Below are 125,790 nucleotides of genomic sequence, written 5' to 3'. Positions count from 1 at the left end.
TCCACCCAAACTCTGCATTTCCTCACAAAAGAAGGAACAACGCTCCCAGGCACATGTTGGGATTGTTGAGATGCCCTGTGCAGGGCCAGGAGTTGTACTCAATGGTCCTTGTGGGTCCTTTCCCACTCAGAAGATTCTACGATTCTGTAATTCTAAGCTGAGCATTTGAACTTTGCAGCAGACAAGCCTGTGGCCAGATTCTGTCGTCTTTACCAATTTTCATAGCACTTCCAGTCCAGTAAAATGTGCCTCCTTGGCAAGGCTCTGCTGGGGCACATCTCCTGTTCCAGGTCCCACTGAGCTACATGTGATCTCCAGTAGACGGCATGTCGCTGGTCTAACCAGGTTGTCACAATCTCATGGGAGCTTTCTGAGTGGGGAGAGGGCTGCAGTGTCAGTGTGGGGGCCCAGCCTCTGCATCCCAGGAGCTGGTGGCAGAGTGAGGAAGTGAAGGATGATGAATGGCAACAAAAGGATGAGCTGACATGCCTCCTATCATCCTTTTGCCACCTCCCTCCAGATGTCTCAGCTCCCCTGATGCCTGTCCTGCTTCCTGGGCCCTGGATGTCACAGCTGCCCAGAGTGGGTCTGAAGAGAAGCCTACAGAAGTTCTGACTCATCAGACATCCCACCACAGAGGTGATTGCTTCCTCTCCTGACACTCACTGGGAAGCATCTGGGGCTGCACAGCTCAGGTGCACACCCAGCCTTGAGTGGCCCCAAAACTCAAGAGGCAAGACCTGAGATGTGCAGCCCAGGCTGGACCAGTGAGCAGCTTTCTGGCATCACTGGCCTGGCACAGCCTTCCCAAAGGCCTAATGGAGCAGCACCCTTCCCTGCTTCCTGGGGGAGATCTTCCCTATCCCCCTCTGTCAGCAGATGTCAGCCATTCAAAGAACACGGCAAAGCTGAGCCCTCCAGGGAGAAGTGAGGGATGGGACCTGTATTTTGCAACCCACAGGAGCCCAGCTGAGGAGTGATGCAGTGGGAATGGGTTTGCTACTACCTCATTTCCCTCCCATTCATTTACTGGGGAGCAGGAAACACATCCCACTCCATTTGGGCAACTTCCCCTGCCATGCCTAGGTGCCAGAAAGTTTGGCCATGGGAGACCAGTCCTCAGTGCTGTGTTGCTGGGCTGGTGCCATGAGCAGAGCAGCCTTTGCTCGCAGCCCCTTTTCCCCCAGTTGCTGGCCCTCATGTGCACTGAGATGCATTGGGGCGCCTTGATAGAACATGCAACAGGTATCCTGAGAGGAAGTTTAGCATCACTGGGGAAATCTCTGCGCTAGGTTATTCCAGCACAGCCAGGCCCATGGCCCAGGACCCTGGCCCAGCTCAGCCTGTGGACATGGCAGTGCCAGCCACCACCAGGACCAGGGCTGTGCAGCACTGCCAGGGGCTGCAAGGAGAGAGAAGGACCAGGACCTGAAAGTGTTGGAGCAACAATATTGTTGTTCCTCTGGGTATCAAGGACACAAGGACTTGTCAAAACCTCGCCTGTGCCCTTGTGCTGGGAGCAGGGAGCCCATGTGGCCCAGCAAGGGCTGGCAGGCAGAGTGCAGCACTTCCAGGGATTCCTCCCAAGCATCATGCTCAGATCCATGCAGCCTAAACCCATCTGCAGTGAGGGGGTGGAGAGCCTTCAGCACAAGTAGGAAGCACTGTCAAAAAAAGCCTCATCAGCGTTGTTACGCCAGTGCAATTATGTCAGAAACACAAAAAGGCATCACCACCTGCAAAAGAGCAGGAGCCAGCTCTGACAGCCTCGGAGGTCCCACCCACACCACCAGCCCTCTGAGAGACAGGCATGGAGCTCCTGCCGCATCTCTTTGTGCTCGCCCCGTGACCCAGCCTCAACCCCTGGGGCCGGTTGGACCCCCCACAGCTGACATAGAAGGTTTCTCCATTCACCCCCTGCCAACACTGCTCCAGTTCTTCAGGACCACCCCAGCCCAGAGCTCCTGTCAGCCCCCTTGGCCCCAGCATGAGCCCATAGCCAGGGAGAAGATGTGTTTCCTGCTCCATCAGCTGAGCCATGATGGGATCGGGCACTGACCCAGACTCGAGTCCTGTCCCGTGAGCCATCCTTGTAGCTTCAAACCAGTGGGAGACAAGTCCTGCAGCCCAGAGACAGTGACAACTGTCTCTGAAGAACATCAATCACTGCTTGGTGCTACCTGCTCCTTGCCTTCCCTGCCTGTTGATCCGTGTAAGCTCCTGCTGGTGCCTCTGGAAAATAAAGGACAACACTGAACAGTTCCATATCCATGCCAAGGGGAGGTCTTGCCTGAGCTCCGGGTGGTCCAGAGGAATGCAAACTTGCTTCTTGACACTTCTACTTTCCCTAGTCCATCCTGGTGACCCAAGCAGGCTGCAGGCAACGTGTTGACATAGGCAGGCTCCAGGATCCCATCCCAGTGCTCCTTTCTCGTCCGGCTGGCAAAGCACTACCCACCAGTCTGAGGCACTGCCCAGCCACCTATACCCTCTCCATGGAGGGTCTGCCAACAACCCCAGCAGCTGGGGTGTCCTGGGATACCCGGTGAGTACACTGGGACACTTCACTTCCCCCACGCCATGGAGATTTCAAACCTGTACTTCACTTGACTCCTGGCCTGACAGCCACAGGAGCAATATGTGCTCATGCACAAATCCAAAGGGATAACAATCCCTGAGTATGAGCAAAGCCCTGATGACAGCTGCCATGGCCTGCAGAAGCGATTCCTGCCAAACTGCTTATCTCCCCAGAGAGGATTTTCACTGGTGCTTTCCGGCATACCTGACCTTGCTGTTACTGCCAAGGGCTGGTGAGCTCCTGCTCATCATCATCATCACCTGGGTGCTCATCTCTGCTCTGCCACAGCAGAGCTGCCACATTCCTGATGGCCATAGCTTAGCTCTTCCTGCCATCCCTGACACTTCCACTCTGCATCATCCATGGACTTAGAAGGTGACTTCAGGAGTGAACTGAGCATTTTTGGCTTCAGAACCCCAGCAGTAGTGAGGCAGTACAGCACCAGAGACATAGAAGTGTCATGTTGAACTGACCCATATTAAATGTTTATCAAACTACAGCAGCTCTTCTCACCTTGGCAACACTCACTGACTGCACATCAGAAACCTCCATCTGCTTTCCTTTTCCAGAAGTGACACCTCTGTTTTGTTCCTTGCAGTGTTCCACTTAATGAAAAGATCTGGTGTTTCCCTCTTTGGAATCTGGATGAATCGCATACAGGAAGTTTTGCACAGGATGGAGAAGGTGCCCACTGCTCAATTCAAGCCTTTGCTGGCTCCTGGACACCTTGAGCTCCCCGGCCTTCCCTGCCGGATGCAATGGTGTGGATTCTGTGCTCCAAAAGGTTTTTTGGAACACCCATGTCTGGCCATTCTCTGAGCTCCAGGCACATTCCTGCTGGGGTAAATGAAAGGCTGAGAGAGGTGGGGTTGTTGAACACGGAGAAGAGAAGGTTCTGGGGAGAGCTTAGGGCCCCTTCCAGTGCCTAAATGGGCTCCAGGAGAACTGGGGGACTTTGGACAAGGGTCTGGAGTGACAGGACAAGGGGGAATGGCTTCCCACTGGCAGATGGGATATTGGAAAGAAATTCTTCCCTGTGAGGGTGGAGAGGCCCTGGAACAGGTTGCCCAGAGAAGCTGTGGCTGCCCCATCCCTGGAAGTGTTCAAGGCCAGGCTGGACAGGGCTTGGAGCAACCTGGTCTAGTGGAAGGTGTCTCTGCCCACGGCAGGAGTTGGAACTGGATGCTGTTTAAGGTCCCTTCCAACCCAAACCATTCTGAGATTCTGTAAATACATATGTGTGTGCAAGAGGTGCAGGAAGGGAAGGCTCAAGCTCGATTCGCTTCACAGCATGGTTGTCCAGAGTGGGACCTCATTTGATGAAGGAAGAATCTTCAAGGACCCTGATGCACCTGTCCAATAGAGAGAGATTTATTTCCTGTTTTAAAGGACTGGCAACAAAAAACCAAGGGGAAGAAACAAGAAGGCTGGATAAAAACCTCGAGGAAGAGTGAGAAGGTGCAGAGTGGTGAGACAGCACAGGCCAGTAATGTCAGATCAGAAGGAAGAGCCTGGGAAAAGGGAATAATGCAGCACTGCTATACATCAAAGATAGATGTGTAAAGATGAACGCAGAGCAAAACACAAATATGTAGAGAAAAATCAAGCAGATTAAAGCACAAAATGAATTCTGCCTAGATGCGTAAGCCTAGAAAAAGAAATAAGTCTGTCTGTCCAGGAAAGTCTGGATTAAGAAAATATTCAAATTGTTGAGGTGTGATAAAATTTACCTTGGCATACATAAGGAACTAGTCACAGTCATCTCTGACCTCAGAAAACATATGGGCACAGGTGAAGTCCTTGTGGACTGGAGCAGGATGAGACACAGCGTGTGGCATTTAGAAGGGAGAAGAGAAATACATTGGTCAGACTGACTTTTATGCCTGAAAAGATACAGAATGAAATTGTTAAACAGCATATGTTAAGCCTCTCAAGGATTACACGTGATAAGGAGCAGGCAACGAGGATCTGTCAACTGTACGTGTTGAACCAATCTAATGTCCATCTAATGTCCATCACTGAGGGGGATGCAGCCCAGGTGGAAACAGGGAGCAGTAGATGTGTTTTGACTTCCAAGCAGTTTTGGCACTGCCCATGGACATGTTCCTCAGGAACCATAGGTGATGGAGGGTGACGGCTGCTCAGATGATATCAGCCTGGGAAGTTGTGTTCAGTGAGGTCCTGCATGGTCTGTCCTGGGTCAGGTCCTGGTCAGTATTTTCATTAGCCACCAGGTTGATGGAATAGTGATTATGCTTATAAAATGCTGAATTAAAAACAGATCATAAAGGGCTGCAACTCTTTTGAAGGACATAATCAGAATTTAAAATAAAACTCAATCTCTTAGAAATTATTCAAAATTGATAACATGTAGTTCAGTAAAGAGAAATGCAAAGCAGGCAGCCTGCAATGCACCACCATGCAGAAACTCTGACTGAAGACCAGCATCACTGCTGGGCAGTCTGAGTGGGTAATGGCTTCTCTGACTGGGCAGCTTCTGCTGCCAGGGGCAAGGTCAGCACAGGCTGGGCCATGGGCAGGGACACCTTCTACTAGATCACGCTGCTCCAAGCCCCATCCAACCTGGCATTGGACACTTCCAGGGATAGGGAGTCTACAACATAGGACAGCCACTGTGCTGCTCTGCTTGGCCTGTGGGGAATTTCAGCCAGAGATTTATGATGGTCATCATGAGGAGGAGGGAGCAAACAGGAGAAACTCCAGAGGAGATGCTGACAAGATTGGTTAGAAATTTGATAAACGTGAGCTGCAAGAAAAGGAAGAACAAATTGGATCTGACTGTGTCTGGCAGGGTGAAGCCTGGGCAGGGATATGAGAACAGCCTTCTAAAATGCTAAAAATCACTAGAAAGAGATTAGTGATCACTTATTCTTAAGTCTACCAAGGATATTTTGTGCAGTAATTGGCTTAATTTTCATCTAGAGAGATTTAGGGTAGATTTTAGGATTGCAAGGAGATTTTCCTTGTGCCAAATGATGATGTATCAAAGGTTGGCTGGGATCTAGGTGCTTCAAAGCAGCCTGCAGAGGAGAAGCTCTGTGCAGTCCCATCTGTCCTTTGGGACTGCCGGGAACCCTGGAGGGACACCACTGTGCCAGACTCCCTGGGGAGACATCTCTGGTATATCAGTGCCAGGCAAGTCCATGGGCTGAGAGAGCAGGGGAGAGGAAAGGCAGCAGGAGCTCCTGTCCTGCTCCTGAGAAGCTGCCTGCCTCCCTGCCGAGGAATAAGGAGGTCTTGGCTCTGTGGCAGAGAGTGGAAGCTTTTTTGGTGAGCTGTGCCATCAAATAGGAAAATCAGCTTCATGACTGTAGCTCCGGATCTCCCCTTTGTGATCCATCCCTCTGCCACTTCAGCCTTCCCTCTCCTATCTCTCCATGCTTCTGTTTCGCATCTCCTCTGTCGTCTCTTTCATGCTGCACTACTGCTCTCCATCTTCCCCATCCCTCCAGCTGTGCTCCTCCTCCTTTCTATTCTCTCCCTCTTCATTCCTATTCTGTCTCACACCAGCTTTTTAATTCAGCAGCACAACATTTCCATTTGAATTGCTTTCCTGACTCCATCCAGGATAGGAGCAGAGAGGGGTGTTGCATTCTGCTCAAGCCCCGTGTTTGGTGGCACCACAAGGATGGTGCTGGCTGTCACCAGCCCATTCCCATTCTGTGTGGATGTCTCTGTGCCCTCTACACTGCTGGGACAGCGACACTGGGCACCCCTCTCGGAGAGACAGTGACAAGGAGCATTGCCTGAAGGGTGGCTGAATGCTCCCCATGGACATACACAGAGGACTAATCACCCATTCCAGGGATCTGCTGAGTCTGCAGGGTACAAGGCACACAATTCTGTGCCATCTCTGCCCATCCGTCCTCGTGGGCCAGCCCGGGCATCCTCCTGCCAAACCAGGGACTGCAGTGGCAAAGGCACAGGATAAGTCTGGTGAGGAGGAAGGTCGGGTGAAGGTGGGTGTATGTAAAGGCTACTGGCTGGGGGACCATCTGAAGGGTTTTCTGTCAGGCACTATGTTTGCTGAGGGTGAAGGTCAGCTCTCACTAGAGCAATGCAACCTCAGGGATTTGCTGGGGGCTGGCTGCGGGGGCTGGGCTCAGCCAGCCCCTCTGAGGTACTCAGTGCAGGGGCCTCCCCAGCTCTACACAGACCCTTGGATTAGCCAGTGGGGTCTAGCAAAATCTGTTCCTTCCCAAAGAGCATCTCCACATGTTTCTGCTCACCTGAGTGCTGAGGGCCGTGTTTCAGGGCAAACTTCTTTATTTTCTCAAGGCCCTGTGAGCTCAATGCTGTGATCTCTGCAAATTGTTGGAATTTCTCCTGTTTTTCACAGCTGCTGCCTTGTCCAGGCTGAAGTAGACGTGGTGTGTATTCCCCAAGGGGCTCCCAGAGTCATGCTCTGCCCTTCAGACACCCATTGCAGCTGCTGATTTTCTACCAGAGGCAGCAATTGGGCACCAAGGCTTTGGTGAAGCCATCTCTGCTGGAAACTGAGCCCTTGGCCATGACCTTTTCAAAGGCTTGACCCAAGATGTTTCAACCTGAACATTTGAACTTTGCAGCGGACAATCTTTTGGCCAGATTCTGCCATCTTTAACCAATTTCATAACATAGGACAGCCACGTGAGTTGGTGTTGCTCTTCTTCAGCAGGGTTCTTAGTCTCACCAGAACTCTGCCAAAGCAGAAGCCAGTCTTGCCTTACCTCTATCCCCCAGCCTTCCCATAGTCAGGCTCTTGGGCTCTCTATCTGTGTGTGTCTGTGTACCCCACATGCCCTCTCACACATCTATGAATTCACTTCTTCCACACCAGCACATATCAACATGCCTGAGACCCACTGTGACAGCTTTTCTCCTTCCCTGGCTCTGTTGTGGCTGCAGCTGAGATTCCCCAGATCTATCACCCGGAGGATGGAGAGCCAGGAAATCTCATTCTGAGGGTGACCTCTCTGTGGATATGGGAGGCCCTGTCCTCAAGACAAGAACATGGTTCGTGTTCCCTGAGGTCCCTTGGACTGGAAGTCAGAGTTGGGGTTGGGATGTGTGGGCACACATCTGCCCAACCTCCCCACCTCCTTCTTTCTTCTCTGTAGGCTCATTTGGGTGCTAAGCCTTGCAGTGATTTACCACTACAGTGTTACAGTCTGACCAGGCTAAATAAGACTTATTATTTCTCCAGCACCCAGCAGACACAGAGGCCAAGAGCTTCCAGCCTCCCAGAGTGTTTCTTTCCCCTTCTATGAGGTGCCAGTTAATGGTTAACCTCTGTAAGTTTTCCTTCTGGCAAACAAGGAGCCCTTCAACATTTTCTTTAACCTCTTGGTTAAAGAAAGTCCAAGAGAGTTGATTGATATCTGGGGAACTTCTCCCCATTCCAGGTGGAACTGGTGTCCACTTTGCAGATGTCCAGCAGAAGGGCAGCACTGCCTGGCTCCAGCCATTGCCAGTGTCATGGGGCAGGAGAGGCCAGATTCACTTAGAGGATAGAATCATGGAATTACAGAATGGTTTGGGTTGGAAAAGACCTTAAAGATCATCTAATTCCACCCCCTTGCTATGGGCAGGGACACCTTCCACTAGCTGACGTTGGCCATCCCTGGCACTGCATCTAAAACCCAAGGATAATTTTTCAGTAATGTCCAATCAAACAGTATATCCATGCGCTGATTCCCTTGAAAGTCTTTCTTTTAGGATCTGTGTGAGTATATTTCCAAACCCCTAGACTTTAAAATTAAACCTCTCAGGCTTTAGCAGCCAACATGTAGAAGCTTGGCCTGATGGATGTCAAATGCAGCTGAGGATGGGGGCTTCTCTGCAGTGATCTCAATGTTTGCCATCAGGAAAGGAACTATGGACTCCATTGGGCTGGAAATCAGGATTCTGCCTGTCTCCTCCATGAATTCACAAGACACTCTCAGCATGCAGGCAGCTGGTGCTGTGACACTGGGCTCTGGGGGGGCCATTGTCTCCCTCATTGTGGAGAAAAAATGGGGGCACGGGTTTCTACTTGCTGAAGAGCTGTTGCCCAGCAGTTGAGATATTTGAAAGAGGGTCAGATTCTGCTGGTAACAGTGCAAAATGGGAGAACATTTTGAGGTCTTTTGTGTGTTTCACTGGTGGCCATTGGTGGCAGGTGTCCCAACCCATGGGAGAGGGCTGGAACTAGGTGGTTTATAAGGACCCTTCCAATCCAAACCATTCCCCATGATTCTTTGATTCTATTGACAAGCCATCAACATGTGGTGACTCTCAGACCATATGAGCAGAGGGACTGGCATTGCCCTTTGGTTGCAGCACCGTGGCGCAGCACCATGTCCCTTTGGGCTTGACTGGGGTGTTAAAATAGCACTTGATTCCCCTTATCTCTGCAATGATGGAAAAAGCAAAGAGGTTTTGCACTCGGGTTGTTAAATTTTCATGGCAATTTAGCAAGGCTGGTTGAGAGTAATTTTCCAGCTGATTAGCTGCTCCTTTGCTGCTCAGAGCCTTGTCATGGGAAAGAGCTGACCTGGGAAAGGGTGTTGTCACCGTCTGATAAGAGATCCTAAAGTTTTGGTCCTAAAGTTTTTTCTTAATAGAAATGATCAGTTCATTTTTATCCAACAATTACAGCTACAAAGAGCTCACATAGGGAACATTCACCTTCTGCAGGTGAGAGAGGAGAGGTTTACGTGGATCATGGGAACTAACACCCATGGGTTTTGTGAAGGAAGTTCTCCCTTTGGAAGATAAATCAGGACCTCACTGTTAGAAATTGGTCCATTTTCTCCCACCGAATCTCAGAATCATAGACAAGTTTGGGCTGGAAAGGACCTTAAAGACCACCTCATTCCACACCCCTGGCCATGGGCAGGGACACCTTCCACTAGACCGGGTTGCTCCAAGCCCCGTCCAACCTGCTCTTAAACATTCCAGGGATGGGGCAGCCACAGCTTCTCTGGGCAACTTCTGCCAGGGCCTCACCACCCTCACAGGGAAAAATTTCTTCCTAATATCCCATCTAATCCTGTCCTCTGTCCAGTGATAAGCCATTCCCCTTTGTCCTTGCACTCCCTTGAAAGGTCCTTGTCCAAAGTCCCTCTCCAGCTTTCTTCTGGCACTGGAAGGTGCTCTGAAGTGTCACAGGATAGGCTGTCCCACATCTGTCTGATGAGCAAGTGTCTTGCCAGTTCCTTTGATCCAACTGTCTTTTGTCCTTGCAGGGGCAGGTAACAGGACATGGCTCTGCTCCAATGTCAGTGCGAGCTTGTGGTCAAGATCTGACATTCCAGGTGGTGTTTTTAAGGACGCCTGCAAGGGGCTTTTGCCAGAAAATGTCCCTTCTGTGATATCAGGTCTCAGTGTGCATGTGCATCCCAGCCTAGGCTTGATCAACAGATCCTTGTGCAGTGTGGCTGTGTGCAGTGTGACCTGCTGAGGTGTCACCATACCTGTCCCAGGGTGTGCTCACTGCTTGTAGATACATTTTCCAGCAATAAGGAGAGTTTTCCAGCCTGCTCCATCCCTTGCAGCATGGCAAGGCACAGTCCTTGCCTCTGCAAAGCTCACCGGCTGCTTTCCACAGCGCCAGTCACTAACATTTCTCCGCTGTCTAAATCCATCAGGGCAGGACCTTTGGAGCTGGTGCATGGGACCAGCCATGGACCGGGGAAGTGAGGAGCCAGGTGGTACTGGAGGAGGGTGTCAGCCTGCCTGGTCTGATCTCCTCTGGGTGATCTGCCAGCCCAGAAGGTCACTGCACACCACCGGGCTGGCACGGCTGCCCACAGGACGCTCGGCCCTGGCACGTGGGCAGGGCTGGCACTGGTGCTTCTGCAGACAAAAAAGCAGGGGCTGAAAAAGTGTCTTATGGGTAAAACACCAAAGAGAAGGGGACAGGATGAATTCCTCAGTTCTCCCACAAGCCAGTCCAGGTTGTCTGTGCAAAGAGGAAATCACTGGCAGTTCTGTGCTGGTGCTTATGTCTGGTCCAGCACTCATCTGGACATGTCCATGTGAGCACCTCCAGCACCAAGCCTGCAGTGCTGCCCACTCATGATGGCCATTAACCATCATCTGCCTTCTGAAAAAATGAAGAACCAGTCCCCTCCTGGACAGGGCACGTGTGTTGAGGATGATGAGGCTGTAAGCCAGGATCCTTCTAGACTGAGTTACTTGCAGTACATCCCGAGGGGGGGGGTGGGGACTGACACCCCTCAAATGCTGGCTCTGCAGGGAAAGTAGGTCCCCTCAGACCCAGCTGGCCATTGGGACTGGAGATGTCCAGCTGTCTCATTGTGAAAGACAAGAGTATGTCCCCAAAAGCACTCAACTCCCACCATCATTGGCTGGTGGTCCCTGTGCCCCCACCAGTTGCAGCAGCAGCTCTGGGCTCTGTGCCCAGTTCCAGCACCTCAGAACAGCAAGCAGCAAAGGCCTGACCCAGACATCCCTCTCCCAGGCTAACTGGAATGTCACTGAGCCCAGGATCTCTGTGGCCACTACCAGCCCTTCGCCCCAGGCATCTGGGGCAGGACCAGGAATCAGGAGAGGTTCCTCCTGCACCTCGTTGCCTTGCCCAGTGCACCCTGTGCTGTGGGCACGTGGCTTCTTGGCTGTTGCCAGTAGTGTCTGTAGGGGACCAGCCAGCAGTGTGAAGCCTCTCTGGCTCCAGTCCTTCCCAGCAGATTTCTGCTTTCCTGCATGAGTCTGTGCTCAGCTTTGGGCGAGCCCTGCACTGACTGCAAGGAGTCAAACAAGACCACCCTGACAAGAGAGCTCTGGCCAGGGAGCAGACCTGGCACTGTGACGAGCTGCCCCACAGGCCTCTTCCCTCCTCCTCACTTCTGGTCCCATCAACCAGCATCAGCTGAAGCTGGCAGAGGGCCAGAGGTCTCAGCAACACAAATAAATACTCTGAAAAGAGGCCCCCACCATCAAGCCTGGTCCTGCGTTGCTGAGAGACGTTCCAGCTGGGTGTTGGACATCCCTGGCCGGGGCTGGCTCTGCACAGATCTTTATTTTCTAAATATTATGCATGACTCTGTATGTGATAAGCAATACTAAGGCTTGGATCTTGCTGTATGCTGCTTGCCAGGGCACCTGGGCCAGGGAAATTGGCTGTGGAGGCCACTGTTGGAAGTGCTCTCTCAGCATGTGGGGGGCTGAGCCCTGGCAGCCTCATGGATGCTGCTCTCAGTGCCCTTGACTATGGGGTCGGGGGCAGCTCATGCCAGAGGCTGAAGTGGATGTTGCTCAGAGTCCAGGGAAGCAGGAATCTTGGACAAAACAGGGTTTGTTTCCCCAGCTCCGACTTCTCTCATCAGCTCAGCTGTGGGCTTGTGTTCCCACAGCTCAGTGGGGTGGCATACCCAGGAGGCTGCTCCTCTTGTCCCATGACATTTGTGGGCTGGAGGCCAAAGATCCTGTGTCCTCACTGGAGCCCCACTGAGGACCTGACCACCCCCTTCTTGTGCAGCTTGTGGGACTGGGCCCCACAGATAGAGATATCACCAGCCAGGGCTGCAGGGGAGAAAAGCTCAGCACAACCACGTCCTTCAAGGGGCTATGTGGTCAGACAGGAACAGGGTGAGCTGGAGCCTTTCCAGGGTCAACACACTGCGGGGCTACCCCCTGGACTAGGCTCAGGGATGCCCAGGATGAGGATAATAGCTGGGAGGTGATGGCACAAGGGTGTACCAACCCCACGTATCAGGGACCTCATGGCTCAGAGACCCTAGGAGGGTGTAGAGCTCCCTGGTGCATCCTACCCAGCAACTTGATGGTCCTGGTGGGATGCTGGCGGACTGAGGCTGTGTGGAGGGGGCGAGGTGCAGGCAGTCTCCCTTGCCCCATGGGAAGGAGCAGAGAGTTGCTTCCAGGGTTTTGGCAGCAGGATGGTCCCAAGCTGGCGCTGGGCTCCAGTCTGGTCTGCGCACTATCCTCCTGCCCATGGGCACAGCCAGCAGTGGGGTACAGACAGCAGTAGAGTACAACCCAGCCTATCACTGGGGATTTGGCTGCTAATCCTCTCTGGAAGAGATGGCTGTAATTTAGCAATATTGGCTCTGGCTTTTCCTATTAACTTCTCCCAGGCTGCCAGATGCTCCTGGCCAGCGCATCCAGCAGTGAGGGACTGTACTCCCACACCTTCCTGAACATCTGAAGGGGGAAAGTGGGGTGAACTGCACAGAACTGGGGAGGTGTCAGGTTAAGTGGGGTGATGCTGGGGCTCACTTCTTGACAGGGGTGAGACCATTTGGGAGCAAGCCCTGTGCCCCAGGGTAGGATGAGTATGAGACACGAATCACTTAGAGAAAACAGCATGGGGGCATTTCTCCCAGGATTGAGAGGCAGCTGGGACTGGCAGGAGAGCAGGCATGGGGAGCGCTATCAGGAGCAGACAGGTCTGCGAGGTACAGGAGCTCTTCCTCGCCTTTGAGGAGCCACCTGTGTGGGGCCAGCCAGCTGTCAGCAACCACCTTGCCTGCTCTGGATGGAGCATGCACAGTTCCTGCTCCCAGCACAAGCAGGTTCCCACCCAGCAGTGCCAGTGAAAGCAGTGATCCAGTTGGGTTTAGATCCAGCAGTTCGCAGGCTCCCTGGTGTTCCTGATGCTCCCTCCCACTGGTTGGTTGTCAGGGAGAGCCTGTCCTGTCCCGGGAGCTGCAGACATCCAGTTTCCATCAGACATGGACCAAAGGCTGATACTCTGGAAGGCTGGAACAAAGCTGTAGGAGTTCAGCAGCTGTAGATTGCCTGGGACCCAGTGGGGAGTGAGTTAGGTGGCCCCCAGGAGAGAGACTTCCCTGGCCTGCCTGTGCCCTGCCTGTGCTTATCCTGCTTGTGCCCCTCCTGCCCCACTGATGAAGTGTGATTGTGGCTTTTGGGAAAACGTGGCAGACCAGGGTCTTTTTATTCAGGAAAGACTGGGGCACCCTCCAGCTACACTTGGGGCGTTGGGATCTGCTTCTGTCCAGTGTGGTGTCTCTGGGTCAATTTCTGGCATGTTCTCTGGGATATTTGGTGGGAGATAGGAACGATGTGAATCCCGCATCCAAATCCATGAGTACCATACCAGTGTCTGGACCTCAGTACGGAGTATTTAGAACCAAATGGGGCTATAGCAGAGGTTTTGCCCTCCCCATGTGCTGACCCCAGATTAGAGTCTTTTTTCATCGTCCCTGGCAAATCCTTGCAGCACAGCCCTCACCCCAATGTCACTCAGCCCATGTGTTGTATCCAGGGAAAAGTTTTCCTGGGTTTCATTCATTCAGAAGACATCCCAGGAAGGTACCATCAGTAACCACAGGGTGTACTTGAATATACTGGAGGAGCCTCTGCTTGGTGTGACCTGCATCCCTTCAACTTCCCTGTCTCTCTCCATCAGCAGAGAAGGGAACTGTGCCCACCTCTTCCCCAGTATGGAACACAGGTATGAAGCACAAACTGCTGAGGACCCTTGGGAAAGAAAGCATCGTACTTCCTACACCCATCCCAAACCTTCCCTGTATGAAACTGAGTCTCAAATGTGTCTTAAGCTCACAAACATTTACTGTCATCATGTATGAAGCTGAAAGAGGCCCAAGAAGTCTACCAGCCCACCTGGGGAGAGAACGCCCCTGGCAGCAGCAGAGTGAACTTCATCTTGTTGGGTTTATCCAGGAGATTGCCCACAGAAGTGTGTGGGAGCCACAGGCACCAGCATGGGAAGAAGCTCGTGTGTATATGAGCACTCTGTAACCAGACATGTGCAGCAAGACCTAGTAATTAGGCTGCTAATTAGAGATGAAAGATGACTGGGATGCTGCTCATACAGTGAACGTCATTATCTTCCTTAGGCCTGTGGCCAGCTGATCATCACTCCTCAGCTGGATGTCCCCCCACGGACATGTGCCTGCTCAGCCGCCAGCCCTGGGCCACATGGGAGGCTGGGGGACACTTCTCCAGGCTTGGCTCTGCAAGTTGCTGTAATTCTGCCTTTTTCACCTAATCAGATCCTTACATCATTCTTGGTTTGTTTTCTGCCATTCCAGTCTTTAGGTTTCACATTTTACTGTTGTTCATTGAGTCATAGAACCACTGAGGTTGGAAAAGGCCTCCAAGTTTAAGTCCAAACATTAACCCAGCACCACCGTGGTCACCACTAAACCATGTCCCTGATGTCACATCCACACACCTTTTGAACACTTCCAGGGATGGCACTTCTGGTGCTGTGCCCAGAAATGTTAGAAGCTGAGATTTTCACATGGTCACCTGGCTCCATGCAATGGGACACTGGGGACTGTAACCGGTCATCTCAAATACATATCAGATGGCTTCTTTCTTTTTTTTTTTTCAGGCATTCCCTTCATGCCTCTGATTCTTAATAGAAAAATCCATACAAGTTTCAAGATGCTTGCACTGAGGAGAAATAGCTTGGGCAGCTCAAAAGGCTATGCAGGACAAAGTCAGGTTCTTGGACAGAAATGACCTTTCCTGCTGGTGCAGTCCCCCAGGTCAGCACTCCTGCTGCAATTAGCACTTCAGCCTCCTCTGGGGTCCCCAGAGCAGAGGGATTTGGGACAGGCAGTGCGAAGGAATATCTTTCTCACCAGGGCAGCTGAGGGACGCAGAAGCCATGGGAGGGGATGAGATGTTTTGTTCGGGGTGCTGTGACATCACCCTCATTCCTCCTGCTCCAGAGAGGTAATGTTGGCAGGATGATGATGTTGGCAGAGTGGGTTAAAGGAGCAAACATCACCTCATCCACCTCCCTCTTCACACCTTGTTCTCCATCTTTCCCTGCTCTCTCTCTGGTGCTCTGTTGGGGGTTCTCAGATGCTCTCAGTGGGGCAGGCTGGCATCACTCATCTTCATTCAGACCCTGCCATCTTCAAGCTGGCAGTTAATTATGCTGTCAGAGCTGTCCCTTTAATCAGAGCATGGCAGACCAGTGCCAGGGGCTCCCCTCAGGAGAACTGTACTTTCCTGGCAGCCTCAGGATGGGAAGACACAGGATATCCCATTGCTCTGCCTGTCACACAGTCTGGGGCAGAGCTTCAGCTGTGCTGTGTTTGCAAACAGGATGGGACTGATACTCTCCAGGGGCAGGTAGCCCAGGATTGCATCCAGCTGGTGAGTGCAGGAAGGAGAAGATCCAGTGGGCTCAGGACATGCACCACGGGCTCAAGCTGCTACTGGAGCAGGACCTGCCTGACCCTTCTTCCTGCCTCTCACATACCCCAGCACAGCAGGAACCCCTCACGAGTACTGTCACTCTCTTTGCCAGTGGCAACTATCCCCATTGCTGACTGCCTGGGTGACTCCCTGCTCCCTGGATCTGCTCTGGCCACTGGAGCACCAGTGCTCTTTGCATCTCATTACAGCTCTTCTGGGTGGCATCAGGCACCCTATGTCTCACCCTGGATCTCCAGTTCCCTGGCTAGAAAGGGGGCAAATATTCCTTCCTCCCAGGGGTGCTGCAATGCTTCCCACTGCAATCCTCCTACCCCTACAAGGCAGCAGGTAGGATGTGTCCTAACTGTGACACAGGTCATTAATCTCTTTGAATAATTAAAAAAATGCATTTTTTGCCCCTTTTATCCCTGTTTTTCCACCACGTGCATAACTATCTGCAGTATCCCAACTGTCTGAAGGCCAGCAGGCACTGATGGCATTTCGGGAATAGGTCCTTGGTAACCTTTGGGAAGCAGATGATGAAGGCAGTGGGAGGCCTGCTCATCCCCCAGGACTTCAGGGGTCCAGACATGCAGGGATAATAAGGGCTTGATCATCAGACCTGGTGACAGTCTCTGACAACCTCTCAGTCCCAGGGACTTCTTTGAGCTTGGGAGTCTACTCAAACAGCCTGGAGGAAGATGGCACCAAGAGCTGGAAATGTTTTCTTTGGATGGAAACATTTGACTGAGCTCACCACCGTGTTCCCAGCACCCAAAACATGTGAAGGGCAGAAGGTGCCCAGGAGCTGGAGGCAAGGAGCTGTGCTCCCTCTCCTGCAGGGTGCCAATTTCGGCAGCTCTCCTGACCCCACAGGCACCCCCATTCCTCCCTCTGGGCCCAGTTTTGCTGGGGGGGGGGGGGGGGTTATGGAGCCAAGGAGCACACAGGGAACGTCTCACTGTGATCCCAGCTGGCAGCCAGAGTCCGGAGCTGCACAAAGGGCCTTTTCATTCCCTGCATAAACAAGCGAGAGGCATGAAAGGTTGTTATCACAGAGCATCAGCACCAGCAGCAGCTCAGGCGGGGATTCCCAAAATAACCTCTTCCCAAAAGCACAAAGATAGGCACACCCCTTTTTCCATGCTGCTAGGCTTTATGGAATAAAGGCTTTGGGTGCCCCCAGCACCTCTGCAGAGTCTGAGCTCTGGCTCACAGGCAGCTCTGGAGCCCTGTGCCGGGCAGGGCCTCCTGTCCCAGCGCACACGTGCACCTTCAACCTGGCATTGGCAGTGAGGAAGAACACAGCCCCACGTCAGCTTTTGATGCATCCCTGTGTCTGTCAGTCTGATGAAGAATCCTTAGCAGTGATGGTTAATAACTAGAGATGGGCTTCTCCAACACCAAGATTGCAAGGGCTGATTAACAGTTTACTTTGGGCTTGAAAGGTGGTGATCCAAGGTGCTCTTCCTCAGAGGAGGTTTCCTTTCCATAGCTGCACCCAGAAGCCGAATCCTGAGCTGCACCCCTCTTATCTATCTCCCTCAAGGAAGAGCAGGTTTCCCTGTAGAAATACATTCCAGAGGTACTACTTGAGGATTTGCTTTCCATCCCATAAAGCCAAGCAAAGTCACTGCAGAGGGGAAAACTTGCTGGAATAAAAGAGCTTGGAAGCTGTCAAGGAGATAAAATCATAGAATCCCAGAATGGTTTGGGTTGGAAAGTCCCCTACACCTTCCACTAGACTGGGTTGCTCCAAGCCTGGCCTTGGACTGTTTCAGGGATGGGGCAGCCACAACTTCTTTGGGCAACCTGTGGCAGGGTCTCACTACCCTCACAGGGAAGAATTTCTTCCTAACATCTAACCTAAACCTCTGCTCTTTTGATTTAAAACCATTTCCTCTCATCCTGTCACTATCTGCCTGTGTATAAATCTGCTCTTTCTCATTTTTATGAGCCTAAACCACTGGAAGGGACTCTGAGGTCTCCCCATAGCCTTCTCTTCTCTAGGCTGAACACCTCCAGCATTCCCAGTCTGTCTCCAGGGCAGAGGGGCTCTAGCCCTTGGAGCATCTCCATGGGCTCCTCTGGACTCACTGCAACAGCTCCATGACATTCCTGCGCCAGGAGTCTTAGAGCTGAAGGCAGCGCGGGTGTGGGGGTGTGTGTGTGTGTGTGTCTCACCTGAGTGGAACAGAGGGCCAAACTCCCCTCCCTCTCCCTGGTGCCTACTCCTCTTCTGATGCCGCCCAGGATGCAGTTGGCTTTCTGGACTGCCAAAAATCTGGCAAAAGCCTCCTGTCCAAACCTGTCTTAACACTGAACCATAAAACATCTGCCAGTCCTTGCAATTTATGCTGGGTTCTCATTTATTTTTGTTTTCTTATGCTGTTTCAAGTTGATTCTCACTTGGGTTCCAAAAACCACCTGACTCCCAAGAGAAAGAAGGTTTTCCATGGAGCTTCCCAGGGCTTACAGCTTCCTCCATTCACATTGCTGTTGCATAAGGCTCAAAGGTTTCCCTTGTGCACCACTGGGCACCAAAGGTCCCCAGTGTCTGATGGACAGGCAGAGGACCAGTTCCACTCAGCTGCATGACAGCTGCTTTTGGGGTTTAAAACAACTGTTTTTTCTGGAAATGTATTTGATATAGCTGAAAAAAAATAACTGAACAAATGGCAGCTCCTTTAAATTTCTTTAAAATTTCAGTTAAGCTCTTGAAAACCTTTTAAAATTTATACTTCTTCAGTGTTTTCTGAGGGGAAAAAACAATTCTTTCTGTCCCCTCCCCACCACTCCATCTGCCATGTGTGACTAGAGCAGGTATCTCCATTGCTCCCATGACAGCAGCAAGAATTTGACAGGGATGCAGGAAAAGTCATTTTTTGTTATTGAATAGCCAAGAGAGAGTCCAGCACAGCTGGGGTGACCAATAGCTCACAGGGGATTATTTTGCCACTGAAGCTCTTTCCCTCATCTCAGGGGACTGAGGGCTGTGCAGCCAGGTATGGGCATGGATTGCATTTTCCATGTCTTCATGACTGTTGGAGAGTTTCAGGCTTTTGCTTGGTGCTAACAGGAAGACAGTTCAGGCTGGGCTGTTTGCACCAGTGCAAGAAGAGAGTGAAGGATTCACTGAGGAAATTTGTTCTATGTGTTCTTCTTCCAGCTCCTTGGTTTCTCAAGGGGAATGTTCTCTGTGGTGGGCAGCAATACCAAGGATATCTGTGCTCAGAACTCTGCCAATGTTGTCACCCACCGACTTATGTGACCTAAATTCACTTAAAATGGAATTTAACATTTACATTTCCTAGATTTTCCTTTGGAGAATGACAGAACCTCCTGAGCAGCCATCACTATTTTCCCTTTGAAGGCCTGAAAGATGAACAGACACTCACAGCACCCTGCACACACCTACAGTTGTAATTGGTTTTTTCAACAATACGGTGCAGCTTTTCTCCTGTATAAGTTCCCTATAAATTCAGTGTAGCGTGATACACCAGTGATGTCCTGTGCAGCACATGTCCCTTGCGGCACAGTCACCTCGGCAGCAGGTAAAGCACCCCTTCAGCATTGCCCCTTAAAGATCCGCAGCAGTGAAGGGCCAGAGGGGAAAGCCATGCCTGCATGAGGGATCCCAGCAGACAGCTAAAATATCATTTATTTGTAAATGAATGCCCTCCCTCAAGTTGGCTCCCATGTAGTGGGGTGAGGTTTTTTCCAAGAGGTTCCTGCTATTTACCCAACTTTCCAGCTGGGCTTCTCCGCAGCACAAAGCGGCAGGACCTGCCTGAGTTTGTACAGTGAGTCAACAGCTCAGCAGGGGATTAGAGCCCACAATCCTGCTGGCATCGCTGCCTTGCCTCGAACCGGTGGACCATGCAGCCTCATTTTGTTCCTGGTACTCTCCACTGGTATGTGGTTTGTCAGGAAAAAAGCCTCAGTGTGGCTGATAAAGGAGGCACTTTCTAACGCAGCAAAACAAGGCCTGCCTCGTTCCAGTACTTCATCCCAGCTGTGGTGGTGAGGGGTCAGGCTCTCTGTGTGAGCGGGAATGGCACGTTTCCCAAAGGCCAGTGGGGAGGAGGCTGAGGAGCAGCACCCAGAGGTAGCAGGCACAGAGCCCTGGCACCCACCACTACCAGACAAGCAACTGCATACTGACACACTGACAAGCCACCCCAGGCCAACCTGGCTTGCAGAGAACAAGCAGAGGCAGCCAGGTTGGAGCTTCCCTGCTGGGAGGAGTCCCCTGGCCTCCTCTGTGCTGCTGGAGACCTGCTTTTCCTGGAGTCCTACACAATGCTGCAGCCTTCCAGCCTCAGAGGACCAGGACAGTCACTGAGGGCAGACGTGCCACCAGGTAACAGAGCAAAGCCAAGCCTCGGCAGGGCAGTCCAGGGCATAATGTGCTGCTGGGAGCCCTGCATGGTGCACAAGTGCAGAGGGCACTGGGTACTGAGCTGGAACTTGCCACAGGCTCTGGGAATGAGGAAACCAGACTCATTCCTCCTGTTACATTCATGCAGAGTGGCCACTGCATCCCTGTTGTGCATTTGGTGCATCCCTGTGTACCCAGCGCATCCCTGCAGCCAGTACATCCCTGTTGTATGTCCAGTCCGTCCCTCACCCACTGCTTCCTTGGTGTGCATCCAGTGCATCTCTACTGTGCATTCAGTGCACTCTGCACCCCGTGCATCCATTCTGTGCAACAGTGCATCCCTGCATCCAGTGCATCTAAGCTGTGCATCCAGTGTGCCCATGCACCCCGTGTATCCGTGCTGTGAGTGCGCTCGTGTCTGTCACAGCAACAGCCCCCCTGTTCCATCTGCATCTCCTGGGGGGCGCTGCTCACCCTGACAACCCCAAAATGCACAAGTCCAGTGAGACAATGATGTGAAGATCTCCAGGGCCTGGCTTATGGGTGTGCCCCCCAAACAGGCTGTGCACAGCAAGTGGGCTTCCCGGGATGCTCCGGGAAGGACCAGGAGCCCCTGGGAGCTGGAGAACTCGTCGCATGTCCTGCGCCCGGGGCCCGGGGGTGAGGGCGGGGGTGGCAGAAGGAGGCTCTGCAAGGATGGGGGGGTCTGGGAGGGCACTCAAGGTGTCTCTGTGGGACCCTATCCGTGGGCGGGGGATCACGCGAGACGTCCCTGGGAACTGCCTCGGTGGCCCCCAGCGCTTCGGGGGCGGACAGTGCCCGGCGCAGCCCCGCACTTCCCGCAGCCCCCGCCGCTCCGCTGCGGCCCGAGGGCGGCTCCGGTGCGGCGGGGGCGGGGCGTTCCCGCCCCCTCCGCGGCGGCGCGTCCCGCCCCGCCCCGCGCTGCGCCGCTCCCGCCGCACGGCGGGCAGGCAGCAGGCAGGGCGGGCAGGGTTGCGGGCAGCGGCCGCTGTGGCGTGGGGCCTCGTCCGGTAGACGGCGGCGGAACGGAGCGGACAGAGCAGAGGTGAGCCGGAGGAGTGCGGGGGGCGCGGGGCTGGGCAGCCCCAGGTGCGGTGCTGTGCCTGCGGGGGAGAGGCGGGCAGGTTGCGGGCAGGGCTGCAGCCCCACCGCCGGGAAAGCTGTTCCAAGCCGGGCCTCCCCTTCCCGGCACCGGCGCATTCCGCACCGTGTCCTGTCGGGATGCTCCCGCCGGGGCGCGGCTCCCAACGGGGGTCCGATGGCATAGGGTGTGGGTAGGACCGCGCTTCCACCCTCCGAGGAGCAGAGCGGAGTGCGGGGAAGCAGCAGAGGCAGCCGGGTCCTTAGGGCAGGATGAGCCGGCCCCGGGGATCCGTAGCCCCGAGCTGCTGTAGCACATTGAACTGCCGGCCTGTGATTTGAGGGAGATGATTTACATTAGAGGGAGAATTGGAGAGAGCCAGGAACAACTTGGAATGGATCCTCGCATATTTCTGTAGTTATTTTTGGAGTACTGTCATATGGCAGGAGGTGGGCTCTAGAGGTATCCTTGAGCTCAGCATTTTCTCCATAGGCTGGTTACCCGGGAGATCGTACTAGAAGACCTGCGTGGCCCTTTCCCCATCACTGGTTTCTGTATTTCCCATCTCTTTTTCTCTGGCTGTTTCTGGGGATATTGTTCCCCTCTAGTGTGCCCAGCCCTCAGCCTGTCACGCTGGGAACCCTCCTGTGGGCAAACAATGGTCAGGGTGTGCGTGGCTGGATAGTCACAATGTGCTGCAGGCGATAGCAAAGCTATATTTGATTCATCTGTGGATGGTGTGAGGTGACTCCTGATCAGCTGGTTCTCCATTGCTGTAGATGAGGTGTGGCTTCTCCAGCATCCTCAGAGAGATCAGCCCATGCTTAAGCCTCTTCCCGCGCTTAGCTGGCACTTTCCCTCCGGCTTTCTCATGCTAGACTTGTCCAAAGGGATTTTTGCTGCCAGACCACTGGAGATATGGGAAGCACATTGTTACACGGTCTGCTCTTGGGGAGTCTCTGCATCCTTTTGTGTCCCAATGGAGGACTCTGTTGGTGTCAGGTGCCTTGGACCACGGCTGTGAAGGCTGGAGAGCTGCTCTGCTGGCCTTCAGCTGTGTCCTTGCTGCCATCACATGAGTTTGGAACTGAGGGAAGGTCGGCTGAGTTTGGGCAATGGTCCTTGAAGAAGGGAATTGCTCTTTAATTCTGTTGGTTTAGAGTCTGGTTTGGTAGGTGTGAAGCCTGTCTATGGGGGGGCTCCCCAGGGTGCTCTCCGTGAGGACCTGTCTCTGTTGTGTGCAGGGATGCACACAGGGATGCATGTTCTGGAAGCCGTGGCTTGGTCCTGGCTGTTGTAGCACATGTCCAGAGTGTTCCTCCCTACAAAGGGATAAAGCTCCATGTTTGGAGTCAAGGACCATGGTGTGGCCGTCCCTTGATGGGGCGTGAGCCGCCTCCCCCCCCACAGCCCCGCTGAGAGGAGAGTATTCTCATCTCTTCTCCTCTTTGCCCCATCCCTGGGCCATGTCAACTGCTTTAGCCAGGATTTCAGCTGGTGACACTGCCATAAAAGCAGCAGTTGCTGTTTCCAGGAGAGCCCTGGGCAGGGCTGTGGGACACAGAGCCTGTGTTTGTGCTGGGATAAGCTGGCTTTGGCTGCAGGGGGTGGGTTCTTCTCTTGCTGCTTTGGTGTCTTGTTGATGCTGTGCCTAGAACTGTACAGGATTTTTTATTTTTATCAATTTCTGAGAAACGAGCATTTTCCAGATCTCTTAAGGTCACAGTTTTGGTTTGGAGGAAGCACCTAGAAAGGGTTTTTGAAGTCCAGTGTTGTTTTTCTGGGCTTAGAGACATGAGTGGAGCAGAGAGTCCATGTTCCTGGCATTTGGAAGGGGAAGGTTTTGGTAAATCTCCTGTCCAGTGCAGACATGGAGCATGCTGGGCCCCCTTTCCTGGGCTGCTGCCGTGGTTGCCACCACCATAACAACCTTTCAGGGTAAGTGTCTTCTGGTGTGTGTTTTCTGTGTGGCCAAGAGGGGTGGCTGGGTCAGCTGAAGGAGTCACTGCAGTGTAGAATGGGGAAAATCGTAGAAGTCAATTTTCTTCCCCCAGGCAGTTATCTCCCTGATAAGCTCTGGGTGATGACCTTGGTCCTGGTGAGGAGCTGGATCTCTCATTGATTTACAGAATAATGTTTTGGGCTTTCTGCCGACAGCCCCAAACCCTTGTCCCGTGAGTGACTCCAGCATCACTCCAGGCTGCCTGCCTTCCTCCTTGCTCCAGCACTGCTGAGGACTTCTGCTTTCCTAGAGGAGGCTTTCAGAGACTGACAGACCAGTCAGGTGCCTGACTAATTTTGTCCCTAAAAGAAGAAATCTTTCCCATAACTAATTAGGATTTCTAAATTAGGAAGCCACAGAGAATGACCTGTTCGTTAAAGGGCAGGGAGTGAGCTTGGCTGGTCCCAGGCTTGCTCCGAGCTTCCTGCTCAGACTTGCAGACATCACTTGAGTGTCCTTTGCCTTAATTCTCTTTGGCCATGGACTTGGGATATTTCCCTGCTGCCTTGGGTACAGTGCTATGGTACCAGAGTGACAGCTGGGATGCCGATGGGGAAGCAAGTGTGTGCGAAGAAATGGGCTGAGTATTGGGCTTAAGCTTTGCACAGAGCAGCGTGGGAGGCTGTAAGGCCTGTGTATAGTAGACTTTCATGGGGTGCCTGCCACTTGGAGGTCTAAGTTGAGCCTGGAGCTCTGTTTTAAGCAGAGATGGCAAAGAAGAAACGCAAAACAGCAGCAGTTCCTGAGTCCCTGGATGCTGGAAGCTCCTGTGCAGGGAGACCTGTGCAGCTACAAATACCTGACTCTCATACGGGCACCTAAAATGTGCTTGCACTGAGGCTGTGACAGTGATGGCTGCGTGGCTTATTGTTCTCACTACAGCAGTCGGTGGCTCTGAGTCAGCAGGTTTGGATTTGTCAGAGCTGGGGTGGTTGCACCGAGGAAGTCTGTGCGGGTCTGTGGTGCTTAGTGAAGGGACTGGCCCCAATTCTCTTCTTCTGTCAGGGGTCGTTGGCTTTGAGCCTGGACCCACAGTCACTGTTGGCTTATGCTGTCGCTTGAGCCTGGAAGGGGTTATATGTGTTTGTGGAAGCTGGAGAAGAGTCTCCCTTGGGAACTCCTTCCCAGCCCCTGCCCTGTGTTACTTGAGTCTATAAAGTCTAGCATCACTGCTGCTGGTGAGGCACCATGCTGACCTGTCCAGTCCTTCATTCATCACCTTGACTGAATTACAGGTGGTGGAAAGGGTAGTGGAAGGAGACTGTCTGATGGAGGCATGTTGCAGTATTTCCTTAAGCCTGAAGATCCATCCTTCCTCTCTTTCCAGCCCCTGGGTGGATGTCTGTGGGTTGTCCAGGACCTACGTGTGCCTTAAAGTGAAGAGTAGGAGATCTGAGCAATCATGTCCTTCACTATGGGAGCAGTGTCTGCTTTCTGCAGCATGTCTCCTGCCCGCACAGTGTGTCCCTGGTACAGAACAGGGTGCTGGGCCCAGCCTCCGTGGATGTCCCTTGTCTTGAATGACAGCTGCTTCCTCCGCCCTGCCTTGCTCCGAGGAGGTGAACTGTTTGAGGGTGCGTGGTGGCACGGAATCATGGGTTTGGGTTGGAAGGGACCTTAAAGCTCCTCTCATTCCAATCCCGCTGCCACGGGCAGGGACACCTTCCACTAGCCCAGGTTGCTCCATGACCCATCCAACCTGGCCTTGGACACTTCCAGGGATAGGGCAGCCACAGCTCCTCTGGGCAACCTGTGCCAGGGTCTCCCCACTCTCATAGGGAAGAACTTCTCCCTTATATCTAATCCCAAGACGAGCTGTTGGGCTGAAGTTTTGTATGACTGGGACAGGAGTCAAAGTTCGCTCTCCTTGCACTTGGCAGGGAGCTGTGGGACTGTGTGGAAAGAGTCAGGCATGTACTGGGAGAAGCAGACATGGGTAATTTGGTACAAATTCTCATGTCTGCTTGTCCCAGTACACAGCTGAGGGGACTCTGAATGCAGCTGACAGTACCCTGCCTGGTGTGCACACGCCCATGAACATGCTCATGTAGACTCCTCAGGGGTGGGAGCAGCAGACAGAGCCTTAAAATCTGGATTATAATGCTCTGGAAGAGGATTTTCTTTTCATCTTCTGCTGATGGTCTGAGTTTTGTCCTCTGTAGGGCAATCCTGGCTCCCCAAGGGGCTTAGCAGTGTCCCAGACGGGGTCTGCCCTGTGTGGGAGCTGCAGTGTCTGGGGGCAGCTGGCTCTGGGTGCGCAGCATCCTCGGTCCAGCAGGATCACAGTGCCAAGAGGAGACTGGGCTGATTCTTTTGTGCTCAAAACACGAGATAAATGAGGCTGAAGCTGCAGATCTGCAGCTGCCAGCAGGTCAGCAGTTTTGCTTGGGCACTTGGCCTCTTTGTAGTGATGAAATGAGGTAGCAGGTTGGTCCATCCCCCGTTCAGAGACCAGCCCTCTGCCCACCAGCTGTAACTGAACCCTGTGGCCATCTCAGTACACTGAGATGTCCCTGATGCCTCCTCAGTCTCAATGCTCCTTTGCAAGGTGCTAGCGATGGGGTGGAAACCAGGAGCAGGTGCTGTGCTAGTGTAAAGCTCATCCTGCGTCTGAGATGATGCTGAATGAGGATTCACAGCCCGGCCCTGCTGCCAGGTTCCTCCCACCGACTCCTTCCTCCCTCTGCTCCTACTAACCCACTGCCAGGGCCCCTTGCTGCCTGGCAGCAACAGAGATGTCTGCTGGTATCCTTCCCTGAGCATCAGATGGAGAGGAAAACACAGGGTGGAGTCAGCTCTCGCACAAAGGAAATGTTGAGGTATCATTTCTGCCTTCGTTGCATTTTTTAGGTGGCTGGGGAGAGATTAAACAGGATCTTAACACATTCGCAGCCCCCTTCCCACCTCGTTTTCCTGTGAATCTGTTGCTGTCGTGGTATCTTTCAGTTGATATTTTTAGCTTTGCCTTTTCCTTTTTCTGCCTCCTCTCCTCGTATCAGGCTTTTGCAGGGAAACACGTTTCTATGGGAGAGCAGAATGAGCCATTTCATGAGACATTTTGTTATGGGCAGAAGGACCGGGAAATCTGATTGTGTGTTTGAAATGACACATTCCCCTTTGTAATCAGCTAATCTGACTTGTCAGGGTGAGTGCCAGCAGCGAGGCCAGGCCGGAGGCGGCTGCAGGGTGGAGGGGGATGGACCAGCCTTTCGCATCCTCCTCAGGCCCATCCACAGGGGACCATCACCCAGGTGGCCACATGTGAAGGACACCTGCAGGTTTTTCTCCTTAATGATCCTGTGGGAAGCACTACTCTATGCGTAAGAGAAGCAACTGGATTTTCTAATTAGGTGTACTATGGATCTGACAGTGTTTGTGCTGGCAGAAGCCTTGCAGAGCACAGGGTGGTGTAGTACCTGATAGAACTTTGGGGATCTGCTTTAATGGTGCTGACAGGGGCGTAGCAAAAGTCTCAAGGTGGGAGAGGGGTGGTCGTACAGCTAGGTCTGCTGCTCGCTGACCGTTTTTGACAAGGTGCCGTTTTTGACAAGGATGCAAACCTAAAGTTGATGGTGAACTTTGGTGGAGGAAAATTCCAGCCTGAATTCTCAGCAGTGTTTCCTTTTAGGAGATTTACTGATAGATGAAGGTCCTGCGGACTGAACTGACCAGAACAAGAGAAACCTCCTGTGAGGGCTGATCTGGCTCTGGGTATGTGCATCCGTATGTGGGGCAGGGGCTGTTACCTCTGCCAAATCACTGGAACTGTTCTTCAGGGAACCAAAGAATGTTTTCCAGTGGTATGATATGGTAGCATGGCATCTCTGGAAGTGTCCAGGGCCAGGTTGAACTGGGCTTTGAGCAACTCTGTCTAGTGGAAGGTGTCTAGTGGAAGGCTGGGGAACAAGATGAACTTTAAGGTCCCTTTCAACTCACGCCATCCTATGATTCTATATGACGATTATAAATCCTTGTTGGTCACCTTGGTCTCGTGTGTGACCTATCTGTAAGAAATGCAGTCTCATCCTGGTGCGCTGCTGCTGGCTGTGGGTGTGGGCAGGGCAGCCTGGAAGCCCATGGTGGTGTGGTCTGTGGGCCTCTCCTGCTGGACGCTGGCTGGGCTGTTCCCTCTCGGCTCACTGAGCTGCTGTGATGCTGAGTGGGCAAAGCTGTGCGCAACTGGACTGCTTCTCCATATGTGCTGCTGCACTCCCTGCTCCGGGTGTGCTCCTGCTCTGGTGCTCATGTGAAGGGGACAGTGCGAATCCTTGTCCCTTGTTGGACCCATCAGCATGTTTGCAACATGCTGGCCCAGATTTGAGTGAGCTGGGCCAGTGCAGGGCTCCCTTCTAAGCCCAGCCAGCAGCTGAGCTGGCCCATGGTCCCAGCTGGGCTCTGCCCTGGGCACAGACTGGAACCTTCATCTAGCTGCTGCCGTGCCCCAGCGCCTATTCCCCAGCCAGCACTCACACTGATCCATCAGGACCAGGCTGGATGATTGTGATGACGATGTTGTGACAATGTAGGTCACTGTGGGATGTTTTCGAGCCTGGGGCAGTGTCTGTGGCTGCGATGGTGTACTCACTGGCCTGGTGCTGGCAAAGCTGCATGGCAGGAGGTCAGGATGCAATCCAGCATGGATTTTCTCTTGCAGGAGTGTGATGGGGAGCTACTGTTTGCAGGCAGAAGTGAGCAGGGTTGGGGAAGGTCTTGCTCCCACTGCCTGTATTCTCAGAACACTTCATTAATGATACTAATTGATGTCTATAGCTTGGAGCCTGCCATAATACAGTCAGTCCCAGTGAATGCTGCTCACTCAGGGAAGCCACAGTCAGTGGCTGATGGAGAACACAAGGGCTTTGCTTGACAGCACCAACACAGGCAGGTTGGGGAGTGTCGAGTGCGACTGCCCTGCCTTTGGTGGCTGCATCCTCCATCCTCCCTTGCAGGAGGAACAGGGTGCAGGCTTGGGAGCCCCACGTGCCATACCTCTTCTTCTGGGTCTGTGGAAAGCTGGCTGCTTTTGTACCTGGCTGTGAACCTGCCTGCCCATCTCTGCTTGGCTTCTGTTGACTCACCCTTGAGCTGGGATAGGAGAAACCTGAGAGCAGCACAGAGTACCCACAGAAATTGCTGGGCTTGACAGAGAAGGAGCAGGGCCACAGAGGCCAAAAGAGGAAGAGAGCTCCACAGATCCTTGTGTGTCTGGCCAGAGCCCACGGGGGAGCTGCCCAGCTGTGGGTCAGTCGCTTGATGTTGCCGTGCTGTGTGGGGACTTGGTCCACATGGAAAGTGGAGCAGCTTTTGTGGCTCTTTGGGAAAGCTGCTGTGGGTCAGTGTCAGGGCAGGCTGTTGGCCACACACAGCTGTTGTTTGCTTGTGGAGAGTGAAAGGATTTTTCAGAAGCCATGGGAGAGGTGGGAGCTTTGCATAGGTGTGTCATCCTGCCTGCTTTGCTTCTGCACTGGTGGGAGGCTGGGCCTTACCTGTCCAAGTATGTTTGAAAATTAAACCTTGGAAAAGTGGGAGGTATCCCTGCTGTGCTGTGAGACCATGCTTCCTCTTCCATGTCACTGTAGTGCCTGCTGGGCAGATTCTTCCCTCCTGTTAGATGCAGTTGTCATGTTAAAAGTGGCCCTGAAAATGCTGTTGCAGGACGGGGGCTGTTCCTGTTCAAACTGCTCATTTTCCTCCTGGTGTGCCAGACCCGCCAGTGACTCCATGGATGAGGGAGTGGGGCTGCCTTGTGTAGGTCCCGCATCACTGACCTGCATCATCGCCTGCAGCCAAAGCCCTGCTGACCAGATGTTACCCTTGGTGTCACTGTGAAGGCCATGCCATGAGCCGGAGGGATGGGTGACAATGGGATGGTACAGATGGCCTGAAAGGAGAACACTTGGGTCACACCCAGGGAATCAGTGTCACTTCTTGGAGGTGTGTTGGCTCTGCAGCACTGCTGTAGTAAATATTTGCTTTTATCCTGGAATGAACAGAGCTGGCCTTCACATCAGGCTCTTGGAGAGCAAAATGACATCTGACACAATCTTGAGCTTCCATTCTTCAGCAAGGAGATCTGTATGGAATTTAAACACAGCGCTCGAGCTAGGCAGGCACCCTCTTGTGACAGCTGTAGCTGTCCTTCCGAGAACTTGCTATCATCTTCTTTTTAACCAAATCTGATTTCTTCTTTGCAGGTTCTGAATTGTGCCTGAACCGAGCACTGAGAGCAGCCCCTGGAAGCAGCGTGAGTTTATCCTGAAAGCTTTTGTTCTCCTTTCCAGATCCCAGATGAGGCTGAGTGGGTTTTGCAGTGTAGAACGGATTGCTCAGCATGGAGGCTTGTCTGCCAGGAACCCCCAGCAGGACTGGAAATCTAGCCTGCTCCCACCAAAGCACCACACTGCTGGGCTTGGGCTTCTGGCTTTGTGTTAGGATCGTTTCCTTGTTTAGTTGGAACTTGGGCCCCTTTGCCAACAAAAAGGCTCCTATGGGCTGCCTGACTCCTTGTCCACTGACGGAGCGGCTTTGGGATATTACTCGTGGTGTTGAGTTTCCATGCTCTGAGTTTCCATGCCATCTTTCGTATGGAGGATCTAAGGAAGGCGGTGTGTTTAAAAACTAGCTGTGGTGTTTTGCTGGCTCGGGGCTCAGGTCCTTGGGCTCATGAGGCTGGGCACAACTGGCCTGAGTTGCCTCTGGCACTGCTGGGCAACTGGGAGCGAAGTACGGGAGAGGTCTGAGCTGCAGGATTAAATAGCTGTGATGCCTGAAAGAGTTAAGGGCTTGTGGTCCAGGCTTTCTCAGAGGCCCCACGGTTCTTCCGGCTGGAAGGGCTGCTCTACTCCAGGGCCCCACTGCACAGCACGGTGACATCCATGTGAAACCAGATGTGAGGATCTGCTTCTGTGCATCCTGCAGCCAGTGTGGGGCTAGTGATGGTTGGGAGGACAAGGTCTGGCTTTTGCTTTTGCTGTCTGACCTGTGAGGTGAGCCTGGGCAGAGTTATGATGCTTGCCCAGGACTGAGATGGGAGCATGGTTTCATCATCTAAAAACGGGGAATGAGGAACTCCATAGCTGTACCCTGCTGTCCTGGCTCTTTCCCAGGCAACAGGGCCATGTGGCAGTGGAACCCTGCTGCCAATGGGTTCCATGCCAATGGCTCCTGCCCACATGAGGCAGTGGGTGCAAGTTCTTCCCCCAGAGGGTGGTCAAGCACTGGAACAGGTTCCGCAGGGCAGTGGTCATGGCCCCAAGCCTGACAGAGTGTAAGGAGCATATGGGCAACACTTTCAGGCACATGGTGGGATTGTTGGGGTTGTCCCTGTGCAGGACCAGGAGCTGGACTCGGTGATCCTTTTGGGTCCCTTCCCACTCAGGAGATTCTGTGACTCTGTGGGCACAGATGCGGATAGGGGATCCACGTCCCTGCTGAGGGCTGTGATAGGCTGCTGTGATGGGCTCCTTGGGGCTAGAGATGTCTCTGACTCTGAACATGGCAGGTCCTCATGTTTTATGAGCAGTTTCTCACCATCTGGTGTCTCACCAGCTCTCCTCCTCCAGGCATTTTGTGCATCCAGTGAGATGCCAAATCCACCTGTACCCTGGAGTGCATGTCTGTGGGGAGAGTAAGGAGAATGACTGGATTTCCTCTCCTGTCTCTGTATGCTGAAGAGTTTGAGTGCTGGATGACCAGTTTTGGAATTGGTTGAGGCAGAGGTGCAGGCCCAACTTCAATGGTGGATTACATGTGCTCCTGCATTGCTGTGTGCCTCAGTTTCCGTGCAGGATGGGGTCAGGGTGCTGCGGGCTCCATGCTGGGGCTCAGCACAAGGAACACTGCATGGGAGGCTGGGCACCAGCCACTGCTGACGTGGGAGTGTTCGGCTCCTGGGTGATGCCCTGCAGGAAGCTCTGCCCTTACACGGGGATGCAAGTCCCTGTTGCAGTTCCCCACACTGGGGTGGCATGAGGAGCAGGAGGACATGTGCCACCTCTGCAGTGAGCCCTTGCTTTTGCTATTGGCCTTGTTGCCCCACGTGTAGCTGGGGGCAGCGGCCCAGGTCTGTGTCTTTGGTTTCATGATTTCCCCTTTCATCTTGTGAGCTGGTGCTGGGGACTTGGGGCAGCTGTAGCACAGCAGAGCTACTCTGTGTCTGTGCATTCCAGGCAGGCTCACCCAGCCTGTGCCAGTCACCTGCAGGTCCCAGCTCCCTAGTAAGTCTTGGCAAGCAGATCCTTCCCAGCACACCCCAGGCCAGCTGCTGCTGTGTGCCGAGGGAGGTGTCCCCCTGCTTCGTGAAAGATTGGTGACATTTTGGTCACAGCACAGTGATTGTGCTGGCAATGAGCTTCTCCTTTCTCTGTATTCCTGCAGCTCCATCACAGCTGATACTGTATCCTACTTCCTGGGTGTCTGGAAGGGCTTGCTGCTGGGCTGATGGTTGTTGTAGGTCTCTTCCAATAGAACTACTCTGTCCTCAAAACTGGTGACAAGGTGTGATCATTACCCTGGGGAACATGACTCTTCGTACTTTGGACCCAAACAGGTCCCTCCTGGGACTGCAGAGCAGAAGAAGATGACTGTGGGAAGAGCCCTTGGCCCTTTGGAAGGAAAGAGATGATGGGAGAAGGCCAAACCTGTGCCTGAGCTGGCTTTCTTTGGGGGCTCCCCTTCATCCAGGTGCTCTTCACCTCCTCAAGCTCCTCTCCTCTTCCAACACACTGCTTCCCAGGGTGTTCTTGCACAGAGAGCAGCTGATCTCTCCTGGCTGCCACATCCCAGCACAGGGTGGCTGAACCCCTGGTCTCTGCCTTGCTCTGAGGGCAGTGGCTGCTGAGGCAGCAGAGGACCTGCAGCAGGATGGGAGCAGCTCACTACCGTCACCAGTGGAGGAAGAGCATTCCCTGGTGGTGGGTGGTCAGTGTGGTCTGCCACACCCCTGCCTGCTCGTGTATCTGAGGTGCCCTGCTGATGCCCCATGGTGGTCAGCAGGAGCTGTGTTCACAAAGCCTTTGGTTCAGTCTCCCTCCTCTGCTGCACCAGAACATTCCAGGGCTCTGCTCCAGTGCTGTCCCTGTGTGAGGGTTGGAGTAGGAGGGGAGGGATGTTCTGCGTTGCTGGTGGTGGTCCCAGGGTCTCCCTGGAGAACCTGGTCCCTACCTGGGCTGACTGCTCCACTTGGCTATGGCACCTCTTGGACAACCTCTTCCCCATCCCAAAAAGCACAGGAGGCCAGCAGGGCAGGGCCAACTCTTGGGCACAACTACCCTGTCCCCAGGCAGAGCTCCTAGCACTGTCAAGATGTGTCACTGAGGTGGTTTAGCCCCAAAGCTCTGTTTATGGGCAGTTTCTAATGGCTGCAAAGTGCAGGTGGGCACAGAGCAGCTGCTGGGGTGCCTCCCCAGCACCTTGGGCAAGATTAGATTTTTATTAAAAAAATTGGCCCAAGGCACTGCACAGTTCACCTTAGGCCTGAAAAACACTGTCAGTCTGTTTTATGGAGTAGTTGGGAAGATGAAGCTGTTCTGTGCTCCGTGCCCCCCACCCCCACAGAGCAGCGGAACCCTAGCAGGGGTTCCTAGCAGGAGCTGGCAGTGCTGCTTGCAAGGTACTGGGGCAGTGCCCTGCCTGTCCCCCACCCTGCCTTGGGGCTGATGGTGCACTTTGCTCTTGATTTGGGGCCCATCCTGGCTGCAAGACATGCCTTGGTCAATGAGCCTTGCTCTGTACCATCCCAGCTGCTTTGGCTGGGGCTGAGCAAACAGGTTTGTGATATGTGGCAGTGTGTGCCCTGAAGGCTGGTGGGAGCTCCCTCAAACTCTTGGGAAAGGCTGGCTGCTGGACAAATACCCTACTTGCCTTGGCTGATCCTTTTAACCTCTTCTGCATCACACCACTTAGAAGCCGAGCTTCCCCTGTGCTGTGTCATGGTGGGGTGAGCTGGGGTGCCCACCCATCTCTGACATCTCTGCCTGGCTGTTGGAGGCTCCTCTTTCCAGAGCCGTGCTGGGATCTTGCCCCACCTTTGACATGCAGGGCTATCTGCTTGGGCAACAGGAGATGAGGCCTTCCAGGGAAGATGCAGCTTTGTTGCTCTGATGGCCACAAGCTCCCCCAAGTCCTCAGCAAGTCTCAGAGTGACAGAGACCTCTGTTCCCATGTCAGGTACCACCCCTCTCCCACCAGTGCTCTTGGCCAAGAGTATGAAGGGCTGGGGTGGGCTCCTTCCTTGCTAGACTGGTGATTCCACTGGGGCTGGATGGAAAGGAAGAGCTGTCTGTTCTTAGATCCCTGTGGAGGACTTGCCACCTGGGACTGGTGTTTCAACAGCTTTTTTGGCACAGCAGGACCCAAGGGATTTGAAGCTGTAGGCAGCATCTGAACACGCATGGTGTGGGCTGGGGACCTGCATGACTTGCTCCGAAGGGTGATGCACAGGCTGGGCCATGTTCAGGAGAGCACCTGGCCCTGGTGCAGGTATGCTCTGGGCCACCATCTTCCAATGGCCGGGTACTGGTGGTGGCACCTCTCTGGGCTTCTTCCAGCCAATTTTCTTGACACCTCTTGCTGCTCTCTTCTTTATTCTGCGACAAATTTTCCTATCGTGGCTTTCCTCTCTGTTGCTGAAGGGGTTGAATGGTGTTTGGGCCACTTCCCATCCTCAGCAGCCTGAAGAACAGGTGCCAAGCACTGCTTGGTAGGAACCAAGCAGGTTTTGCTCCCCTCATTGCAGCTGAAGGGTGCAGGTCTTGGGTACCAGGGCTTACCTTCCTCTCTGGTGCCTCCCTAGGGAATATTCAGTCTGGAGGGGTCAGGTGTTTGTCATGCCTCTGTGCACAGCATCTCAGGCTCCTGAAAGTGTCCTCAGCATGGTGCTTGCTCTACTCTGGCATTGCTCAGGGACCTCTCGGCTGGTTCTTTGTGGAGCCATATGCTGCCCTGGAATTCGAGTCTTGGCTTTTGTCCTTCCCCCTCTGTACAGCAGGCAGGATGCTTGGTGGGGTGATGGGGATGCTGACGAGGCGTTGGGGGGAGCTCTGTACTGCAGTGAGGAGCTTTGGGAACCTCTGAGGCCACTGTACTTGCTGGATGGAGAGTGATGTTGGGTCTCACTGCCACTGGTGTCACCTGGAGGTGCTTGTCCAGCTCCTATGTGCATGTAGTCATTCAAGGTAGCTGGCACTGAGACAGTGTTGTCACTCCACATGTGGCTGCTCCACAGGTCCCACTTTCCTCCAGCCAAAAGGCTAGCCTTTCTCAGTACACCCAGTGGTGGTGGTGGTGATAGGCAGGGTGAGCAGGAGCACTGCTACTTCCCAGGACTCTGGTGTGATGCTTCTTGTTCCTCACTGCAAGGTTATGTTTAATTATGAATTTTGGATGGAAAATTTGGGATGGATGAATTTGGGAGGACGAGGGAAGGAGAGGACTGCCATAATCCTGCTACAGGTTGAGCATGGCTTTTGTGCAGAAGCCTGCTCGGCTACAAGTGAGAAGGCCAGTAGCCAGGTTGCCAGGGAGACAGAGACGTTGATGAGGCAGATGCTGCGGCCATCGCGGGCAGTTTGTGTCCCACCCTTTTGCCACCACCAGTAACAGTCCCAGTGACAGTCCCTGACTTGTTGGAGGGGACACAGTGCTGAGCCATGTGTGTGCTGCCCTGTCCCAAGGGGCCTTGATGATGGAGCACCCTCACCAGTGGCTCCTGGTGGCTGTGGCTGCAGCAGTGGATGCCCTGAGGCTGGGGCAGGCTGGGTAGAGTTGGATGGATGTGAATGCTTCAGCAGTGGATTAGGGGTCCATGCTTCAGAACCATGTTCAAGTAGGTCCCCCTTGTGCTGGTCCCAGTGGGATGTTGCTGTCTGGGGGGTAGGTGGCCTTGCCACCACTTAGCTCATCCACCTGGTGACTGAGATGGGCAGCTCCATCTCTGTGAAAAGTCCAGGCTACTCTCCTCCTCTGGAAGGGACCCATCATAGACCACCTTCAGGTCTCTGAGGAGTGACCAGGAACTGATAAGCAGAGGCACACAGGGATGTGCCAGCCCAGGATTGTGGGCGGCATGTTGCCTCTCTGCCAGGGCTACAGTCCTGCCTGTGTCCCCACATGGCCATCACCCATCCAGCAGCTTTTCCGGGCAAGACCACCATGCCCCTTTCCTTCACACCCAGCCCTGGGCATCCCCTGGCAGCTGTCCCCTCTCTTCCTCCTAGTTGCAGGATGAGCGTCCTGCCCACCATCTGAAAGCCACATGGGAAGTGGTGAACATCCATCAGGGTGGCTATGAGGTGTAAGAGGCATCTTGTTCCCCTCATATGGTGGTGACAGCACTGAAGCCTCATGCTCCTGGGAGCTGTGATGTCACTATTCCATGCTCAGCAGCCTTGCTGCCAGGCTAGGCTGGGCAGGACAGAGGGCTCAGCCTGGGTTCGACCTGGCTGAGCCCGGAGACACCACTGGCTTTGTGTCCCCTGTCCTGGCTGAGGCTTTCCCAAATCAGCTGGGAGGCCAGGAGCCATGCCACCCTCTGTCCGGGTCTTCTTGGCCTGGTCCATGGTCCAGGACCTCCTGGACACAAATTACTCTGTTAGGTAGTGCTGTAGTGGGGCCAGCCCAACTGTGGGATCCCAACTCCCAGCCTGGCTGTGGTGATTGGATCTCAGCTCCTAGGCTGGCTGTGGTGCTGGGGGTCCCTGTTCCCAGTATGGGCCTGGGTGCAGCATCCTGTTTTTTGGGAGCAGGGCTTTGTGCTCAGGGTGTCTGGGTTAGGACCTTCCTCTCAGAGCTGGAGGCTCTGCCCACCTTGGGGCTTTGCTCACCTGGAGCTCTGCCCTTGGGTGGGGTGGGAAGGAGGGGCTTTGCTCAGGTTTCTTTTTGTTTCCCATCCATTTATTTATTTATTTTTAAGCTTCTTCTGCAGCCCTTCTTTCTGTTGTCATTTAATTGCCCAAGTTCCCTGAACACTCCTCACCTGCCTGGGGGTAGAATTTGAGACACATCAAAGGTAGCTGAGCTTCTACAGGCAATGAGTGAACATCCTTTGGGAGCTGGGGAGAGATTAAGCAGCCAAGAAAAACAACTGCTCTGCTCAGGATTGTCCAGGAGGTAAAATGGAAAGGTTGGGGGAGGGGGAGGGACAACCAGCAATATTTGCTTCCCAGAAAATGTCTACCCAGTGCCTGGGAGGAGACTGATGTGGTGGATTCCTCCAGGGGGGGAGGCCTAACGGGTTCTGGATGGGGGAATATGAGGCTGGAGCAGCTCTGCAGTGGGAACTGAGTGTCTCCGTTCATCTCTCCCGGTTGACCCTGGAATGGGTTTGTCCAGTTCGTCAGAATTGTGTCTGTGCATTGCCTAAATGACTCAGCTTCCTGCCACCCTGCTGACAGGGCTGAGGGCTGGGCCAGGGATGAAAGGGACTCCAATGAAGTGTCAAACCTGGTGTCACACTTGGGCTGGAGTCCTTTCTGGGGTCAGTATGGGCAGATGTGTGGGGAGGTGGGAACGGTCTCGCACCCACCTGACTGCCTGTGGGCACTGGGTGCTGCTGCCAGGGCTGCTGGGGGCTGCCTGCACACAAAGGATGAATCAGACTTGAACTGCCAGTTAAAAAGTGAAAAAAAGGAATTTTCAGCTTTGTCTTTGAGAGTAATACAAAGCAAATGGAATAAATGCCAAACAGTGGCATTGTTCTTAGTGTCAGGACTGGATCAAGGCAGCACTTTGAGAGGTGTCAGCACCTCCGTCTCTGGCAGAAGCCAGTACTGGCTGCGTGTCGTGCACCACTGTGAGCTGGTGGCTGCCCTGGTGGCTGCCCTGGACTTGCTTGGGCCTGTGACCAGCCCCCTGAGCCTTGTTGAACCTTCATTCAAAGAAGAATGCGTTTCTGGGTTTTTGTTTTTTTTTTTTTTTGTTTAAAATCCATATGGCAGTAGTCATTTTGTAGCATAAAATATCTTACAAAAAGAAACCAGACAAAACCCCCTCCACCTAAGATATTCTCCTCCACTTCACTGAAAAACCTTTGGTTTTGATGGTGCTGGTGAGTGAGCTGACATGGGATGCTGTGCCCCAGCATCCAGTGTGTCAATACACCAGCAGGGAATGTCTCCCCTGCTGTCAGCATGGCCCTGGGAATGCAAGGGAAGCTGGGAACTTTTGAGGAGCAGCCTCTGGAGACCCAACTGCAGGTATTTCAGGCTCCTTTCATGCACAGGGTCACTGCCAGCAGTGCCAAGGTGTAAGAGGGCTGTTACCAGAGTGGGAAACTCATGGAAGCCCCTCCACTTTTTTAACGAGGCCTTGGGGCAGTGTGCTGGTGGGTGCATTGATTTCTCGCAGCGCTGTTGATTAGTTAGATTTTGGGGTGCCAAGTCAAAGGGAGAGTTTGGTTTTATTCTTTAGCTCTGACCTGTGAGAGGTCAGACCTCTGCTAGGGACACCAGTGCTGGGAATAGTTTAAAGAAGCCCCAGAAGGTCTATTTTCCAGGTATGATTTTCCATGGTTATTATGGCAATTTCCTGCTCCTCTTTCCAGTCAGGCAATCTGTTTTCCCTTGGAAGTGAGATGAGCAGCAGCATAAATTGCAGGCAGTGTCCAAAAAGGTGTTTGCAAGAGAAATTCTCTTTGCTGAGCTCCTGCCTGTTTCACTTATTGATCTGTTGCTCTTCTTTCTGCGAACTTGTGGCATTTTCTTCCCTGGAAAGAAATTTTGAGATGTTTGGAGGGATTTTCCCAGGCATATTGGCCTCTGTCAGTTAGTTGGGAAGCAACAGTGATGCTGAGGCTTGTGATTTGCCCTTTGCAGCTCAGGGACTTGCAGGAGGAAGCCAGGTGTGAAGGATGATGCTGACCAGAGCCCAGGGAGGGCTCAGACACATGTCTCTGGGAAAGCAGGTTGTATGGTGCTGGGGGAGAGCCCTTCTGCCCTTCCAACATGGGGTTACAGCACTGATGGATGAGGAAAGAGCAACCGATGTCATCTACCTGGACTTGTGTGAGGGATTGGACACTGTTCTGCGTGGCATCCATGTCTCTAAACTGAAGACACGAATTTGACAGATGGGCAACTTGGTGGATAAGGAATTGGTTGGGTGGTCACACTGAAAAGGTTGTAGTCAAGGGCTCAATGTCCAGGTGGAGCCCAGTGGCAAGTGGTGTCCTCAGGAGTCAGTGTTGGCACCGGTGCTGTTTGATTCTCTGTCGGTGACACGGGCAGTGGGATCGATGCGCCCTTGGCCAGTTTGCCGATGACACGGAGCTGTGGGGGCGGTCACAGGCTGGAGGGAAGGCACCTGGGCAGGCCAACAGGTTCAACAAGGCCAAGGGCAAGCTCCAGCGTTGGGGCAATCCCAAGCACAAATACAGGCTGGGAGGAGAGTGGATTGAGGGCAGCCCTGAGGAGATGGTCTTGGGGGGGCTGATGGATGAAAGCTGGACAGGACCCAGCCATTCTGTCCCTCTGCTCCGCTTTGGTGAGACTCCACCTGGAGCAGTAGGACGTAGAGCTGTTAGCGTGAGTCCAGAGGAGGCAAATAAGATGCTCCAGGGGCTGGAGCACTTCTGCAATGGAAACATGCTGTCCAGCCTGGAGAAGAGAAGGCTCCAGAAGGACCTTAGAGTCCCTTCCAGTGCCTAAAGTGGCTCCAAGAGAGCTGGAGAGGGACTTTGGACAAGGGCCTGGAGTGACAGGACAAGGGGGAATGACTTCCCACTGCCAGAGATTTAGATTGGATATTGGAAATAAATTTTTCTGTGTGAGAGTGGGGAGGCCCTGGCACAGGTTGCCCAGAGAAGCTGTGGCTGCCCCATGCCTGGAAGTGTTCAAGGCCAGGTTGGACAGGGCTTGGAGCAACCTGGTCTAGTGGAAGGTGTCCCTGCCCGTGGCAGAGGGGTGGAACTGAATGATGTTTAAGGTCCTTTCCAACCCAAACCATTCTGGAATTCTATGCTCATTCCCAGTCAGCTGGGCTGGCTGCTTGAGATGTGCTCAAATGGCATGAAGGCATTTCCATGTGTCCTTTTCCTTTCTCTGTCTAGCACTTATCAGCCTCTGGAAGCAGCAGTAGGACCTGGGGTGGGAGGTCTTTCTCATCTAAAAGCGTTGCTCCCTTTCCTGAAGGCCTTTGTTCCGAGGTGGGGCTGGGGCTGAGCCGTGGGACCCAATGGGGAGCAGGGACAGACTGAGCGGAGCACATCCCCAGTGGAACCAGGTTCCAGTGCTTTAGTGGGAAGGGGGTAGCTGGTGGGTACTAGGTGGTGGTTTCTGGGCTCATGTCTGCTGCCAGAGCTGATGCAGCAGAGCTGGTGCTGCTGGCAGGGACATGAGGGCGAGGTGGCTCCTGCGGGATGCTGGTCGCTAAGCAACCGGCAGAGGTGGAGCTTTCCGAGTACCATTCCCAGCACATCCCTGCCTGCATCCCTTCCTGAACCACTCCTTGCCTGCTCCAGCGTTGCCCACATCCTCTCAGGCAGTATAATGGGAGCTCCTACTGCCTGCACCACACTGTCCTGGGGCAGAAGAGCACCCTAGGGTATCTCTGGGTATCGCAAACCTTGATTTGGGGTTTCTCTGCCCAAGATCACCAACACCTTTCCCTGAGGAAGGAAGGTGTCTTGAAGCTCTGTTGACCCTTTTGTTTGAGGCTTCTACCTCAGCGCTGCTTTTCTGCCTGGTTCTGGGAAGAAGGGCCAAAAGTGGGAGCCTCAAGGCTCCTGCACCCTGAGACTCCCTGCAGCCCTTTGGCTGGGCTGGGAGCTGTGGGTGTGGCTGTGGAATGCTGTGGGAGCCTGTTTCCCCTCTGGGGCAGTTGTGCTGTTGAAGCCTGGATGCCTTCGATCCTCCTTAGGCGGTGGCTATGTTGGGACAGGGATGTTGAGGCTAATATGGGAGGGCTGGGTGGTGCAGAAGGGTTTGGGGAAGTGTCAATGGCTGCACTGCTCATGTGTCCCTGCTTGGAGCTGTCCCTCAGGGTAACCGCAACCCTGTCTGGGTATGTTGTGGTCTTGGGTCCTGTTTCTTTATGACTTTCCCAAGGATAGGTGTTCATAAGGCACTTGGAGAGTCCTTGGTTCAGACGACATCCCACAGCAAGGGAAGGAGCTGTTGGTGGCTGCTTGGGGGCTGGCGGACGGGGAGGTTGCTCTGAGTGGTGGCTTAAAACCTTCAGTGCCTCCACAGGGCTGGTTCATCCTGTGCCATTGCATTGGAGGATGTTGAGCGCTGAGTGTTGAGCAACCTGCTCTACCAGGCCTTCTCCTGTCCAGACAGTTCTTCTTGCTGGACTTTGCTGGAAGAGCTGAAACCCCAGATGCAGCATAGGATCATAAAATCTCTCCACTCCTGGTGTGCTCCTAACTCTGCATTCCTTTTGAAAGGTCGGTGTTTGTCTGGAGGAGGCACATTCCTGGCTTTACAGGGCTACCTGGAGTGACAGAGGCAACAAACTGGGCAGCCTTTTTCTGTGCAAGAAGCCTCAGTGAACTTCCAGACCTACCTGGGTTCTCCCCCAGAGCAATGCGCTGTATGATTTCAGGCACAGGGTCTGCTGTCAGATCCTGCCATGAAGATCTGTCCTTGATGCGCCTGTTGCTCCTGAATGGCAGAGCTGCCACACTGCTGGTGAGATCCTGTGGTCTGTGATGAGTTTTGGGGTCCCTGTGAACCTGCAGGCTGGTGTGGCTGTACTGGCACAAAGGTGCTGCATGGCAGTGTCCCCAGTCAGGGAGGGGACTGGTGAGCAGCAGGGAGCCAAGGCTCTACCTGGGAGCAGGCGATGGTTTTCCACCGCTGGTGACAGGGAGACACTTCTGCTTGTACTACCGAGTAGGTGTCACAGGGAAGGAGCTGAAGTGTGAGGCAATTGGACTGAAAGTGGAGAACTCTGGAATAGCATCAGCCCCATGGCACTTCCTGGGACTCCGGAGTTGCTGCCCTGGCTGAGCTGGGCAGGTGCAGGCAAGGCCCTGGCGGTGCTGAGGGCATCAATAAGGCTTGGCTTCTTTAGGGGAATGCAGGTGAGACTGGAGGGACCCATGGGTGCCAGGGAGGGTGGAGAAGTCCCCAGAGCACTAAGCAGGCAGGTTGTGCTCTGCCCTGAAGATGATGTTGCAGCACCCAGGCTCAGTGGTGGCATGTGACGTGCTGTGGCAGTGCTGCTGGTCCCATCCCATGTGCTCCAGGGGAGCCTGTGGGTGCAGGGAGAGAAACCAGGGGACAGGGGGACTGGAAGCTGCAGCGTGCACTGGCTCTTTCATCTCACAGTCGCATGGTGTCTGGGCTGCCCTTCCATGTGGAGAGGCACAGGCTGTTAGCAGGGGCTCAATCACTGCTCTCCTGGCTCACCTGCTGCGAGATCTTGCTTTCCACATTAGTGGGGTTTTGGAAGGTGTTTCTTGGCTTCCAAGGAGTCACAGCAACTTATTCCTGAACCTATTTACTCAACTGGGGCGCGTCATTCAAAATCTTGTTCAAAATGGCCCCAAATTTCCCAGGTCTTGCAAAAGGACTGTGTCCTGCTGTGCGAAGGGGAGCAGGAAGGAGAATACTCTGCCTTTGCATTCTGGCAGGCTTGGAGGAGGAGGAGGCACCTCAGTTCTGTCCCCTTGGGATACAGCAGAGGTCATGCTCTTCTTCCCTGTTTTTTCCTGGTGCCAAAAGGGCTGGGGCCAGAGCACAGCAGGAGCAAACTGGAAGGAGGGTTGGGTCTCTCAGGACAGACTCTGCCTCAGCTGCTCTCGGTGCTGCCAGCCGAGCTAAGTGGTGGTGAGTTGCCATCTCTGCCTGACTCCAGGCTGACTTGAGGGACAACTCCCTGTCAACTTGTTGGCTTCTTTTTTCCCCCTCCAGCTTTCTCCTGATTCATTTTTGACATGTGGCACAATGCCTCTGGAGCCACAGGGATTCTGATCTCAACTCCCAGGGTGTAGTTTTGTGAAATAAACTCAGGCTGCTTTATTAACTCTGGAGCAGGGGATGGCACCGTGGGCAGCAGGTCACTGTCCATCCCCCACAGGAGATGCCAGGGGAACACAGAGCATTTGTGAAGAGAGGCACTTTGCTGCCTGTCAGCTGTGTGTGCAGAAGGCCAGCATCCTGCTCTGGGGTCAGATGTCTCTGCGATGCCTGACTTGGGCATGATGTGCAAGCAGATGTCTGGGCTGTTGGCAACTGCTGACATAATGTAAATACATAATTGCCCAAACAAGGATTGAACACTTGTCAGTTAAGGCTGAACTGGCTGCAGCAGAGCAGCTTCACCAGCCCCACGCAGGGAAGTGGGATAGCCTCACACTGCCAGCTCCTTCCACGTGGTGGATTCCAAAGCTTTTGGAGGCGTTACACAGGACCACTGCGCTCATTTGAGTGTGTTCCCACAGGATCATCCCATCTTTGGTGTCTTTGCTTTCCTTTTTTTCCCGAGCTGACCCAATTCTTCACTGGGCAGCTCCAGCCTGGCTGTCATACTCTGTGTCAATGATGAGCCACTGTCTGCTTCAGTGGTGCTCAGTGGCTGCCTCAGCCCTGGATTTGACTCCTTTTCACCAGCTTGGCATCCATTGGGAACTCCAGGTCTGGTCAGTGGAGCTGAACATACCAGCTCAACCGCCTGAGCTTGCCAGGCTGGCTTGGGGCTGGCGAGCAACCACCTGTTTGGACAAAAGTGTCTGAAGTCACCATCAAAACTCTCCCCAGGAACGGACTGATCCAGACAGCCTGGATGAGCCCTTCCTGCCCTCCATGGCCGGGCAGGCTCTGGACTAGACCCATCACCTGTGCAAGAAGGACAGGAGTGGATGTGTCTCTGCTGAGAACAGCCTCCCATGGTCAGTCCACTGGCAGGTTCAGACCTCATTGCCCTTCCATACTTTAATTACAGAATCATTAAGGTTGGAAAAGACCTCCAAGATCATCAGGTTCAATCTTTGACTGATCACCACCTTGTCACCCAGCCCAGAGCACTGAGTGCTGCGTCCAGTCATTCCTTGAACGCCTCCAAGGATGGTGACTCCACCACCTCCCTGGGCAGGCCCTTTCCAATGCCTGACCACCATTTCTATGAAAAAATTCTTCATGGAATGTTCAACCTGATGTTCAACCTGAACCTCCGATGGCACAACTTGGGGCTGTGTCCTCTTGTCCTGTCACTTGTTCCCTGGGAGCAGAGCCCAACCCCCACCTGGCTCCACCCTTCTGTCAGGGAGCTGTAGAGAGTGTAGAGGTCCCCCCTGAGCCTCCTTTTCTCCAGGCTGAGCCCCTCCAGCTCTCTCAGCTGGCTTCTCATCCAGCTTGTGCTCCAAACCCTTCCCCAGCTCTGTCTCCCTTCTCTGGACACACTCCAGCCTCTCAATGTCTTTATCGAAGTGAAGGGCCCAGAACTGAACACAGGACTTGGTGAGGAGCTGGCTCCTCCTGGTGCTGTGCTACCATGGGGTGGGACAGCCATGGGGTGGTTGGCAGGACAAGGTGGCACAGCTCACCTGGGCCAGTGAAAAGCCCACTGACAGGCTGGGAAGAAAGGTGTCAGGTGAAGACGGACTGCTCACATTATCCTTCATGTTGCTACTGGGATGTTCTTGAGCTCATATCATCCTACTGGGCAGGAGAACATTGTGTTCTGTTAGTCTGACATCTCCTTTTCAACCGCTCCTGGCAAAGAGTTGGGAGATAGCAGGCTTGGAGGTGATGGGCAAAGGGTGAGTTGGGGCAGTGGGGCTTGTGAGACTGCATGTGTGCAAGGGGGGCACATGGATGGACGTGTGGTGTGAGGCTCACGGAGGTACAGAGGGACGATGCCTGCAAGCACCTTGTGGCTGCAGGGAGGATGGGATGAGGTGATTGATGGTATCGGGGAGCAATAAAGCTTCTCCCAGCACCCCAGTGCCCTACTGCTCCTGTAGGAATTGAGTCCTGCCTGCAGGGAGCCCATGCTCTTGTGCTTCAGTTCTTCCTGTTGTGTGCAAGTGTGTTTGCTGGGCAGAGGAGCCAGGTGTGTAGGAATTGGAGGCAAAGTGCTTTACTGTAAATGAAGAACATCAGAAGAAATTGTGACTGTCTGGAAAAAGACCTGGAGGCTGAAACATCTGTCTGTGTGACTAACCTGAGGAGCAAAGAGAAAATAGTGGGATGTAGAGAGGGGGCTTGAGACAAGTGTGTAGGGATGAGGGGTCTGAGAAAGTTTTGCACCAGACGATAAATCCTGGTGCTGCGATCCCAAAGCTGTGCTGCCCCAGCTAAGAAGGACCTGCAGGAGCCAGGCTGAGAGGAGAAGTGAACCCCAAGGTCCATCCAGCTACAGGCAGCAAGGGCAGGTAGATCAGACCCTCAGGAAACAGCCAAGATGCTGAAGGCAGGAGGAGGAACCAAATGCATCCGGTTTGAGCCCAGCAGCACTCTGTGCCCAGCTGCCTCTGCCTGCTGGGTTCTGCTCTTTCGGGCTGAGCCGAGAAGAGCTGCTGGGCCTGGCACAGGGGCCGCAGGGACCTCCCTGAGCAGCTTTGCCGTGCTGCACTGGCTCTGGAGGTCTGCTGCTCTCGAGGACCTCCACATCACCACTGGGAAGGACCAAGGCTGGAACCTGATGGACCCGAGCAGGCACTTCCCCATTAGGGTGGAGGCAGGTCCTGCTGATTGGATGGTGGCTACAGAGAGCTGTTGTCCTGGGCTGAGTGACCCACCCTGGGTGTTGCCTTCTCTGGGTAAGGCTGAGCTGCCACTGATCCTGGATCTGCAGGGTTGGTACTGTGGAGGGGGGTCATGGTGGCCTGGGGACAGTGGGGAGCTGTGAAGCTTGAAATAGTGGGAAAGCAGAAGGAGCTCTGCCCTGACTGCTCAAGACAGGAACAACCACAGCCCAAAACTAGGGGGAAGGAGGTTTGGTGAGATGATGGAGAACACCTCTCTAATGGGATGAGGATAAAGCCCTGGCGCAGGTGACTGTGTGTGAGAGGAGTTGCAGAACCACAGAACGGTTTGGGTTGGAAGGGACCTTAGAGCCCATCTTGTTTGGAATCCACTGCAATGGACAGGGACACCTTCCACTAGACCGGGTTGCTCCAAGCCCCATCCAAGCTGGCCTTGAACACTTCCAGGCATGGGGCAGCCACAGCTTCTCTGGGCAACCTGTGCCAGGGCCTCACTACCCTCACAGGGAAGAATTTCTCCCTAACATCCAATCTAAATCTCTCTTCTTTTAGTTTGAAACAGTTGCTCCTTGTCCTATCATTATTTCTCCATGTAAAAAGTCTCTCCCCCTGATTTTTATAAGCCTGTTTTTGGTACTGGAAGTGATTTAAGGTCTCCCCACAGCCTTCTCTTCTCCAGGCTGAACACTGACAACCCTTTCAGTCTGTGTCCATAGCAGAGGTGCTCCAGCCTTCAAAGATCTCTGTGGCCCTGGGAGAGGAGACTTATCCCACTCTCCTCTCCATCACAGTCACAATTAAAGGCTTGTCGGGCCGGTATGGGTGGAGCTGCTCCCTGTGTTGAACTGAGTGCTTTAAATGATCTTTTGAAGCATCATATCCCTACACAGTGGGGGGCTGCTGCCGCTCCCCCCCCCCGGGCCCACAGAGGCATGGGGGGGCTGGTGGTGGCTGGATGAGGTTGGCAGAGCTCCCTTGTAGGAGGTTGCAGGGCCCAGGGCTCCTGCATCAGCTGCATCCAGAGCCTCACCTGTGAGTCAGTGTGTGGCTTATGATGATTCACAGCAGCGCCGCAAGACAGCCATGGGCTGGCGCAGGGCTGGGATTAATGGTCTGGAAGGAGGGCAGTGTGGGAGGAGGGAGAGAAGATGTTTTCCCTCATCAGCATTTCCTAAGTCTAACTGTCAGGTATGTCAGCCCCGAGCTGGAGAGATGTTCTCAGCTTGCAAAGGAAGCTCCAGCTGTTGGTCCCCTCCCTGGCAGCACCTGGGCACAGGGTTTGGTGCCCTGGAACCTTGGCAAGCTGTTGGCTGCACCCAGCCATCACTGTCCTAACGTGAGAGCACCATCCCTGCTTGGCTGGACCTCCTGGAAGCTCGTGACATGCTGCTTCGGGCACAGGCAGCCCGTGCCATGCCCTGACCTGACCTGGCAGGAGAATAAGGTGACATCCCTCCCAGAGGGAGGCATCTCAGGAGCTGGGGGCTCCTGATTGAGCAGGTGTTTCTGTAATTCTCATTGAAGGTGAGTATCTCCTCCCTCCCTTTTCCAGGGATGACCCCAGCACATCTGGCACAACTGTGAATCATAGAATCCCAGAATCCAGCCCCTGCTTTCCTTCTGGAGGACTTTTGCAGACTATGTGTCCTGCAGCAAACTGAAACCTGATGGTGGTGGTGGGGCTTTGTTGCATTTTGCAAGTCATTGAGGAGTTTTCAGTTTGTCCCCAGTTTGGGTGTCCACAGTGTCCAGGCACTTGGTTGCCAAAGGCTGGATTCTCCCCAGTTCTGTGGGGACACAAATGCTATTGCTGTAAATTTGTACAGAAGTGAGACTGGTGAAGTATTTTCTTAGCAGAGTTGAGCCAGAGCCAGGTAGGAAAGGTTGTTCAAGTCTGTGAACCTCTTGCCCTCTATCTCCATCAAGGCTGCTTTGAGGCAGCCTGAGGTGTGGATCTGGCCGCCCACGCCATGGTCCTTCCCAGCGCCTGTAGCCCAGGCTCCTGGATGCTATTCCTGGCTCCTGCTCAGCCCTGTGACTTGTTCAAGCTCCTTTGACACCTTGTTGATTCTTTTGCGTATCTGCGAGATGCTTCGGAGGATGGAAATTTCCAAGTTCCAGTTTCCCTGCAGCAGCTGGGCCACACATGTATTTTAGGACTCAGGTGTGGGAGTAGGCACTGCAGTGCTGGGCACTGTGGGCACCTCTGGAGACTGGGCTCATGGTTGCTTTGGGACTCAGACCAGCTGAAGTGAGGGTACAGGGAGCACTGGGTGCAGGATAGTGACACTGCACTGATGTGTGTAAAACATACATTATATATACATCCTGAATAGAAATCAGGCAGGGAAAGCAGCCTGGGCAGGGCTAATCGCTGCTGAAAGACAACCAGGAACACCTGACGGATATTAAGCAGGAGAGAATCGGAGTAAATCCATCCCTCAGAACTGGTTGTCTGGTGTGTAGGCACTTCTGATGTTGCACCACAGCTAAGCTAGGGCAGGGCTGGGGGGAGGGGGGTCTCAGCTCTTGGGGGATGCAACTTGGGAAGAATACAATGGGAGAGAAGAGTACGGCTGAGAGCATGTGGGGCTCACAGAGTTGAGCATGGGGCAGCTCTGTTCTTACTCCTCCAGGCTTGCTGGCATGGCCTGTCCCCTCCCTGTCTCCTCCATGGAGGGTGGCAAGGGCAGGGGGCCCCTTTCCTCCCTGCCCTTGAGGCTTATCCAATGCAATGAAGCCCTGGTCAGGTGAAGTGGATGCTCCTCAAAGTGAGTGTCTGCCAGAGTCCTGGGTCTGGCCAGCACATCTCCTGGTGAACTTTGCTTCAAGGGGGTGTCCAAAAAGTCTTTGGGGACTCCAGGTGCTGGAGTACTGTCTGAGATAAACTGGAAAACATAAGGATAGATGGCGGTGAGCTTGGCTAGTGTGGAAGCCCTCAAGGCTTCCCTGAGGAGTGGGGCACCCACTGTCCCATGGAACCCAGGGGCATGGCACAGCATGCCCTGCTTCTGGGGTGGTGGGAGGCAGGACCCTGGTGTGGGCAGCACTGGGGGGTCTGAGTTGGGTTGGGGGGGTTCCCTGCAGTGCAGTTTCAGTCCTGGGATAGGTACCTGAGGTACCTTCTCCTCTGCACCGTTTGTTTTCTCTGCTGTAGCCCCAGCTCTGCCTGCATGGCCCAAGTCCCTGCTGTGTCCCAGTGTCTTGGGGTGTCCTCTGCATGGAAGGTCAGAGCCAATGAAGGAAGCCCATGTGCTGCTCCCCACCCCGCTGCAGCTCTGAGCTGACTTGCTCTTTCTTCTCCCTTCTCTGTGATCCCTTTTCCATCCCTTCTGCCCTTTAAAACCTTTGTCTCTTATCTCTGATAATTGCCTGCAAGGCCTGAGCATCCCTGAGGCCTCCAAGCTGTCCTTGTGTTGGCAAAAGCTAAAAAAAATTTCCTTTCTCCTATGTCTGGGCAGTCACAGAGGGTCCACGTCCTTCTCTGCAGCAGCCTGGAATCCACCATGCTGTGGGTACTGGGGAGATGTTTCCATGCATAGCAGGGGTTTCCTTCTCATCTGTACTACAGATCCTTCTTGGGGTTGCAGGTCTTCTCTCACGGACAGGCTGCTCCCTGGTGTTCCTGTCCTAGTGGAACCAACCTTGTCCTGTGGGTCTGTCCCCCTGACTTGGCTCCTTAGTGGGATGTGTAATCCCAGGATGTGCTGTGTTGTGCCTGCTTTTGTTAGTTGGTACCATGTGAGGACACTCTGGGGTTTTTTAGGGTCCTGATTCTGCTTCAGTCTGTCACCAGTGGGGATAGGGCTCATGGCTGTGTAGCCACAGGGGTGCTGTTGGTCCCCTCTCACCAACAAATGTTCCTTGTGGCTGAGAGAGGGTCAAATGGGGAGGAACCAGAGGGAAGCCTGCATTGGTGTCTTCAGGTGTTCAGAAAGCATGAGCCAGGCATTCCAAAAGTGGGGAACTGGGTTAAACCCAACAAATATTCAAATAACAGCCCCTCCAATGCTTGGTTTGAGGTAGGTGCCAAGGACAGAGCTGAGCTGATGCTGACAGGGACACGTGGTCCAAATAGGGTGTTTTGGGAAAAGACTGTTTTGGGCATAGATCAGCTGTGCCATGCCATAGCCCCTGACCCTTCAAATCCTCCCTCCTCCTGCTTGGACTGGGGAGGGCATTAGGAGCACATGTGGCCATGGTGTCCCCATGTGACCAGGGTGCCAGCAGGTGCCTCTGATGGCAGGAGGTTATGAGGAATGATGAGCCCTCACTTGGATTTAAACCCTTGAGGATTAATTACATGTTTTCCCCTATGCCTGTCCTTCCGTGCCCTCTCAGGGGGCTGCCAGGCCAAAAGAGGCAGCTGGATGCAGGATGAGGCCGGTCCCAAATACCAACATCCAGTGCTGGGATGTGCCCAGTGCTATGTGCCCAGTTTGGATGATATTTTTCAATTGATTTTCCCACCTTTCCAGTGCAGGAATTGGCTTTACCAGCCCTCCCCTTCTCCCACTTCAGCTTAATTTCTACCAAATAATCAGAAACATGTTGATGCTTGAAATCAGAGGCTCTATCTGGGATGGAGGAAATGTTGAATCAGCTTGTAGCTTGAACTGCTCTGTGCAGCAGGCCTTCCTCCAGGTTCCCAAATGCCTCCAAAAGAATACCTGGCAGCCAGCTTTGCCAAGGTGGTGGTGGGAGGGATGAGACCGGTGCCCCTCCACCCCCACAGCATCCTCCACTGGGATCCAAGGACTTATTGGAATGCTGAACTAAAACCTAGGCCCAGCTTAGCCGTGACCTCTTCCAGGACTTGAGCTGTGTCCCACTGTAGTCCAAGGGAGCTGGCTCCGTTTCCCTGCCTGAGTCACCAAATCGTGCTCCAAGTGGCAGTGGAGGATGCAGATGGTCCCCTCCTCTACTGGGTAGGATCACAAGGATATGAGGAAACCGTGTCATGGGGTCAGCAGGAGCAAGGAGGGACTCTCCAACAGCACTGTCTTTGCAGGAGCTTGGCTCAGTGCTTGCTTAGGGGGCATCTCTCTGGCAGGGGGGGCGCGTGTTTGGAGTCCTCAAGCTGCTCCCTGTGCCAGGAGGCACTTTGGTGTGTTTTTTTGTTGGGTGAGGAGGTGCAGGATCAGGCTCAGGCCACAAACCACATCTCCATGGGATAACTCAGGCATTAGATGGGTCCTTGCTGAGCCCACTGGCACGACAGCAGTTTTGGGGGCTCTTCTGGGGGTGGTCCTGTGGCTGATATCTTTCTGCTGGCCCGAATCCTGCAGTGAAATGCAGATGAAGATCTCTTGGGCTCTGTCTCTCCCTCTGATGTGCTACCTGAGTTAGCCTGTGCCACCCTGAGAGGGATTAATTTGTTTCTCCTTAGATAAGTGAGGGAGCTTGTCCATGGGGTGACCTTCCCCTGCTCCCAGCAGAATGTGCCATCCTTGGCCACTGCCAGGCTTCTCCCAAGAGGGTGGAGCCAGGCTCTGCTCAGCAGTGCCCAGGGACAGACCCAGGGGCCATGGGCACAAACTGACACACAGGAGGGGCCCTCTGAGCATCAGGACACACTTTTCCACTGCGAGGGTGGCTGAGCACTGGTGCAGGTGCTCAGGGAGGTGGTGGAGTCTTCATCTGTGGAGAGACTCGAAAGCCACCTGGGCACGTCCTGGGCAGCCGGCTCTGGGTGGCCCTGAGGGAGCAGGGACTGGGCAGGGTGACCTTCAGAAGTGACTCCACCCTCACCCAGCCTGTGATCCAGTCCCCTGAGCACAACCTAGTCGCCTGGGCAGTGTGCATGGGGTTCAGCACGGTGCAGTGGGGTCCTCGATGGGCTTAGAACAAGCACTGATGCCACAGGGCCCAAGTGCCAGCAGGACCCTCTTTGAAACCTGTTGCTGTTCAGGTCTCCCCAAGCCATTTGCACCCTGTGGGTCTCACCAGTCATGGAACCACTGAGGTTAGAAAGGAGCTTTTAAAATCATTGATCCAGTACTGCAAAGACCACCACTAAACCATGTTCCCAAATGCCTAATGTGTCTTTTAAATCCCTCCAGGGATGGTGAGTCCTGGTGTGCCAGTGCCTGACCACCCTTTCCATGAAGATTTTGAAGCCAAGAAGGGCATTTCTGTAGGCACTTCCGCAGTTAGTTGGTAGTGGATGCAGTGGGTCCCTCCCACTCTGACACCCCAGGGCCTGAGCTCCTCTTTCTGGGTCCATCATTGCTTCTTGCCAGGGATGGAGGGAAAATCCTTCCTGCCCTTGTTTTCCTTGGGCTACCTGATGGAACCAGCTCAGGGGTTGCTGTTCAGTTGTGGATGCTCAGAGATGGGTGATGTCAGCCCTGAACAGTGAAGAGCAGCCAAGAACCGATAGCCCCCAGCCCCAAACCCCTATGGCTTCACCCTCATGGAGAAGGGGTAAGGGGGAGATTCAGGGCTGGAAATGCCACTGAGGACACTTAGGCTGCCGACGCTGGGAGTCCCTTACAGGGGCGTTCGTGAGTGCTGCTCACATGGGAGCTGCAGAGGCCAGGGAAGCTGCAAGCCCCACTGGTCCCTGGCCTGCCGAACTCATGGGGATTGTACTGCCAAGGTCGGGGTATCCGGTTACGGTGCAAACAGACCAGGCAATGATTTCAGAGGAGGGGAGCTTGCTGGGAATTATGATATTACTGATTCTTCCTTGCTGCAGATTTCTGTGTTTCAGAGTGAGATCCCCCTGGGCTGTCCCAGTTCAGTGGCTCAGGAGTCCCTGTGCAAGGTGACCAGCCCTGAGGAGGGCTCATGGAGAGGTCTCTCGGGGCTCTGACCTAGTCCCTGCCCATCTGGTTCCCCCGGGGCAGATGTTCTTGGGTGAGGGGACAGTCCTTGAGCATCCCAACCCATGGGTACTGCTTGGAGAGCTCATACTGATGAGCAGCTGGACAGTTGGGGCTGAATGGCGGTTTCTCCCTCTGCATCCGGCACTGTCACCCGCACGGGTGGGGTGACTGTACCCTGACAGCCAGAGCCTGCCGGGAGCCTCCCAGCAAGTCCCCAGACTTTGTCTGGTTTGTGCTTCTTCCCCTGTGGTTCTTGATGGCTTGGTGTGCCTGGGAGTTTCCATCAGTATGTGTCCAAACTACACTGTGGTGGGTCCTACCTGGACACTGCTGCTCCCAGCAGGCTGCCCACACCTGGTCAACATAATCCAGCCCCTGCCAGCCCCCATGGGCTACCTGGGTCCGGCGTGTTGGGCAGCACCTACTGTCTGGCCACTGTCCCTGTGGATGTTCCTGCCTGTGCTCTGGCTGTCCCCACTGCCTGCTGATGGCAGGATCATTCCCTCTGCACAGCAGGGTCAGTGCTGGGCTTCCTGGACCTCCTGTGCTGCTGTGTTGCAGGGTATGAGCACCCCTGCAGTGCATGGTCCCAGTGCTTGCTCTGTGGTGTTGTCCCTTCCAGGGGACAAAGGAGGAATGAGGAGCTTCATGCCCTGGAGACAGGGATGTGCTGGGTGTCACACTTGGCACTTCTCCCTGGACAGGGCTGATGAAAGAGCTTTTGTTGAGCCCCCGCTGCTGGGACATCTCAGAGCAGACTGGTGCTAACACGGTGCTTGGGGACGTGGTTTGGAGGGTCACAGTGTTTGCTGCCACAAGACCCATGGAAGGGATGAGTGGGATGCAGGACTGTGCCAGGTTAACTTGGGGTGAAGATGTACAGTGAATCCAATTCCCATGCAGGAGCTGAGCTCTCCTTCCCTACCAGGACATACACGGGGAAGGATCCTTGCAGGAGCGCAGTCTGGTGCCTGGCCTGGGATGAGTCAGGTGTTTGCAGGCAAGGGAGGTGATGGGGCTGGTGCCAGCATCCCAGTGGGACCCTCCCACCATGCCAAGGGCACTGGTGCAGGCCCAGAATGCCTGAGAGTGGGGAGCCTGGCAGAGGGCTGGGAAGGCAGCCCAGCTCCCAGCCCAGCTGCGACTGCAGTGCACATCCATCCGTCACTGCGGGGGTGGGGGGTGGCGGGGTGGGGGGGGGAAGAGGCGGCTCTGTATAAAGCACTGCCTCGGACGCAGCGACAGCCCAGCAGGATGAGCCATGCTGGAGCCATGGGGAGCTTGCACCAAGGTAGGACCCCACCACGGACACGGCCACTGCGCAATGCTAGGCACTGCTGCTGATGCTCTGGGCTTTAGCCAGCAGTGGGTGCCCTGGGGAGAGCTGGGTGGGATGCGAGTCGTGGAGCCTGGGAGGGGAGATGATTGGACTTGCTCTTAGAGGTCTTTTCCAAACTTAGTGATTCTATGACAGGGCACTTTTACAGCTGGGAAACCGCTCAGGGCACTGCAGATCTCTGCCTCTGCCAGTCACTGGTGAGGATAAGTAGGGTTCGTTCTTCAGGAGCTGGGGATACTCTCTGTTTCTGATCCCCCTGCTTCACCATAAACAGCTCTTGTGATTCTCTGGCCCTGCTGCAGAGCAGCACAGGAGAGCTGGGCTTCGCTGCAGAGCATTTTGGGGATTTGCACGTCCTGTGCCAGGGGATAAGTGCTGAGGGACAGCGGGGCTCAGGTTGGCAGCAGGGCTCAGTAGGGGCAGTGGGGCTCAGTGTGCCATATATTGCCAGGGCTTTGGGGCTGTTTTCCCTGTTTGCTCTTTCTGTGTCCCCAGAGGATCCCCAGGACTCCTCGCCAGGCTCCTCTCAGGTTTCCAGGATGGCTGCAAGGCACTGCCTGTGCTCCTGTCCTGCCTGTCGCCTGCCAGCTCAGCCCCTGCCCCATCAGGGGTGCTGGGTGCCACAGCCGTGGTGAGCACCTCTGTCCTTGGGGGCTGGCAAGTACCTGGACCTCCTGACCTTTGTCACACAGCCACTGCCACCCCTGCAGGGTGCTCCTCATCTCCGTCTGTCTCTGCAGCAACCATCTGTCCCACAGCACAGTGGGGAGCTTTGCTGCTGGGATCAGCCCTATGGGCCCTCAGTGGGGGTGAGGCAGGAGGGTGCTGGGGTGTCATTCAGCTCTGTGGACCCTAGTTATGCTAAAGCCTGCAAGGCCCCGTTCAGGCACTCAGCATGGAGCTAGGATCTGCCCAGGACTGTGATGGTCCAGAGGTTAAACCTCGGGGATGGGCAGCAGCCTCAGCAGAGAGTGGAGGGGGAAACAGAACCATGTAGCAAAGGGGGATGGTCAGCCCTGGAAACCATCCTGGCAGCTGGGAGTGACTGGGCAGGGGAAAGGAAGAGCAGGCTGCAGCAAAACCGTCTTGGAGGTGACAGGGAAGGGAAGGTTCTGAGTGGGGAGCATTTTGGACGCTGGAGGCAGGATGTGCTGGGGAAGTGCTGGGGCAGAGCATCTGGGAAAGCTGTGAATCCATACTCTGGCTTGAAGGGGGAGGACGAGGAAAACACCAAGGGAAGGAGGAGCAGGCAGGGAGATGAGGGGAGGAGATTCCAGGCTTGACAAGCAGGTCTGCCTCTGATCCTGCTAAGGCTTTCTTTGCAGTCGCCATTCCCACGTGCCTGTTCCACTAGCCTGGAGCTCCTTTCAGCTCCAACCATTTCCCCTTAGGAGAACAACCCCCAGTCCATGGGGGTCCAGCGGCAGCAGAATTCAGCCAGCCCTTGCTGGAAACTGGGTTTGTGCTGAAAATGTGGCCTTACTGAAAACTGGGTGCATGGCACCGGGGCCGGTGGGTGCAGAGGAACCCTTCGGCCATCATCCTGCACAGGGAAGGGTCTGGGGGGACGGTGTCCACTGCCTCCTGCCTTCTCCAGCTGCTGCCAGGCAGCTGCCAGCCTCAGCATGAGAGCTGCTCCAGCCTTGGCTGCACTCCCGAGGGGACATGCACAAGCAAGGCTAGGTACTGGGAAGGGCTAGGGCAGCCTGGTAAAGGCTGGCACCCAACGGAATTGGGTCCTGCTCCTTCTGTGGGAAATATTTAGGAAAAAATTTTTTGGGACAGCATCTCTGCTTGTCTCTACCCAGTTCGCTGCAGTTGTGGTGTATATCTCTTTTAAAGGTTTGTGGTGGAAATCGTCACTGAAACTATCCCTTTGGCAGCACACTGGGACCTGTGCCCTTTCTCAACCCATAGTCCCCCACACCAGAGTCTTCTGCATGGGGTGGGCAGCAGAAGCTGAGTTCTGCATCCAGAAGGTGCTGTGTGATGGACAGCACTCTGCGGCTACTGCGTGCTGTCTGAGGTTTGCTTGCCACCTCCACATCAGGGGCAGCTCCTGCCTGAGCCACAGAGCTGCTCCCATGATAACCAACATCTGCTTCTGGAGCTCTTGAATGCCACAGAAATGGCTATGGGGAAAAAAGTGGGGAGAAGGGACTGAGGCAGGTTGCAGTGGTTGCCTCACTGTGAATCTCAGGTCCCTTCAGAGCCTGCAGGTGCCCTCAGGGTGCTGAACACTCCCAACCTGGCACAAGGGACAGTTGGGGTGCTGGTGGTCATGTTGGCCTTGGTGTCCTCCCACAGCCCCGGGAGCAGATGACCAGGCTTCCATGGAGGGTGGCAGCATCCTACTGCTGGCCAGAGCTCTAGGGGCTGGTGCCACCATCCCCAGGGGCTTGGTGCTGCCAGGCTGGTGCTGACCCTCAGTGCCAGCCAGCCCTGAGCCCCCTGGCTGCCAGTAGCATTGGGGTGAGTGGCAGTGCTGGCAGAGCCCTGATTCCGTGCTCCCGACCTCTCCACTCAGCCCCACTGTGGGCAGGGAACCCTGAGCAGCAGCACTGCCCACACGGCTGTGGCACCCACACCCACCAGCCCCTGAATGCGGCCATTGTGGCTGTGCCCAGGAGCGTGGCAGTGCCAGTGTGGCCCCTCCATTGGGGCTGTGCAACTGCAGGGCTCAGCTGCAGTAGTGTCATGCCCAGGGCCACTGCCCCACTGCCAGCCCCAGCTCCCTTGGGGCAGCTCCCTGACCCTCATACCCCAGCAAGCACCCTGTATGGGGACTGGAGTCTCCCCACTATGGCTGCAAGGTGAGAGACTGAGGGGCTCCCTGCTCCTCCTGAGCCCATCCAAAGTTTGGAGGGGCTTCATCCTCCCCCCTGTGTTCCACACTGCTGGGGCAGGAGCAGTGCCACAGGGATGGGCTCAATGGACCCTTTCTGGACTGGGATCCATCGAAGCTGGGGTTTCCTCTGTGGCTGTACAGAGCCCTGTGTCTCTGCCCAGGCACAGGTGCTGCAGGAGGGAAGAGCGTGCAGTGGGAATTACTGGGACCAGGGAAGGGGGACGGTGGCCAGGGTTCCAAAGCAGGGTGGCAGGAGAAGCAAGGTCATGGTGCGAGCAGGGAGATGGTCCCTGGGGGTTTGCCAGCTCCTTTACCAGGGGTCTGCCACCCCGGCACTGCTGTGTTGTGCTCTCACGGGCTTCAGCTGGTAGTCAGGGTCCCTAGGTCAGGCTCCTTGCTTGGAACTGGAGCTTAATATGCAAAAGTAGGTCTGGCTGGGCAAGATGGGATGAATTCCTAGCCTACTACCCTTAAAAAAAGGCCTCATTTCCTCAGGGATCAATGCTTCCCACTGCAGAGAAAAAGTAGTTTGGAAGAAGGTTTAGAAACCTTAAATGAAAAACCCAGCATGTTTTTGGCCTGAAGGGATGGTTATCATTTTAGAGATTTCATATTGATTAAAAAATTCACACACTGAGGTCCAGGCAGAAGCACTTAGAAATGATCCACACAAGGATTGGAGCTGGGAGCGTGCAACTGCTTGAATTTGCAGTAGAAAAACAGCAGCCCTGTTTTCTCTGTGGAAAAAACCAGACCACTCGTGACCCTTGAAAGCTTCTGGTGCCCTTGGCCAAGCAGTGGGGTCTGTCAGGAGGAGCTGAGCTAATGCTGCTCAGGGGCCTGTGGCAGGTTGTCCTGCTTGTCATGGCCAGAAGAGTGTGGCCCTGGGGCAGGGTGGTGAAATCCTGGGCCTGTTGGTGTGAACAGAGTCCCTCTGTGGTGACCACAGAGCCAGCATGGCCAGCAGCAGTGTCACTGACCTGTGTGCATGGAAGGGGGATGCTCCCAGATGATCCTGCACTGCCTAATCTGGTGGCAGGAGGCACAGGCTGACTCCTCTGTCTTCTCTGTCACCTCCTCTCTGTTTCCTCTCACCCCTGAAGTCAGTTTTAGCCATTTTTATGGGTAAGGTTTCACATTTTCCCACTGCTGAGGACACCTGAAGGGCAGTGGGGGGACAGGAGCTGTGGCGTGGGATGGGTTTGCTTTGTAACAGAAAGTCAGCGAGTCCGTGGGTGACACCGAACTGAGCCTGAGCAGTGCATCAGATTCACCAGGGATGTGGCATCCAGAGGGACCTGGGCAGGCAGGAGGAGCGAGCTCATGTGAACCTCATGCAGTTCAACCAGGCCAAGTGCAAGGTCCTGTATCTGGGTCAGGGCAACCCCCAGCATCAGCACAGGCTGAGGGCTGGGTGGGTTGAGAGCAGCCCTGGGGAGAGGGACTTGGGGGTCCTGGTGGGTGACAAATCGGATGTGACTTGGCCATATGTGCTGGTACCCAGAAACCAGTCCTGGGCTCACCCCACACTGTGGGCACCAGGTGAGGGTGGGATTCTGCCCCTCTGCTCTGCTCAGGTGAGACCCTACCTGCAGTGCTGCCTCCAGGTCTGGGGTCCTCAGCACAAGGACATCAACCTGTTGGAGCAAATCCAGAGGAGGCCACGAAGATGCTCTGAGGGCTGGAGCCCCTCTGCTCTGGAGCCAGGCTGGGAGAGCTGGGGGTGTTCACCTGGAGAAGAGAAGGCTCCAGGGAGACCTTAGAGCCCCTTCCAGTGCTGAAGGGGGCTTATAAGAAAGATGGAGAAAGACTTTTTACCAGAGTCTGGAGTGACAGGACAAGGGACAATAGCTTCCCACTGCCAGAGGACAGGATTGGATTGGATATTGGAAAGAAATTCTTCCCTGTGATGGTGGTGAGGCCCTGGCACAGGCTGCCAGAGAAGCTGTGGCTGCCCCATCCCTGGAAGTGTTCAAGACCAGGTTGAACGGGGCTTGGAGCAACCTGGTGTAGTGGAAGGTGTCCCTGCCCATGGCAGGGGGTTGGAATTGGAATGGGGATCAGAAATATCCTGTGTGGGCTTACACACTCCACAAAAGTGCAGGTTTTATGGTGCTGCAGGCATTACTCAGGGCTACTGGTGTGGCTGCTCCGTGGGCAGGGTGGGTGATGTGACCCCAGGGAGATGCTCTGATTGAGCCACCTCGTCCAGCCACAGCCTTCAGACACTCCAATGGGGGCAATCCTGGCAGATCTTGCACGGACTGATGGGGAGCCTGTGGGGCCTGAGCAGCCTGAGTGACGGGTGGGTGATGGTCCAGAAGGTGCTCCATGACCTTGGTGCATGGATCATCCCAGGAGCTCTTGCCAGCCCACACTACATTGGCATAAAAGGTTTCAAAACCATGAATGTTCTAAAAACATGTTGCTGAGCACCCCGGCATGGAAAGTGCCTTCCCCTCGCTGTTCCTGGCCCTGGGTTTGTTTTTGCATCATGCACTGGACAGGCAGCTGGGGCTGGAGGCAGGAATCTCGCCGCTCCACAGGGTCCCACGCCGACCGTGGGAATATGTTTGTCATTTCCTGTGTCAGTGCAGGCTTCCCCCTGACTCACAGCCTTGTTTTTCCTCCCACTCCTAAAAAACACGAGTGAGGGTACCTATGGGTGCAGGGCTGGGGGGACCAGGGGGTCAGGGCAGCCTCACTGCCCGCTGTGAGTGCAGAGATGGGGCATGAGCCAAGCCCTGCCTGTGATGGGTCCCTGTCACTGGGCAGCAGATCCATGAGTGGACAGGGAGCTGAGGTCTGGCAGAGTATCCATGCAAGAACAGGGAGCTGGGATCTGGCAATGGATCTGTGCATGGACAGGGAGCCGCTGTCTGGCAGCAGATCCATGAGTGGACAGGGAGCCGGGGTCTGACAGTGGATCCATGCATGCAGGCAGTGGGGCAGAGATGGGCTTGTCCCAAGGCTCCCGTGCAGCCAGGGCATCCCAGCTGCTGACTGCCTAGCCAACATCGTCCATGCCCGTGTGACCCCAGTGACCCCTCCTGTCTCTTCCTCGGGTGGCGGTGGCAGAGCGGGGTGACCAGCAGCCATGACAACGGAGACGGGCCCCGGGTCGGAGGTGAGGAATGCGCAGGAAGAGGCTCCGCAGCAGCAGCTGGAGGCGGCTGCCCACGGCCCCACCGCAGCCCCCAACCCCGCCGGCCGGGACAGCGACGCCAACGAGAAGCCCGGGGCACAGTCCGATGCCCGAAATATGGAGCCAGTGAGTGGGTGACAGACGGGTGCCACGAGAGGCAGGAGGGGGAGGCGCAGCAGAGGAGAGGGTGTGCCACCTCTCACTGCTGTCCGTCACTGTGGTCACTGTGGCCTTGTTGCTGTGCGGGGGCTGCAGGAGCCCAGTGAAGTGGGCACATCCCTTGTGCCCGAGGGGAACGTACTGGAGGGGAGCCCCCTCAACCAGGGTGGTGGTGGCTCTGCCAGCTGCCTGCACGGCTGCCCACACAGCTCCTCGCAGGCAGGGCAGGACAGGCAGAAGGAGCCATGCGGTAGCCTGGAATGCTGACGGGGCTGGGAATGGCAGTGCAGGTCGGGGCACAGGGAGGGAGCAAGTGGTCCCGTGTCCTCTGCTGAGCTGCTCTGGGCAGGGCTAGGAGCAACGGCCACACCTGCTGTTGGCTGCAGAGTTGCCAGGGAGCTGAGCTGTTGGGCAAGGAGGTTTTGGGTGCTGAACTGACCCCAGGTGTCCATTTTCCAGGGACCTGGCTTGTGCTGGCAGCGTGGGTTGGGAAAACTAGGCTTGACTGAGGACTCCTAAGAGGTCATCAGCCTCCCTGCCGCCAGCTGCCCTCTTCTGCCTGCTGTGGAGGGCTTTCCCCCTCTGTGTGTCCATCCTGGCGGCAGTGCCAGGTAACATTCTGTGTCTCCCCATTCCAGGGCACAGACATGGAGGACAAGGACTACAGTGAGACAGATGGGCTCTCTGACAAAACAACCCCCAGCAAGACCCAGAAGTCACCCCAGAAAACCAACAAGAAAGTGAAGAGTGCCCTATGCAGGGTAACCCTGCTTGATGCCTCCGAGTATGAGTGTGAGGTGGAGGTGAGTCTTGGCTTTGAGGGGCTGTGCTAGCACCAAGGAGGGGACACTCTCAGCCCAAGGAATCTGCCCAGCCCAGCGAGTCCCCATGTCAGGGCTCTTGCAAGTAGCTTTGTAGTACCTCTCTCCTAGGGAAAAGTATCCACAGAAATAGCCATTTAAGTTGAAATTTCAACATAAGGAAAAAATCTGGAAAGACAGACCCCAGCAGGGAATTTCAGCCCAGTGAAGACAAATTTGGCAGCTACTCACAACAAAAAACAATGTCTAAATTGGAAACTTTATGGCTGGGTAGAGCTCTGCCTGACAGTGTGTGCACCACACACCCGGTGCCAGCCTGGCTGCAGCACCTCCAGAGCACAGTGTGTTGGCTGTCCCATGTGTGCCGGGGTTGTGTGTGCACATGGGTATCTGTACACGTGTTGGTGCAAAGGAGGTGACATGCAGGGGCCCTTCTGACTGCCCCAGGTGGTTTTGTGTCCATCTTCTCTGTGTTCATCTTCTCCCTTGCTGTCCCTCCCCATGGAGCTGGTGGGCCAGTGAGCACATGGCGAGGTAGTGTCACGTGTGTGCATGTGCACATGAGGGTGAACACATGTGGACATCCTTGTTGCTGCATCTTCGTGCATGCAGGCAGGGCAGGGTGCACAGGCAGGTGGTCCAGCACCCTGCTCTGGGTCTGAGGGCACCCGCTCGTTAGGCATCATCACAGGCACCTGGCATGGGCACGCACGGGTGTACGTGGGTGTGCACTGTTCCCTGGTAGTGGGTGTCATGGCAGGGAGGGACAGAAGGGACAGACACCGGGCAGTGCCTGCAGGGAGGAATGGAGGGGAGAGGTGCCTGGCAGTGGCTGCAGTGAGGGACGGAGGGAGCAGCTGTTCCATCTCCAGCACTTCCTTCTGTCTCCTGCCTGCAGGCTGGGAAGGCAGCGCTGCTCCAATGTGCACCATGAGCCCAGAGGGAGGGAGGGACATTTTTAGGGACTAGCAACTTTGCTTAAAAATGAAAAGCTGAGGTTGTTCAGAAGCAGAAATCTGAGAGCCTTTTCCAGGGAGACCTTTGCCCTAGCTCTGGCAAGTAGGCACATGGGTGTTTGCTGTCAGTAGCTTGGAGCTGGCTGCATGGAGAGGATCTGTATGCAGGTCCTGGCTGATCCAGGTCTCAGCTGCGTGGGATTCATCAATGTAGGGAGTGTGGCTGCCTGAGAGGAGGGAACACCCCGAGGAAGCCGGGGCTGGGGATGTCCCTGCCCACGGCACAGGCAGCAGAGCCTTTGATCTCTGTGCTCCAGCAGCCCTGGCTGTCACTTTAGTGGTAAAATTGTTCACAAAGCTGTAGAATAATGAGTTGGCAGCAAGATAAAAGACTTCTCGAAGGAGGAAAGGAGCAGAGCACCCCAGGGAGCTGACAGGGCACAAGGGTGGCTCATGAGCCCCAGTGGGGTCATCCTTCCCCTGGCTCTTCCCAGAGCACTAGCCAACCAAACGGAGATGCCAGGAGAATCTCAGGTCACAGGTGCTGGCAGAGCAGAGCAGAGCAATACCCCTTGCCACATTGCCCAAGAATGGGGTCAACTTTTAGACAGGTGCTGCTCCCCAAAAAAGCCATCTGGGGCACAGAGGACAGGGTTAGGGGTAGAAAGTCCAGTGCTGCATTTCTTCTTTTTTCTGGCAGACGCTGTTGGAATAGTTGTACCTTTTCCCTGTGTTTTAATTAAACTTTAATTCAGTCAAAATCAAATGGGGGAGTAAAACTGTTCAGTGTGACACCCCAGCATGTGCCATGGGTGAGCCCCTACCTTCAAACCCAAGTTGGAAGGAGGGAGAAGACCCAGGAAAGTTGATGGCAAGTACTGGAAAAGCTTCGGAGGGCAAGCAGGAGCCTGTGCTGTGCTGCTTGCTGTGCTGTGCTGCCATCCTAGGGGGCACCTGGTAAAGGTGCTCCAGTAAATGGATGTCTTGGAGAGGAGAGACTGGAGATGGGAGCTGCCAGACTGGAAATCGGGGAGATACACATGTGGGAAGGGTTGTTCTTCAATGTCCATGAGGGTGCCTGGGCCTCACTGCCACCAGTAACAAACAGAAATTCAGGGCAATTCCCATCCCTCGAAGTGTTCAAGACTGGGTTGGATGGGGCTTAGAGCAACCTGGTCTAGTGGAAGGTGTCCCTGCCCATGTCGGGGGGTGAAACTAGACAATCTTTAAGGTCACTTCCAATGCAAACCATTCTGGGATTTGTTTATGCCGAGGGTGCCCTCCGTTGCTGCACATGGCCTGGGCTCTTGGTAGCTCTCGTTTGTCCATGCTCTGCTTGGGAATCTCACCACTGCTACCACCAGCAGCCCATCCCTGCAGCCCAGGGACCACCTGGGTGTCCCCAAAGTGGTGCAAAGCCCAGATGATCCCAGGGCTGCAGGGATGGGGCATGGTGAAACCCACTGCCAGATGAGAGCACTTTTTAGGGGTCACCTGAAAGGTCTCCCTTGAACCAGCTCACCATCAGCCTCTCCATATCTCTGACAGAAACACGCCCGAGGCCAGGTCCTCTTTGACATGGTGTGCGAGCACCTCAACCTCCTGGAGAAGGATTACTTCGGCCTCACCTTCTGTGACTCAGACAGCCAGAAGGTGAGCACGGCGGGGTCCCTCTACAGCTGCCCCTTGCGTGGTGGGGACCCCCCTGACCAGCTGTCTCCTTGTTGCAGAACTGGTTGGACCCCTCCAAGGAGATCAAGAAGCAGATCCGCAGTAAGTGCCCAGGGAGAGTCCATCCTTCCCAGCCCTGGGGTATCCCATGGAGCTCCAGGATAGCTCAGCTGTGGCTGTCCTACAGTCCCCTTCTCACCTGCTCTAGAGAGGACCTTTGCCAGCTGGCCTGGGGACAGGGATGCTGATGCTCATTCAGCTAAGTGTTACCCACCTCTCCTCTTACTCATGAGAGGCGCTGGGGAGCAAAGGACCTCATCTGTGCCACCAGAGCTGAGACATGGTGCCTCTCTGAGCACCGCTTGCCCTGAGCAGGGAGGAGAGGGACGGGGGGAAAAAGTGGGGGTCCTTGCTAGGACAGGTCCTGGGGCCTTTGCCCATGATGTTGCATTGCTGGGATGGCAGAAGGGCTATAGTCCAAGGTGTCATTTTCTGGGACACAGGAGGCTTTTGCTGTGACAGTGATGCTGTGATAACGATCAGGAGCTGATGGCTTCTGAAGTTGTGATGCTTTTCTCTCCCCAGCTGTTTGCGAAGGATTAACCAGGTCATGCTGGTATCCCAAGGGCTGTGCTCCAAGCAGCTTCTGCAGCCCCCTGTCCCTGCCTTGTGCCAGGCTTAGGGGATGCATGGATGCTTCTACACCCTGGGTGCAGCCTCTACACCCTGGGTGCTGCCTCTACACCCTGGGTGCTGTCCTGACTGCCCTCTCCCCTCTGTAGGTGGGCCTTGGAACTTTGCCTTCACTGTGAAGTTCTACCCTCCAGACCCTGCCCAACTCACAGAGGACATCACAAGGTGGGGACCACACACCTCCTTCCTGGGGAGCCCCGGCCTGCATTGAGGGGCACACATCTCCCTCCCAGGTAGCCCCAGCCTGCTCGGGGGGCACATGCCCTCACCCTACTCTCACCCTCTCCCCCCTCCTGCAGATACTACCTGTGCCTGCAGCTCCGTGCAGACATCATCACAGGGCGCCTGCCCTGTTCCTTCGTCACCCATGCCCTGCTGGGCTCTTACGCTGTCCAGGCTGAGCTGGGCGACCATGACACCGAAGAGCACGTGGGCAACTATGTCAGCGAGCTCCGCTTCGCCCCCAACCAGACACGGGAGCTGGAGGAACGCATCATGGAGCTGCACAAGACTTACCGGTGAGCTCCAAGAGGGGATGGCACTGGAGAGCTGGCCCTTACCTGGTGGGGCACCTGCCTATGTGTCCCCCTCTCTGTTTCCCTGCAGCGGAATGACCCCTGGGGAAGCAGAGGTCCACTTCCTGGAGAATGCCAAGAAGCTCTCCATGTATGGGGTGGACCTGCACCACGCCAAGGTATGGGGCCATGGGGCTCCCAGAGCCATGGTCAGCACCATCCCACCCTGCTCCTGCACACCCCTCTTGCCCACCCCTTCCTCCCAGAGTGAAGGCTCAGTGAGGACACACTCCTGGCACCTGGCATGGCTCTAGGTGGCTCTGAGTGTCCCCGTGTTGGACCAGAGGAGCTCCACCAGCCTGGGGTTCAGGGCCCCCCATTGCACCTAGCAGGAGGGAGCACGGCACTATTGACCAGGCTGGTTCTTGCTTCGCTAACTGAACTGTTCCCTCCTGTCCCCTTCCCTCCTCCAGGACTCAGAGGGCATTGACATCATGCTGGGCGTCTGCGCCAATGGCCTCCTCATCTACAGGGACCGACTGCGCATCAACCGCTTCGCCTGGCCCAAGATCCTTAAAATTTCCTACAAGAGGAGCAACTTCTACATCAAGATCCGCCCGGGTGAGGTGGGTGCCAGGTGCCCATGCAGCCCTGGGGCACAGCAGAGTGCTTGTCCTGTGGGACTGGGGCTGATGGTGGGCACTGGGGCTGATGGTGGGGATGTCCTCACCTGGCTCCAGCCTCTGTCCCAAGGGTCCCACATGAATGACCACACTGTCCAAGAGAGCACATCTCCTGTGGTGTGGATTTTCTTGTCTATGCTCTCGTGACTTCAGCAGCTGAGGGACCCCAGGTTCCCATCCCTACCTGACCTACACCATGACCCTGCTGGTGTGGGGAGTTTGCCCAGGAAGGGGAGTTGAGGGCCATTTTTGGCATGTCTTCACAAAAAAAAACATCAGGAGATTTTTTCATTCATTTTCAGACTTTATTTTCCCTCTTCTATGTGCACTGGTAGGAGAATGCATTTCCACCCACATCTTCCAGCAGGCTGGAATGGCAGCACATCTGAAAGGGAGAGTGATACCCTCACACCAAAACAGCTGTAAAAGCTTTTGTTTCTTGGAGGAATTCATCTTGCACTGAAAAGCCATTTACAGCTGAGGGAAGTGCTTAGGCCAGAGGCGTGGGCAGTGATCCCATCAGCCTGCTGGGTGGCATGGACCTTCCCAGCACAGCTTTGAAGAAGACTTTTGGGGGTTTTTTGTATGGTCATGGCTCCTGCCAGGGGAACCTGAGGGCTTTGGCAAGGTCCTATCCCATCATGTCCCCTAGGGCAGGATTTGCCTGTAACAGCCTATATCCATCTCTCCCAAGTATGAACAGTTTGAGAGCACCATTGGCTTCAAGCTGCCCAACCACCGCTCAGCCAAGCGTCTCTGGAAGGTCTGCATAGAGCATCACACCTTCTTCAGGTGAGGACACCTTCTACAGGCCTCCCTTCTGGGAGGCAGACATGCTTCTGCTTCTGTTGCAGTGAGTACCTGTGGGGCACACTGCTGGGGGGCCTGACTGGGGTTTGCTGATGCCCCTCCTCCCCTCTGACCCCTAGGCTGGTGTCCCCAGAGCCACCCCCCAAGGGCTTCCTGGTGATGGGCTCCAAGTTTCGGTACAGTGGGCGGACGCAGGCGCAGACACGACAGGCCAGTGCCCTCATCGACCGCCCAGCTCCGTTCTTCGAGCGCTCCTCCAGCAAACGGTACACCATGTCTCGCAGCCTTGATGGAGGTATGCCCCAAATTGGGGAGGGGGAGGGAGATTGGTCCGCTGGCGGGAGCAGTGGGGTGCTGCTCGGCTCAGTTCTACTTTGCCTCATTGAGTTGAGCAAGGTCACAGCAGCATTGGGCTTCCTTCTGGGGGCTGTCCCCAGTTGCGCCCCCATGGCAGAGGGTCTATCCCCACCCCAAGTGGTTGCTCAGATTGTGTGTGAGCAGGGGGATATGGCAGGGCTGGGGTTGGGCAGCTTGGGGACGCCTTCCCCCGGCTCCCTGTGCCTTAGGACACCTGGGACCATCTGTCCCTGCTGCAGGGCGTTTGGGGCTCCTTCATCCCCAGGTAAGAGCTAGCAGGGTAAGGGCAGGGGGTGGGGGAATTGGGGAGGAATGGGGGTGGCAGGGCTGCAGTGACCCGGGCTCTCCCCCATGGGCAGAGTTCTCACGTCCAGCCTCCGTCAGCGAGAACCATGATGCTGGGGTGGAGGGTGAGAAGCAGGACGAGGACGGTGAGTTTGGCAGCAGGAGGCAGTCTGAAATGGAGGATGAGGAGGTGACCACCCCGACGAAAATCAAGGAGCTGAAGGTACAGCCGAGGTGGGCAGAGGAGGGTGGGGGTGGAGGGGTAGGCAGACAGGGGACCAGGCACAGGCAGCAGGGCTGGGCTGCAGGCAGGAAGGGTCACCTCGGTGCACAGTACCCTGCAGCCCTGCCTGTGTCAGCTGAGCCCCAGGCTGGTGGGACCCCTGCGATATGGCTCTTGGCCCCACTCGTGGAAGAGAGGCGGTCAGAGGGGTTTGGTTTAACTGAGTCCCCAGAGCCCTCCAAGTGATCTAAAGGCTCCTCCCCAGGCAGGGCCAGATCTGGGAACAGTCCCGGTCTGGGACAGGGATGGGGATGGGGACAGGCCAGGAACATGGGTGCCCGCTCGTTCCCCCCACTGCCCGTACACAGCCCACCCACTGCCTACCCTGGTCCTTGGGCTGTCCCAGCCCATTTCAGCCCCACTTTGAGGGGAGAGGGTGTCCCTACCAGCCCATCAACTTAACTGTGATGTTTGTGACAAATTCCTCCGTAACCTGCTGGTTACTTTTAACCCTCTCTTTGCTGCCAGCCGGAGCACGAAACAACCCCCAGGCACAAGCAGGAGGTATTCTCTGTCTGGAGTATCTTAGTCCTCATTGGTGCATCATATTGTCCATCCTTCCCAAAACAACTCCATGTGTCACCCTATTTACTGGAATACAAGATGCGTCGGGCAGGGGGTTGGGTGCTGGAGGAGCCCAATGAACAGACAGCTGGGGATCAGCCCAGCGCACGTGGCATCTTCTATCCCACTAAGTAAGGTGGTCCTGATCCTACCTGTGAGCCCTCCCAGGGGCAGGAGAGCCCTTGGCCCATTGGGGTGACCTGGCTTCTGTTTGTGTTACTGACCCTGCCATATCCTTGCCTTGTGTCTCCTGTGCAGCTGGTCTCATCGCTCCCGCTGCCACCCTGACCCACGCTCTGCTCTTACCTGACCCAAACTGACTCATCACTGCCCTGCCTAGTGGCTCCACTCTCCTGCAGCCCCCCACTCCCCATGAGAGCCAGGCTGGGGCTCCCCACAGCGCTGCAGCTGCCATCCCACCCTCATGGGGCAAAGGGGCTCTGAGCTGCCCCAAGGGGCCAGCACTGGCACCCACCCAGTGTCTGTCCACCCTGAGAATGGGCTGAGCAGAGAACAGGAAAGCTGAGCCCTCCCTGTACAAACTGCCATGTCCCCGGTGGCCCCATCAGGAATGATTTGCCTAAAATGAACTGGCCTAAAATCCACAGTTGCTCCCTGGGAGTTTCCCCTCCAGTTACAGTGGGATGTAGATCCTCGCTGCAGCTGTTGATGGGAGCAAGCATGGCTATGTGATGTGGTTGTCCACGCTGGCACCACACAGCCTCACCATCCTGCTCAGCACCACAGGGGCAGACCCCACCAGGGCAGTGGGCAGTGGGCACTGGTCCCAGCCCCCCCGCCCGCCTCATTGCTTCCCCACTGCATGTGCATGTGCTGTGCCCTGGCCCGGCACACCCTGAGCCCAGAGGTGGGCACACTTGAGCTCTCCATGGCTTACACATGTGGGTCCAGGTCGGGAGTTTTCCTGAGTTGTGCTGAGCCTTTGGGATCTGCAAAATTTGGTGGGCTTTTTCCTGAGACTCTTGTGGGTCTCTTGACTGTTGCTGACGAGGTACTAGGGAGGTATTTAGGTGCCTCCTTTCAAACCTCAGAAGAGGTTTGAATTTGGGTTGGAAGCAGAAACCAGGGTTCCTGCTCGGAGCTGGTTTGCCCACCTCTGTGGCAGGACGAGGGGGCCACCCTGGCACCTAGGCCCTAGCTATGTCCTGCTCTAACACCTGAACCGCACCTTGCACTTGAACAGTCTGAGCTGTCCTCTCTCCACAGCAGGTCATGGACCCCACCCCAGGCTGGTCCATGGGGATCCAGGCTTGGATCCATGCTGGACATCCCTGCCCAGGCCTTGACCTCCAGCCCTTTGGCAGAGCCCATTTCAGAGCAGCTCTGCTGGAAATGTTGGTCACCTGCCCTGCTGGGACAGAGCCTGGGGCTCCCTTTGAGCCTGGCGCCAGAGAGGAGCAGAGGAGGCTGCTGGTGTTTCCAACAGGGCCCCATCCCTTGCTGATCCCAAGGGAGAGCCCACTCTCCTCTCCAGGAGGCTTAGTTTGTCCTCAGCCAGGAGGACATGGAGTCCTGAAGATGCTGCCAGGACATGCCATACCCTTCCCCTGCCATGTGTATTTGGCTCTATGCTGCCTTTCTGCTGCTTCCTGCAGTGAAAGAGCTGCTCCCCCCGCAGTGAGACCTGCAGACCAGGGGTCTCCAACACACTCCTCATTTGACTGCTGAGACTAAATTCTAGCCCAGTGTGAACAAACCCTCCCAGTGCCCCTGCTCATCCCTTTGGCCTTGGCTGCTGCTTTAATCACTGCTCCTTTCCTCTCTCCTTCCCAAGTTTTTAGACAAGCCAGAGGATGTTTTGCTGAAGCATCAGGCCAGCATTAATGAGCTGAAGCGGACCCTGAAGGAGCCCAATAGCAAACTGGTTCACAGGGACCGGGACAGGAGGCTACCTTCCTCACCAGCCTCTTCCTCACCCAAGCATGAGGATGAAACGCCAAAGGGAACACCTGAAAAGGCCAGTGAGGTTTGTTCTGCTGCTTCTCTTACAGAGGGGATCAGGACCCAGTGGGGAGGTTTCCCTCAGCTCTGGGGCTCTACTCCTGTGCTGCCCTGAAGAGGGACAGTGGGAGTGCCGTGCTGGGGACACAGGGTGCAGGGAGGGGTGTCTCTAAGTTTTGCATTACACTAACCATTTTTACACTGCTGGTGGGAATCTCCCTGTGTGCCTGGGCATTGCAGGGGACTGAACAGCTCTTCCTCTGGGGGTGTTTTGGGAGTACCTGTGGCTCTATTGGCCCATGAGATGGGGTTTTCCTCACCCCTCACACCAGCAGCCTGCAGGGCAGTGCTGGTGCAGCTTCTGCCTGAGGGTGTCTTGAGCAGAGTGGGACCAGGCACCTGCACAGAGGTGCCCTGTTGTGCTCTCAGCAGCAGGACCTGAGTGGTGCGAGGAGGTGAAGGGTGAGTGGTGCCATGCTGGCATTCTACATTCACATCTTCCCCTTTGGGTGTTCTGCCTGCTGGCTTTGCACTGGGACCATGGGAGTGATAGGAGGGTGCTGGAGTTGGGGTGCCAGGATAAAGCCCCCAGTGCTGCATGAGTGATGAGGATGTGGCACAGTTGGGTGCTCTGTGGCCTGGGGTCCTGCTGGGCTTGGTGCAGGCAGTGTATGCCAAGAGTGTCCCCACTGCCACTCTGGATGCTCTCTCCCAGCCAGGGACCCTTCCTCCTTGCTCTCCCCTCCAGGGGCATCTCTGTGCCCGCAGCAGTGGCATAGCTCTGGGCAGGGTGGGTGCCACACAGAGAGGCTGCTCTGCCCTGGCTGCCCCTCACCCCGAAACAGCCTTGCCATGGGGCTGGGCTGTGGGAAGGGCTTGGGGCGCTGTGGGTGGCTGGGCTGGGGTCTCTCTGCAGGGGATTTGGGACATGCCTGTGTGCCTGCTGGTGCCCAGCACTGACCAGAGACCCAGGGCTGTAGGGTGGGCTTGTACCCCCCCTCATCAAAATGCTCGGCTGTGAATAGGAAGAGGGACTTCACCCCACATCTCTTTTACTATCAAATATATCAAGTGCAGAGATGTGAATGGAGCATCTAAAGCTGGCACAGCTGTGACCTCTGTCTGTCTATCTGTCCATGCATCTACCCATCCATCCACCCACCTACCCACCCTTTGTTCCTTCATTCCTTCTCAAATTCTCTCTTTCTCTCTCTCTCTTTCTTTGTCTCTGTCTCTCTCTGTCTCTCTCTCTCCCCATGGGTGCTGGGGTTTCCATGCTGGCACAGACGATGGAAGAGGACACCCTAGATGATTTTGCATCAGAGCATGGACCTTCCCTAAGCATGGAGTCTTTCACGCAGAAAAGCCTTGTCTCCTCTCCTGAGGTTGTCACTATCCTCTCTCCCCCCACTTCTTGCTTTCACATTCTGCCCGTCACTGTGGGAGTCCCCAGCCTGCCGAGGGGGCTCGTGCCCTCTTAGCAGAGCAGTTGTTTGCTGCCCCCAGGGTGGGTCCCCTCTCTGGTGACAGGCAGGACCCCTCACAGGACAGGGCTATTGGTGAAACCTGCTCCCCTGACTGTTCTGGCTGGGATGTGAGATGGGGCCCTGGAAAGACCTCCCAGTGCAGCCCTGCTGGGTGTGGGGCCTTGCTGGAGCCCACTGTTGAGGGTCCCAAGGCAAGGGTGACCCAATGACACAGGCACTCTGTTGGTGGCTGCTCCAGGTCCAGGCAGGCAGCCTCAAGCTGTTCTTAGCAATCCCTTGTGCTTTCCTTCCACTTTGGCTGCAGTCAGAGTTCCCTGGGCCCAGGAAGCCTGAAGAAGGGCATCTCTGGAGGCATCAGGTGTGTTGGACTCATCCCTGCGCACAGCAGGGTCATGCTGCCATCCATGTCCTCATGTGGTGCCCGGGGGTGAGGAGCGTGGGCTCTTGGCATTGCTTGTGTGCCAGTTTATCTCAGATGAAGGAGTGTTTTCCTGGACATTCAGGGACCAAGAGTGGTACCTTCACTGAGCAGAAGCAAGCTGGTGTTTGAGCCTTGGTTCTGGTGTATTGGCCGCACGCCCCAAGGCTTGGCCCAGTGGTGCTGGGGAGCACGTCCTGCCTGAGCAGCCTAGGGAGGGGCAGAGGCAGTGTGGGAGAGGGGACAGATAGGGCAGGGGCAAGGCCGAGTGCACTCTTGCTCCCTGTCATCGCCCGTTGTCTGTGCAGAAATTGCCAGCGTGGGCAAGAGCCTGAACATGGGCTGACTGGAGCAGTCCCCAGGAGACAAGATGGGTGTGAGGGAGGCTTGGGCACAGCCTTGGGCTTCAGTAAGGGCTCTGCAGCAGTGTCTCCTGTTCATTGCTGGCACTCTCTGTGTGCCAGTATTTCAGAGCTGGAGGAGAGAAACAGCAGAAGTGAGGCGCACACACATCTCTGGATTCAGAGTCTTGTCCTCTGCTCCCCGGAAACCCTTGGGGTGCCAGGTATCCATCTACAGGTGCCATGGTGGCCTCACCGGTGATTTCTCTCCAGGCATCAGTGGCTGAGACTCAGCAGTTGATATGTGGGAACTTGTCCTCCCCTGACCAGTGGTCTCCATGAGGAATTCATGGCCCCAAAAGGGTGATGGCATGAGGACAGCACATCTGCAGAGCTTGGATCTCTCATGACAGCCAGAAAGTCCCTCAGTTCCCATGGGCTTCAGGCCCACTGAGGTTAAGCGGTCTATCACCCTAGCCATACGTGTTGACTCTTCCCTCCATCCCTCTATCCCCACTGCTGCTGCAGGACTGGAATGTTGTGCTGTGAGGTGCCAGGAGCCTCTCCAGCTTCAAGTGGTAAAGCAACCCAGTGCGTTGTCTCAACATCTCAGATTCCCTCATTCTTGCCACAAGGCTTGTGCTTTCCTCTTGGGTGAGCTGAGACTTCTGAGAGCAAAGAACAGAAGAGACATTGAAGGAGCTGAAGGGAGAAGCCTCCTGCATGCGCTGGGCTCTCCCAGGTTGTGGCCCTCATTGGCAGGGGCAAAGGCTGTCTCTGCTCCCTGATATCACCTCTTTCCACTCTATCAGCTTACTCTCCTGTGATGCATAGGCCACGGTGGGAATGGCTTTCCTGTTCCTAGAGCAGATGATTTGAGGGGAGAGAGGGCAGGGAAGTGTGAAAGTAAATTATCACTTGGGAAGTCAAGGTTGGTCTATGGACAGACCCTTCCCAGTATCATCACTTCTGAGTCTCAGCTCTGCCTTGGCACATACTATGTCTTGCCAGCCCATGGACCTCCAAAGCTCCACAAGTTCTCTGCTTTGCTGGAGGACATGCCCAAGTATCCAGATATTTGTTCCAAGAGTCCTCAGGCTCTGGAGACACAAGGGCTGCCACAAGCTGTGGAACCAGAGCTGTGGCCAGAGCTGGCATTGAGCCCTCCAGAGCAGAGTTCAGTCAACTACTCCTGCACACCAGAGTACTTGAGTGTTCCCTTGGACTGGGCTCACCCAAGAGTCTGAGGAGAAGGAAGCTGGTTTAGAAATAAATCTGAAGCTTTGGGGTATTCCTTACTGGTGAAGAGGTGCTGCCATGGATGAAGACACTGTTCCAGGCTTCAGCAGAGTTTTTGATCTACAACATCTATCTCAGGCCTTAACTCAGAGAAGCAGCCCAAAGAAATTCATCTTTGCCCAGGGAAGGTCTCCTCCAAAAGACTGGTTTGCAGCTGGAGAAGAGGTGTGAGAGGGCTTTGCTGAAGAAATTTGTATGTATGCCCACAACCTGTCCATCCTTGTCCTGGCTGAGAGAAGGTTCAGCAATGGGACCACAGGGCAGGAGCAGGAGAGAAACTGCTGCACCCTCAGGAAAGTGAGCAGTCTCCTGGCTGAGTTGCCCATGAGCATCGCTGCTGAATGGAAGAATATGCTGAGGGAATACCAGAGACCAGCCTGGGCATCCCAGCAGCCCAGCAAACTGCCCAGTTAGGGATGATGCTGCCGTTACAGGTCAGACCTGGCTGTGAACATCCAAGGTGCAGCCTGGTGCTCGTGACAGGCACCGATGCACTCTATTGTGATTTCCACAGACTAAGAAGAAACAAAATCTGCATTGGAGGCAGGTCTGGAGGAAGGCACCTGGAGAGCAGATGGTGCTTGAGAGCGCACCGTGATGGGATATGGGAGAGGCTCATGCGAGCAATGCTGTGGGGAGGTGGGGGGGATGGGTCTGCTTCAGACCTGGCTGCTCAGCAGGGTGGCCTGGCCGTGGCAGGGTGCAGTTACCATGGCAGAGTCCCTGGCAAGGATCCATCTGCCACCAGTGGAGGAGGGTGCCCTTCCTGCCCTGTGAGGAGCACAGCTGGCAGTGCACAGGGCCAACCCCATGCCTGTCCTGGCACTGCAAGGAGCCAGCACCTCCCTGCCCTCAGAGGGCTGGGTGTTTACTTGGGGACTAGCAGGCTGTACCCCAGCACAGCCCCCTGTGTGCTTCTCTGTGGGCACTCAGGGGGATTTTCAGGGGCTGCCAGGCTCTTGGCAAAGCCCAGGGCATGGGGACAGACAGAGGGGCTGTTGCAGGGTGCTGCAGGGCAAGACCTGGGGCACTGTGCTGAGGGATCTGTGCTTCCTTTGGCAGCTGGTAAAGAAGACAGGAGCTGGGAATGGCATTTTTCTGCCAGGGACTTTCACCTATTTCCTTGTGGAAGCCCTACCACTAGTATCTGGTTTTCCTTTCTTTCTCTTCTGATGTTATCTTCTCTTACCTTCCCTCTGGCTCTGCTCCCCTCTGCCTGTGTGTTTCCCATTATCCAGTATAAGTCACTAGGTTTCCATTTTGGGTGCAACTGCTCCAAACATTCTTCCTGAATGGGGCATGGCTCACATTTCCATGGATTTTTGTTCCTGATTTGAGCAGGGAGTGGGCAGCCAGCCCCCTCGCTGGGACTGGAGCGCATCCTGGTGCCCTCAAGGGCCATCCTTGCCTCTGCTGCAGGCAGCTCCGCCCGGGCAGGCTGTGCCGTGGGCAGTGCCAGCCCCACGGTGAGCCCCCAGCATTGCCCCCATGTGTGCTCCCTGGGGCAGCTGCGGAGGCCGCTGGGCTGCCTCATGGTGCACACGTTCTCCTGCCACTATATTCCTGTGGTTTATGTTCTACTGGCTGTTCCAGAAGTGGCTGGATTTTAACAGTGCTTCATTCTTGGCACTCGTGAAGCCTTCTGTTGACCTACAGGACAAACATGGGATGTACTAGGTGTCCATAGCAGCAGTGACCTGGTATCCCCCCACCAACAGCACAGATACATGGTGTGGTGTGCCACATTCCTGCTGTGTCCATGCTGCAGGACGCTTCACAGCCTTTGCTTGGTCCTTGCTGCAGCCCCCATACCTGTCTCAGCTGCCAAACCCGTGGTCTTTTACACATGACAGGTAACCTTTTACAGGTTACGTTTTCTGAACTGCTTGGTTTCAGCATTGCTGGAAACCTCTGCTTAGTTATGGCTTCTGGAGATGTCCCTGATGAGTTGGAAAGGAGGGATGGACTTTGGGGGGAATATGAGCTGCAGCATCTGGTAGGAAGGGGAAAGGGCCTTTCTGATGGCTAAAGGTGGTTTCTTTCCTTGCTCGTGCTGTTGGCAGTCTGACATATTCTTAGGGCACGTGGATGAAGCTGAGAGTGAAGCTACCCAAAACACAGACCCTTGCTTCCAATGAAATCTCACCCCTGGGAATTGCTATAGCCAGCTGAAAACAGGGGGTCCCAGATGGAGACAGTGGCTTATTCCCTATCATGGCATCAGCCCCTTATTTTCAGTCCCTATCTCCATCAGCAAGTTGCCAGGATCTTTGTATAGACCCTGCCTCAACTATGGCATTGAGAACACTACTACTAATACTACTAATTAGAATTATAATAATAATGATGTAGCCATTGCTGTGTGAGGCAGACCAGCTGTGCTACTTGTGCCAGCAGCAGTTGGGTGCGGTGTGTCTGATGCATTTAACTCTTCTTGCTCCAATTGCAATGCAGGGCTCAGAGCATTGGGTATTTATAGAGAGAGAAGCCCCTAGGCTGGAAGCAGTAGCTCTGAGGAAAGCTCTGGGAGTCAAGAAGGAAGAATCACATGCAGGTACCTCGGAGGTGAACACGAGTGTGAGCCTGTTGAAGGTGGAGGTGGCAGTAGGGAAAGCCAAGGAAGTGACAGGCCAGGAAGAGCCCTCAGCTGCAGCCCTGGGCACACGGAAGAGAGCCAAAATGATCGCCAGTCCCGAGGATTTTGAGTCTGTCTGGGAGGATGAGATCTATGAGAAGAAAAGCAGAGACAGCCCAGAGGGAGCACATCTGCCCACTGACAGCACAGAGAAGGAGCCCCAGGGTGAAGGAGCAGCCAGTGGTGAGCCAGGGCTGCCCAAGCCCTGTCAACAGCCTGAAGAGAGACAAAGGGCCAAGATTTTATGGCCAGAGCATCCCAAGGGAGAAGGCAAGGTGCTCTCCAATGAGCATGCTTCTGCAGCCTCCAGGAAACAGGAGGCCAGAGTGCCAGGCACAGCCACAGATCTCCTGAAAACCAAAGTGAAGGCTGGAGATGACAGCTCAGAGACTTCTGCGACCCAGAGGATCATCTACTTAGGAGATCCAGAGGGAGAGGAGAAGGACAGTAAAACACAACTTGTCTTGGACACTAGTGAGTGGCTTGGCTTGGAGGAAATACCAGAAGCCACAGTGAACACGTCCAGGGAGGGATCTGGGCACGCAACACCTGCAGCAGAAGGGTTCCAACCCCCTTCTTCAGCAAGTCACCAACACAGGGCAGTGTCTGGAAAACCTACCGGAGCACCAGAACAGCCCAGGATGGTCTGTGACAGGACCAGCCAGGTGGGACGTACCCTCTCAGGGTGGGAGAAGGAGTTGTCCCTGCAGCCAGAGAAAGCATCTGCTGGGATGCCCAGCTATGGAGCACCTGCAGGAAGTGAAGCCCTGCTGTGTTCCCAGGAGGTGGGACCAGAGGAGACAGAGCTGCAGAGCCCAGTGGGAGGCCTAAAGCCATGTGGCCTGGCAGGGGATGGCCACGGGGCTGAGGAGCACAGAGGGAGCCCAGCACAGTGCACAGCAGGGGAGGAGCTCTTGGGAGCAAATGGTGACAAGGAGAAAAGTGCCAGAGTGGTTCTTCAGATGGAAGAGATAGAGACCAAGTCTCCTCTCTCAGCTGTGTCTTGGCCAGGCCATGCTCACACTGTGGGGTTGGAGGGAAATAAACCCAGTGCTCCTGCCCCTCCACCCATTCCCCAGCAATCCAGCCCTGTCCCTGTGGATCCAGCTCCAGGCACCAAGCCCGAGGGCACAGAGGTGTCCCAGAACACCAGCCCTGTGAGAGGGGTGGGCATGCCCAAGGGTGTGGGCCCCTCCGTGGGGGTGGCACTACCCAGGGAAACTGATCCTGAATCTGCAGAACAACACCAAGATACAGGATTTACCTCATGGAAACCACAACAAGGAACAAGTCCTGGTGCAGCAGAACCACCCCAAAACACAGATATTGCAGCAGAGTCAGTCCAGGTCAGAGACACAGCCACCAGGGAGGTGGCTCAGGACATGGACCCTGCCACAGCACAGAGCGAAGTCCCTGCCCCCAAAGTGCCATTGCAGGAGGAGAAACCCATGATAAAAGAGTTCTTCCAAGGTTTGGGGCCCACATCAGGGAAGCTGACTGGAGATGAAGGCTGTGAGATGGAAGAACTGCCCCAAGATAAAAGCCCTGGTGTGAAAGAGCTATCACGCCAAGCAGAAGAACCAGAAAAACAGACAGAGGCCATCATGAGAGACCTGCTCCAAGAGGGTTCCATGGCTGGGGAGCTGCTCCACATTGCTGATCTCAAAGCACAGGAGCCACACTGGGACTCAGAGTTTAATGTGGGACAAGATCTGGAGGGCAGGAGCCCAACAGTAGGAGAAACCACCAGGGCCAGTGACCTAGCTCCAGGGCAACCACTGCAGAATGACTGTCTTCCCAAAGAAGCTGCTGACGTCTCACACTTCCAGTCCCCTGTATTAGGATTGTGCCAAGGAAGTGAGACATTCCGGCTCTCTGCCTTGGTGGATGAAGGTGGGGAAGAGCTGCAAGTGAGTGATGGGACACATCAGACAGAGCCTGAGTCATTGGTGTGCGTGGCTGGGCAGGCAGGTGCTGTGTCCCAGGGGCACAGAGATGTCAATATGGCCCCAGGAAGCTGGGAGGACAGCAAGAGCTACGGGAAAACCTCTGTGGCCTCTAAGATAAAGATGTTCGAGCAAAATGAAGTGGAGCGAAGGGAGGCCCAGGAGGGACAAGAGTGTGTGCCTGAAGCTGGGACATCAGCGAAAGCGAAAGGGAAGACAGGTCTGGCGCAGGACATGCCTTTGAGCACCTGCCTCGCCTCACCACCAGCAGTGGAACCTGTGTCCAGTGTGAGCTCCTTGGCCCTTGGGCAAGGGGCTGGTTCAGGAGACATCTCCCAGCCTCACTCCCTGAAGGAAGATCTCTCTGTTGATCTGGAGCACGAAGAAGACAATGCTGATCTGGCCTCCCCCGACTCTGGCTGCGAGCTCACCCTGGCTGAGGCCACGGTAACTCCAATGAACTGTCCGAACGGGACATTCATGCGCATGTTTTGTGGCTCTCTGACTATGTCCAGTGGCTCCTCACACATCCATTGACTGACAGCAGGCGCTTTGCATCCCTGTCCTTTCTGTCTGTGTGTGTGGTCAGGCTTACTGGCTGCATGCAGACCTGCTGCCCAGTTGGTTCATCAGCTTTTGTTTTGCGATCCCAGAACATTTTGGCTCCCTGGAGAATGCCGCTCGCTAAACCCAAGAGCAGGCAGCCAAGCTTCATGTCCAGGAGCCGAAAAGGGCGACGGTGGGTGGCTGAAGGAGCTGCGACTGTCACGGGCACGCACCCCTCAGCAGCAACGTGTCCATGCTTTCAGCTTCACCCTTGCATTTCCTACATTGATCCCCCTTCTTGCTTGGCTCACCAGCCTCCCCACCCTTCCCTGTCTTCAGCAAGCTGGTGGCTGGGTGATGAAGTAGCTTTCCTTGTTCTCGTGGGTGCTAGATCAGCTCCTGCAGAGTTCATTTCCTTACAACTAACCCTTTTCTCTAATCCAGAGCAAATTTCAGGAACTAAATGGGAAAGAAAAGGATTTATCTGACCCATCAGTAAAATCCAGCCTGAAAGAAGAGAATTTAAAGACTGCTGTTCCAATGGTCTCCCAGGTCTCAGTGCTGTTTTACTAAGTGCTTCTCTCTGCAGTATGAGTGCAGCCGAGGGCTGTGCTGCCAGCTCCGCTCCTATTGCAGGGCTGTTCTGTGTGTATTGATACAGACACACACACACGAATGTGTCTGCGTGTTCCTCCTGGGGCTCTTGGACACCCTGTTTCTCATACCTCTCAACCTCCCATAGGGGAGATGGCTCTGGCTACAAACACTTGGGACCAAGGTCAGGAGGTGGGTTTCCACTGGGATTAGTGGGCTTAGAGGTGTTCCTAAGGGAGAACTGAGTCTAGCTGGGTCTAGATTTCCCATGGCTTCATGGCAAAGCGTGGCGAGGGGATACATACCCTCTGATGGTGGAGTTGAGAGGTATGTCTATGTCTAGAGCAGAGCTGATGGAGGGAGGACATCCCTTGGCTCTGACCATGCTGTCAATTACACTGACCAGACACTTAGTCAGGTCACCCCTGAGACTCCTCTGAGGCCTTTGGAGGGGGAGGTGGTATCAGTGGGGAAGACTCACCCCAGGGGCAGCTGGTGGGGAGCTTTGGTGGGGCTGGTCCTCACCCTGGGGTGATGCTCTGCAGGGCCAAGTGGATGTTCAGTGGAATTGGCACACTACTTTCCTTCTCCCTCACTGTGCCTGGCTGATGGGCCCTTTTCTTTCAAACTCTTCTCTCTTTCTTTCCCTTGTTTGTTTTTTTGAGTCACTGATATACAATAGCCCCAGCATCTGAGCTCTTTCTGAATGTCTCCTAACAGACCCATTGTTTTGCATCCATCTGCTTCCACTGGTGCACTGATGTGCCTCCAAGCTGGCCAAGCTTTCTTGTGTGACTGACCCTTTTTGAGATGATTCATTAGCAATAGATTTTTGGCACCATCAAATTGAGTAGCCTTCTCTCCCCACCCTGCTGCAAAACCACTGCTGTCAGAAAGGTTTCAGTCTCCATGCTTGAGTTGTGTTTGACTCTACTCTGTGATGTTTGCTGCAGCCTTCCTCCTACTCCCCTGCCCCTGCCAGCACTGCCAGTGCTGCCACATGGTGTTCATGGGCTCCGTCTCTCTCCGACATTGTGTCTCATTCAGAGAGCGGGTGTGAGGGAGGGCACCGAGGAGAGACCTAAACCACCTCGGCACAGGGCCCCCGAGAGCGACACCGGCGACGAGGAGCCTGACCAGGAGAAGGACTCAGTCTTCCTGAAGGACAACCACCTGGCCATCGAGCGCAAGTGCTCCAGCATCACGGTCAGCTCAACCTCCAGCCTGGAAGCAGAGGTGGACTTCACTGTGATCAGTGACTTCCATGGCACAGCCTTTGAGGACATCTCACGAAGCCTGCCCGAGCTGGACAAGGACAAGAGCCAAATGGAAGATGAAGGCCTGGTTTCCTTCCAGCACACTGACAAAGTAGTTCCTGGACTGGAAGAGGATGTCAAAGGCAGGGAGAAGGTCTCTCAGCCTAGCCCAGATGTCTCCCATCTAGAGGTACCCAGGAACACCATTCACCAGGATGGTCCCACTGTCATCGTGCCTCCGTGTTCCTTGTGCCGGTGCCTGGCATTGCCTCCCTGGAGTGCGCTTCCAGCTGGTTTGGAGGAGCACGCTGGCTTCTAAACCCCCCCCCCAGTTCCTGCCCGGTGTATTTCCCCAATGCATGCTGTGTCTGTGGTGCATGGCTCTGTTGCGTGCTTTCTGCATCTGCTAGCCAGGAGAAGTCACTGTCACCTCTTGGTCCCCTGTGTTTGGCTGCCCTGTCCCTTGCCCCATGACAGCATGTCATGCCATGGGAAGGGCACGTGGCACTAACCGTTGGCACTGGCCTCGTGTCTTGCATGAATTCAGTGACCAGTTTGTGCAGTGAAGAGCCATGTGCTGCCCACTAACCTCTCTGGTCATGCTGAGGCTGGGAGGGATTTACCAAGTGCCTCGTGGGAGTCACACCAGAGCTCCTGGAGAGTCACTCCTGTGCTGGGAGGGATTATAACAGGGCTAACAAAAATGCATGTGCATGCATGTGACAGATGAGTGTACACACAGGGAGAGGATGGTAGAGCCAGCTGCAGCTCAGTGAAATGTGGCCTTAGCTCTGTGCTGGGCCAGGGCCACTTCCAGCCTGGGGCAGACTCCAGCCCTGTCAGGTATGTCCCTAGTCCTGCCCAGAGCTGCCAGGGTGCTGGAACCAGGAAAAAGCTGCAGAATTAAAGGGAGCTTTCTCTGAGACAGCCCGAAAACCTTGTACAGAGCATCTGATGCCATAGTCATGAGAGATCTGCTCCACGTGCCCCACGGCCAGCGTGGGCAGGGGGCTGCTGGCTTGGGAATGCTGAGTGCTGGCTAAGCATCACCTGTGCCCTTGGTAGTGTCGGTTTCCTGTAGTGGGGAAGTGCTGGAAGCCTGTCTCTGTTCCCCGGAGGCTCTGACACCCCAGGTGTAACCAGAGCCTCCCAGAGCTGGTGCAGATCATAAACTGGCTGCAGGACATGGGTGAAACAGATTTGATGGGTCTCACCTACCTTTTGAAGACCAGTTTGAACTAACCCATAGTGTCTCTATAGATCTATCCAAAAAACCCCAGACACAGAGCATCGGATCTCATTTGGGGTGTGTGGGTCACAGGGCACTGTGGGTGGTGGCTGTCTGCCCAGGGCGGCAGCCTGGCCCCTACTCTTTGCAGGGTAGGGCTCAGTGGGACACTTGCAGGACATCAGATGTGCATGACAGGGTTGCTCTGCTAGGGGGGCTGGTGCACAAGGAGCATAGGATCAGAATGGTTTGGGTTGGAAGGGACCTTAGAGATCATGTTTTTCAAAACCCCTGCCAAGGGCAGGGCACTCAGAGCTGTTGGCATTGTGCCCCAGGGCCTGACTCGCTCTATTTCTCCTGCAGCCATCAGCCCCAAAAACGGATGCTGTGATGGTTGGCCTGGGGCTGGGTGTGAAGAAGCCTGAAGCAGATGGCTCTACTCCCCACCGGGTTAGCACCACAGACACAGTCCAGGTGATGTGGTGGATCTGTCTTCCTGTGGCCCTGCTCCCCAGTGCCAAACCTCAGGCAGCTGGGAGGGTGGGCAGGCTGAATAGGGTGGTTGGGGGCCTCTGCTCACCCTTGGCTTGCTTAAGGCCCCGAAACACTAACCAAAGCCCACCCAGAGATATTTTCTGTGTCTCTGGCCCCATCTGCCATGCTGCTGGGCAGTGCTGGCACATGGGAACATCTCCAGAGGGTGACAGCCACCAGCTGCGCTGCACGTGTCTGTGGCCTCATGGCCCTCCCTGGCATCCTCTGGCAGCAAGGGACAGCCACACTGTCACTGTGAGTGTCACTTACTCCATGGCACCTCCAAGCTCACCTGGTTTCCTTTGCCCCAGCAGGTGGACGGAGGCACCCCAGGCAGCAGGGACATCACTGCCACTGCCCAGGCTGGCACCACAGAGATGACGGTGGTGACCTCAGTAAGTGGGACTGGCCTCTGGAGGGGCAGAGGAACCACTGTCTCCTGTGGTCCCTCTGCTCCAGCAGGGGCAACTGGGGCCAGTTGTGCTATGGGGCACCCTGCCCCACCAGGGGTGTCTGTGCAGGGTGACCTGCCGTGTTTGCCCCCATCTTGTGTCTGAGCCAACGTGCCCATCTGTTCTTCTTTCAGGATCACAGCACCAAGGCTGGGAAAGGGGCCACAGACCTTCGCTCCCTCTCACCGGTGAGGGGGGGAAATGGTGCCACCAGCCAGGCCAAGACTTGGGGGGAGGGTGGGGGAAGGAAGGCAGCCTTGTGGGGCTGTGAGGAGCCCTTCCCATCTTCCCAGCACTGGCACCCTTGGCCGATATGTTGGCACTGGGAAGAGCAGAAAGATGCTCAGAAGGATGGGGAGCAAGACAGCAGGGGACCTCAGCCTGTGGCCTTTTTCCTATGCCAGATACACACCTTGAGTATCTGCCTGAGAAGGATAATTCCTCAAAAATACCTGGCCCCTGGTGCAGTGGGCTGCGATACTCCTAGCCCTGGGTGTCCTGTGTGGCCACCCAAGGCCAGACACAAAGTCTTCTGATTCCCAGTGGAGCTGATGGCCACCAACACCCTGCCCAGCAGCAGGCCTTCCTCTGAAAAGGGAGTTCTTACTCCATCACCTTGTTTCAGTGGAGTCCAGGCTGGCCAAACACTATATGCTGCCCCAATTTCATCCCTGTGTGCTGCAGGGAGAACACAGCCAGCACTGGGGCCAGAGCACCAGCACAGCATTCCCAGCCTTCCCAGCCCTCAGCACACACAGCAGGATGAACAGAGCTAGAGGCAACCTGAGACCTGTGTGCTGGGGTGGCCCTGGGGGTAGGTGGGGAAGAGCAAAAAACTGCCATGAGACCCTCTTGCCACTGCAGAGGCCCTTTTTAGGAGCTCTGGGCCTGGTGTACCTGTGGAAACATCTTCCTTTCCCCCCAAAACCTCTTGGTCCAACTGGAAGCACAATGCAGTACCTTTTCCCCTTGCCACTCTCCTCTTCCATGCTTGGCTGAATAGGTACATCCCAATGGGAAGATCCCAGCTCTTCAGGAGCCAGCACTGGGGGCTCCTCTGTGACAGCCCCCTGATCCCACTGCTCTGTGTCCTGCAGATCTCCGGTGGCTCCTCTGGGAAGGAGATGCTCACCAGCATGTTCAGTGCCACTGCAGAAACCCTCTCTACTTCCACCACCACCCATGTTACCAAGGTGAGAGCAGCTCTGGAGGGAGCAGCCAAAGGGTCCTGAAAGCCACTGGAATTAGAGGATGGGTGGATTTATATTGTGACTAGTACAGCAGAAAGTGACCCTCTCCTCCTTACAAGCCAAAAGGGGTGTGCTGTCCCATGGGAATGGGGAGCCTGCACAGTGCCCCGCTCTGAGTGCCCTGTCCGTGGCTCAGCCCTGGGCACAGCCTGTCCCAGCCAGCCCCGTGTGACCACAGAGGACAGCAGGCAAGGACAGCCAGGTGTCAGGCGGGCATGCAGCCCAGTGTGGGCCACGGGCAGTGAAGGAGACAAGGCTGCAGCAGAGGATCTCACCTATGGCCATTTCATCCCCAAATTAAGTACACACTCTTCTTCCAGGTAACAATCACAGAATCATAGAATGTGCTGCGTGGGAAGGGACCCACAAGAATCAGTGAAGTCCAACTCCTGACCCTGCACAGAACACCCCCACAATCCCACCACGTGCCTGAGAGTTGTCCAAATGCTTCTTGAACTCATACAGGCTTGGGGCTGTGGCCACTGCCCTGGGGAGCCTGGTGCCCTCCAGGACACAGTTGGCCCTCATGGCTGCCAGGGCACTGCTGAGTCATATTCAGCAAGTGACAGGACAAGAGGAAATGGCCTCAAGTTACTTCAGGGGTGGTTTAGATTGGATATTACGGCAGTTTTTTTCACTGAAAGGTGGTCAGGTACTGGAACAGGCTGCCAAGGGCAGTAGTGGAGTCATCATCCCTGGAGGAATTCAAAAGATGTGTAGCTATGGCACTTGGGGACATGGGTTAGTGGTGGCTTTGGCAGTGCTGGGGTGATGGTTGGACTTGATGATCTTAGAGGGCTTTGCCATCCTACATGGTTCTGTGATTCTATAAATGATAGCAGAAGCTCAGTGAGGGACCTGAGCAGAAGGAGGGGTGCTTGGTACCTGCCACCCAACCCTTTTCCTTCCTCTCACCTGTGGCCAGCTCTGTCTCATTAGTTCTCACCATGCACTGAGTCATGGATAGTGGGAGATCTGCTGAATTACGGGGTCAGTTCCCAGGATGATGCTGGTGTTGTCCTTCCTCGCGTGGGCATAGCTACGCCTGCCCAGAGCTGGCTAGTGGCACAGCTGGGGTGAGTGCTTTCTTTCTCCTTGTGCAGACTGTGAAAGGGGGATTTTCTGAGACCCGGATAGAGAAGCGCATCATTATCACAGGAGATGAAGATGTGGACCAGGACCAGGTAGGAGCAGGACACCCTGGCTTTGCCCAGCTCTGGCTGTCCCCAGATGCTGCACCGCATAGTTCTACTTATGGCTCGTACTTCCTTACTCCTTCTCTCCAAAAACTGACCCTTGAGGCCCCTACCTTTTCCAACAGGGCAGGTCCCCATGGGTGCAGCGACACCCAGCCCAGCTCCCACAGTGACACAGCAGTAAAGGTCACATCCCAGCGCAGAGCCCAGTGAGGGCATCACCTTTTTATTGTCTTAAAACACATTTCCAGGTGCCCTTTCTTTGTTGAAATACTCCAAAGTAACCCAGGTGTTTTCTTTCTTCCACCACAGTCTCACTCCAGGTGATGCCTCTGTGAGAGGAACAAAAAGTGACACACTTTCACGATGAAATAACAGAGACTGACAGAAGTCTCTAGGGCCATGGGGTCATTTTCCTGTGGCCTAATCCTTTGGGATTTGTTGCTTAAGAAGAAAAATTATAAAGTAATTAAAAGGATCTAAAATAATTTTTAGAATTATAATAATAAATTTGATAATTCTTGTAGATTTTTCTAGTGTTTCGCTGCTGTTCCTTTGCCCAGGCTTCCTTCAGTAGGAAGCCTGGGATGAAGCACATCTCTACAGAAAAATCAGCAAGAGAAAGACAGCGCATGAGAGGTCCCCATCAGTGCTGGGCTCCAGCCTCTTCTGCCAGGCTGCTGTGGGTTCAGCTCTGAACCCCTGCATCCTTATCCTCCTGGAATCCCACTCAGCTCCCTGGGATCCCACTCAGCTCCAGCTGCTTTCTAGTTGTGGTCAGGGTACCCGATTGCAGGGGAGTGAGTATAAATGCTTTAATCCTTCTGTTTTCTAGGCACTGGCTTTAGCAATCAAAGAGGCAAAACTCCAGCACCCTGACATGCTGGTAACCAAAGCTGTGGTATACAGAGAAACAGATCCCTCTCCAGAGGAAAGGGACAAGAAACCTCAGGTAAGTGAAGCTGCTAGGTGTGATTTATATCTGTTGGGTAAGGAGGGTAACTGCTTACATGTCTCTGGTCCCCACCAGCCGCAGGTGTTGGTGCCCCTCGGCACTGAGTGGCAGCTCTTGGCATGGTGGCTCTGGGCATGGCCACCTGGTTGTGGTTAGAAAGCGGATGCTATTCCACCAAAAGGCACCTTGCTCTCCTGCTCAGCACAGGGCTCACAGTCATTTCTGTGTAAAGAGAAAAGGACCTGCTTGTCCCCCTGGGGCAGGGAGGGAAAGAGGGGACAGCAGCTTTTTTGGATGAGCTGAGAAACTTGGCTACAGGTTCTGCAAAGCAATCCGAAGCATCAGACAAGCATTTCCAAAAAAGAGGTTTTAGTCCCATTCAGATCCCCAGGCTGTGTTTTTACACACACAGGTGTAGGCAGTAGCACCTGAGGTTTGCCCCAAAGCTGTCACAGCCCCAGATGATTTTCTTCAGAGCTTGAGGAGTCCTGCCCCACTCCAAACCCTCTGCTCTGACCCCATTACCCTCCATCAGCTCCTCGGGGGTGGCACAGCCACCAGACCCTCATGTGGGAGCAGTGGGAGGCAGGGGTGCGTGGTGGAGAGGAGAGGGAGCCTCACTGCCAAAATCTCTGTGAGGGGCTCTGGCAGCAGCCAGGGTGCAGATGCATTTGGAGAGGCTCCTTGGAAATGGGTATCTCTGTTTCTTTATCATGTGAATATTTTGATTGTCAGCTTTTAAGCCTGGAAAAGCAAAGAGCTCCGATGCAGCTGAGAAGGTCAGGAGAGCTGCCTAATTGTGTGTCCTGTCCCACAGTGCAGACAAGCAAGCCCAGACACTCCCTCGTCCCATAGGAGCCACCCAGTTTTAGTTGAATGGCTTAAAGTGAGGGAGCAGTGACTCCCCCTTATCACCCTCATACACCAACACCAGCCCAGTGACTGAATGTCTGCTAATTACTAGAGCTCCTGCTAATTAAGTGCAAACTGTGGCCCCAAGTGTTTGCAGTTACTGTCCAGTGCCCTCATACAAAGAGGAACCTTCATGGATTTGCACTCCATGGATTGGCACTCCATGACTGGTCCTTTCCATCTGCCTTGTACAGGAATCTTGACCAACATGTTCCTTCAAGTCAACATCTGTATTCCAACCTGGAGAACAGGGGAGAAGGAGCCTTCATGCTGGATTTGTCAGCAAGACATAGACATCCTGGCTGCAATGTTCATGGCGAAGAGACAAAAATTTTTAAAAAAGGAATAGCAAATATATTATATATATATATACATACATACATATATATATATATATATATGAACAGGAAACAAAATGCATCCTTGCACTGCTGCTATATGCTGGAAATGAATAGCAAAAAACACCACCAACAAACAAAGTCAACCCACTGCAGATAAATTGAAGAATTTCATGGATTGGTGATCAAATAAGATTTAAAAAGTAATAACAATAATATCGGTAACAATACAATAAGCCACCATCTTGCATGTTACATTAAAGGACACACAATCTTGAGTTCATTTGTTGCACACTGAATGGAAAGGAAAACTGCTTTGCAACAAAGCAAGAAGTAAGCAAACTGAAGTAAAAAAACACAAGCAGAAGCAAAACTATTCCCCACCTCTGGAAAGAAGAGAGAAAAACTCTGAATTTATGACCATAGAGTTATTTTCCAATTCACAAGTGTCGTTTTGCCCTTCTCCTCATTCCATGCTGGTTCTTCTGCATTTTTTTGGGTTCTGTTAACTCTTCCCCTTCCCTTCCTTATCTTCTCTGTGCACTTGTCCAACCTCTTGTTCTCTGAAGGTATTTAGGAATGGATTTCATTTCAAACAAAGAAAATTATATGTATATGGTTTCTCATCTCTAAAGAGTAACCTGTGGGGTTTCATATGGATGTGCATTTCAGTTATGTATATTATTATATATAACAAAGGGGGAGGGAGGGAACAATGCTGAAATAATTCAACAGTGCTGGTAAATATGATGCCGACATTTTTAAATTATTAACTCTTTGATTGACTGTGGTTGGTGTATTTTGAGACTCTTAGATCACACATGGGACTCTGAGTCCTGCAAGAAGAGAACTGAGAAGGTTTCAGCTGCTGCTAGTTGGGGGGGGGAAGATGAAAGGGCAAGGGACAGGAATGTCCCTCCAGCTGATCTGCAGTGTATGGTGGTTAGATTTGGAGGGGCAGCAGTGACTCGGAGGGGTAAGGAAGGGGGTTGAGGCTCCAGCTGTAACAGCTGTTGGCAGAACGGTCTCCTGGCCCCCAGCTGGAGCCATGGGATCAGCAGGACTGTGTTCGTTGCTCCCTTCCAGCCCACTGAGCCCTGCCAGTGGTGGGGGTGGTTTTGCTTTGTTTCTGGATCCCAGTAATGAAGTTACTTGAGCTTTGTAGTAGGGTCAAAGGCAGAGGGGCTGTTTCTGCCCTGTCTGCCCTTTTTCTGCTACCTGAGGTGTGATGGCAAGGGCTGCCTGAGGCACTTGGGCTGGGGACAGCAATGGCAGGGCTGTGGCAGTCCTCCCCTGACCTGCCTAGGAGTGGACAGTGGAGGGACCGTACTGTGTCCATCACTGCAGAGCGTCCGCAGCATCCCAGGCTGGATGGGGGAGTCCAGGCCCTCTGCATAAGCAGGTGTGTGTTGAGGAGGTGTCAGTGGAGCTGCTCCCAGCTCAGCCGAGCTTGGCCTTCAGCCACAGGCTCCCCCCATGACTGCCTTTGGAAGGGACCATGGACCAAGCCCAGGCCTCTGTACACTGTGAACCAGGCAGTTAGGGTAGACTCAAAACCAAAACCAGAAAGGAAAGGAAATAAATGGGTTTCCTTCTCGAAATTGTCTCTAGCTCCTACAGAAACAGAAGGGCCCATGATTCTGCACCATTTTGCCTTTAGTCTCCTACCCCTCACACAGACCATGCCCAGAAATAGGCATGTTTTGTCAGGTCCTGCCACAGCTTGGACAGACCCTGCTCACCACCTTCACTGTCCCAGGTGGGAGCTGCTCCCTGGCAGTTGCACTGACCGGTTGCTCACCAGGACGTCCCCGTGAAGTCTGTTCTCCTGGCAGAGTGGTTTCTCCTGCAAGCGTGGAAGGCATGACCACAAGCAGGTAGGGCTGCCAGCTCTTGAGGATCTCCCCAGCTTCCAGCCAAGCACCTTCAGCTACTTTTAGAGAGCAGACCCCCCAACCTAAAAAGAGTTAAAGCAGTTGTGTAGGCTACTTTTCTCTCTGTCATTTTTCCAATGCACCCAAGCCAGCCATGACCACCAATGGCACTGTCAGAGGGTAAGGGGGTGCTGGAGGGCCAGTGGTCTGCCCACTGTGCTTGTGTTCAGCAGCACACAGCATCTTTCAGACACGGAGGAGCCCACTCAGCTTGGACACTGCCCTTGGACACCTCCACAACCCCCTCAGGGCCACTGGGACCCTCGAGACTTGCTTTTGGCGTTCTGCAGAGTCAGGAAACGGAAGGTTCCTGTGGAAGTGAGAGGCCTTACGCAGTTAGACTTCATATGTGCTTGGACTGAAGTGAGTTCTGTTTGCAGTGAGCAAACCCAGCCCCTGGCTCCCACAGCATGTTTATGGGTGGCAGTGTCTAAAACTTTTCTAAAAAAAAAAGGAAAAAAAGGGAAGAAAAAAGCTCACTGCTTGTTCCCTGGGTGAGGTGTGGTTTTCTGATGCTCAGCTCAGGCCCACCCATCACTGCGCTCTGTTTTTAATAGCTGGTCACTGCTTGTTTTCTTCCAGGGGCCTTTCTGTTGAAAAGGGTGGGAGACATGAGTGCCTGTTTTTATCCAATCCCACAAATTCATTCTGAACGTGGCCTGCGATTGCATGAGTAATATAACAATAACAATAATAGTATTTATTTTTATTTGAGAAGCACCTTACCAACCAGCTGCAATGCTCTGTTGTTCCTTCACTAACTCTCCTTTTCTCTTCCCTTGTTCTCCCTCTCCCCCTTTGGTCATACGCCTTTTCAGTGCTCAGTGGTGTATGCGTGTGTGCTCACTGTTCTTGTATTCAATAAAAGTGAAATAAATGTGTTTGATGCTAAATCAACTTGGGGCCTTGGTGACCTCTTTCCTACTCAGAGGATGGAGAAGTGAAGGGAAACCTTGCAGCTGGGGTCACTGCACATGGAAATACAGAACTCTGTCTAAAGAGATCACAAAATCATAGAATCCTCAAATGGTTTAAGTTGGAAGGGACCTTAAAGCTTGTCTTGTTCAAACCCCTGCCACAGGCAGGGACACCTTCCACTAGCCCAGGTTGCTCCAAGCCCTGTCCAACCTGGCCTTGAACACTTGCAGGGATGGGGCAGCCACAGCTTCTCTGGGCAACCTGTGCCAGGGCCTCACCACCCTCCCAGGAAAGAATTCCTTCCCAGTATCCCATCTAACCCTGCCCTCTGTCAGTCAGAAGCCATTCCCCCTTGTCCTGTCACTCCAGGCCCTTGTCCAAAGTCCCTCTCCAGCTCTCTTGCCTTTAGGCACTGGAAGGGGCTCTAAGGTCTCCCTGGAGCCTTCTACAGGTGAACACCTCCAGCTCTCCCAGCCTGTCTCCAGAGCAGAGGTGCTCCAGCCCTTGGAGCATCTCCACAGTCTCCTCTGGACTCACTCCATCACTCTACATTCCTTCTGTGCTGAGGACCCCAGACCTGGAGGCAGCACTGCAGGTGAGGCCTCATGAGGGCAGACAAAGGTGCCACCAGGTCGGGAATTGTGGCTGGTGGAGATGGAAGCAGCTTCATGTGGGGGCTGCTGACCCTCATACAGTCCTGTGGGGCAGCGAAGGTACTTTTGAGGTTGCTCAAAATGCAGACGCAATGTGAGCTGCCCTGCTCTGGGGGACACTGACTCTGTCTGTCATCCTGGGAGGGAGAACAGGGTGCTGCAGATGGTCTGTCCTGCTGTGGGGTCTGCGTGTCACTGCAAGGGTCCCCGTGTGTCTGTCCTTTGGGGGCTCCTGGTCCATCAGACCCAGGCTCTTGTCTGTCCGTCCTGCTGCAGGGCTGGGAGGACAGGGGGAATGGCTGCCAGCTGGGGGAGTGGGACCCGTTTTGGGGTCAGCGGGGAGTAGCCGCCAGGCATGGATGGTCAAGGGGTCAAAGTGGAACAGCACCGGGCAGGGGAGCTGGAGATGGACGGGGGGAAACAGGGACCGGGCAGGGGGGTTAGGAGCCGAGCCGAGGGACAGACGGAGTGATAGGGACCGAGCCAGGGGTGAACGGAGGGACAGGGACCGGACTGGAGGTGAGCGGGGGGTGAGGGACAGAGCCTGGGGGGGCAGGATCCAAGCCGGGAGATGGATGACGGGGACAAGTACCGAGCCGGGGGGCCAGGGGAACGGGCAAAGGGATGGATGGGGGGAAGGGACCGAGCCGGGGCCGAGTGGGGGGCGCACCGAAGGACACGTGCCCCTGCTCACTGGACACCTCCGCAGTCATCGGCCGGAGAGCCCCGGCCCGGGGGTCGGGCGAGGCCTGGTGCTCGCCCACCGCCTTCCCGGAACCACCGCCCCGGATTTCCGGGAAGGGCCGCTCCATCTCCGGTTCCGGTGGCGGGGGGCGGCTCGTCCGGCTCGGCCCCGCCCGGCCATGGCTGCCCGGTGGCCGGACCCCGAGCTAGCCCGGCAGCTTTTCTTCGAGGGCGCGGCCGTGGTAGTGCTGGACGTACCCGAGGGCACCGAGTTCGGCATCGATTACAGCGCGTGGGCCGTGGGGCCGCGATTCCGCGGCGTGAAGATGGTCCCGCCGGGGCTGCACTTCGTGCACTGCAGCGCGGGCAGGGCGGGCGGCGGGCGGGACACGGGGCCGCGCTCCGGCCGCTTCCTAAGCCTGCGGCGCCGCGAGGTGCGGGTGCTGCGCTGGGACCCCGCGGGCGAGGCGGTGCGGCCGGAGCCCCCCGGGGAGGGCGAGGCTCTCCGGGAGAGCCTGCGGGAGCTGGACGCCTTCCTGGGCCCGTACCCGTACGAGACGCTGAAGAAGTGGGTCTCGCTGACCTCCTTCATCAGCGAGGCGGCGGCGGAGCAGCTGCAGCCCGAGAGCGGCGAGATCTGCGCCTTTGCAGAGGTTCTGCTGGAGCCGGCGGGGCGGCACACGCGGGACCGCGCCGGGCAGCACCGGCCGCCGCTCGGGGCCGAGTGCCAGAGCTACGCCGAGGGGCTGGCGAGGCTGCCCCGCATGCGGCCCCGAACCGGCACCCAGATCCGCTTCACCGAGCTGCCCAGGCAGCTGTACCCCGATGGGGCCACTCCCGAGGAGATCACCCGGCACAGCATGGACCTCAGCTACGCCCTGGAACGGGTGATGGAGCAGCGCTATCCCGGCCGCCCGCTGGAGCTGCTCGGTGAGCACCGCCCGGGGCACACCTACTTTATACCCTTATTTGGGTTATAGCCCATTTGGGGGTATAAAGTCATGAAGGCTGAGGGAGTTGGGCCTGTTCAGCCTCAAGAACGGACGACTGAGAGGCGACCTCATTATTGTATGTTAATATCTAAAGGAGTGCCAAGAAGGTGGAGCCAGGCCGTTTTCAGTGGTTCCCAGCAATAAGCTGCAAGGCAACAGGCAGAAACTGATACCTAGGAAGTTCCACCTGAATATGAGGAAGAACTTCTTTCCTGTGCAGTGACAGCAAACTGGAACAGATTGCCCAGAGAGGTTGTGGAGTCTCCCTCACTGGAGATATTCCAGACCCATCTGGACACAATCCTGTGCCACATGCTCTGGGATGACCCTGGTTGAGCAGGGAGGTCGGACCAGATGCCCCACTGTGGTCCCTTCCAACCTGAACCATTCTGTGATTCTGTGACTGTGAAATGAGAGCTCTGGGATGAAACCTGTGCTTGTTCCCTGTTCCCTGGTGCCCTGAGGCATCTCTCTTTGTTGCAGGACAGAAGTTGGTATAGTTTTTAGCAGCAACAGGGCCTGTTCCAGTTGCCTGGGGAAGAGACCTCATTGGGGTCTGTAGCTTCTTCGCAAGGGGCAGAGTGGCAGCATCGATCTCTGTTCTCTGTGATCAGTGACAGGATCTGAGGGAATGGCTGGGGCTGTGTCAGGGGAGGTTTAGGCTAGATATTAGGAAAATATTCTTCCCCCAGAGGGTGGTCGAGCCCTGGAACAGGGTCCCCAGGGCAGTACTCATGGCCTTAGAGCTTGAGGAGTGTTTGGACAACACTCTCAGGCATGTGGTGGGGTTGTTGGGGTGTCCTGTACAGGGATGGGAGTTGGACTCAATGATCCTTCTGAGTCCTGTCCAGCTCAGGACATTCTGTGATTCTGTTGTACAACTCTGTGGTGTAAGGATGTGATGCTAGAGGTCAGGAGCTGTCAGCCTGCTTCTGGGTGCTGCTCTTGGAGCCCAGATTGCCTCAGGTTAAGACAAAAGCAGCAGTCACAGGCCTGTCATCTGGCACCAGCCTGGCACTTTGCCTGTTAAGTCAATCTCTTGAGGACAGGTCTTACAGAGTCCTGTGAGTGCTTAGTGGGGCTGAACACCCCCAGATTCTTGTTCCTGATGTGTGGGGAGGGGGTATGGTTCTCCCAGCCAGTGGTTCCCGATGCAGCGACTAGTCCCTACCAGACTGGCGCAGTGGCAGCTCAGACATGTGTGCTCTGTGTGCTGTCCGTGTGCATGTGTGTACTCTGTGTTTGCTCCATGTGCTGCCAGAGACTTGCCATGACGGCGTCTGGGCTGTGCCAGTGCTGTGATGTGGAAACCCCCTCAGCCAGGGCTGCATCTCCCAGGGCTCAACTACTCCCCAGCCTTTTATACAACCTGTGATGCAAATAAATACCGAAGCTGTGGATGTCCTGGAGTGGGGTTTTGTTCTGTAGTAGGATGGAGGGAGAAGCCCTCCCAGCTTTACAGCTGAGGCTACTGAGCTTTTGTTTTTCCCTTCTGTTTTTTCTCTGTTAATGTTATCCAATTTATTCTTTTTCAAAATTATCAAAGACAACTGTAGAATAAACAATGAGTTACCATAGGAAACAGTGGCAAAATAGCTGATGCCAGGCATCCAGTGAGATGGACTGTGGGTCTTAATTCAACAAGGCAAACACATCTGTGAATGTACTGCTCAGTGTTCCACGGCAGTGGCATTTGCAGTCCCATGTGGCTCTGGACACCCAGGCTCAGGAGGACTGAATGCTCACAAAATAACAGCAAGGTCTGGCTCACTGTTTGGGTTTGTAAAGTCCTGTGAAGTCCCTCTACAATGATGATAATCACAGTTACAGGTGACCTGTCCCATTCTTCTTTGAAGAGCAGAGCATCAGCAAATGGTCAGTGTTTAGAGTATCAGTCACTGCTGGCAGGATGTGCAAAAGTCAAACCAGCACTTATCAATCATTTACAGAGCTTTGAGGAGGACACATACCTTCAATATCTGTCTTATGTGTGTTTTGTTTTCTGAATCCACACAGGTGAGCTGCAGTTTGCTTTCATTTGCTTCCTCATTGGGAACGTGTACGATGCCTTTGAGCACTGGAAAAGACTCCTGAACATCCTGTGCCGATCTGAAGATGCCATAGGGAAGTACCAAGACCTTTACATCAATCTCATTTCTGTGCTGTATCACCAGCTCAATGAAATCCCAGCAGATTTTTTTGTGGACATTGTCTCCCAGGACAACTTTTTAACCAGCACGTTACAGGTACGTTTGTGACTGTCCCCTGAGATATAGGAGTGGGAAGCAGGGCATACAGGGCATAAGAGCAAATCTGGGGAAGAGCTGCAAAAGGAATCAAGCTGCTGTTGAGCTGTGTGGGAGATAGTGAGCCTGTCTAAGCACGCAAGGATTTTCTTTTACTTTTTCCCTATGTTATTCATTGAGAAATGCCATTTGCTTCTCATCTCAGCATTTGGTCTGCTCAAATTATGCCTTGAAGAGCCTAATGCAGTGTAAAATTGAGTTTGGCAGGGAGAGGAAATGTTGCAAATAGTGCTGGAAGCAACGTGCCACAGTGCCATGGGTTTGGAGTTCTGGACTGGCACATCTAATTCAACTGGACTGCACCAGCAGACTTGTCCTAGAAGGTTTTAAGACCTTTGCCTACATTGAGCTAAACAGCTTCAAGAAAGGCTGAGCAAGTGCAAGATGATGTCTGTGTATTTTTGCCCAAAGCCATTCATTCTTTAAAAACAAAACCAAGAAACCAACACTAAAAACTTTTGCATAAAGGACTGATGATGCTGATTTTTGAGCAGCTTGAATGGTTTGCTTAGTATGCAGGGAAGCTGCAGCAAAACTTGAGCTTAGGGCAGTGATAGTATTTTAGAAGATTTTTCATTCCAGTTAGCCTTAAGCAAAGCTGAAGATTTCCTGTAGTGAAGTTCTTATCCAGAGGGAATTTATGATTATTCCAACATGCAGCAGATGCTGCTTCTGCTGAGACAGGCAGGGGCAAAGATGTGATTCAGCAGTGAAACCAGTTACTCCCACTGGCTGTGACCATACTGTGACAGTGCCGCAAATTGGCTAAACAAAACTTAGTTTAAAAAAAAAAGCCAAACCCAGACACACTGATGAAGTTCATCAATGGAAACAATCCGTGCAGTAATTAGGGGTAGTAGTGCTTCAAGTGCTTGATGCTTGATGCCTTCTCCTTTCCCAGAAAGCAGGTACATTCCTCTCCTTTTAACTCCCAAGTTCTTGCTATAGATTTGGGGAGGGTTGAGGGTGTTTGATTTTAATTTGCTAGGTAAAATGGTATGGGAAACATTGCTTTAATCAAGTGATTTTTTTGAATTTGGATTCTTACAAGTCTCACTTTTTTAATTAATATTTTATTTCTCTTGGTAGATTTTTTCCGTCACGTTACAGGACTGAAAAACCCAGCTCTGTTTGCAGTACGCTCAGAGCAACTCTGTGCATTGTCAGCTTACAGTACTACAAAGAATATGTCACCCAGCCATTCTCTCTATCTGAGGGGAATTTGGGAAGCATCCTTATTGCTCGTTATCTTTCCTTTTTGGCTGCCTGAGTCCTGTCCGCCCCTGGGTTCCATCAGTCTGTGTTTTACTTCAGCAGCAGAAGCTGTGCTGGCACAAGGGACCACCCTTAAGCCTTGGCAGGAGTCATCAATTCCTAGTGACAAAGAACAACTTTGCCTTGCTAAGTGAGCCTCTCCTCGCTCAAAGTTCTCTGCTTCTCTACTCTCCTGGGATTTCCCTGGAATAGTGCAAGGGAACCCCTGGGACTTGCCTTACCCAGTCACTTGGCACACACCCCTCAGAGTTAACTGGGCGTGGGCAGGTGCGCAGAGGTGTGTGGGGAAATGTGTTGTCTGTGGAGCTCCTGCTCAGCTCTGAATACAGCAACTTTTTATTTTTGGAGTTTGATCACAACCACCACTGACTGTGCAGCCCTAAAAATGTTTAAAGAAAAAAAGATCTTGATCAAATAACTAATTTAATGTGCAGTTCATTGAGGAGAAGTGGGAAATACAATCTTTTAATGTTTTTTCTTTAACAGCAGCCTTGTTGTGTACAAGTTCTTTTAGAAAGAGGTAATGTCACGGTACAATGAACAAGGAAAAGACAAATGATCATTCACAAAGCAACAAACTTTGCTGCTTGTTGTCAGTGTTTTATCCAGCTGTCAGTAGCTCTCTCCCAAATATGAGGCTGCATTTTCCCCAGAGGAAATTTCTTCTTATGGAAATTAATTCTGGGTCACAAGTTCAGCAGAGGAGCAGAAGCAGGTTGATGAGAGATGAGCTCTGGGGCTAAATGCCCTGTTAATCTTACACAGATACTTTCACTCTCCAGGTGCCAACCAAAGCTGTGAATCTGTGACATGTTAATACATTTGTTCTTGGATGATGGAGTGGAGAGGTTAGTCCAGATTTCAGTGCCCTGTCCCCAAAGCTGTGCTGGGGATAACTGGATTTTTTCCAGAGAGCTCTCATTCCTCTCTTACCTTCAAGGTCTTTTTATTGAGTTTCCTCTGTATCTAAGGTGTTGGTGATACCATATTACAAAATTACTTGGAGAGATCTCTAACCATGGAAACAATGGGTACAATTACCTGTTGGCCTTTTGGACACATGCTAGAAAATCAGCTACTGATAATGTGTTTTTTTTTTAATTCCTTCTGCTCGGACATTTTCCTTAGCTCACACTTAAGCATATTTCAGAATTCCATAATACAAATTCAATTACATGCATATACGTGCTTCAAACAGAGTTCTTACCTGAGTGCACCTACTCAATGTCGTGAAGGCAGGATGGGATGGGTTTGGGGCGGTGAAATCAGAGGTGTTGGCTTTGGTTAGCTAGCTCCAAAGCAGGAGTGGTTTCAGGTTGGTGCATCCCTTGCCAGTGGCCTAACCTGACTCTCTTCCTGGTGCTCCCAGGAATGTTGATGATGTCCTTATAGGAAAGAGATGCCCAGCTGGTGCCAGAGCTGGGCTCTTTGTGACCTCTGCTCTTTCTTTTAGGTGCTCTTTTCCTGCATGTGCAGTGCTGCTGTTGATGAGACTCTAAGGAAAAAGGCTGAAAAGTTCAAGGCTCACCTAACGAAGAAGTTTAAATGGGACTTTGAGGCAGAGCCTGATGACTGTGCTCCTGTTGTGGTGGAGCTGCCTGAGGGTGTGCAAGTGGACTGAGCCAAATGCTCCCTTGGCAGCAAACAGCTTTAAAAATAACTCATTCCTTCTCTTCTCCAGCCGTGCCAGCTTCCTCAATGCAGTTTCTGAAGCTAATCTTCTTTCTGCTGTAGAACACGGGAGAATGCTGAACTTTGCGAGGAGATCCGAGTTATTGGAGGAGTTTGAGAGTTGTCACATAGACACCTTGTTTTTTTTCCCCAGCTCCTCTGTAACAGCTCCTCATAGAATACAAATTCAATACAAATTCAAAGAATCATTTAAGTTGAAAAAGACCTTTTAGGATCATCAAGTCCAGCCATAAATCTAACACTGCCAAGATCATCCTGCACTCAGCTGACTGGGCTCGTGTTACAGGGGTGTGATGACAACTGTTCCACTACTGTGTCAGATGCTCATGCTGCTCACTGTGATTTGTCTGTTGTGGAAGAGGACTCAAAGCCTCAGCAAAATTCCTCCCATTGCATACCCCTAACACTGAGGTATCTTATTCCTCCCATTCTGTTAAAACCTTTTGTATTTACTGCTGATGCTCTGTTTTGCCTGAGGTAAAAGAAAGTGAACAGTTTTGTGACAAGAAATAGTTACTGGACTGTAGTCACCCAGGTCTTGAAGAACAGAGCCAGCAAGATTTAAAGGTCAGATTTCCACATGAACTGGAGCCTCTATTTTGTTGTAATTGGAAATCTTATATATTTTCCCTGGTGACAGTCTCTTCTTTGTCCCCAGTTCCCAGGGACAAGCTGGAAGAAGCTTACGTTGTTTCTGCAAACCTGCACAGGGTTGTACCAGTCAGTTGTTACTTCCTTGGCTGTCACCCTCAGGAATTCATCTGTGTGCATGTTGAACAGGATAATGCTCTTTGTTAGTCTTTTGTCGTTCAAAATAAATCTCAAAAGAGCCTTGTCTACAGAAAACATGTGAATGAATGGGTTTAGTTATTTAGTCAAAGCTTATAGTACAGTGACACTGCCTTCCCTTCCTCATTGGGATGTCCAGTGTCCCTGCAGATGATCTGTTACATCCAAGGGTGGAAGAGGATACACAGTGTGGCAGAAAGCTTGGTGTGTTCTTGGGAAGAAGGTGTGTGACAAAGTGTTTCCAGATCATCAGGAAATTCCCACAGGGATGGGCCACTGGAAGCCCTTGTTGCTGCTGGGGGCCTTTCCCTCCTTCCCGCAGGGGCTCTGCACTCCATTCCTGTGGTGTCCAGGTCTATCCGAAATGGATTCTGGATTGACCACAGGCCTTATGGGGAGGTTACTCTAATTTGGCAAGTTACTCTAGTTTGTTCTTAAGTCTTCTTTTCCATGCTTTCTTGTCCTTAACATCTTGAGATCTTTTGCATGGCAGTGTGACTGTGCTCTCCCTGCCTCCTTGCTCTCTGTTTGGATCCACAGGTAGAGCTGTCTTTCAGGTCGCTCCCAGTTTTGATGGACGAGGCCTTTTTTGGTTTGTTGGCTCTTTGCACTGCCCCAGTGACTGTTTCTGGTGCTTGGCAGCAGAACACAGATCCCTGATGTCGGTAGGGAAGGGAGCAGGGAGCCTGGGGCCCTGCCTGCCTGGAAGGGAGAGAGGAGCAGTGCCCTGTGGCTGCACAGGGCTGGCCAGGCAGTGTCAGTGGTCACAGTGGCCTGGCAATGCTTCACTGCTTTGCTGGACAACGATTTGAGTATGTGTTTGTTAAAACAATCTCAAAACCGCTAACTGAAAATTAACTGTTTATAGTGGTCAGGTTTCCATGATGAGCTACACTTTTATCAACTGAGAAAAGAGAATATAATTGTACTTCCATTGTGGTTTTTTTTTCTTTTTGTTAGATGGTAGTAGGGACAGCTAATCCCAGAGTGGGTTGGGTTGGAAGGGACCTTACAGACCATACAATCCCACCCCCTGCCATGGGCAGGGACACCTTCTGCTAGACCAGGTTGCTCCAAGCCCTATCCAGCCCGGCCTTGAGCACTTCCAGGGATGGGACAACCACAGTATCTCTGGATAATCTGTGCCAGGGTCTCACCACCCTTACAGAGAAGAATGTCTTCCTAATATCCCATCTAATCCTGGCCTCTGTCAGTTTAAAACCATTTCCCCTTGTCCTGTTTCTATCTGCCCATATAAAACATTGCTGTCCCTCCTTTTTATAAGCCCCCTTATATCTCTTATTATCTCTTATTATTATTTCTCATTAGACCACAAAACAGGTGGGGAAGAGCCAGGCCATGGGGACACTGTCCCTCTGTTGGACAGGACACAGAAACAGCGAACTTTCAGCTAAATGCAGGTTGGGATGTTCAGAATCCAACTCCGTTACGTGACTCCGTTGCATACTTTGAGGGTAAAGGGAAGCAGGCACATAGGAAGCAACTTGTTGGATGTTTACAAGGGGGCGGGGGGTAAAAATTTGGGAGGGAAAAGAGGGCAGTTATTCCTGTTGGAGTCATCAGGAAGGAGGCTATAAAAGGCAAGTGGCAACATGTAATATTGGGATATTTTCTTCCCCTTCTATAGCCTTAGGCCAGCTCTGGTGATGATGCTGCTCCTTCTTCCAGCTGAGGTTTGTCATTATCAGAAAGCAAAAGAGGGATTGTGGTGTGTGTAAATACACCTTGCTGCAAGCTAATGAAGTGTAATTTGTGATGTGTTTGCAGCTTTGCTTCAGCACTGAATTCAGGTCAGGACATGCAGCTTTCCCTGTGTTGTGCAGTGGCACTGAAGCATGAGGTACATTGGACTCCTGCTTCTGTGGAGACTTGTCCAGTTGCCAGAACTGTGCCAGTGAGGAAATCGGCGTCATTCCTGCCCTGTGACATGTGCCTTCACTGCAAATTGGATTGGAGCAAGGGCCCTGTTCAGCCCCAGGTGAGGCTGGTCCCTTGGGAACCAGCAGGGGCATGAGCTGACCACTGGGCACCCCCAAAGCTGCACTGCACCCTGCTTTCCCTGTGAAAAGCCCAGAGTGAGTGCATCGAACCCACAAAACTGCTCTTCCATTCCTGTTCGCTGTCCCCATGGGCTCAGTGACGTTGGACAAACCAGAGTTTTCAGTCTCAGGGATAATTTTCCAGTGTGGGGCCTCTGTGTTGTCCGGAGGGTTGCTTCTTGTTTCATCGACCCTGCAAATTCAAAAATGAGGAATGTGCTGCCTGAGGCTGTGGGAAGCTGCCTTCCTGTCCCAATATTGCACTACTCCCTTTTTTTTTGTTAGGAAGAGAAATGGCACATCTTCCTCTGATACTTCATGTGGCTTCATTTGTGATTTCCACTGCCTCCTGCCCACTGCCAAAGCAACAACCAGACCACTTCTGTCTGCTTTCAGGTGGATTGGCACCAATAACTCCACCATGGCACTGGATGACGTCTACAGTGTAGTTCTGCAGCTCAGGTTGGGTTTGTGGCAGCAATGCCTGCAGACCTCCAACAGCACCAATTTGTGTGCTATTAGATGTCACCCAGAAGTGTTCGTCGTGTGCTCTAAATGCAAACTAAAGGTGCAAGACGGCAGGTGGGAAGATGTAGAAAGTGATCAGTAGCTTGTTAGTGCTGTAGTTTTAAATCTGAAGTGAGCCCAGGGCTAATGGTTATTTGAACTAGCAACTCTTCATTGGGGCTTTCGCTTTTACTGCTCAATGGTGAGTTGAATTTTTGATTCTTTGCTCAGTGTTTTCTCATGGTAACTCTCCCTGTCTCTCAGCACTGTGGTTCAGCTCAGGTCTTTTTCTGCTTTTATTAGGTTTTTCTGTTGTTTGTTACTATTGTACCCTTATTTTTCTAATCCAGAAATAACTTGGTAGATATCCATTTGTGCCTCTAGCAATAACCAGGAGGTAGAGGTTTTTCAGGGTCTCTTAGACTCACACCACCTTTACTTGGAGCAACATTTATTTCTGGTACTGCTTTGGCAGCTGGACATAGCCTATACCCACTGCTGCAGATGGAGTGGCTGGCACCGAGCTCCTGGAATATGGAAAAAGGTGGAGTGGAATGCCTTGATTCCTTTCTCTGAAAAAGGAAATCATCTTCCCCTGGAATTGCTGTTTATTGTCAAACAGCTACGACAGTGGCGTGTTCTGCAGCCCTGTTACTATAAAAGGGATGTGTTGTGAGTGGTCATTCCTTCCCAGTGTGCTCAGCTAGTGGGCTGGGACACATTTGGGAGCGCTGGAGTCTGTCCCAACTGGTGTACAAGCCCCAGAGTGGAGCTGGAGTAGGTATTGGGGGTTGCTCCGTAGAGCATGGGCTGTGCTAGAGCCTGTAGTTAATGCACAGGAGACATTGACTGTGCAGGAGCCTCATTAGGAGAATGCAAATGAGATGCAACACAGGCTCAATGCAAATAAACTCCAAATGGGTTAATCAATAGCAGGAAAAATCCATATAGCAGGCTCTCAGAGCCACTGCTTTTGGTGTGCTGGTCCAGCTCCTGCCGTGCCTTGGTGGGTCTATGGGTTCATGAGGAAAGAGCTGCAGCAGAAATATGTCCTGCAGATGCAGCACGGCCAGATTGGCACCTTGTCCCCTTCCAGCGGAGCCCACAGGCTCCAGCAGCGCTTGGCCACTGCAGCTTGAGGGGCTCCACAGATTTGAAACCAAAAGGCTGAGCTACAGTGCCTGCCAGGTCTCAGCTTTGGGCAGGCAAGAAGCAGGAGGGGGAAGGACACAACAAGAGGGTTCCCTTCTCTCATGCCTCCACCCCCAGAAGCATCCTCACCAGGCCACTCTCCTCAGTGGCCTGGCTGCAGGTGGCGACTCCTGTGTCCCACATGGACCAAACAGGTTGCTTAACTGAAGTGCTGAGAAGTTGCCCAGATTATAGATCCCTGAAGTGTTACCACTGGAATGCTTTCCCCCTCTGTGGGGGAGTTGCAGCTCATTCACTCTCTCAGGTGCCATGCAAGTCTGACCTAGTAATAGGAAGGTACCAGCAGCTGGGAGTGCTCCTGCAGTGCCCCTCTCCAATTAACTTACTGTCTCTACCTGTAAAAGTTATGTCTCACAGTCATTAAATTCAGAAAATTCAGATGGTATTGGGAGGAATAGAGGAAAGTGCAAGTGTTGAGCAAGGAGTGGGGACACAAGGGGCAGGAGCCTGGAGCTCCTCAACCCCCCTGGGCTGGCGGTTGGGGGCCAGTTATTGCCAGGGCATGTGTGGGGTTCCCCGGAATGGGAGGTGGTTTTACCCTGTGCTACAGGTTTCAGTAATTTTAAATCTTTTTTTGCCCCCAAAGGCAGGTTTAGCCACGTTTATTTTGGAAGGAGTTGATTTTTCAAAGCAAAAGCTGCTTCTCCTCCCCAGCTCTGATGGCTGTGCTTGCATTCGTTAGGAGGAGGGCAGCATAAAGGGAAATGCTGTAATATGGATGGCAAGTTTCAAGCTTAAATTTATTAATGAATAAATAAATAAATAAAAGGAAGTTGTCATTGGTTTATATTCAAAAATCCCTGATTTCTCCCTCAGCTGGGGAGCAGCTGAAAGTGCGAGGAAAAGCCCACAGTGTCCAGGAAGGCTTAACCCAGGGGTAGCTGTGGGCTCACAGGAGGCTGCTGAGGTTTGGAAAAGAGGGACATCAAGGATATTATTACTGAAAAACTGGGTTTGGAAAAGACATTCCGCTCCAGCAGTGAAGCAGACATGGGTTTGTCCTTGCCATGAAGGTATTGGATGTTGCATGAAACAAGAGGTGTTTCTTTTGACAGGACAGAATTTGGGATTCTTCTTTGCACTGAAGCGAGCAAAGAGGAGCCATGTCTATTGGGAAAGGATCTCCAATGGACAGGATTTTCCTTGAGAATCTGACCTGTTTCATCCTGTGGGGTTTTTTCCCCTCTTTTTTTTTTTTTTTTTTTTTTTTTTTTAATGAAATTAGTTTTGTTTAAACAAAGGCATGTAGTGACAGGCCAAGGGGGGGGGAATGGCCTTAAGCTGACAGAGGACAGGATTAGATGGGATATTAGGAAGAAATTCTTCCCTGTGAGAGTGGTGAGGCCCTAGCACAGAGCACCTGTGGCTGCCCCATCCCTGGAAGTGTCCAAGGCCAGGTTGGACGGGCTTGGAGAAACCTGGGATAGTGGAGGGTGTCCCTGCCCACGGCAGGGGCTGGAATGAGATAATGTTTAAGATCCCTTCCAACTTAAGCCATTCTGGGATTCTAAACAGTGGGAGTTCCTGTTCATTGTGTTTCAGGTATCAGTGTGAAGTGCCCCAAGCTAATTCTGCAAGTGGAAGGTCAGCAGAGACACAAATTATCTGTGGGACCCTGCCTTTACTGTGAAAGTTGCTCATCACTTCACTGGCCTGGTAAGAAGCTCGTGAGTTAATGTTCCAGGAGCAGTCTTGTTAACAGTGGGAGTTTTTACTGCTTCCCCAAAAAAAACCTTTACCTGTGTTCTGAGAGGGGGGGCTGCTTGCTTGGCCCTCCTGGTGGGGTTCCCATGAGGAGCATTGATGGCAGCAGCACAGCCTTCAAAACAAACTTTACTATTAAAATTTGATTGGATGGAGCAAGCTGCTCCTGTGCAGAGCAGGGGTTTCAGAGCAGGAGAGGGACCTCTGGGTGGCTCCATCCTCACAGGTTTGGTGTCAGATGTTGGAATTTCTGCATCTGTGCTACATGAACAACTTTGTGTTCCTGATCCATCCATATGTTTTAAGTACTCAGTGACAATGAATACTCATGCCTGGCTGGAGACAGTCCTGCTCCAGTCAGTCCAAGGAATTCTTTATATCCTGGGAGCATTGCCTCATCAGTGAACACTGTGACATCCCAAGTTGTATTGGACATCCCAGCTTGAAGCTGATGCTTCACACATGCTGAGGCCCTGATTCCTCATGATCTGAAAGGGACTGGCTGCTTCAGCACCCAGTATTGCCCACTCCATGGAGCAACAGAGCAGGCTGTGCACCACGTAGTTCTGCAACAACCTGCATTTCAGGGATGGTTGTTCCCTTCAAGCAGAGGTTGACTGTTCCCAGTAACAGGAAGTGAATTGTTCTTTAATACGGTTTGATGGAGGATTTTATGTGGCCACATTAATGTGTATTCACTTAGCATTGCCTGATCCTTCTCTGCACAAGTTCTTGTGCCCTTCAGGCTGATGTGAGCTGCTTAAACACATACAGTGACCCATTCTTGTGCCGAGGGGACCCTGATGGGATCTTCTGCTCTGCCTGTGGGGATTGCTCTCTCCAGGGAAGAGCAGCGGCTCTAGAGCAGAGTAGTGACAGAGTGGGGTACAGTGACATGGGCTCTTGCCACAGGACTGCCTGACCGTCTCTGTGAGATCCACAAATCTCGCTGAAGTGAATTCCTGGCATCTGGGCAGGAGGAGATGGAGGGAGGATGAGCTGGCAAACCTTGCAGCAGCTGGGGAGAGGAGTCAGGCAGAAGTGCTAGGTGGCCTCTTGGGCTCAATTCTTCCATTTGTTTAAAACACAGCCCCTTGTCTGGGGGTAATTTTGTTTTGTTTTTCTAACAGCCTCTTCAGGATTTAAAAAGCATCACTTGAGAATCTGCTGAGATTCACAGACTTCTGAGAGACCTTCCACATGCAGTCAGTGCAGCAGGGACTGGTTAAACATGTCACCCAGCTGTGCTGGGTGGTCGCTGGGGGCCTCTACTGGCCTTATTTCGTTAGCATGAGCTCACTGGAAAGCGCTATGCATGTTCATCATTGCTGAAACTTCACACTGCCCAAGTGTGTTCATTTAATGGACTTATTTTCTTAACAAGACCAATAACCAGTGTGAACTAATGTTCCTTCTGGGGCTCTCACTCATTTCATTCCTCAGCAGAATTGGGTAAGTCAAGAGCTCTCCTGCATTAGCAAGAAGATGTTCCACCTTCCTTATTATCCACCGTTCACTGCAAAGATTCTTTTAAACTCCCGAAGAAAACCTTTGATTTACATTTTTCCTCCCTCTTCCTTTGCTTCTTCAGTGACAAAACTTTTATTGCTACTTCAAAAGACCAGACAACTCCTCTAATTGTGTCAGGGGTCCTAATCCAACTTTAATGGGACTTAACTCCATCAGTATTCCCATGCTTCAGGACTGAGAGCAGACAGCAGGTTTTGTCTCATGTCAGCAGTAAACCATGGTTTTTTCCATGTTCCTCTGAGGTAAAAAGCACCTTTTGGTGGCTTTATCAGTGTCCCCAAGGAGGGTCCCTCAGAGCTGATTGGCATGTGTGTGCAGCCTTAGGTGTGTGGATGCTCACAGAGGTGAGCTGCCAGTGTGTGCATCACGCAGATGAAGGTGCTCAGCAGCTGGGTGGGTTTGAGCTCTGCTTCTTCCCCTGGTTCCTCCTCAGAACCTTTTCTCTCTCTCTTGTCACGTGGTTGGTGATGGGGGGACTCAAGGCTTGTGGTTTCTGTTCTTGCAGGGCAGGAGGGGAGGTTTTGGAGAGAGGCACCCCTAGGAAGGGGCTCTGGGGCTGCAGCCAGCCCGGGTCCTTCCCCAATGTTCTGAGTGGGCACTTTTGTAAAGCAGATGTAAAGTGCTCCATGGAGGAAGGAGTGAGCGTGGCTGAAGCTGAATGTTCTAAGGATGTCTCGGAAATCAGAGCACTGCTGCAAGGCAGTGAAGTGGGTTTGTTTGGTGTGTGAGCAGGGGTTGCTGCATCCAGCCTGGCTGCTGGGACAGAACCCGCACAGCCCTGACTGTGGTGCTCATGGCAAAGGCTTGTGGCCATAAAGTGAAGCCAGCAGGAGCTATGCTTGTCCTGCAGGTGAGGCAAGCACCAAGGAACAGGATCTCCTGCTCAGCTGCTGCATGACAACTGCTGTTAACCCATGCCCTGTGTCTGTGCCTAGCTTTCAAAGCTGTTTCTCTTCCTTCCCACCTGACTGGTTTTGCCCTATGCTGCTTATCCTGACCTTCCCTGCTTCTACTGTGAATTGATGGGGAAATGCAGTAGATGAAAGCTTTTCATGACTTTCCTGTCTCCCTGACCTGATTGCTTCCCAAAGGGAATGGGAACGAGTGGATAGATGAGTGCCTAAGGTACCTACCCTCAACCACTGGCTCCTGCTGGTATGGTGGCTGCACAGGCCTGGACCCCAAGATGTGACAGGAACCTGTGTGATGTATAAGCAAAGTGCCCAGAGTGGTGTGGCTGGTCCTTCACTGACACAACATCAGCAGAAGAGCTCTTTGCCCTGGAGAACCAGCAGAGTCAAAGCCAGGGATGGAGACTGTGCCTGGGCTGAGGGATGAGGGCACTGATTAGATCTAGCTCATCAGAGGTGTGAAGAAGGTGTAGAGATGCTGAGGTGTGTGGGGCTGAAGGACTGGAGGGGCCATGGACTGGGCTGAGAAGGTGTTGGAAGTATTCCACTCCCTCACAGCTTTGGAGCCCTGTGCGGCACCAGCACCCAAGAAAATACACAGTGGGATCTCCAGGAGAGAATCATAGAATCATAGAATCAGACGGGTTGGAAAGGACCTCTGAGATCATCAAGTCCAACCCTTGAATTACTACCACCACAGTTGCTAGACCATGGCACTAAGTGCCACGTCCAGCCTCATCTTAAAAACCTCCAGGGACGGAGAATCCACCACTTCCCTGGGCAGCCCATTCCAATGGCTGATTACCCTCTCTGTAAAGAATTTCTTTCTAATGTCTAACCTAAACCTCCCCTGACGCAGCTTAGGGCCATGCCCTCTTGTCCTACTGCTGGTTGCCTGGGAGAAGATACCAACTCCCACCTGCCTACAACCTCCTCTCAGGTAGTTGTAGAGAGCGATGAGGTCTCCCCTGAGCACTGTGCTGGTTGAACCTGCACAGATCTAGGGAGGAGAGCAGTGGTTTACTCTGAAGGCTTTCCCCTCTGTAGACAGTGGCCTCTGTGTTTGGGAGATGGATCAGTAGCAGGTTTTAGGAGATGGAATGTGAATGCTTGCTTGGATTTAGCAGGAAGACACAAGGAACACAGTTTTTTGAGATGTTTGAATAAGGTGAGGGGTGCTGCAGGTAGGATGGATAGCTGACCGTGTGATTTGGAGGAAGCAAGGTTGTGTCTGGTATGAGGAAGGACAGCAAAATCTGACTGAGTTGATGGCTGGAGAGATGGGATGGAGGAAGACAATCTCTGCCTCCACCTCCACAGCTCTTCTTCCCTGTGATGTGCTGGGAACAGAGCTCCAGGCAGTGAAGAGCTCAGTCCTGGGGCTGTGAGTAGCCAGAGCCAGGGCAAGGTCTCTGCAGCTCACAGCAGGGAACAGAGCCAAGTGGGTGCCCGTGGGAGTTCCCAGTGAGGGATATGTGCTGGTAGGAAGATGACTTGGAGTGGCAGGATTTCCCCCAAAGCACAGCAGGATGGGGGGGTGGGGGGGAGAGTGCTGTGGTGGGGCAGAGCTGGAAGGACATCCCTCTTCCAGCCCTTTCAGCTGGATGTGCTCCTAAGCTGGAGGGTAACGTGTGTGAGGAGCAGCCTGCCCAAGGGGTACCTCGATATTGCCCTGAACTCCACCGTATGCTGTGGGGGAGATGGATGGAAAGCAGGAACAGCCCATTTGTCCTGCAGGCTGCTGGCTGTGCTGGGGCTGAGGGATGCAGGCTGCCCAGGGGGACACCTCTTGACAGCATACGGGGCATTGGTCCTTCCCTTCCCTGGGCCCTGCTGAGGCTGTGTCACCCTTTTGGTGGCACTGCTCTGCTTGTCAGTCCCTGTGCAGCTGCCATGTGCTATGAAGACTTCAGGAAATAATCCTTCTCCCGGTGTCTTTCCAAACAAGGAGGGCTAGTGTAGAAAACAATAGAAGGAGCTTTTCCTTGAGGTCACCTTTCCTGGTGTGGTTCTGCTTTCCTTCTGATCCTGTCTGGACAATATCTGTTCAATTATCTGTTCTCTTGCAGCAGTGCCTGAAGCTGCTCATGGAGGAGCCCTGTACTCTCTTGTGTTGCTGCTGGAAGCCTAATATTTGAGTGTGGTGTGAACTGGGTGCTGTCGTCAGCCCTGTCCCCTTCCCAAGGGACAGCATGGCTTGTGACCAGCACTGCTTCTGACAGCCCTGCAGCAAGTGCCTTCACAGCATGTTCATTTTTTTATCTGTCCCTGAGCCTTGGTCCCAGGCAGGGCAGGATCCAGCACGGGCAGAGCAGGAGGAGGTCATGGCCACCCCTGCAGGAGTAGGACCAGGGTCCTGCAGGGGCGGGTGAGGACTGCTCCCCTTCACAGCCTATGAGCTGGCCCTGACTGTGTGAGAGGCCCTGTTCTGTGGGTGGAGTTCACAGTTGTCCCTGGGAAGTGTTGTGGAGTGTCCCAAGCACTAAGAGCTCTGTTTGTCTGGAGGTAGCAGTGAGTTATGCTTGCATTTCACCCAGGAAACTGGGTGACATGATCTCAGCTGGCGCAGTGAGAGTGTGACAGAGCCAGAAGGAGCCCAAAGGCTTCTTCAAACATCCTCCTAGCTTCTCCTACTTCTTCCCCGCCAATGCCCCAGCCAAGCTGCATCTGACTGTTGGACAACACTGGTACCCGCTGTCTGCCCACTGCTGCGTGTCCTGCTCTGGACTTGCGGTGGCATTGGGAGTGCAGGTGGCTTGTGGCCCAGGGGTGAGCCTGGTGGTGGAGCCCTGACTCCTTGGTGTCGCATCGGTCCTGGGAGAAGTTCCTAACGCTGGCTGAGTGCTGTGCTGCCTGCCTGGCACAGTGGGAGGAGCAGTGAGTGTCCTCTAACCACGTGTAGGAGCCCCAGGTGCAGAGGAGTTGAGGAGCAAGTAATTGCTGTGCTCCATAAGAAGAAATAAATAAAAAGGACTTTGCAATGGAGTGTAATCTCCTGGGGAAGAAATTGTAGCTCTGCTCCACCCACGCCATGCATGAGTGGCCTTTGTGCACTGACTCATTCCTCTTTCCTGGAGACCGTGGGCAGGGCTGTCACCTGCTGCTGGGGGGCCTCTGCTGTCCACCATGGGCAGGACCAGGGCTGTCTGCCCCCTTGTCTTTGTACTGGGCTGCTGGGACAGCTGAGGGGGCCTGCAAGGGACCTCAGAATTTCAACTCTGGGTGACTGTGGTCCTCCAGGAGCTCTCATGACTACGCCTGGTCAGGTAACTCACCTGACCCTGCCAAGGCTTCCCCCTCCATCAGTGCTGTCAGTCTGTCTGCCTCCTCCTTAGCCCACATGTCCTGCGATCCCAGGGTACCCAGTGCGTGTCAGTGTCCCTGCACGTGCTCTTCAGTGGCAGGTGGGACTGTGGTGGGTGATGGGATGATATCTGGGAATGGTGGGAGTGTGCCTGTATCTCAGGTAAACAGGAACTGCTGAATAGCCTCTCTGAAAAACCAGAGAGATGTGAAGGAGAGGTGGGACCTGGGAGAGCTTCCATCGAGCTTCTGGGAAGTGCCTGATGACCTTGAAGCATCCTTCCACCAGCACCCAGTTTGCCTGTGAAGCGGCTTCTCAAGAGGTGTTGTAAAGACCAGAACTATGAAAGAGAAATGCACAAATATCTGCAACCTCTGGCAGAGGAAACTCCCAGTATGTGGCTGGCCAGGGGAGTGCAACATCTGCCTTGTTCTCATGCTGTGAGCCCTGATGGGGAGGGATCTATGGGTTGGAGGTGGCAGCGTCCTTGTTCCTCCCTGCTTGGTGTGCTCAGGGCAGCAGGAGGAACAGGAGGGCTGTTCTGAAAGGTGGCTTGCCCACTGGGGACTGAGCAGTTCTTCTGGATGCCTGTGTCCCACATGAGGGTCTTGTCTCTGCCTCTTGCAACTTCTGTGTCTTATCCATGTCAATCTCCTTCGCTACAGACACCTGTGGGGAGCATCTGCACCCACAGTGCTGAGGCTGGAGACTGTCTCTTGGCTAAAGGTCTTGTGCTCCAAGTGTGGCACTTGACACCACTCCAGGGATTTGGGGTGAGTGGTAGACAGGCTGTGGCTCCTGCCATGATCTCTCCCCACTGAGCATTGACACCGTGAAGTTTCTCAACCATGAACTCCTTTCTGTCTGTGCCTCCATCCTTGTCACAGGTCAGGCAAGAAGGGAGCTCCAGGGCCCTGCTATGGCACCCTGACCACCTGGCTGCATGGGCAGCACGGCCACACGTGGTCAAGGGGGCAGTGGGATGCTCCAGTGGTGCTTTGCTCTCTGTATATAGTGTCTTGGTTCTGGTAGCCTCAAGTTGTGCCAGGAGATATTTAGATTGCATATTAGGGAAAATTTCTTCACAGAAAGGGTGGTCAGGCATTGAACGGGCTGCCCAGGTGGAGGCCCCATCCCTGGCAGTGTTCAAAAAAGTTGTGGATGTGGCACTTGTGGACATGGCTTAGTGGAGGCATTGGCAGTGCTGAGTTGGACTTGATCTTAGAGGCCTTTTCCAACCTAAACAATTCTGTAGTCCCTCGCACATGCCCCAGAGGGACATGATCACAGCAGTGATGCGAGGGAGAAGGAGCAGAGCTCCCTTTGCAACTCCTGCTGCTCGGCAGCACAGCTTTCTCAGGGTGAGGCTGTACCATGGGGTGTGGGACACGGAGCAGAGGAGCAGTGTGCAGAGCTCTGCCCACAGGAAATCTCTGTGTGTGACTTGAGAGTGGGGGCTCAAAGTGGCCATCCAGGTCCTGTCCATGGTGCTGTGCAGGGTGTTGGGAGCATGTAGAAAATGAGAGAGAGGAATGTTACTTTGCTCATGGTAACACAATTTCCCTGGCTCCTACTGAATGGAGCACTGGGCTGCACGGAGCTGCCTCCCAACGAGGACACAGTGTACCAGAAAATCAGGCATGGCTTGGTGATGATATGATGATGTGATTTAGGCTCATATGAACAGTAACAGGAGATGAGCAGAATTTAAGGAGCCAAGCATCTTGTGAAAAAAAAAATAGAGACAGATGTGGGAAGGAGATAGGGAAGACTAGATCTAGGCTGCGATAGGACTGTGGCCTCTAGGCCAGGCTAAGGATCGGTTCGTCCTGGGCAGAGGATGGGTGATCTGAAGGTGGCCTTTTCCTTACCCTTGGCCTGATCTACCCTGCTCTTTTCAAAGTTCACCTGGAGTACTGTGGCCGTCTCTGGGGCTCCCAGCACAGGCTGCCCAGAGAAATGCCCCTTCCCTGGAAGTTCAAGGCCAGGTTGGACAGAGATTGGAGCAACCTGGTCTCATGGAAGGTGTCCCTGCCCATGGCAGAGGGGTGGAGCAAGATAGGCTTTAAGGTCTCTTCCCACACAAACCATTCCATGATTCTATGGTTCTGTGGTGGAGGGACCCTCCTTTTGTCTTCTCTGTCAAACATGTGATGTGTGGTGATGGGAGGTGATGGTGCTGTTTGTCCCTCCTGTCATCAGACTCTGCTTTCCATTGGCAGGAGGCGTCGGCTCCCCAGGTCAGGCTGTTTTCATATTTGCTTTGAGTTTTGTTTTTTTAGTACAATAAAGAGTTTGAACAAACAGCCCCAGCTCTTTGAGCAGGCTGCTGGTGCCACTGGTCCTGCTGGTGCTTGGTAGGGGGCTGGCTGACAGTGCAGAGAGCATCGCTGGGGGATGCTTCATGCAAATGCACAGTGTGCGTAATTTACCCAGACATTAATATTAATGACCGACCTAGCCTAATCCCTTGTAAAACCAATCAGTAACACAACTGCTCCTGTGGCTGCCTGGAGGGCTCATTTCCTCACCAGTTTTGCTGGGGTCCTCAGCTCCTGTCTTGGCACCAGGTGAGGGGATGGAAGGCAGCTCTCAACAGCCTGTTGCTGCTCCCCAGAGCCTTGCAGGAGCTTGGCCTACACCTCTGCAACACAGCACAGCCTCAGGACTCACCTTTCCTTCCAGACACGCGGTAGATTTTCACGGAAGTAGCTTTGTGACTGAATTTCTTTTGTTTATTTTTTTCTCTATCTTGGGCCCAGCTTATCCAGATGTCTCTTTTCCACCCTGGTGCTGTAAGTTACTGTCCAGTCTCCATTCAGATTGGCCCAGCTGGCATAGCATGGTGTACATGTCAGTGTTCTGGCACTAAGGGTAGGTTGGTGTTTCCTGAAAGGAACCTCTATTCCCATGTTCGGCTCTATTCAGACCCTTATGGATTGCTGCCCTGAGTCTATCCCAAAGGAGCTGATCCCATGGAAATGGAGCCCAAGTCTGACCCCAAAGCCAGTGGCTATGCCAGCAAGGACACAATACCCTTTAGGAAATTATCAGACAATCCTGGAATCATCAAGGTTGGAAAAGACCTCTAAGATCATCAAGCCCAACCATTTTCCCAGCTCTGCCATGTTCACCACTAAACCACGTCCCCAGTTGCCACAACCACATGTTTTTGAACACCTTCAGGAATGATGACTCCACCACTGCCCTGGGCAGCCTGTTCCAATGCCTGACCACCCTTTCTTTGAAGAAATGTTCCCTAATATCCAATCTAAACCTCACCCCAACTTGAGGCCATTTCCTCTTGTTCTGTTACTCCTTACCTGGGAGGAGAATGAAACCTCCTTTTTTGCTTCAAATTGTGGTCACTTCTGTAGGCAAAAACATCTGAGAACTTTGCTGAGGGCATCTGCAGGGAGCCTGATCCTTTGAACAGCCAAAGCCTCATGGGCTGACCACCCTGCCTGTGCCTGTTGAGCAGCACCTCAGTGTTTTGGAAACATTTTCCTAGTTCTGGCTCCCTCATCCCCAGTGACACAGTCTCCCAGCAACCTGGGAGAAAACGTCACAAGTAGTGGCACTATCAAAGTTCAGGAGAGGTTGGCAGCATGGAAGGAGTGGATGGAAAGAAGATATTAAGAGAAGTATAATGCACCAGCTACTTTCCAACCTGTCCTCACTCCAATGCCACTTCCAACACATTTACATACATGCACATCATGCAGGAAGACACAGAGAGGGCTTTAGCAGGGTCCTGTGTGCAGATCAATGTTTTGCCTGTGAAGTAAAGGTGCAGCAGTCATGTCCCCTTGGCACTCCTGCTCTGACCTTCTGTCCCTTCCTCTGCAGTCACCTTGGCCTTTTTTTCTAGGAACTCTTGAATTGTTTAAACCTGAGTAAGCCTTCCAGTTTGGGGGCTGGAAGGCAGGACCTGCTTTCTTCTATAATGGCTGCACTTGAGCAATCTTTCCTCCCAGCAAATGGGAGACTGAATGGAAACCATCAACTCCTAACGCAGCTTTCCTTTCTTCTCCTAATGCTCGGTTCCTAGTGAGGAGGGAAGCTCTGGCTCCTGCCAACCAAGTGGTGCACTGTCATTAAAGCTCTGAAGCAGCAAAATGCTTAAGAATATCTTTGAAGTGCTTTCCAGAGCCTGGAGTGAAAGTTCACAGCTGCAATGCAAGGCTGAGCCCCACCAAGTGCTTGGAGGAACTCTCCTTCCCCAGTTCTGTGCCAGCAGATGGGACAGCCAGGACACCTCTCCCAGCCCTGGACAGCCAGGACCAAAGTCCAACCCCTTCCCTGGGGATTGTGCTGCTCACTGGGACAGGACACATCCCTGAAGAACCCTTGGGAAGTGAGTAGGAAGGTGTCTGTGTGTGACAGACAGGTTTTCCCTAGAAAAGCTGACCACGCACTTGGTTTTTCCATTTATGTCCTGAGACTTTGAACCATGGTGGGGAACACATTTGGAGTGGGCAATTTGGTTGTCTTACAGAGCATTCTTACCTTTCATTGATAAATTAAGGACTATCATGTTCGGGATATGTGTGGGATGTGCTTGGGTCCTCATTCACCATTCTGGTGGGATTTGGAACTCGCTGGGTGTTCGAGATACAGTACAGGGTTGGCCCAGGACTGGGGGGGGGGGGGGGGGGGGGCTGTGACTGCTGTCAGGGAGTGCCAGAGGTGCTACTTCATTGCCTGGTGGAAGAGACTCAGGAACCCCAACTCAGAGCTGTGGGTCCACGCTCAAATCTTCCTGCACAGCCCTGATGCCCTCCCTGCACCCCACAGCTCCTGTTCCCCACACATCCCTTGCTTTCTCAGGGCAGAATTGGCAGTGGGGAAGGGCAGGGGGCAGCAGGGCACCCTCTTTCCAGCACCTGCTGTGCCAGGGAGGGAAGAGAGGCTGTGGAGTGCAGAGGCATCGGCTGTGCCTTGTGCCGCAATGCACTTCTCATCCCTTCTCCTCCCTCCTGCTGCCCTCATTTGGCTGCTTTTTGTAGATGAAAAGTGGACTTTAAAATATAGGACAAGGTCAACCTTCCCTCCCTGTGCAGCCCGTGCGTGGTGCCGGGTGTCAGCAGCTCTGCAGAGGCGGTGCCTGCAAATGCCCACCAGGACATGATGCCATGAGGGCCTCTGGGTGGGCCCTGCAGTGGCAAGGGGGCAAGGTCATGGAAACACAGAATCACAGAATGGTTTGAGTTGGAAGGGACCTTAAAGACCATCCACTTCCACCTCCTGCCATGGGTAGGGACAGCTTCCTCTAGACCAGGTCACTCCAAGCGCTGTCCAACCTGGCCTTGGACACTTTCAGGCATGGGACAGCCACAGCTTCTCTGGGCAACCTGTGCCAGGGCCTCACCACCCTCACAGGGAGGAATTTCTTCCTAAGATCTAATCTAAATCTCTGCTCTTTTAGTTTAAAGCCATTCCCCCTTGTCCTATCACTATCTGCCAATGTAAAAAGTTGCTTTTCTTCTTTTTCATAAGCACCCTTTAGGCACTGGAAGGAGGTCTAAGAGATGCCCACCCTTGCCAAGATGTTCTCCAGGGTCACGGGACTAAGGTAGGTGAGTTTGTAGTCACTCCTGACCCACCATGGTCTGCTGTGGAGGGAAATTTTTTTCCCCATGAGAAGGAAATATTCCTCCTAGTCAGCACTGGGCTTGCCTGCTCCTTCTGACGCTGCCAGGCTGCTGCCAGCTTTATTCTCCATGGTGTGAGCTGGTGAAGGGACCAACACACCAGCAGCCCAGCAAGGGTTTGTGGAGTTTATGCAGTGTTAGGTGGGCATACTCAAATTTCCTTGCCAGGTGCCCTTGAGTGGGACTCAAGGGTGCTGTCTGGAAGAGGTCATCTGCATCAGGGTGGCCTGAGTCTATTTTATTGTACCCTTCTGCTCCCTTAAATTGCCACAAGACACCGTGGTCTGAGCACCTAAACCCTCTGTGGTCTGACTGTCCTGCTTGATCAAGCCAAGTGTGCAAATGAACTTCTTTGGGAAGCCGGAATTCCTCTGCTGTCCTTCCAAGCATAAAGATATTGAATATAAAAGGTTTGTTATTTCAAGGGGAACCAAGGGTCTAGATCAAAGCCTCACAGGAGCAAATGCTGAGCAACAGAAGCTCTTCTTGACGAGAAGTTTCCTCATGCCTGTCCTTGATGGCTTTCCAGGTGGATGCCAGCACCCCCAGTAGTGCTTTTAGCTAATGGCCAAAGATAATCCTGATGTCCTGGCCAGCACAGTGTCTATACAGTGCCCAGGGCTGTCCAAGCTGCTGATGGCTGTTCTGTTCCTTTGCCTGCTGTGTGCTGCCAGTATCCGCTCTCTGGCTGGAGCTCCTGGTGCCCCCAGGAGAGGACAAGCTGCTGAGCAAGGCCTGAGGACCATTCTGTTCTCAGGGATGCTTCAGTGTGCAGGTGGGGCTGAGCCAGAGATGAAGGGACAGGAGGCCAAAGGCAGCACTGCTCCACCGAGGGGCTGGCAAGGGGCCTTCTGCCTGCAGCCCTTCCATCACAATCTCTTGGCAAAGTGCTGCTGATGCTGAAGAGAGGAGGAGGAGGCAGGTGGTCAGCCCAAAATAACCAGATGGTGCTGTGCCTCTGAATGTAGGACAGGGGGGACCTGTGGCTCCCACTGGTCTTGGGCAGTGTCTGAAGGCCTCCTTTCAGATCTCTGAACAGAAGTGCAAGACCTGGGCTGACGCTTCAGCTCCTGCCCCAGAGAGGTTCTGCAGGACCACAAACCCCACACGGATCTGCAGTCCCACCGGTGAGCGGCACACTGGTGTACCCCAAGGGTGAGCTTGGCCCCTGGGAGCCAAGGAGCTGTTCCTGTCACAGCAGCACAGCAGATGATGGTTTTGCTCTCTGGGCTGAGATTATTTCCACTCTGATTTCTAAGGGATGGAGCTGCTGGTGCAGCAGATCCTGGTGCAGTGCCCATTCATCCCAGAGCGTGGGGAGAAGGGGAAGGTGGACACCAGCAGCCTGTGTGTGCTGATGGCACTGCACGCCTGGGCAGGGTCCCTCCTGCGCACGCCAGTCAACTGTGCTGTAACAGAAGCACTGGCTCTGCACACCCAGTGTGAGTGTCCCTGTCATGGACCTGCCCCCCCGAGTGGAACGAGCTGAAGCCTTGATTGATCGTTCTTCAGCAGGGACCTCCCCTTGTGTCTCTCGGTGAGACTGGGAGATACTCCCAGTCTATCTGGGAGGTGATGGCACAGTCCTGGGGTAGCTCCCCTTGACTAAGATGTGTCTACTTGCTTCTTTGTCTCGTGCTGTTCTCAGGGATACCTTTTGGTCTTGCAGCCCAGAGGCATTCACTATTGACATGTTTCAAAGCCAAGAACTCTGGATTCAAGATCTATGACTCCTTTGGGATATTCTGTTTGCATCCTTCCACCTTTCCTCTAAGCAGATAAGCCCATGGAAAAATGTGCCATGAATAACTGCTGTTCAGTCCCTTGGCAGTACACAAAGCTGGCTCCTATTCAGTTGCATCCTGATGTGCGAAGCAATGGTCCTAGTTGGTCCCCCAGCTTGGGCTGTGATTCCAGCTGTGGAAGGGAAATAATTGCCTTGACCCTTCCCCACCATCCTGCTATCTGTCTTGATCCACAGGAATTTGAAAATAACAAGCTTGGTGTCATATCTGAGCCCTGGGTGGTGTTTGTTATCCCAGTGACTTCCAATCCCCTGAAAAGACAAGGTCTGAGGTCCCATTTGGCTCCCAGATCTCAGACTGATGGTTCTCAGATCTCATATGTAAGGTGCCCAGGAAAGCTCCTCCCCATCAAACTGGGAGTCTGCTGTGCATTAGACAAAAACACAGTCCAGCCCTTCAGACTGATGTTTTAGAGCAGTCTCCAGAAGCATTCTGGATATGCTGGGAGCAACTGTCAGGTACTTATGGCGTGTTACATGTGGATAGCCTGGTGCTTGACCCAGAGCCGGTGTGAAGTGGTTCTTAAAGCTGTAAGTGGCTCATTGGTGCACTTAATTCCAAGCTGGGCTGGGTGGACTTACAGGTCTGGACTGGGGTCCCACTATCTTTGTGCTGGAGGCTCTGCTCAGGCAGTCCTGTGGTGCTGAACACACCTGTACTGCAGGTGCAACTGTGTGAGAATTGATATGCACACAGGTACCCCCAGATACCAAGTCACAGCTAAGGTATTAAGGGAAAGTTTATTTCCCAAAGTTAAAAACACTAAAATACGGTGCTAATTCACACTGGGCAAAAAAGCACAGAGAGCTTGTTCTCTTTTATATCAACACCTTTCAGTGCATAACATCAAAGCTGAATTGTCCCCTGCACTTCATTGTCTCCCTGTCCCCAGCATCGGCCTCAAGCATGTCTGTGAAAACTTTATCTCTTCTTGTAAGAAGCAATCAGGCTCCCCAACAGGCATGGAGAGAGAGACACACGTAACGCTATCTGTGGGAAAGAATCTTCTCCTGTGCTGGGTTTCTCCTGGCAGCAAAGTTTCCTTGAGCAAAAATTATGTTTTTCCTCCTCAAGCAACTCTTCTGCAAACTTTGCTCCTCACAAGCTGTTTGGTCTCTCAGGTGAGCACTGACAGAGCCTGTTACACAATCACACTGGGTTGTGTCCTGTCTAGTTCTGTTGGCTTTACCCACATCTTCTCATACTGTCCACCTGCAGACACCTCCTGAGCAGAGCATTTTGCTGGATCTCCAATGCAGACTATCTTGATTCAGCATAAAACCTGATAGTATTGGGGTTTAAACCTTAGAACACATATTTTGACCATGCTAACTCATTTACACAAAATATCCACAACTACAGGCTGTTTGCTCTGCTGTCTCATGAGTACGGTTGCCACGTAGCTCACAAGAGCTTGTTCCTCATGCTGACAAGTCAAGTGAAAAAGACAGTGAGGATGAGCACTCCCTCCACCAGGGAGTCTGTGAAGGAACTCTGCTGTGAAGTTCAGGAACCATCAGCCTTTATTAAACATCATTAAACTTGTCCCCACAGACCGACAACATGAAAATTTTATGTGGCTTTCAAGTAAGGCTTGGGTGGAGCTTTTTAAAAATCCACATTTTGAGAAAAATGAGGAAGAAATCTGCCAGGCTGAGCAACTAAGAAGGAGTTCACTGAAACTGCAGCAGGACAAGTTCAGGATGAGAGGTGACCTGTAGTGCACCTCTGATGACTCTATCAAAACCACCTTATTTCTTAAGCATGATCCTGATTTTGGGGCAGGAATTATAAAAAAGTAGCTGCTTGTTAGAGATCTGTTGAAGCAAGTCCAGAGGCCACAGAGATACTCCAAGGGCTGGAGCCCCTCTGCTCTGGAGACAGGCTGGGAGAGGTGGGGGTGTTCACCTGGAGAAGAGAAGGCTCCAGGGAGACCTTAGAGCCCCTTCCAGTGCCTAAAGGGGCTGCAAGAAAGCTGGAGAGGGACTTGGAACAAGGGCCTGGATTGACAGGACGGAGGGGAATGGCTTCTGACTGACACAGGGCAGGGTTAAATGGGATATTGGGATGAGCAACCTGGGTGGGTGGAAGGTGTGCTTACCCATGGCAGGGGGGGTAGAACAAGATGGTCTTTAAGGTCTCTTCCAACCCAAACCATGCCATGTTTCGATGATTCTGTGGTCTTAGAATCTGTCACACAATATGACCCTTTTATTCCTGTACGTGTGAGGGTGGAAATGAATGTAGAGAGTCTAAAGGATACTTGCTGTCCAGGTCCCACTACTGCTTACAGCAACAGCTGGAAACAGGAACAAGCCGACTTTGGCTGCAGTCTGCTGGAATTTAATTCCTGTGGGCAACATTGAAGGAACCAGTCAGTCCCTCTGCATCGTGTGTCAATGACCATCAATTCAGTGAAAGCGGAAAGACCAAAACTTGCAGCAGAACAGAGTTTCTGTCACACAGGTCAGCCATGGGCTGTGTTCTGGCTTCTGTAGGAGGTTAAGACATGAGAGAGATTTGTCCAAACTCCTCTCCCAGTTTTGCAGCTTCCACTGGCACTGCCAGCCCTACACTCTTCTTTGGAGAAAGAGCCAAAAGCTGCCATTCCTCAAAACCATTAGCCTTGTGCAAAATGCCTGAACACAGGGATGTTCTCAGTAGTCCTTGGGTAGGAGGGGTTTACATCCAGACAGCCCAACCCACGGTCAGGGATGCAGTTCTGTATGGCACCAGGACCACCATGACACAGGTGGGAATGCAGTGAACCCAACCCAGTGGAGTCACAGGGGAGCTGGATGGGCTTAACTCCAGCCTGGAAGGAAAGCAGACAGGCACAGGTAGGGAAACGTGGCACAAGCTGTGTCCAGGAGCATCTATGTCCTGGCAGCCTCAGTGAAGGCAGTTCTGGAGCTGCTCCATCCTGATACCACCTCCTGCTTTCCAATGCCTCCGCAGTTTTGAGAGAACATGCTGGTTAGGCATTCCCCATGGTCATGCTGGTCCTGAACCCCCCTGTAGGTCTCTGTAGGACAATTCTCCCACACCACGTGCTCCATGCTCAGTGACCTGTCAGAGCTGTGACGTGCTGGGGTCTCTCCCAGGATTTGGTGCGGGGCAGGAAGAGGGGCAGGGGCATCTGGAGAAGAGAAGCTGTCTGGCCTCTCGTGGCCTGTGGTTGGTACCCTCAGGCAGGGTGTCTCCTTTTAATTCTCCAGCAAGGAGGAGGGAGCACACCTGGGATGGTGCCCATGCTGCACATATCCCCACTGAACTCCAGGGCTCTGGGAAGTTCCCAGAGTGGGAGCCAACTCAAGTGTTAGTTTTGCCAAGTGGCAGACCTGGAGACTGAGCTGCCACTCATCAATAATTAATGTAGCACTTATTTTAATGAGTGCCACTAATTGCAAAAGCTCAGCACCTGTGTGACACTGCAGCTCTGTAGATGATCAGGGCTTCCTCAGGCCAAGGAGTGAGAAATGGGGAGCAGAATGCCTGGATTTTTCTGCTCCTGACACTGGGTGATGCTTCTCTGCAACAGAGGTCATACAGATGATCCCCACTCCAAACTGCACTCCCTGCCATAGATGGACAGTAGGACTGCTCTGCGGTCCAGCTCTTTGGACACCATGGGGAGGTCATTACACGGTGTAGGGCACTGGCACAGCTGGAAGGCAGGTCATGGTGATTTCTGAAAGCACATATGGCCTCCACACCCCGGGAACTGCCCCTTAACCACAGCCCATCTATAGCCCTGACACCAGTTTATTTCTTCTACCTCTTTGAGTTCTTCCCCTGCTTGGGGCTGTGGGCCAAAATCCTGGGATGTGAAGCAAATGCTCATGTGGGGAAGCTGAGAGAGATTTAGCATTTCAGGTACACAGACGAGTTTTCCTTTAGGGCAGACGAAATAGGGGATGAGACCCTCTGAGCACAGTGGGATCATAAAGGAACCTAGAGAAATGGGGAAGAGCCTGGGAACCAGGAGGAAGGTCTCTTGCAGCTGGGCCTTCCTTTCACTCCCTCTGACTCCTGTTTTTCTCCTTGCCTGCAGAAAGCTCCTTGAAAGGCAAAATCATTTTTATTTTGTTTTTCCAACCTGAGCTTTAAGTAAAAAATAGCTAAATAAATATTCCCGATGCAGCAGTGGTTTCCAGCAAAAGGCAGCACATGACTCTGTAGGTTTTGCCATGGGGTGGGATAGGGATGTGTGGAGGGCAGGAAGTCATCCTGGAGCCTTCCAGGATGTTGGTGTACAGGATTCGTGTCTTACCAGCCGAGGCTGTAACCTTGCCACCCAAACTGGGGATGCAAACCTGGACATCGTGCTGAGGGCACCAGCCTGTGAGCACAGAGCTGAGTCCTGGTGAGTTTTCAAACCTGGTGAGCACTGCTGCTGCTGGAAAGGGGAACAGGGCTGGGATTCATCAGTGATCTCGGCTGCATAAAACCCCCAGGTAGTTGTTGAGGCTCATGGGCTGGGCTGGGATGCTGGTGCTGGAGTGGGATGCAGCTCTGCACTCCTACCAGACCCTGCTCTGTCCCTTGCCCTCAGGGACAACCCCAGCCCAAGGCAGTCTTGTTTGCCCAGCTGGCTGCGGTCCTAGGAGGTCAAATCACTGTTTATTCCAGGGCTAAATCTGGACATTGCTGTAAGCAGTCATTTGCCTGACCAAGACCTTGTTCTGCCTGCGATGATCCCTCAGCAAAGCAGCTCCTCTCTGGCTGGCACTGGTGTGATGGGCAGAGCTATCTCAGGTGGGGGGTGGAGCTCCCCTGGGGTACCCTGGGGTAGGGCACAGGAGCTACAACTGAATGGCAGGCTGGGAATGGTTCACTAGTGAGAGGGAAGCATGGATGCTCCAAGCAGGGCACCCCCAAGGAGGGCTGAGGGCTGCGATGCCCCAGCTCTGCACCTCTTGCTGTGGGCATTGGGTTCTTTCCTGCCCATGTTGGGTTGGCACCTGCTGTCCACACACCTTTCTGAGGGGATGCACCCCACAGCCCACCTCCTGCTGCCAGGCACTTGCCCATCTCCTTCTGTAAGTCCCTTTCTCAAAATCCTCGCTGGAGTGTGCTTGATTCGAGGCATTTGGAAATCCTGGCCTTTGCCTGTTCCATGGCCACCTGCCTCGCCCCTGTCCCCTGGGGTCACTCCTACCCTGCCTCATGCTGGCTCCAGCACTGGTGACTTTTTCATGTCAAAGGACAGAGATGGTTCAGTAAACCCCCATGAGATGAGTGTAGGAGGGAGACAGAGGGGGAATCACAGTGCCCGTGGTCATCAGGTTTCTCAACCAAGAATTGAATGATGGGAGAGGAGAGGCATCACCCCAATCCTTCTGCCATGGCTCTTCCTGGTCCCAGCCCCAGCACTGCAGATGGACGGGACTCCCATTCCCAGTGCGATGGTGATGGGTGCAGGGTGCTTCTCAGGGAGCTGGTGTCCTGCTCAATGTCCCCTATCATCCTGCCTGGGACCCCACCACCCTCCCCAGCCCCAGGGACCAGCTCCTGGCATTCTGAGGGCATTTGAGCCTCCCCAGAAGAGTGGTTGGGTTGGGGGGGGATTTATTTAGAAGCTCCCCAGCTTTACCTGTCTGCTCAGTCATAACAGTCCCAGACACGCTCCTTTCCTCCCCCATTTTCCATACGTTAATTCTTTCCTCTTACCTGCCAGGGACTCCCAATAGACTTGGTGTCAGCCTTCTCATCTTCTGCTCTGCAAACTGTGTGTCTGCAAGAGTGAGGCACCTGCCAGGGGCACCTGGTGGTCTGACGGCTTTCCAAAATTCTTGGATCCCTGGGAGCTGGGTGTCTGGGTTTGAGTGGTTTGGGGCAAACAGCCTCTGCACTGTGCTGCTGTGCCCAGTCTGTCCCCAGAGAGATTGGGGCTGTCCCCAGCTGGTGGTAGATAAAGCAGGAACAGACTACAGTGAGCTCAGCAAGGCCCTTCACCTCCTGCAGGACCTCTTCTCTCCCACGCTGGCAGAGGGGGAAACCAACCCCAAAGCGATGCTACTCACCCAGGAATGGAGCTGCCTGCCCAGCACACACACGAGGAGATGCGAGGATGAGGGAATAGGTCCCTTGGGACAGGGATGCTGTGGGGACCCTTGGTGGTTACACCAATGCCTGACTTACCACCAGTGAGAGATGATGCCCATGGCTGGGAGCAGGCTGTAGCGGCAGCCCCCTGGCAGCCTGCAGGCAGGTTGTTCTGCCAGGTCCCTGCCTCAGTTTCCCCAGTTGTGCTGTTCCTGGCTTTGCTTTAGGGGCCCACAATAACCTGGATCTTTCTAAGGTTGTGAGCAGATGTGATGTGAGCCCCCATTCCTCTCATCAGTCCCCTGAAAGCTCTCCAGTTCTCTGCCCCCATGGCAAAACCAAATGCTTCCTCCTCCTTACCCATCTCCCAGCCGCTAAAAGAGCCCATGCCCTGATTCAGGACCTCAGCAAGCTGCAATGGTTCTGGGCATCATCTGCCCCAGTGCTGGTGCTGGTGCTGTGCTGGCCTTGCAACTCCCTGAGTGGGGGAGGGGTGGTGAGGGATGGGGGTTAAGGACTGGCAGCCCCCCACTTGCCCTCCATGGGCCTCCCTTGATGTGAGGTAATTTTCCCATTAGATATCACTCATGGTGAGCCTCTCCCTCTATTCGTGGACCTTTTGAGCATCATTCGTTTCCTAGGCATTCTCCCCCCACCCCCTTTATTTTTAAATTAAAAAGAAAAAAAGCCATGTTTCCATAGGAACTTGGAGAGAGGCTGATCCCAACCTCATTATTTGCTCAGTGAAAGGAACTTTATTTTTATCTGTTTGTGTACATTGTCAGATTTTGGCTAAACCTACTTTCCTGACTTTGTACAGTGAGTTCTTTTAATCTTCATTTCAGATGCATTCATCCCAGGGCTTAATTTATCCTGTATTGTGATCAAATTTAGCTGAAAGCGATCTGCTTTGCCAATCCTGAATATTCATCTGCTGCCTCATTCATTCACTGGAGCAAACCCTGCTCCCGAGGGGATGGCTGCAGCTGCAGCACTCGCCAAGGGCTGGCTCAGGGCAAAGCCTTGTACCTGCCCCAGGTGCCACCTGCAGCCTGAACCCACTCACATTCCTGCTGCGTGCCCAGTGCTGGCAGTGCCCACCAGCAGCAGCAGGCAAGTACAGGTTCTCTGGCAACATCGACTTTGAATGTAGCTGAAGAGAAAGGGAAGGAGCAGGGAGAATTGCAGGAATCAAGGGGAAGAAGGATGGATCATAGAATGAATGAATCCCAGAATGGTGTGGGTTGGAAGGAGTGTTAAAGCTCATCTCCTTCCAACCCCCTGCCATGGGCAGGGACACCTTCCACTAGACCAGGTTGCTCCAAGCCCCATCCAACTTGGTCTTGGACACTTCCAGGGATGGGGCAGCCACAGCTCTGAGGGTTGGAGCACCTCTGCTATGGAGGCTGGCTGAGAGAGCTGGAGTTGTTTGGCCTGGAGAAGAGAAGGCTCTGGAAAGACTTTGGAGTTCCTTCCAGTGCCTAAAGGGGCTCCAAGAGAGCTGGAGAGGGACTTTGGACAAGGACCTAGAGGGTCAGGACATGAAGGAATGGCTTCTGATTGACAGGGAGCAGGGTTAGATGGGATATTGGGATGAAATTCTTCCCTATGAGGGTGATGAGGCCCTAGCACAGGTTGCCCAGAGCAGCTGTGGCTGTCCCATCCCTGGAAGTGTTCAAGGCCAGGTTGGATGGGGCATGGAGCAACTTGGGACAGTGGAAGCTGTGTCTGCTCATGGCAGAGGAGTGGAATTGGATGATCTTTAAGGTCCCTCGCCACCCAAACCATTCTGTGATTCTATGATGAACGACCACAAGCAAATGTCACTGCCAAAGGGACCCATCAAAGTCGGAGGCAGCACTTGGCAGAGGGGCCAAGCACCTGGTGCGTCACCTTTCTTTGCAGAAGGGTGGGTGTGAGATTCCCAGGATGAGCCAAAGCAGATATTCATGCCTAATGCTACCCCCAAGCCTCCCATTTAATCCATCCGTCTATACGAGTGCTACTTTACAGCTCTTCCACTAGTACTGTCCCTAGAGATTGCAGAGATTACTGCGAGGGAAGCCCTGGTGCTGTGTCCTGGCCCCCCAACCCTGTCCCACCTTCAACCGTCCAAGCATCTGCCCCTAATCTGGTTTAGCCACATGCAATTCAGCAAAGCCCCTAAGTGGATTGGCTTATCTCTCCTCACTAACCCAATCTGCCAATTGGATCTCGCTGGGTTTGCCTGGTGTAAAAAGTCTGTCCTGAATTATTCAGGAATTCTCTACAGACTGCCTTGGAGGCTCAGTGCCCTCCCTGAGCCAGCTGGTTCCAGCCACCTAATGCTGTCACTGCCAAGCCATTGGGAGCACTGTGGTGTGCCATGTCCTGGGGTGCTCGGCAAGGTGACACACACCTTACCCCTTCTCTGCAGACCCACATCACCTCCCACCCATCTCTCTTGGGTGGTTGCAGCAAGGAGAGCAGCAGGACAAATCCCTGGACTGATTCATTTTCTTCTCTACAGCCTTGTCCAGGCTGACAAGACTTCAAAAGCCTGAGCTGGGAATGCTGCAGGGGCAGCTGGTGTTGTGCTGTGGCACACTCCATGGAAGGGAGGAATAGGGGGGATGAGCAGGGTTATAGCCATCAGAAGGTGGCTGGAGGCACTGGTATATGTAGCACAGCTCGTGTCTGTCCTGAGTCCAGTGGGACTACTCCAGCCTCTCAGATCCTTGGGGATACTTGGCTGGCAGTGTAGCACAGCCACTGATGCTCCCAGACCACATGCACCAGGGTCAGCAGCTCCCACCCCTGGGGCACAAACATCCAGCCCTGCCTGGACCTCACTTTGCTCTGCCACCCCAAGATCGCTGGGATGAAGGGCAGGGGCACAACGGCTCAATTCGAGCCAGAGACCCTTGACTGAGCTCTCTCCAGCGGCACAACTGAGCCACAGGGCTGTGCCCCCACAAGTCACCACATGTGCAGGGACCCGGCAAGGGCGGGCAGTGTGACACAAACCAACCTGCCACCACTGCTCCAGGCTCAGGGCAGCAGCAGCACTGTCCCAAAGCTGAGACCAAGGTAAAAATCTTGAACAGAAATCCATGATTTGTGTAAAAAAGTAAGAGAAACTCAAAGGATTCTCCCTCCCAAGGCAAATGGTGACAGAGGGCAGGTTAGCCTCCAGAGTCCTATCTCACCCTGTCACTGTTCTGTGAGGGAGAATGGGGTGCCTTAGCAGAAAGGAGCAGATGAATGTTCTGCCTCCTGTGTGCCAAGAACAGACTGTGTCCGTGACCAGCAGTGCACAAGATATGCAGTTCCCTCTGGAGCCATGTCCCAGGGAGACACTTGGCCTCCTGCAGCCAGTGTTGTGGCTCCCGACTTTTCCGATCACTGAGCTCATGCCTGTGCAATTCCTGTCAGTGGCTGGTGCTGGCTTTTTGATTTCCCAGGCTGCTTGCTGGGCAGGAGTACATTGCTCACTGGAATCAAGTGAGTTGGGTATATGTTCTACCAGGACAGACACTTTCTTGGGTGTTCTTAAAAGAAAAATCTTTAAGAGACAGGTTAAAAGTTACTCAACTCCTCAAGGCTCCAATTTAGATCAAGATCATCTTTTTCTTGCTCTGAGCGTAAAGGT

The 125,790-nt window shown here is 53.7% G+C and overlaps 2 protein-coding genes across 18 annotated transcripts; both read left to right on the top strand.

Moving 5' to 3' along the window:
* The first annotated feature begins 21,087 nt into the window (after positions 1–21,087).
* On the top strand, positions 21,088–89,012 carry EPB41L1 (erythrocyte membrane protein band 4.1 like 1). 16 transcript variants are annotated; one of them, XM_027663986.1, is made up of 25 exons: positions 21,088–21,189; positions 29,422–29,471; positions 58,969–59,161; positions 59,833–59,997; positions 62,520–62,624; positions 62,702–62,744; positions 63,425–63,500; positions 63,635–63,853; positions 63,942–64,029; positions 64,324–64,476; positions 65,228–65,325; positions 65,463–65,638; positions 66,060–66,208; positions 66,737–66,772; positions 68,628–68,819; positions 70,081–70,179; positions 74,794–77,367; positions 79,108–79,506; positions 80,908–81,018; positions 81,393–81,473; positions 81,665–81,718; positions 82,628–82,723; positions 83,884–83,964; positions 84,812–84,928; positions 87,941–89,012. In XM_027663986.1, exons 3-25 carry the CDS (start codon positions 58,988–58,990, stop codon positions 87,968–87,970), a joined length of 5,316 nt encoding a protein of 1,771 aa, XP_027519787.1. In that variant the 5' UTR covers positions 21,088–21,189; positions 29,422–29,471; positions 58,969–58,987; the 3' UTR covers positions 87,971–89,012. The 16 variants fall into 16 exon arrangements, with proteins under 16 accessions (XP_027519787.1, XP_027519784.1, XP_027519788.1 ...); XM_027663983.1 differs by having other exon boundaries at positions 81,390–81,473; XM_027663987.1 differs by having other exon boundaries at positions 81,390–81,473; positions 86,038–89,012.
* Positions 89,013–90,516: 1,504 nt separating this feature from the next.
* On the top strand, positions 90,517–97,483 carry AAR2 (AAR2 splicing factor homolog). Of its 2 annotated transcripts, XM_027664056.1 has the most exons (4): positions 90,517–91,300; positions 93,379–93,608; positions 95,726–95,791; positions 96,397–96,508. In XM_027664056.1, the coding sequence occupies exons 1-3, from the start codon at positions 90,550–90,552 to the stop codon at positions 95,750–95,752; spliced, it is 1,008 nt and encodes a 335-aa protein (XP_027519857.1). In that variant the 5' UTR covers positions 90,517–90,549; the 3' UTR covers positions 95,753–95,791; positions 96,397–96,508. The 2 variants fall into 2 exon arrangements, with proteins under 2 accessions (XP_027519857.1, XP_027519855.1); XM_027664054.1 differs by lacking the exon at positions 95,726–95,791 and having other exon boundaries at positions 96,397–97,483.
* The last annotated feature ends 28,307 nt before the right edge of the window (positions 97,484–125,790 follow it).

This window comes from Corapipo altera, unplaced genomic scaffold (assembly GCF_003945725.1).
Source record: "Corapipo altera isolate COAL_440 unplaced genomic scaffold, ASM394572v1 110, whole genome shotgun sequence".
Lineage (NCBI taxonomy): Eukaryota > Metazoa > Chordata > Aves > Passeriformes > Pipridae > Corapipo > Corapipo altera.
This window is presented reverse-complemented; position numbering and strand designations above follow the sequence as displayed.

Bases quoted from the DNA above. Each gene is read 5' to 3' on its own strand.
- EPB41L1 (XM_027663985.1), top strand. From the start codon at position 58,988: ATGACAACGGAGACGGGCCCCGGGTCGGAGGTGAGGAATGCGCAGGAA. The intron at 64,030-64,323 runs GTATGGGGCCAT...TCCCTCCTCCAG, and splicing joins TGGACCTGCACCACGCCAAG to GACTCAGAGGGCATTGACAT. The intron at 82,724-83,883 runs GTGAGAGCAGCT...CTCCTTGTGCAG, and splicing joins CCACCACCCATGTTACCAAG to ACTGTGAAAGGGGGATTTTC.
- AAR2 (XM_027664054.1), top strand. From the start codon at position 90,550: ATGGCTGCCCGGTGGCCGGACCCCGAGCTAGCCCGGCAGCTTTTCTTC. The intron at 91,301-93,378 runs GTGAGCACCGCC...GAATCCACACAG, and splicing joins CCGCCCGCTGGAGCTGCTCG to GTGAGCTGCAGTTTGCTTTC. The intron at 93,609-96,396 runs GTACGTTTGTGA...TCTTTCTTTTAG, and splicing joins TTTTAACCAGCACGTTACAG to GTGCTCTTTTCCTGCATGTG.